The sequence below is a fragment of the Helicoverpa zea genome, chromosome 22 (assembly GCF_022581195.2).
Source record: "Helicoverpa zea isolate HzStark_Cry1AcR chromosome 22, ilHelZeax1.1, whole genome shotgun sequence".
NCBI classification, from domain to species: Eukaryota; Metazoa; Arthropoda; class Insecta; order Lepidoptera; family Noctuidae; genus Helicoverpa; species Helicoverpa zea.
In genome coordinates, this window is record NC_061473.1 from 8,782,867 (window position 1) to 8,894,335 (window position 111,469).

General features: G+C 37.9%; 6 protein-coding genes across 7 annotated transcripts; 2 read left to right on the top strand and 4 right to left on the bottom strand.

Annotated features, from left to right (window-relative positions):
* The first annotated feature begins 1,002 nt into the window (after positions 1 to 1,002).
* On the top strand, positions 1,003 to 8,893 carry LOC124641146 (myrosinase 1-like). Its single transcript, XM_047179137.1, has 11 exons — positions 1,003 to 1,146; positions 4,556 to 4,665; positions 4,937 to 5,084; positions 5,428 to 5,594; positions 5,961 to 6,221; positions 6,354 to 6,442; positions 6,727 to 6,874; positions 7,279 to 7,442; positions 7,812 to 7,961; positions 8,317 to 8,408; positions 8,695 to 8,893. The coding sequence occupies exons 1-11, from the start codon at positions 1,118 to 1,120 to the stop codon at positions 8,828 to 8,830; spliced, it is 1,494 nt and encodes a 497-aa protein (XP_047035093.1). The 5' UTR covers positions 1,003 to 1,117; the 3' UTR covers positions 8,831 to 8,893.
* A 375-nt stretch (positions 8,894 to 9,268) lies between these two features.
* On the bottom strand, positions 9,269 to 37,818 carry LOC124641142 (myrosinase 1-like). Its single transcript, XM_047179133.1, has 20 exons — positions 37,727 to 37,818; positions 36,486 to 36,633; positions 35,724 to 35,890; positions 34,278 to 34,535; positions 33,710 to 33,798; positions 32,975 to 33,122; positions 32,317 to 32,480; positions 31,209 to 31,361; positions 30,584 to 30,672; positions 30,011 to 30,115; positions 16,785 to 16,894; positions 16,242 to 16,389; positions 15,500 to 15,666; positions 14,806 to 15,066; positions 14,132 to 14,226; positions 13,637 to 13,784; positions 12,855 to 13,018; positions 12,088 to 12,237; positions 10,153 to 10,244; positions 9,269 to 9,479 (listed from the first exon to the last, which is right to left on the bottom strand). Exons 2-20 carry the CDS (start codon positions 36,515 to 36,517, stop codon positions 9,317 to 9,319), a joined length of 2,703 nt encoding a protein of 900 aa, XP_047035089.1. The 5' UTR covers positions 36,518 to 36,633; positions 37,727 to 37,818; the 3' UTR covers positions 9,269 to 9,316.
* Positions 37,819 to 45,555: 7,737 nt separating this feature from the next.
* On the bottom strand, positions 45,556 to 51,263 carry LOC124641210 (myrosinase 1-like). The gene is made up of 11 exons (XM_047179222.1): positions 51,203 to 51,263; positions 50,489 to 50,595; positions 49,907 to 50,048; positions 49,251 to 49,417; positions 48,575 to 48,832; positions 48,210 to 48,298; positions 47,842 to 47,989; positions 47,316 to 47,479; positions 46,778 to 46,930; positions 46,445 to 46,530; positions 45,556 to 46,059 (listed from the first exon to the last, which is right to left on the bottom strand). The coding sequence occupies exons 1-11, from the start codon at positions 51,229 to 51,231 to the stop codon at positions 45,930 to 45,932; spliced, it is 1,473 nt and encodes a 490-aa protein (XP_047035178.1). The 5' UTR covers positions 51,232 to 51,263; the 3' UTR covers positions 45,556 to 45,929.
* Positions 51,264 to 54,492: 3,229 nt separating this feature from the next.
* Positions 54,493 to 56,923, top strand: LOC124641211 (protein SYS1 homolog). The gene is made up of 3 exons (XM_047179223.1): positions 54,493 to 54,874; positions 55,390 to 55,511; positions 56,539 to 56,923. The coding sequence occupies exons 1-3, from the start codon at positions 54,695 to 54,697 to the stop codon at positions 56,726 to 56,728; spliced, it is 492 nt and encodes a 163-aa protein (XP_047035179.1). The 5' UTR covers positions 54,493 to 54,694; the 3' UTR covers positions 56,729 to 56,923.
* Positions 56,924 to 66,772: 9,849 nt separating this feature from the next.
* LOC124641208 (snake venom 5'-nucleotidase) lies at positions 66,773 to 98,259 on the bottom strand. Of its 2 annotated transcripts, XM_047179221.1 has the most exons (16): positions 97,657 to 97,956; positions 95,325 to 95,467; positions 85,960 to 86,080; positions 85,366 to 85,473; positions 84,646 to 84,732; positions 82,163 to 82,329; positions 81,610 to 81,708; positions 81,079 to 81,201; positions 79,712 to 79,877; positions 79,039 to 79,217; positions 77,468 to 77,623; positions 76,789 to 76,968; positions 72,803 to 72,927; positions 72,274 to 72,381; positions 69,589 to 69,685; positions 66,773 to 68,251 (listed from the first exon to the last, which is right to left on the bottom strand). In XM_047179221.1, exons 1-16 carry the CDS (start codon positions 97,709 to 97,711, stop codon positions 68,168 to 68,170), a joined length of 1,998 nt encoding a protein of 665 aa, XP_047035177.1. In that variant the 5' UTR covers positions 97,712 to 97,956; the 3' UTR covers positions 66,773 to 68,167. The 2 variants fall into 2 exon arrangements, with proteins under 2 accessions (XP_047035177.1, XP_047035176.1); XM_047179220.1 differs by lacking the exons at positions 95,325 to 95,467; positions 97,657 to 97,956 and adding an exon at positions 98,091 to 98,259.
* A 379-nt stretch (positions 98,260 to 98,638) lies between these two features.
* Positions 98,639 to 99,609, bottom strand: LOC124641344 (carbonyl reductase [NADPH] 1-like). Its single transcript, XM_047179401.1, has one exon. It carries the CDS (start codon positions 99,541 to 99,543, stop codon positions 98,686 to 98,688), a length of 858 nt encoding a protein of 285 aa, XP_047035357.1. The 5' UTR covers positions 99,544 to 99,609; the 3' UTR covers positions 98,639 to 98,685.
* Between the last annotated feature and the right edge of the window lie 11,860 nt (positions 99,610 to 111,469).

Genomic DNA, 111,469 nt, shown 5'->3' on the forward strand with positions numbered 1-111,469 from the left:
GGTACTGTAATTACTTTAAAAACCGCGCGAGATATGTTTGAAGAATGGAAAATCCGCTAGTATGATAGCACTGTGACTTCAATTAATTTCCATACCTATCTATTACCTACTTAGACCAAATATGTAATTCAGGTTTGGTTCACCTGAATTATTTGAGATGCTAAGTAATTAATAATTCATGCTCGTACCTGTTGTCAAGTGTTTTTCACTTTCTTTTTTTATCTATTTTTATGGACATTATCTAATCGATACCCACTTATACGTAATTTAGATTAGATAGTGAGAGATATTGGTAGATTTAAATGCATAGCGAGGTCAGTTGATGACCCAAAGACCGTTCCAGGGGGTTAATTGGTAATTAAAGTGGTAGATAATAATATACTTATAAACCACATTTATAATTAGCAATGGGCAGTAGCACGCACTTAGACATTAGAGAGATAATAAATTATTATAGTTTATAAATTATGATTACTAATAAATTTTATAAAGAGGAAAACTTTGTTTGTTTGTTTGTTTGTGATGGATAAACTAAAAAACTACTGAATCAATTTAAAAAATTCTTTCACCATTAGAAAGCTGCATTATCTGAGAGTAACACAGTTTATATTTTATATTTTTATCCCGGTACGGGCACGGGACGCGGGTAAACCCCCAGGAAAACGTAATAAATAATTATTAAAGGAATTCCTACCACAAAACCAGTTTATGTAATTTATTATCCTTTTCTTGTAAGTAGATTAAGGTCTCAGCTTAGTTTATATATATTGCAGTTTCAGAATGTTTCACATTCACTCTTGTATTTAAAACCAGCCTTCAGGCTTCAGTTACCACAATAAATAAACTGACATTTTGAAAAAAAAAACTTGTTTTTGGGGCCTTTCTTTGAGCGTTGGAGCTTCAGTATCACTTTCAAACAATTTTACAGCCTGTATTATCAAAATATATTTTGAAAAATATCAAGATTGTTTTAAAATACGAAAGTGTTAAGTGAGTATTCACTTACGCACTTGTGTTATCTGCATTACAAATAAATATCTTTCTAATCTAGTAATCTTTGTTTGTTTGATTGTGTATAATATAACGTGTAGATAGTGTTTTGTTCTCAAATTATATCATGGATTGGCAACGGGCAGTTGTTTTAAGGTAAGTAGATAAATTAAGTATTTTGGTTTATTGACACTCGGGAACAGTTATCCTAAGTGCACCTAACGGCCGATCATCATCCTCCGAGCCTTTTTCCCAATCATGTTGGGGTCGGCTTCCAGTCTAACCGGATTCAGCTGAGTACCAGTGCTTTACAAGAAGCGACTGCCTATCTGACCTCCTCAACCCAGTTACCCGGGCAACCCGATACCCCTTGGTTAGACTGGTGTCAGACTTACTGGCTTCTGACTACCCGTAACGACTGCCAAGGATGTTCAATGACAGCCGGGACCTACAGTTTAACGTGCCATCCGAAACACAGTCAATGATGTCTAAGATATACTTAGAAAGTACATACAAACTTAGAAAAGTTGCATTGGTACTTGCCTGACCTGGGATCGAACCCGCGCCCTCATACTTGAGAGGTTGGTCCTTTACCCACTAGGCCACCACGACTATCTAACGGCTGATCCTGATATTCAAACTGCTGTTGATTTGCCTAACAGAGATAGAAATGTTACGTTAGCCCCCCAAGCAAGATTTTTGAATTCCGATCTCTACTACTTATCTAAGCCAGGCCCCTCTTCTCCACTGGGCACTATGGGCAAGTGCCCAGGGCCCCGCGATCGAATGGGGCCCCCTAGTTCCTGCCACCCCGGTCCGCCCCGGGTGCCATATCTCGGGGGGTGCCATCTTGGTCGGCACATATCTGCACGACCAGGATGGCGCGGGCAGAAGGGACAAGTCACTAAGGGTGCCATTCTAATCTGCGAAGCCTAGGTTGACTACCAATTTAAAAAAAAAACCTACAACAGTGCATATGCGAGACATCGAGGCGGTCACCCCACTCAGTCCGACTGTCACCCTTCTCTTTGTATTTTTGCTTTTATCTGATTACTTAAATGAATTCCTCAAAGTTAGAAAAAAAATGTCTCTTCTTCATTTCTTATTTGTTCTACGCTTATTTTTTGAGTCCTCAATCTAGCAAAAAGTTAAAGCACTGAAGTAGCAAAAACAATTGACGCTCGCTTAAAATTTTCGCGGTTTCTTTTAATTTGTGCTTAATTCTGAGGTAAATTAGAGAGTCCTCAAAATAACAATAAAAAAAATTCACTTAACAGTGGATATTTCTAAGTTATTTAGGCGCTATTTGTAAGCGGAGGTGGAGGACTTTTGCGTCCCAAATGTCAAAAAATGTTGACCTCGCTACGCTCGCGCTGCTTCACTTTCTGGTCGCTTTTTTTTTAAACTTGTTTGAGTACTTTTGTGTTCCAAAACTCAACAATTTCGCGATCGCTGCGCTCGCGCCCTACACTTTACGGTGATTTTCTCTAAGAATCCTGAGCGATAGCGAGGGAATCAAAAGAGCACAAGGTGAAAAATCTTTTGCACACACGACACGTTACTTTTCATCCCACCTCATCGAGGAAATTTCTAAACTCAAAAAAAAAAATGGCACACATGGCAAATTAAATATCACCAGCATTTATTTCTATACTTTTTATTTACCTATTTAAATATTTTTTCATCCCACCATCTCGGAAAGAGTAGTTTTATCCTTTGATATCTGAGCGCAAAAGCCGTTTTTATCCTCTAGAGCGGCAAAGTGATTTGAATTTAGAACATCGTGTGCAATACTCCATTTGTGACAATCTTGATAAGACTTTTCAAACAAATACATATTAAACAAATAAAATACTGCTTAAAATAATTATTCAATTAATTAAGTAATTTTTATTATTGTTTTTACAAAGATTTTTAACGTCGTTTCATTTTTAAACTGAGTTTTCAAATAAATGAACTTTAATAGGTACTGCTTTTTAATTTGATACTCATATGTGCGCGCCATTTTGTTTTTTGCATTTAGTAATTTCCTCGATGAGGTGGGATGAAAAGTTACGTGTTGCACTCGAGTGCAAAGATTTTTCACCTTGAGCTCTTTTGATTCCCTCGCTATCGCTCAGGATTCTAATTAAAGCAACTTTGCACTCTTGTATAACAAATAACTATTTCGTCGTTTTCAGACGACGTCAAAATGAATGGTTTCATTAAATAAAAGAATTTTGATCGGTATTAACCAATGCCAACAGTTTGGAAATACTTAACTACTAGAAATATTTCAACCAATAAGGAATCGGCGAGCATAAGGTATCGATAGTCGGAAGCTAGTAGAACCGGTGGAACTTCATAAATGGTTTACTATGGCAAATGTGTAGATATGGAGTGCAGTAAAACCGCGGCCCCTAATTTTACATCCCTCAGTAGATGTAAAATTAGGGGCCGCGGGATTGTTAGAAAGTCTTACGGCATCCTTGGTATATAAAGGGCTTAAGAAGAAAGATTTTAGTCAGTAGGAGTCTGACACTCCCTCACGCTGAACCCGCAAAAAAAATAGATGTGAAATTAGTCTTAAAACAGTCCTTGCGACTACTAAGCCAAAATGCACTTAAAACTTGCACTTGAGGAAAAACAACGATTGGATTAGCACAATTAGACCTTGACTGAAACGCTAAATCATGTAGGATTTGCAGATCAATCGAAAAAAATATCATGGAACATAAGTACTCGTAGCTGGATTGGAAGTATTTGTGATAAAACTATAAAATACCTACTGAGAGATAACTAAATTGTTTGTCATAAGACTACACGCATCTTTGCCCCTCTAGCTAGTAGCAAAGAGAAAAGGTAAGGAGCCTGTGGCTAAGTAACAGCCGTACGGGTCAATCAATTTATTAAGTTTGCATCTTGTCATGACAAGACCCTCAGTGTTTCGGGAGGCACGTTTATTTAGTCCCAGTTGTCATTTGAACATCTTTGGCAGTCGTTACGAGAGTTCACAGGAGATAAGATAGCCAGAAGGACAAGATACCCCACGTTGTAATGGTCTATCTAATCCTCTTTAGTTATCAATAAAAAAATAAATTATGTAACCACTATCTCCATAATATCTTGGAAGATGATTTTGCTCTTTAAGATATCTATTTTTCAAGGCTATAAAGTTAGTGGGGGAGCAAAACAGTTGAGATGGATCTAAAAGTCATTGTTTTCTGATATGTATCGTATCCGTCGTTCATTTTCTTTGATAACATCAACAAACAGTTTTTCTTTTTCTTCTCTTTTGGGAGATATTACTAGAGCTGTTATCTCAATGAAATTGGACATGAGGCTTTCTTAATTCTTTATTTTTGTATACGATCTGGGCACTGATCACGAAAAGGTATAGCCCCAAGTTACATGCCAAACCCACAAGAAAAAAAAACGAGAGTATGAATATTAGGGGCCCTTAAATTAGTAACCAGTATTTAATTAGTAGCTCCTGAGGGAACAAAGATGGGGGTAAAACTCCCTTAAACACGTAAAGGCTAGTAGAACCCTGTTGGAAACTTTAGTGAGATTATTTGATTCACAGCACTTTGCTGGCGGTGTCATGGTGTGCTGAGGACCTGACCTTCCCACCAGGGTTCAAGTTTGGAGCTGCTACAGCCGCTTTTCAGGTCGAAGGTGCCTGGAATGTTAGTGGTAAGTTTGAAGGGAAATAAGTACTAACGGTACTTATTAGCGGTTTAAAAAGTTACTTACTTTACATATTCCCTTTTAGTAGAACTAAGAAATTCGTTTTGGCATAATACTTTTTTGGAGATTGCAGAATGATATTTCCTCTCATCATTAAATCACAAGTCTAGAAGTAGGAAAGTAGTCTTACTTAGAAAACTATAAAATGGTGCATCTTTGTCTTATAGAAACAGCTCAAGTATCCATGAGAAATATATTGGTATTCTTCTATTTACAGACAAAGGTGAGAGCAAATGGGACAGGTTTTGCCATGAGTTTCCTCATAAGATTCAGGATCGCAGCAATGGAGACGTCGCCTGCGACTCTTATCATCAGTGGAAGAGAGACATTGAAATGGCTGAGGAGTTAGGTCTGCACTTCTACAGGTAAGGAAACGCCTTAAAAAAAAATAGCTTGGACAAATAGTATTCTTGTAATTACATAGAGGTAGAGCTACATCTATAAACTAAACGATATGATCCATACTCCGACAAAATTCCGACTCTTTTGATAAGATTCAACTTTCTGCAAAACAAAACACATGTTGACCAGGGAAACAAAATAAATAGCAAGCATCTCCTTAATTTTTCTTGAACCCTTGCTTTCTAATTTTCCAGCAAAGAATTATTCAAATGTCTAAAGACCAACTTCATTTAATAGGTACAGTAAATGAGGTAACGGCTCGTCAAACAATGAATATCTATTGCTAATTTCTTTATTTCATTCAAGGTTCTCTGTATCATGGACTCGTCTGCTCCCGTCGGGTTTCGCTAACCACATCAGTGAGGATGGCACGAGGTACTACAACAACCTGATCGACGGTCTACTGGAGAAGGGCATTGAACCCTTCGTGACGTTGTACCATTGGGACTTGCCGCAAAGTCTACAGGATCTTGGTAAGTTTAAATATGTGATTAGCAGCTTGTACGGTAATAATTTAGATGTTGTCTTGAATTTGGTCACCATAGGAGATCTCTATTTTCAAAAACTTGAAATCGTCAACAATCGTCCTCAAAGAGTTCTTTGTCAAATATCATATTCAAAATCTTTATTGCGCACTAAGTAGGTATAAAAGGATTTTATAAATAGGTACGTTCTTAGAACTTAGTGGCCTAGGCCACGTTAAGCCAGTGTAATTTATCCACTAGGAACTTTAAATCTACCAGTAATGATGATACTGAATGTCCTGAACGCAAAAAGTAACCTTACAATTTTCTAGAGTAAGTCTCAAAAAACTCACTTTTCCAACTTGATTCTTGCAGGTGGCTGGACAAACCCTCTCGTAGCAGACTGGTTCGCAGACTACGCAAGAATAGTGTTCACTCTCTTCGGCGACCGAGTGAAGTGGTGGATCACCATTAACGAGCCCATCGTCATATGTGATGTGGTGTACAATTCTGGTATAATGGCGCCACCCATCATCAGCCCGGAGACTGGGGCTTACTTGTGCAATAAGAATGTTATGATGGCTCATGCTAGGGCTTATAGGATTTACGATGAAGAGTTTAGACCGAAGTATCAGGGTAAGTTGGAGTATATTGGAGCCTCACATAGAATACATTATGCGATCCATTCCTATTCTGAATGGATCAAAGAAATATACTTAATGTTCTCGGAGCGCATGAGTAAAGTTTAAATGTAAGTTTTTTTGCCAGGTAAAGTGTCAGTAGCTAACCACCACATTTGGTTCGACCCTCTAACACCAGCTGATGCAGAACTTGCAGAATTGGCTAGACAAAACGCTGTAAGTAAATTAACGACTATCGATTAATGGTATACAATATTGACGCGTTGAACTACCTTGCCTTTTTTTGGATGGTAAATTGTTTTTCCTGCTCTATATGGAGCGGAACATAGCTTTTTTTTTAACACATTCATATTCGTTCTACAGTTCTCAGTACCTACTATAAATACTACAAACTTTTCAACTAATCCCGCAGAACCGACAGGTCTTTTTTGACCTAGCATAGTTTAATTTTTTTAAGGCAAGATCCAGAAAACCTCAAATATGACGTTAAATATTTTCAGGTCGGCAGATATGCTCATCCTATCTACTCCAAGACAGGTGGCTGGCCAGTATCCATAGAGAAGGCTCTTGAAGAGGTCAGCTTAAAGAGAGGGTACTCCAAGTCTTCGCTACCAGCATTCACTCAAGAGGAGATTGAGTTTGTCAGAGGTAATTAACAAACAGATGTATGAGCTAGATGATGATGATGATGAAGTAGCAAAGTGGGATAAAATTATCTACAGATAAATTGCTATTTCACTACATAGCATAAAACAAAGTTGCCTATATTTGATGTGTTTTTTTAATAGATAGAGCAATTGAAGAGGAAGGTTTATACATATATAACAACATCCAATGAATAGCATTGCAGAAGCCGGGGCAGGTCGCTAATTTTGTATAATAAGCGAGCTTCGAGCTACGAGCTTTGGAAAAATATGTTTTTGTTTTTTTTTTTTATGTTTTTGTTGTTATTGAAAGGAGCAGTTTTATGTACATTATTTATTTTATAATGTACATTGTTATATGTACCTTATTTATTTTCCGTATAATTATGTTCTTCTAAATATTCTCAGGAACTTACGATTTCTACGCAATGAACCACTACACGAGCCGTTTGATCCGCAAGGCGAGGGAGGGCGAGACTTTCAACTTCTGGCCGTTTGCCGACTGCATAGACCTCGGTGCGAAGGTTCAGAAGCAGGAGGATTGGGATGTTACTTCTACTTTCTGGTTCTTTGTGAGTGAATTTTTGTCTATAAGATTTTTTGCAGAAAATGATGGGAATATAAAAAAGAAAATTGGAGGCATATTTCAATAATTATTTGTCGCCAAATCTTTAAGTTTTGTTGAGGACTGCTAATTCTCAGCTAGATGAGAATTTCCTGGTTCTTCCAAAAGTACCAGCCCAGAAGAGAACGTCACATCACAAGAATATTGACGTGAATTTACTTTTCCGCAATAACGTGCGTAGCATTAGCGAAACGAACAGCCTTGCTTACCCTTTCATCGATAGCACATATGACTTGATAAGACAGACTTCTTATAGTTTCAAACGTTCAAACATTGATATTCTAAAACCCGTTAAAAAGTAATCTCGTTCTTCCAGATTCACCCTGAAGGTATTCGCAGACAGCTAGCCTGGTTGAAGCAGCAGTATGGAGATGTAGAGTTCATCATCACGGAGAACGGTTTCCCAACAGACGAGGGGATCCATGACCCGATCAGGATCAAGTACTACAAGGCTTATTTGAAACAGGTAAGCATTGAGTTACTATTGATCCTACATTGGTTACATTGTGAAGTAATCTTTTGACTTTGAAAGTGATCCTTGATTTTCGGTGTTTCTTCTCAAGATAGTCAGATAGGGAATACCGACTTCATCTCGCTTTTGAAGAGTCGTCTGTCGTCTTTACTGCTAGGAACAATGAAGTGTCAGTATGACGAGTGACAGGGAAAAATGGAAGCGGAAAACTTATTGCGACGACCCCAAATAAAATTGGGAGCAGGGCAGGAGGAAGAAAAGGAACAATGAGAGAGATTTTTCAATTCTGAACGTTAATAGGATTTAGGCTGAATCTAATAAACTTTTTTTTAATTTTAAATTATTACAGGTTTTGTTGGCGATTAAAGAAGATGGCGTAAACTTGACCGGATATACGGCTTGGTCCCTGATGGATAACTTCGAATGGAGTGACGGATATGCGTAAGTATTCTTGCAACACAATAGAATAATAAGATGATCATCAAGAGTAGTTCAGAATCAGACATAATTCCTCGAATTAATGGTATTGAAATTGATCAAGTTTTTGACCACAACTAAGTATTTTCACTGTTTCGGCCGTGGGACCATCTTTAATGTTGTATCCTTTTCGATATCTCTTTACGTAGGACCCATATAATTATAAAAGCCTTCCTGTTCCTGAGTAATTTAGAGATTGAATTAGTAGTCTCCAAAGTGGTGTTTAAAATCGGCTTTCTTTAATTTTCAGCACAAAATTCGGCTTATATCAGGTAGACTACAATGACCCACATCGCACGCGCACCCCGCGCGACTCGGCGCGGTTTTATAAGAACTTGATCAAGACCTACATTTTAGATAACGGTGCTACACAGGACGAGCTTTAAGCTGTGATATTGTTAATGTTTTTGTGTTATTTATGTAAATAAACTTAAAAAGTAATGGTGTAATTTCTTTTTATATTTTTGTAACCACGAATAAAATACATTTTTCATTGCCACAAAGTCTACTGACTCATACGCATAAGCACGTATAAGTGCCTGCTTTAAAAAATCGAGTTAGTACCCTGATAGATAGAAAAAAGCTGAAAAGCGTCATATAACTGTTGAAGGGTCAGATGGTTTCATGCTGCTTTTTAGATTTCTCTCACCTGCCATGCCTTTCGAAACACGAAGAATAGCATTATGACATAGATAGTTACCCATCCACGGATCTACCGAAGCTTCACTAAGATCGATAAGCTCGTGGGGCTGTTATGTAGCCACGAGCACCTCAATTAGGTTCCAGATAGTTACCTACCTATATCGAAACAAAAAATACAAAAGTCTGATTTTAAATATTTATTAACATTAAAGCCTTTGTACAATTCTTATCTATACTACTTGTACCTTTTTTGTATCTTTGTACCCTGAAAGGTCGGTAGGTATATCAAGCGAGTGGCTACTGATAATATCACTGTAGTAACGCGCAGACGCACGAGGCGTGCGCTTACGCATAGGATCTGAGAAGTCCACTTCATATAGCCCGAATTTGACCCTGGAACAAAAAAAAGAAACAAATATGAGAGGTTACAAATTGGTGAGATTACAATCAGAAATTACATGAGACCTTAACCTCATTATCATTAGTATCACAGGCCTCCTTTCACACGTATTGAGCATTAATCACCACGCTTGCTCAAGGCAGATTTGTGAATAACTTTAGTAATAAATAAGTTGGGACCTTTTTTTTTTCCAACGACTTCAAAAATCATCAAATGACTCCTCCCGCTGTGGGTTAGCAGCGGTGAGGGAGTGTCAGACTCTTACTGACTAAAAACCGTCGTGTTCCGTCGTAGGCCTTTTATGTACCAGGGCCGCGGTAACTCTTTCGAACAATCCTGCAGCCCAAGTTGGGTCCCTGAGTCACCATTTCCGTGATAGGGCTGGACTCCCTTAGTAGAACATACGTAACTACATATTTAAATCTGTATGTACTACTTAATGTAATAAAGGGAACTCATTTTTTTGTTTGTCTCCTTGTAGGTACACTAAAGGCTCCAGCCGCTCCAAGTACATACATTACCGATTTAAAAAATTCTGTCACTTTTGTGAAGCTACCCATACTGTCCCCAAGTAACGTAGGCTATACACGTGTGAGATTGCGAGAAAAATCTAGTGAGCTATTTAATTCTTTAGCTGTTCATAAATAGAAAGGAAAGCAATCTTACGCCAATCCATCTCCCCATTCGAAGTTATCCATAAGAGTCCACGCGCAGTAGCCTGTCACATTCAGACCATCTTCTTTTACTGCCAGCAGAATCTGTAACCAGAATATTCAAGAGTTTAGAACATCATCATCATCATCATCTCAGCCATAGGACGTCCTCTGCTGAACATAGGCCTCCCCGTTAGATCTCCACAGATACCTGTTGGAGGCGACCTGCATCCAGCGTTTAGAAGAATCTCAATAGAATAGAACAGAAGAGAAGAATAGAATACTTACCTAGGTATCGTTTATTTCTAAGCACATAGTACATACCTAGAGGTTTTACTTTAGATAAATATTGTTTCACATAGGTACACTACCATTGCTATACCTACATTAAAAAGTAATTAGAATACATATTACATACCCTCAAAATACTAAACATTTACTTTAAGAGAATTTAATGGGACTAATTCAGTAATGACTTTTGAAAAAAAATGTGAGAAAGCGTCGCGGCATTTTAGAAAATTGATTAGGTACCTGTTTTCTGTTTGCGAGAGCGTGTAGAATAATTTTACTTAGACAAGTTTATTGAAAGCATATGTTTGTAACAAAATTATAGAACAACCCTTTGTAACTTTGTAACAATTTGATGTTTGTATCATTACATTTGCGAGGGCCTCGCATCGCAATGGTAATGATACTCGCAGCGAGGGAGCACAGCGCCAACTATCGGAGAATTAAGTGTACTTTGTTTTGTGTTTTTAAAACTCGGTTTATTCTGGTGATAGTTCGACTTTTCTTATTTTAATATCTGTTGAAAATTGGCACAAATCCGTGCCAATTTAAAGTTTTCCGTGCCAATATACTTAAGTGCACATACTTCTGCACTAAAAAGTTTGTTTGAATGGTTCAATATTAAGGACTAATGATATAATATGATTTGAAAAATGTCATCAGTGTTAAATAGTTAATTTACAAAGGAAAGCTGTATACTTTTTCTATCTGATTATGTCCGAAAACAAGCGTAAAACCTCCCAAATGCACGTTACCTCATTTGCTCAACAGATGGCGTTGCTCCGTGTTGTGCGAAACCTGCATCGCGGTATGGTTACGTTACAAGAGTTCAATAAGGCAAACTCGGGCTTGTTGGCTGTATACTCTATGAATGTACATATTTGCATAAATAAGCAATTGAAATAATTTTTGTAATAACCCTGTGGACGCTATGGGGTTATAATCAAACTCAAAATATTTATTTGCTTTTAAGGCTCTAATATCAGGGGCTCAATTTGTGCTCATTTAATAACGTGTCAATTTTGTATCTATCTATGTTGAGCTTGTTAACTCGAATATCAAAGTTAAAGAGATAGAGATAAAATCCGCAAATACAGTTAGAGGCTAACTAAACTAAAAAAACTTTATTTTGATAGTTAATCAAGGACTGCTCTTCCATTATGCAAAACGTTGTCAGTATTAAATAGTTAATTTACCGAGGAATTCTACGGGCTTATTTCTATCTAATTATTATTCTATTTGAAAACAAGCATAAAACCATAATTGTAAGAAAAATATAAGTATTTCAAGTGTAGCAGGCTAGCACTTCAAAGTCAAAAACGTTTCAAATGAGGGATTTTCTTTTTATTTTTTTAAGTATTTTACTAGCTGATGACTAGATGGCGCTGACCTAGGTACGTGAATGTGAGGAACGGAACGTCATATTATTATCTTATCAACGTCATATAATTTTCAGGTCGTGTAACGAAACGTTTTTGTTATCAACATTAAAAAAAAAACAGAAAATAGGGATTAAAATGGAATAAAAGGAGAAAATAAGTCAGTTAAATTATTATCCGAATGTCCTGAGAGATTTTGATACCAATTTGTCCAGGAATCAGAATTTCTTGGTTCTCAGCTCAAAGGGATCGGTGCAACGTTTTTATTTTGAGAAACTCACCTGCTCTAAATGATCCTTGTAATACTGAATCCTCTCCTGGTCATCAAGTCCTCCTGCGGTTGAGATGCCGTTCTCCGTTATAATAATCTCCAAGTCACCATATTGCTGCTTCATCCAGTTGAGCTGACGACGAAAACCTTCAGGGAATACCTGCGGATAGAATAGCAAGAAATTCGTTCTAGAATTTAGCTATTTATGTTTTAAAAATATCGGTCTACTGCCATTGTTTTTATGTTACATGGTAATCAGTATCTTTAACTCTAAAAGGTACAAAAAGAAGGGTTATACCCTTTTTTTTTAACGATGTCAAAAATCATCAAATGACCCCTCCCGCTATGGGTTAGCAGCGGCGAGGGAGTGTCAGACTCTTACTGACTAAAAACCGTCGTGTTCCGTCATAGGCCTTTTATGTACCAGGGCTGCGGTATCTCTTTCGAACAACCCGCAGCCCCGGCAGGCCTTGGCCCTACTGGGCCCCGCTGAAGAAGGGTTATACCTAAGTTTGGCTTTTATGCGTATTTGTGTGTCTGTTTGTAGCGTTGTAGCTCATAAACAGACGAACCGATTTGAATGCAGTTTCAATGGGTAAAAGCCGGTATTCCGGCCGTGGTCTCTAGATATATTACGTCGATATCAGCTCAACCGTTTTAAGATTATCAGCTATTTTGTCAATCGAACCGTGGACATTTAATATCGAAATCAGCTTAAGCCTTTTGAAGTTATTGGCTATCTTGTCAATCGCATATTCTTTCCAAAGAAAAACTTACATAAAACCAAAAAGACTCAGCAACGGGCCAATCTTCCTGCTTCTCAATGATGGCGTTGAGATCAATACAGTCTCCAAGAGGCCAGGCTGTGAACTTCTCACCTTCCCTCGCCTTACGGATTAACCTGGTCGTGTAGTAATTCATTGCGAAGTAGTCATATGTTCCTGTAAGGGAAAACTGTTGTTACCTTTGTGGAAACACAGGAAGATCGAGTTAAAGTGTCATCATTTATTTAATTTTTTGTGTTTGTGTGTACTTTCTAAGTATATCTCGGACATCAATGGCTGATAAAAAGGTGAAGGAAAAACATCTTGAGGAAACCTGGACTATTAAGTCTGAAATCACCAACCCTCATTGAGCAAGCGTGGTGATTAATGCTCAATCCTTCTTCGTGTGAGAGGAAGCCGCAGCCCAGCAGTGGGACGATAAAAAGGCTGTAACATTTTGATAAGTAACCACTATGATGCTGAGGTTCAAGATGAGCCAGCAAACTCAGCTTTCTTGGGGCCAAAGTCAGTTGCGACTGCGGGATTGTTAGAAAAAGTTACCGCTGTCCTGGTACATATGGGGCTCAAGAAGGAACTACGGTTCCATGATCAAGATTTTACACTAGAATTAAAACCTTATATCAGAACACGCTAAATACTATATGAGAAAAGCTCTAAAAGTCAAGTCTCAAGTTAAATTAAAGGACATTGTCTTTACTCGAAAATGACGTTCAGACCCCTGCACAATATTGCAAAGATTTATACATGCTTGTTAAATGTCAAGAATAAATTTACCCTTCATAAGCTCAATCTCTTCCTGTGTAAAAGCTGGTAACGAAGACTTGGAGTATCCTCTCTTTAAGCTGACCTCCTCAAGGACTTTCTCTATGGAAGGCGGCCAGCCGCCTGCTTTGGAGTAGATGGGATGGGCGTATCTGCCATTCTAGAAAACCAAATTAGATTTATGCAAACAGGTTTGTCTAATCAGATGCAGCTGAGTACCAGTGTTCTACAAGGAACGACTGCCTATCTGAGCTCCTCAACCCAGTACCCCCTGGTAAGTCTTTCTGGCTTTTGACTATGTGTAAAGACTGCCAAAGATGTCCAAATGACAGCCGGGACTTAACAGTTTATTTCGCCTTCCAAATCACGGAAGAACTTGTCACCCCTCCAGGAACTGACCGCGCGGAGCATTGCTTACCCTTATGATCGATTGGTCCGCGAGGCTTTGATTTAGATAGAGCTACGAGCTTCTTTTTACATATTTTTCAGGCAAAATATAGTACTCACACTGTTCTGTCTTGCCAACTCTGCCAATTCTATGTGCTCCTCCGTTGAGTCGTATGGTTCAAACCATACCATTTGGTTTGCTAATGATACCTTGCCTGTGGTAAAAATAAGTAATTACATATTTAAGTATATATGTACATATATGTGGCATCCATAAATAATCATAATTAAAAATAAATAAAGCTTATTTGAACGAAGTAATGAAGGCGACTACTGAAAGAATATATTTGAGTATATTTGATATAGTTATCGGCACGAATCTTGAGCTCTGACCTACATCTGCGCAGAAGTGATTTATTAGCAAAGAACCAATCCCGAGTGACGGCTATGACGCGATGCACTGCGGGCCAATCACCGCTTTAGCCCGCCCCCGCGCCTCACTTCATACTACAAAAGGGACCCAATAAATTAGTTCTGCGCAGGTGAAGGTCAGAGCTCTAGATTCGTGCCGATAACTATAGCCCATTTATTGAGAAACGCTAGAGAGTTCTCAAGTTCTCATGGGACCCGGGTAAAATCACTAATGAAAACAATCCTGACCTGTCTTTTAAACCTTACCTTTAGATTGACCATCAAAAAGGCCAATAGGTACTCAAGTATTATATTAACTCATCTTAAATGTTGGTTATTCTAGAATTGATATAAATAACACTTCCTTCCTCAACAATCCTTACCATGATATTTCGGCTTAAATTCCTGGTCATACAGTCTCCAAGCTTTTGCGTGGGCCAGCAAAGCGTATTTATTGCACAGATAAGCCCCAACTTCTGGGCTGTATATTAAGGGGGCGAACCGTCCCGAGTTGTAGACCCCGTCGCAGAAGACCAGAGGCTCGTTGATGGTGATCCAGACCTTCACCCGGTCTCCGAAAAGGGTGTAAGCGACGCGGGCGTAGTCTACGAACCAGTCCACTATGAGAGGGTTGGCCCAGCCACCTGAAAAATATGATTGTGTTATTATATAATGGAAGCTGCAGTTTTGTTGTAATTTACTTGCGATGACACATTTATTTCTTACTACCCTATGTTCATTCCTATGAATGCATTACCTTAGGGTATTCCGTTTATATGTATACTCTTTTATGAACTCCCACACAAACTCCCTTATGTACTCTCCTTTAATCTGCAACTATAACCTCCCCCTATAAACTCTCCCTGTACTCTCTTTTGGATTCCCTTATTTACTTCTTCATGTACCTCCTCCCCCCCACCTACTGCCTTATCTAGTCCTTCGTGTATCCCTTATATTCATGTACTAAATGTTGAGCGTAATGGGTATCGAACCCAACACAATCAAGTCAGCAGTACAGCATGGAGTCATCACAAAATATTATAGTACTTTAGCAAGGAGTTCTGCCTGAAATCTTACCAAGATCCTGAAGCGACTGTGGTAAGTCCCAGTGGTATATGGTCACCATGGGTTGTATGCCCTTCTCCAGAAGACCATCGATCAGGTTGTTGTAGTAGTTCTTGCCTTCCTCATTGATTATGTTCGGGAAACCAGACGGGAGGATACGGGACCAGGATAGAGAAAATCTGAAAATATAGCAAAATTTTGGATGTAGGTATTTGACTATTTGATTTGCTATGAGATGCTTTAGAAGAATCATACAATGCTTAGTTGTTCATCCTAAAAGATCCGAACTTTCGGAGGTCCTTAAGTCCTTATGGCGAGAGTCCCAGCATGTAATTGCACACACAGTTTGCAATTTCGCAGTAATTTCAGAAAAAATCGCAGTCAAATCGTTACTGTTTTGCTATATCCATTAGACCAGAAGAAATACTTGTGTCAACTTGTGTGGGTCACAGTGCCGACATCTCGCCTTTAGAAGATTTTTTGTTATCAACATTTTCATGTCTCTACATATATTATCTGGATACTAATAAGTCCAATTGATCCATATAGTGTGACACATGCTGAGCTGGACTCCCATTCGGTGCAAGCGTAAGACACTGCGCCACGCCGTTAATTTTTGTATTTTATGTTTGTCTTTCTACCCACTTCTTGTTTTGTTTTATTTCTTATTGTGTATCTTTATGGTGTCTTGTCGTTTGTCCGAATAAATGTTTTATCTATCTATCTATCTATCTATCATATATGTAAAAGTTACCTATAAAAATGTAGTCCTAACTCTTCCGCCATTTCGATATCCCTCTTCCATTGATGATAGGAGTCACAAGCGACGTCCCCATTGGTCAGATCCTTGATTCTGGTTGGATCTTCATGAACATAACGGTCCCACGTGTTTTCACTTTTACCTGGAAAATTATGACTCTTTCATCACCATCATGATCATCAGCCTTGCTGGGCAAAGGCCTAGTCTCACACAAAGAAGCGTAGAGCGTTAATCCTCCTAAGAATTTAAAGAAATAGGATGAACAATAAAAAAGTTGATAAGATCTTACGACTGCCAATGCGTCTGAAATCGTGGAAACAAAAATAGAACAGAAAAAAAATTTACTTAGTTTGACAAAATCTAAACAAAATCAAAATCATTTATTCAAATTTGGCTGCAAAACAGCATTTTTTTAAAGTCAGGAATTTTCAAAAGACAGCCCCCAAAAACGCCCATCCTTCACCACTTCCTGTGTGTTTTTGTTAAGAAGAAGTGGCGCAAGAAACTCCCCAGCACCAAATTGATGGTCAATCTCACCTCCTTCATTCCAGGCTCCCTCCACTTGATAGGAGGCTGTAGCTGCTCCAAATATGAACCCGGGTGGGAAACTCAGGTCCTGAGTACTACACGCCCCCGCTAACACAGCACTAGGGAAATACAAGTTCCATTCAATCATTATCCTTAAACTGCTGGGTATTTTTTTTGTTCCTTTATTTCAGGTAAATAGGGAACTTACAACATGCAATAGATAAATAATAAAATATACAAAAATAAATAAAAATAACCACTTATATTGTTGACATGAGTAGGCGGTCTTGTGTTGCACTGCGTGGTGTCGCGTAACCTACCACGGAAATGATGGAACAGGACTTAAAGTACCTAATGTAGGTAAAGTAAAGGCCTCTTCCCACACAAAGTCATGATTATCAACCAATTTGATCAAGCTCATAAATCCGTATCCGGGAGATAAATAGAGCACTACTATTTAGGCACATTCGTGATCTCCCTAGCCTTTTCCCAAGTATCAATATAGTTACATTCTGCATCTGGTTAGACTGGAAGCCGACCTATTGAGGTCGGCTTCTGTCGGTCGGCAGCTGAGTACCAGTATTTAACAAGAAGCGACTGCCTATCTGACCTCCTCAACCCAATTACCCGGGCAACCCGATACCCCTTTGTAAGACTGTCTGTCAGACTTACTGATTAGATGTTAAACATCATACCCATTGTTTATTGAAGCAAGAAGGTAATTTGTCTTACCGTGCACGAGTTGTTTAGACAGACACAGTCTAAAATAACATTGATAAGATTAATATGACAGTAATAAATCCTGCTAGTACTATTTGTTCTTTGTATATTAAGTATATCAAAACTAATCTTGCATTCCGGTGTGGATTATAATATGTAAATAACTGTTTCTTGCGGGTTTTACTCGCGTCTCGAGATAATACTCACCCACTCAGTATTTACTCGGACAAATTAAAGACTTTTTAAATAAATTCAATCATTCATGCGACGATGTCCTCCTAGCCGATTATCGGCTATGGCGGCTGTTCTCATGTATGAACTCTCCGATGCACGGGTGTATCAATCACCAACTTCCAGACTCGGGGGTGCATTGTGAATGTTTTCTACAACCCCCAAAGCTAAGTATTTCGGCCAGACCCGGGAATCGAACCCGAGATATCGTGCTCAGCAGTCGCGCTACCAACAGCTAGGCCAACGAGGCAGTGTCATTCATATAACGGTTGCATGATAAGCGGCTCTCGCTCGTGCTCGCAACACTGACCCAGGAGTACGAGCTTTGAGTTGTGGCGTTTCCACAGTAGTGCCGTGAAGCGCAGTAAACAGGCTTGAACATAAATGTGGATAGTTTTTACGGGGTTCACGCGCATTCACGCCTATTCCCAGATCCCAGAGAATCTCCTCTCCCATATTCCTCGATGAGTGTCTGTATTGCCATGAATTCACAGCATTAATGTGGAGCCAAAATGACGTCACAACCGCGCAGCATTTTTGCTACACGGAATGTGTCGTGCGCTCAGTCTTGATACGCGCGGAAAATCCACCAGTGTAAAAGCATTGCTGTTACGATTCGATAAAACTGAAGATAAAGAGAGAGAGTTGAGCTTATGCAACTACTCGACAGGAGATTACCAATAGGCTTGCCACGTGCTTCGTTATCAATCGACACTTCAAATCATCTAGGTATTTGTCAAAGCATTTCTGTAATCTTTATCGTATATATCTGCTTGTAAACATTTGAAAAATCCATCAACACCTATGTATTACTTATTACTTATGGATAATAATAATGGTTCCGAAAAACAAATTAATCTCCAGCGATATGTGGCCGACTATTATTCTAATTAACCAGCGTTATAATGAATTACCGACAAAATATCGAAAACATAAACGACAAAAAATATCAATTTTAACTACAAATATGAGCAGGTACAAATAACTTTTTCTCCTAAAGAAAATTCGATCTTCGAGTAATAAAACTAAAGTTCCGACTAAAATACTGAACTTCCGACAAAATTACTAAGTTACCGACAACAGAGGTTTTGACAAAATAATCATATTTTTACAACTTGCATGAACTGTTATAATTTCTATTGTTGGTTATTAAATTTATTTTTTAACTCTCAATAATAATGAAAATACGCCCCGCAGGGCATCTGAGGTGGATGACGGGGAGTAGCGACCCCGCGGGGCTATATATCCGAGTGCTCCAGCCCCGCAGGGCATCTGAGGCGGATGACGGGGAGTAGCGACCCCGCGGGGCTATATATCCGAGTGCTCCAGGGAGAGTATACTGTCCCCCATCTCCGGCCTGCCGGAGTGAAGCATGACGGGGGATAGGTCTCCCGCCTCTTGGCTTGCCTTCATCGGCCGGTCAGAGTGGAGTCGCTAGAGCAGGGTTAACAGCCCACTCGGAGGGTAGGTGCCTCGTGGTAAGTGGCGAGTGGGCCGGTGATGCTGGACCCACAGGGAGCGCGTGATCTGCGTTTAAAGTCCGCCGAGGTATCCTCACCCTTCAGCCGCTCATGTACCTGTTGCCCTCTTGTTGCGATTTAGCGACTGATTCCCGGGGGCCCAGTAAGTGAGTTGGCGAGTCTCCACCTGCCATTTTTACGTGTATTTATTACATTGTTATCGGCAGGTGCCATAGTTCCCGTAGTTTCCCCATTCCTAGTCCACTAGCATCCCATCACAATAGCCCAAGTAGTTTTATCCATAGTTAGCAATAGTTTAGCACAGAACCGGGGATTGTCCTTGGGTACATTTCTATACTGTATACAGGGATAATCGTCGGTTTTGTGTCACCATTTCATTAAAGTTGTCTCAAAAGGGCTTCAGCATGTTGGCTTCGGCCCCACGTTCGCCTCCCAAAAATCCGGGACTCTATAGTCCCGAGGTCTGGTAGAGACATACAAAATAATGAAAATACCTCAACAGTTTGGCACACGCGATCGGGTTCGGGTCGCATTCAACTGTTTTCGTGTGCAAGTTCGAAAGATCCGAGCGCAGTGCGTTTGCAACGACCGACGCTTGCATGTAACGTCTGTTTATGTTAAGAAAATAAATAGTTTTTTGTTGCTTTTGCTTTCGTATTTTCACTAATATAACTATTAAATGTACTAAGGAAACTACTAACTTACTATCTATTAAGGAAACTTAGTATTGTTACGAAATATGGATGAGGTACCCGTGTACCGTTCTGGATCGGAGGAAGAGGAGGGAGCTGGTTCATCAATACCGGTGAAGAAGAATCGTCGAAACAAAAGTTGGGTGTTGATTAAATGCCTACGACATTCGAAGGTTGCCCTTGATTTCTCAGGGTTTCCATCATTAGATCCTGACCTGATGACTATGGGACCAACTGGCAGCTATTCCACGTCGAACAAAAAAAGAATCACGTAAATCGGTTTATAAACCTCGGCGTAATCGATGTACACACATAGAAAAAAATACATTCCGGCCGAATTGAGAACTTCCTCCTTTTTGGGAAGTCGGTTAAAAAAACATACCGGCCGAATTGAGATTCTCCTCCTTTTTGGGAAATCGATTAACAATATTCTAGGAAACCAAAATCTACTTGGTTTTAGATTAAAGCGTAAATACTACTTTAATTCACAGCCGGGACCTACAGTTTAACGTGCCATCCGAAACACAGCCAATGGTGTCTAAGATATACTTAGAAAGTACATACAAACTTAGAAAAGTTGCATTGGTACTTGCCTGACCTGGGATCGAACCCGCGCCCTCGTACTTGAGGTTGGTCCTTTACCCACTAGGCAAGCATACCCATGGTAAATAAAATTCATGATAAATGAAGCAAGTATAAGTTATTATTACAAGTACATTTTTATATTTTTTAAAAGTATTGTTTAACCACTGAGAATAATATTTTCAGTATAATGTTATAGTTAAAATGGCACCAAGTCTATGAAATATGAAAGGTAATTTATGAATTAATAGTAGGCAAGTAAAGATTAAAAAATACAAAGCATAGTTTTCAGTAGAACGTAATTTATACTGGTAGAAAAGTATTATAGCAACAAACAGTGATGTTTATTTTTCGAAGACTTTAGTATCTCATTCGGTCGTTTCGTAATTTTTATTCGGAGAAAAGTAGTCGGAAAGTCAGTATTTTAGTCAGTAGCTTTAGTATTTTGAGTAAGGGCAATTCTTATTTTTTTGTCGGAGCTTTTATTACTAGCCATTACTTATTTCGCATCAAAAAATGATAGGGCTCTGAAATTACAGGGTATTTTGTTGTCATGTCAACTTACCGTCTTCAAATAGGAGGACGAAAACGAAGAGATTTAAGTAATACGTATTTTGAAAGTTTGCACACTTCAGATTAAACAGTAGGAAGACAGTTGGCCGATGGTAGGATTTTTTCTAAAGAAAATCGTGAATTCAATTCAATCAAAGATGTACCTAGTCGATCTGTTACCAGCTAAATACCTGACCATTGTTGCGTGCGTACTACCATTTATTTCCGTACTGATTTATGAGCCCGAACAAACTGTCAGATGACTAAAAGTTTGCAGTGTTCGACTTAAACGAGTTTATGCCGAATTTATTTACGTTAGAATTGACTTTCAAAAGCACTGAAAAGTAGAAGAAATTAGTTGAAATCTTTTAGTTACGAATTTAACATTGACTTTAAAATATAATAAAAAAAGAAATATCAAAAAAAAGACTGAACTGGAATCTTAATTAATTTAATTAAAAAACGCGTCTCCTATTTATTTTCTTCTTTAATTAATTTATTTTTCTTAACAAAAAAATCTTCACTCACCTAAATACAACTACTCCAAACCAATCCATGACTCAAGTACTTATATCAATTTCAAACTCTTTGCAATGTCACTATAAGTGCATCTTTTGTTATTTTCCTTAAAATTGCATACAAAGTGCTGAGAGGCGTTATGTCACCTCAGTGGCGTAGCGTGGGTACCTGCCGCCCGGGGCAGTTGTCGATTTTGCCGCCCCTTCCCGTGTATTTTTTTTAACAAGTGTTACTGGCCGTTTGTCATTTTTAACCGACTTCAAAAAAAGGGATTCTTTTTTTGTATCGACGTTAAAAATCATCAAATGGCCCTTCCCGCTTTGGGTTAGCAGCGGTGAGGAAGTGTCAGACTCTTACTGACTAAAAACCGTCGTGTTCCGTCGAAGGCCTTTTATGTTCCAGAACCGCGGTAACTCTTTCGAACAACCCGCAACTAGCCGCAGTAGACTTTTCTTTTATATCTTTGTTACTTGATTTCTTAAAGGTTTTAAAATTCTTTTAGGTACGCAGGCTAGCGAAGTAGGTACCTATAAGTATATATGAAATTGAAATAATTTAAGAAGCGGGGCTACTTTAAACTGTTTAACAAATTAATTTAATTTACGGCACTAACACTTAAACTAGTTTCCATGGAACTATACCTAAGCGTGAAATTTGGCTTGTATCTAGGTAGGTATTGCTTATAGCATTCAAGTTTATCTAAACCAGTGGTTCTTAACCTTTTAGTCATGAGGGACCACTTTAACTAAAGTTTGTCTTGCCGGGGACCACCTCATCGGTTTACCTAAATTAGCACTCTGCTAAACGCATGTCGGCAGTTGTGTAGGTAAGCAAATGCAAATAAAGAAAAATTTGCTTATGTAGTTTCCAAATGCGCGAGCGAAGCGAGCGCGAAATTTTTATCGGACTTAAAACAAAAATGACGTAAAATTAAGCCCAAAAGTACTTAACGTTTTGTTTGTTGACAAATGCAAAAATAAGGGCCATAATATAGCTTCTGAATACGCGAGCGAAGCGAGCGCGAAATTTTTATCGGACTTAAACCAAATATTACGTAAAATTTGGTCCAAACGTACTTAACTTTTTGTTTGTTGACAAATGCAAAATGAAGCGCATACAGTTTCTGAATACGCGAGCGAAGCGAGCGCGAAATTTTAATTATTTTTTATTTAAGACTCAAATCCAAAATTACGTAAAATGTAGTGTCACGTGTGTTTTAAGTACCAAATTTTAACAATAATTAATTTTATTTAAGTTTAAAAAGTTTCAACTTTCTTGTTTAATGTTTTGTTATTGTTAGACAGTTTTATGTAGCGGCGCCAGGCCCGCCGCTAGCTGTTTGTTCGCCCGCGTGCAAAACTGATTATGTCGCCCTACGACTACATATTATTAGGTACAAGAATTTATATTTGTTTACTGAAGTGTAAAACTAAGCCATATAATTGCGAATTCTTCTATCAACTTTCTTGTATCCAAGCTTTCAAAAATTTCATGTTCAATTGAAACCAACCACGGACGCATATAAGGGGGGGGGGGGGGTCCAGACCCCCATTTTATATGTATATCCATGTTTCATTCATAATATTTTAGTGCGACTGGCGCGATTTAAGAAGAGAGAAGCAATCGTTAATGAGCGCGAGCGAAGCGAGCGCGAAATTTTTATAGTTTATGGTCTGAAAAGTTAATTGGAACCAAAGCCGTCGTCTTGTGCAATCATTACCTTAGTGGCCCCTGTGTATTGAAAGATTGTGATTAATAGGTACCAACATAATGAATGTCAAAGTACTTGGAACAGTTTATTATTTAACCCAAACTAAAGAACTTAAATACCTATAACAACGTTTTCATTCAGTAAAAGATATTGATAGCGACAATTTTTTGGTGGGTTTCCCGATGACAAAAGTTACCGTATAAGAGATATGTCATATGTAAGGAAGCGCGAGCGAAGCGAGCGCGAAAATTTTTGTAGTCTAAGGACAAAAAATAAATAAAAACCTCTGTAAATTAACAAAGCAACGTCAAAAAGTAAGAAATGCACAGAAATGAAGTCCAAATATATAAGAAGCCGCGAGCGAAGCGAGCGCGATTCTTTCCTTAGTGTTTTCATGAAGTAAACATATCATAAAAAGCCATGAAAAATATTTTCTTCGGAATTGAATGCTTCAACAATTAAACAAAGATTAATTGTGATGTCTCATACATGGAGCCGCGAGCGCAGCGAGCGCGAATTTTTTTGGGGATGCAAAGGGGCTTCACCGTTAGAATTGACAGGACAGGACCAAAGCGAGGGCGGCTTTTTCTAAAATTTTATTGCTTATAGATCTACTAAATATTTTTATTTCATAATTCAGTAATCAGTAGTTATGGTTTAATTTTGCCGCCCCCTAAATCATGCCGCCCGGGTCTTTTGCCCTTGATCTTAAATAGTTTTAATTTTGAAAATGATCTTTCAACAGATGCAACTGAAACCGGCAGTGTAAGTAATATTCTTAGCGCTATTGCTGTGTTCGGTAATATTGAAATCAAATCATTGGTAAAAAGATATTGTATTTTTTAAATATAACGTGATAAGTCGCTCGATTTGCCGCCCCCTAGGACGTGCCGCCCGCGTGCGGTGCACGCCATGCACGCATTACGGCGGGCCTGAGCGGCGCAGATACTAGTTGCGAACATTTTTTTTTTTAATTGGGTAAATTTTGCCGCCCCCTAAAAGCTGCCGCCCGGGGAATTTGCCCCCCTTGCCCCCCCCACGCTACGCCACTGTGTCACCTCTACCATGTCACCACTACTCAATACTGCATAATGTATTCGTAATAATGTTCTTTACAGCTTTATCTGTACGCTTAGAGTATATGAACAACCGGATACGGTACAAGCACAAATCATGGAGAACAGTCTAGCGGAGGCTAGTAGTTCTGTTCATTATGTCATAACGTATTCGGGGGACGAGCGACGTTACTAGCTCCGCCCTTACACGCTTTCTATGGAACCCGGAAAATAAACTCACTAATCATCAATTAAGACCAATCATTGACAGGTTACTTTTGATTTGACAAGGAACCCGAATGTCTCGTTAGGACTCGTTATGAAAAGATGGTCACCCAACCATGGACAAGCAATAGATAGCTCACTGTTATAAATATTTTCGATCACATAGTTATGCAAGCAACCGAGAAAATTGAAAACATGGTACACACTGTATAAAAGTATGATTTGCGTTCTTGTTCTCTTTGGCAGAGGGAAAACCACGGCAACTACTTTTCCAGTTGATTAAGTTGTCTAAGACGATAATACATAAAAGAAGAGTTTGTTTGTACACGGTAAGTAATCTCTGACAGGCATCAAAGATTGTGTGGACATGTGAAACAAAGAAATGTTGCAGTTATTGGTAAAATTCTTGTCACACAAGTGATAGACCCATTTTTGAGGAAGGAGAAATGGGAACAGTACAACTCAGTCTTCTTCTGGAAATAGACCTGGTTCACATTATTGGAAGCAATGTAAAAAAACTGTATTTAGGTAGATAAATAACCGGTTGGACACTTCTCTTACGTACTTCCTTATGTTCTCCCTGATGTACTCACCTTATGTACACCCCTTGTGTAGCTAATCCCCTTATGTACTCCTATAATGTAATCCCTTATCTTCTCTAATCTACAAACTTCCTTATGTACTCCTGTAATTTTCGATTCAGGGTTCGATTCCCGGGGCGGCCGAAATTTGGGCTCGGGCATTGTGGGTTTTAGAAACTCACAAATTAGCCCGGAGCCTGGAAGTTGGCGGAGTTACACCCCCGTGCCTGGACGACACGTAAAGCCGGCGTCCCCGAATGCTACCCAGTAGCAGTCGTTGTTACAATGCCACGTCAGAGGCCGTCAGGCGGATTTGAGAAAACTCTGACACCAGGGCTTGCTAAGTGATTAAACTCACTCGATAAGAAGAAGAAGACCTAAATTGGATACATACTTTCTCTCTTTCCAGCTACTTATCCCATATGGTGGTGGCGTCAGCTTTCCTAACTTATCTTCTCCACTTCGCTCTATCTACGACATCGTTCATCCGAGAACGATGTCGTAGATAGCACCTGGCACTCCTTGGATATATATATACTAAAGCGAACTAAACTTAAGTCGTGGTGGCCTAGTGGGCAAAGAACCAACCTCTCGAGTATGAGGGCGCGGGTTCGATTCCAGGTCAGGCAAGTACCAATGCAACTTTTCTAAGTTTGTATGTACTTTCTAAGTATATCTTAGACACCAATGACTGTGTTTCGGATGGCACGTTAAACTGTAGGTCCCGGCTGTCATTGAACATCCTTGGCAGTCGTTACGGGTAGTCAGAAGCCAGTAAGTCTGACACCAGTCTAACCAAGGGGTATCGGGTTGCCCGGGTAACTGGGTTGAGGAGGTCAGATAGGCAGTCGCTTCTTGTAAAGCACTGGTACTCAGCTGAATCCGGTTAGACTGGAAGCCGACCCCAACAAAGTTTGGGATAGGGCATGCAATTTCGGTAAAATAAAAATTACCGGTAAAAATTCGGTAATAAAAATATTAATAACGGTAAAACGGTAATTTTTGTATTTTTTTTAATGTGATATTATAACAATAAGATTGGGTAGTTTAAAAGCAAAAAATAAATAAAAATACAAGGTATAATTATAACAATAAGATTGGGTAGTTTAAAAGCAAAAAATAAATAAAAATACAAGATATAAGGTGGTAAACATTTCGGGAGTCTTGCGGTCCATGGCCCTTTACGGGGCCCCGGTATGAACACGTTCGGTACGGAAGCGGGCCGTACACTACCTGAACGTGCCCCAAAGAGTGATAGCCATCAGGCTAATCCGGGGGTACCGCACGATCTCCCGCGAAGCAGCTGGCCTACTAGCCGGACTGCCACCGTGGGATCTGGAGGCGAGAGTCTTCTTGCGCCTGTACGACTGGCGCGAGGAGGCTCAGCGCCGGGGGGAAACCCCGTTGCCGCGGCAAGTTGTCGCGCAGCGGGCAGAGCTCCGGCGCGATCTCATGGTGGCCTGGAGGGAGCGACTGTCGCAACCCAGTGCAGGGCACGCCACCATAGTGGCGGTAAGTCCCCTCTTTGAGGAGTGGCTCGGGAGGAGTCACGACGCCCTCACGTATCGCATGACGCAGGTCCTCACCGGACACGGTTGTTTCGGGAGGTACCTGCATCGAATCGGTCGTGAGGAGGCGCCCGGGTGTCACCACTGTGCGGACAGCCCCGAGGACACGGTGGACCGCACAGTCCAGGAGTGCCCTGCGTGGGAAGGGCACCGCCGGGTCCTCGTCGAGGCTTTGGGCGGTGGCGACCTCTCGCGTCCGGCCCTGGTTCAGGCCATGGTCCGGGGCGAGAGGGAATGGGATGCCTTCGCCTCCTTCTGCGAAGCGGTCATGCTCGAGAAGGAGGAGGCGGAACGCCAGAGATTTCGCACCTCTCATCCCGGCCGCCGCGCTGGACCAGGTAGACACCATGGGCGCCGGGTGTCTCCCGGAGATGACTCCCGGCCACCGTAGGCGTGGGTCTGTGGGCGGTGAGTTCGGGTGGCTCATCGTCCCTCTGTTTGCTTAGACGACAGACCCGTGTCGACGGCGCGCATGCAACCCACAGCATGAGGGGTCATTTGATGATTTTTGACGTCGTTAAAAAAAAAAAAGGTGGTAAACATTTTTTGTGACGTGGGCCGTAAAAAGAAAACATGGCAGTACCATCCGTATGCGATGTCGCCGACAAAATGCAAGAGAAACGGCTGCGATGGTACGGACATCTGAAAAGGAGACCACCTGAATACATCGCCAATGTTATGTACTCAATCTCGATAAACCCGGTCAAAGGCGCAGAGGCAGGCCGAAACTGTGGTGGTTGAGTGTCGTAATGAATGAAATGAAAATCTACGAACTCGAAGAGGAAGATGTCCTGGATAGAGTGAAGTGGAAGAAGAAGAAGATACGGAAAGCGGACACCCCTTCACAAGAGGGGATAAATGCTAAGAATTACCGTGAAAAAAAAAATTTTTTTTCATTGAAGTGAAAGCTCTTTTTTATGGTAAATCGTAGGCATTTTATGGACTAGGGTTGCGGTAACTCTTTCGAACAATCCCGCAGCCCCGGCAGGCCTTGGCCCTACGCGTGGAACAACGCGCCGCCAACACGGGTCAGTTGTCTATGCGGACGGAGGAACGATGAGCTACCCGAACTCACCGCCAACAGAACGACGCCTACGGTGGCCGGGAGTCGTCTCTCGACACTCGGCTGGAATGAGAGGTGCGATCTCGCAGTCGCTCCGCAGGCTCCTTCTCGAGTATGACTGCTTCACAGAAGGAGGCGACGGCTTCCCATTCACTCAGGACCATGGCCTGAACCAGGACCGGACGCGAAATGTCGCCGCTGCCTATTGGCTCGACGACGACGGTACCCTTCCCAGGCAGTGTACACCAAGACTGTGTGCTCACCGTGTCCTCAGAGCTGTACGCATGGTGGTGAAGTAAAAGCCCTTGCTCAGTGAGGTCATAGAGTAGGTAAAATAAGCATAAGCTACATTTTTACCTAATATAAGCTAACAGCTATGAGGAAAATCAGAATAACCGAATGAATAAAATTTGTTTAGATATTATAAATTAAGATGAGAATGAAGATTTGTATCTAACCTAGAGATAGTTAAGGAGACACATAAGTTTACTTTCATAAAAAACAGCAACTTTAACACTCTTACAATATGTAATGTATGCAATATAACATTATGTTCAGGCTACATACTGAAAATTTGACGTTAAATGAACAATTGCTATATTTTATCACAAAAACGTAAAAACCGGTAAATTACCGGTTACATATTATTTTTACCGGTAAATAAAAAATCTCGAAAATGGGCGGTTTTACCGGTAAAACCGATACCGGTAAACCGGTATTGCATGCCCTAGTTTGGGAAAAGGCTCGGAGGATGATGAAAGCGAACTAAACTCTATTCCAACAATTTTGAACAAACAAAACAAATGTCTATTAAAACATTTCTAGATAAGATTTCAGATTTATCTCATACCTAATCCACTTTTGCATTCTTATCAGTATACCTAATGAATAATTATTACCAACGTGATTAAAATAATAATACCTGTAATTAAACCGTGCACTTAGCTTAGGTGTTCTATATAATTAGATATTACACATGTAGGTAAATTATCGCTCCATGTAAACACTGGTACTAAGCTGTATCAGGTTAGACTGGAAGCCGACCCCAATGAAGTTGGGAAAAGGCTCAGGAGATGATGATTAAGAAAGTTGATGAGACTGACTGAGATTGGTTGTCAGACATACTGGGTTCTGACTACCCGTAAAGACTACCAAAGATGTTCAATTACAGCCGGGGCCTACAGTTTAACGTGCCCTCCGAAACACAGCAGACCCTAATATTCCCTATAATGGACTATGGTGACGTGTGCTACTACAGTTGCAATGCGGACTTGCTCAACAAACGTGATCGACTTATCAACAAATGCATAAGATTTGTCTTCAACCTGCGGAAATACGAACATGTTTCTGAGTACAGGGAGCAATTGAAATTCGTGTGAGAAGAGCGCTCCGTGCTTCAACGACCCATTACTCTCTCATTATCTCCCGAGCCTTTTTCCCAACTATGTTGGGGTCGGCTATCAGTCTAACCGGATGCGGCTAAGTACCAGTGGTTAACAAGAAGTGACAGCCTATCTGACCTCCTCAATCCAGTGACCCGGGCAACCCAATACCCTGGTTAGACTGGTGTCAGACTTACGGGCTTCTGACGATTAAGGATGTTCAATGACAGCCCATGACCCTTAAAGAATGACCCAACGACCTTTTACTCACTACTCCTTAAATCTCCGAGGCACCCATCGTATCTGACTCCTCAAAACCGTTGCTCCGGTCATTCTTAAAATATCCACATAAAATATTACTAGCCGTTTTCCCGTTGTATCCTGGGCCTGTTGTTAGTATAGTTAAGTAATAGCAGTAAGCATATATAAACTTATAAAGCTATATAAAGTCTTCCAAGTGTATTAAATAAATAAGTAATGAAATATTTTAGTTATTTTACCTTTGCCCCTACCATGCGTATCTCAGCACCACCTTAAGAGCGCGCGCACACTACAAGATTTAATCGGCCGATAGTTGATTTTTGCTCATATACCAGTATGAAGATGAATGGAAGTACACACGTAACAACAATTAGGTATTTGTTCGGTATGAAACCGTCTAAAATCCTTCATTGAATTCGACTAAGGTCGACTAAATAGTTTGCAGTGTGTGCTTAGGATTAGTTTAAATAAATACATAAATAAATAAAAGCATAATACTTTCTTCGTTTTTATTTACTTGCAGGTACACATCTGTAATTATTTTTACAAAATTTACAGCATTATATACGTTATTATGTTATTGTAATCGTTTCTTACGGCAGAGGAACGTACAATGAGTGTCGTTTGATGATGTTGGCGAAATAGATCGCTGATTTGCGCGGCATGCGCTTTCTCAGATGATCAGAAAAGTCTACCTCGTATAGACCAAACTTCATCCTGAAAACATAAGTAGAATTATCATCTTTGAGGTAACGTAGACTGCACGTCAGTGGTTACTGTCACGCACCATAACTCAATAGTAATAATTACGATTTTCCTATAAAACTGTTAACACTGACCTGAAGTTGACTGTACTAAGGATTTTCACGTTTTTTTTTTTTAAATTTTAAGAATAACGGATGTTTATGCTGTCGGGGAAAATGGGCCTGAATATCAGGTAGCCTAATAACCGATTTCTGAGAAATTGTGTACAGAATTTGTCTATTCATTCCACCGATAAAGGCGCTCAGAATCCGGTCACTCCTCCGCACACCCTGATATAATATATAATATAAACACCGAAATAAAGTGTATTTTTATGTTCACTTATTCCACCTCAGAGGCCATCAGGCGGATTTGAAAAAACTCTGACACTAAGGCCTCGTTCGGGAATAAACCTGCAGCTCACTCGATAAGAAGACTTACTGATAACCGTCACTCCATTCGAAGTTATCCATGAGGGACCAGTAGGTGTATGCGCTCACGTTAATCCCATCCTGTATTGCCAGCGAGATCTAGAAGTAACGAGAAGGTTAGAATAATTTCTGAAATGCAAACCAACAATTATATCCTCCGACAACCCGGGAACTAAGGGTGTCACCACATTTATCGACGTGGAATCGGCTAACGCCGGTCAAAAAAGCCTTTGTCTACGTAATAAAGGTTTTACTATACCATTCGCATCGGCTCGGCTCGGACGATGCGTCGCTAAGAGCTCGGCTTAAGCCGATTACGCGTAGATAAATGTGGGTAGACCCTTAGAGTAAGTATCAAGCTGAAGGCTTGGGTCTTATTATTACTATTGAGGGAACCTGGATTTTAAAATTGATTATGTATACATACGAGTGTAGCTGTCCAATAGTTTTTGATAAGGTCCATTAGTTTTTGAGTTTGGATTACAAGGAAACAAAAATGCAAATTTTTCCGTTTTATAATATTGCTATAGATCGAGTCTTCTGGTTTTATACATATAAGGTGCACAATAAGAAACGCAATACTACCCTCCATTCAAGTCCTGGCAGGTAATAATAAAGCACCTTATATACATTACCTGCTCTAAATGGCGTCTGATGAATGAAACCCGTCCATTATCATTGAGATTGGACCCTCGAGAGCCGTACCCGTTCTCTGTGATGAAGAATTCCAAGTCACCATACTGTAGGCGCAGCCAGTGCAGTAGCCGTCGAAGACCTTCTGGATACACCTGAACATCCAAGTTTATGAGTGAGAAGAATTCTGGGACCTTCGGTGGTCGTAACTCGTATCATGGCCGAAATGGGAGAAAACGCCTAAGGCGCTAAGTCAAAATGTGCATGACGTATTAAATAACAAAAAAAGTAATTAATCCGACTTTTAGACGACCCTAAAATATTGGACTTGAGTTTTTTCATTTTTTTTCACAAATAAATAACAACGAAGATACTGCACGATTGAATTTTTGTTACGTACAACAAGTTCTACAAATACATAGACGTGAGGTCACGAGCCCCCACTCACAATCTTTGTTGCGTTATAATGTTTTGTTAAAATAAAAAATACGTGTCCAATATTTTTTGTCAGTCTAAAATATTGACTAATAATTAGAATCACAATCTTTTAACCCTGTCAGGATGTTTGCGTGCGTCTTTCATGAACCTTACAAAATCATGGACTGTATTTATATTAAAGTTTGAAGGCAGGATTAATGTGACGCACACAAATATTTCTTATGTCTACTCACAAAATAAAAAACATTTTTAAATGTCCTATGAAAATGGAACCTTTGTGCTCCAACACGGTGGACTCACACAAGGACACATAGTTTGCCACAAGTTTCGTATTCCCAGCTTACAAAAACCTTTATATAAATAAAAAAAAAAACCTATATTATCCCTTGTTCAGGCCATCACGCGTGTACGTCAGGTCTGAATAAGTTACCCGCCGGGGTACTGCGGGATTGTTCGAAAGAGTTACCGCGGCCCCGGTACATAAAACACAATGGATTTCTAGTCAGTAAAGTTCTGACCCTCCCTTACCGCTGCTAACCCACAGCGGAATTTATGATGATTTTTGCCATCGATAAAAAAGGTCCGAATAAGCTGAAAATTAGAGGGGATGTAGCATAAGCGAGAAAGACATTTTTTTTCCAAAATATAAACTAAAAATGTATCCAGTCTTACCGGCAAACTGGGGTTTTCACTAAATTGCCAGTGAGGATCAACGTCTAACGCGGCCTCCAGGTCAAAGACGTAATTCACGAAGGTCTTCTCTCCACTGTCCCAAGGCATGGGTGGTCTCGCTAACTTCGTCGTATAGTAGTTTAAGGCGAAGAAGTCATAAGTTCCTGGATAGATAAAAGAAAGGCATGTACTATCTGTAAAGAACTTGGTATGCAATATTTCTCGAATTGTATTTTCTGTGCTCTTTGCACTAAAATTGTTTGGTAATTGTTAGCTCCATTTGCATTATATAAGTTTCTCAGGAATAGCTTGTAAATAATTGAATAATTATTCTTTTGAAAAGAGTGTCTATGGAGTTTTTTGCCGGTTCTTCTCCATAAGAATGATTCTTTAGAACGGTGTAACTAGTTTGACGTTTCGAAAGAGCTTTCATAGGCCTATTTGAAATTAAAATAAAAAAAAGACTTTGCTTAGGAACGCACTATAATATGTCCTGCACAGTTAGCTGACCTCCTTATCTCCTTATATGAGAACAACCGCCGTAGTCGATAATCGGCTAGGACGATATTATCATCGTGAGAAGGACTGGAACTTCAAACAAAAATAAGGTATGTAGATATTTTATTGTAGTCTTAATTTGTTATTAACAAAATCTTACCTCTAATGAATTCTTTTTCATGTCTTGTGAAGGCTGGCAGCCTGGATTCATTAAAACCTAGTTCTCTGCTCCTTTCTGCTATAATCTCTTCTACGTAGGGTGGCCATCCACCTTCCTTCGAAAATATTGCGTGAGCATAACGGCCAGTCTGAAATAAACAGGCTTTCGTGAATTGCACATTCCTTCATCATCATCATCTCAGCCATAGGACGTCCACTGCTGGACATAGGCCTCCCCCTTAGATCTCCACAGATACCGGTTGGAAGCGACCTGCATCCATCGTCTTCCGGCGACCTTTATAAGGTCGTCTGTCCACCTCGTTGGTGGACGTCTTACGCTGCGCTTGCTAGTCCGTGGTCTCCACTCCAGCACATTCCTTAATTATTTAAAATCGGGCCTTATAGTTAACTTTTAAAAAGAAAGTTAGTAGTGGACTTCTTTTGCTATTTTTTTTATTATTTATTTATTTATTTAGTTATGTGTAGGGAGAAGTCCTAGCAACTTCTCACGTATGAGCATGTCGGTCCGATTCCAGGCAACTTTTCTAAATGTACTTAATAAGTATATCTTGGACACCAATTACTGTGTTTGGGAGGCCAAGTTAAACCATAGGTCCCGGCTATATTCCCAAAATACCCAAACACCAAAATATTGTAAGTTTTACTAATTCTTTCAGATTTTGGTGGGACCCTAAACTATTGTCCTATTACTAGAAATGGTTCAGTAAGCACTTACGTTAAATTGCCTAGCCATTTCTGCTAAATGCTCGTCTTTTTCAGAGTATGGCATTATCCACATTAAGTTGTTTGCGATTGATACTTTACCTGAAATTAAACAAGGATTTTTTAAAGATTACAAAAATATATCTTCAGGCAAATTACGCCGGTTTGCACACTTGTATGTTTTTTCTGATTTACTTGCTTTAGGAAATAGTAACTTTGCACACGAAAATTTCTCTGTCTCACGGTTTCACCCGCGTCCCAGGACAACTTCCCGTAACTTGATAAAATACAGCCTACATCTTCCCGCGGTTTCGCCCACATCCCATGGGAACCACGAACGGGATAAAATATAGTCTATGTTACTCAGGAACTGTGTAAGCTACACAGTGAAATATTTTTTTTAAATCGGTTCAGTATTTTTTGAGTTTATCCATTACAAACAAACACAAAAACACATATTTTTCTCTTTATAATATTAGTATCCAAGATGTCACCAGAAAATAATGTAGTTGTGCTACCAAAAGTGTCTTGTGCACAACCAAACCCAAACAAACAAAAATAAAAATTTAGAAAACACATACCATTATGCCTATACCTGAACTCCTCATCATATATTCTCCAGGCCTTAGCATGGGCGAGAAGAATATTCTTATTACACAAGTAAGGAGCAATATAGTAGTCCAACTGTGGTTCCAGGATACCCCTGCCGTAATAGAAGTCACATTCAGATACAGGCTCGTTGATTGTGATCCAGGTCTTCACACGGTCTCCGTAGAGATTGTATAAAACCCTTGCGTAGTCCGCAAACCAGTCAGGACTCTTTGGGTTGGCCCAACCCCCTGGAATTTGAGGTTTGGTGATCAGTAGCATGGTCTCTTAGAAAGATGGAAATCAGGTACTGATCTAATGAATGCTAAAAAGACTATGATAAGATAGGTACTTTCCATTTTTTTTTTCGAGAAGAACAATCAAGGATTTTTAGGCACTTTTTAGGCAACAGAGATTAGGTGAGTGAGAGTAGGTGAGTGAGAGTAGGTGAGTGAGAGTAGGCTATTTAATACTTCACTCCTGTAAATGTACTCCTGTGTGTAAAAGCAGGTTAAGTGCCTAGACTGAATTTTTGATTGGTGATTTCGTGAATAAGGGTGATCTATGCTGTGTGTGTAATTAATAATACATGTACACTATCTTTGTATGTATAGCTAGCCTATGAGACCATAAAGATAAACTAGCCTCCAGAAGTGCTTTTATCCATATCCCGTGGGAACTACTGCAGGCACGGGATAAAAGAAGCCCATAGCTTTCCTCAACACATATTGGCTATGCTATCTATCTGATACTGAAATAATTTGCCAAATTGGTCCTGTACACGGGTCCTGTAGTTACTGAGATTAGCTCGTTTAGTAAATTACTGAACTTTCCAGCTTTACAATATTAGTATATACTTATATTAAGAACAAAGTCCAAGCTCACCGACACCAAGTTTTCTTAATTTGCTAAGTAAGTCTAAAGGAACATGGATGATTTATTGACGACCTCTGTGGCGCAAAGGTCACCAAGCCGGACCGCCGAATCTGAGGTCCCGGGTTCGATTCCCGGTTCGATCGACGTTTGTGTGATGAGCATGCTTGTTGGTCGTAGTCTGGGTGTTACAATATGTATTTATAAATATGTATATATGTAGCTATATGTAGTTTATCAGTTGTGTTAGCACCCATACTGTTACTGTTACTGTTACAGCCTTTTTATCGTCCCACTGCTGGGCTGCGGCCTCCTCTCACATGGAGAAGGATTGAGCATTAATCACCACGCTTGCTCAATGCGGGTTGGTGATTTCAGACTTTATAGTCCAGGTTTCCTCAAGATGTTTTCCTTCACCTTTTTATCAGCCATTGGCACCCATAACACAAGTTAATTAATAACTTACCATGGGGCTAACCGACCGTGTGTGAAAAGGTGTCCCGACATTATTGTTTATTGTTTTGTTATTGTTATTATGTCTTTGAAACTGGGCCTCAATATCTTACCAAGATCTCGCAGCAGTTGTGGCATTTCCCAATGGTACATGCTGACAATGGGCTCAATGCCCTTCGCCAGAAGACCATTGATCATGTTATCGTAATGGTTCTTTCCATCCTCACTGATGTTGTTCGCAAAACCAGTGGGAAGAACACGGGGCCAGTTTATGGAGAATCTGAAAATATAGCATACAGGATCATTATTTAAACAGTGCCCAAAAATATGTCTGGTTCAGAATCAGTGTCAGAACATACTGGCATCATTAGTAAAAAAATACTTTTTTTATCCGACGTAAGACCATAAAATCGATTTTAACGTAAACGTATTTTGTCATAAATGAGTCTTTTTTTCTACTAAACATATATTTAAGTAAAAGTGTACGTATCTATAAAACTTATCCCTACTATTTATACTACTAATATTATAAATGCGAAAGTAGCTCTGTCTGTCTGTCTGTTACGCTTTCACGTCTAAACCACTGGACTGATTTTAATAAAATTTGGTACAGAGATAGAGTTGACCTTGAGAAAGAACATAGGATAGTTTTTATCCCGGACTTTTGATGAGTTCTCTTGGAAACGCGATATAACCGAACTCGACGCGGACGAAGTCGCGGGCGGAAGCTAGTTTAACTATAAAGCGGTTCTGCACAAATGCTTGTGCACTATAATAAAAGTCAGTTAGATCAGGTTAAAAGCAGTTTTAACTCGTTTTCAAATCTCTGGAGGAGGGTGCAGTCCATAAGATAGATTGTAATATTTTCGCCTTACCGGTAAAAATGCAAGCCCAATTCTTCCACCATTTCGATGTCCCTTTTCCATAGATAGTAGGAGTTAGTGGCATCATCTCCGTTACTGCGATCCGAAATAACTTCTGGGTATTTGTGCGTCAAGCGGTCCCATTTGCCCTCTCCTTTATCTGGGAAAATAGCGTTACAATTCGTTTAAATATGAAATTAATTCAGCTAAGAGCTCAGGGCCCCGATTCTCCTAAGTTAATAATGTCAAAATTAAATAGAAATCGAATCGCAATATGATCGCAATAGCAGTTTTTACCATATCGTGCATTCTGCTACTAATATAAGACCAATCGTATTCCAACGACATTCGATTGGTTCGCGATTGGTCTGCTATTTTGGTGATTTTTGTCTATACAGTAGTTTGCTCTACAATCATATTGCAATCGTAAATCATTTACAGACAAAATGGTTCATTATTGAATGACAGAAAAGGATAAAAACGTCAAAGAACAAATAGCGGAATGCCACATACGCTTCAATCGTAATCGAGTCGGGATTGGATCGCAGTCGAATGTGAATCGTATGTTGCTTAAGTAAAATTAGGAGAATCGGGCCCCAGGTCAAATAACTTTGCCGGTTTATGCTACAAGTTTCATCGAAACAGGCTTATAGTTAGCCGTTTATGGTTCCCTCATATGTATAAATAAATAAATAATGTCGGGACACCTTTTCACACACGGTCGGTTAGCCCGTTAAATGATTTGTCAATACCAGCTATCCTATACACATACCCTATACACAGTAAATTTGCCACGGAGGAAGGAAACATAGCGGAGATGGACTAAAGAAGATAGGTCAGGCGCCTTTACGCCAGAACTACCGAGGCTTTCGGTTCCCTTGTCAAATCAAAACCAATCTTTCGATTGGTCTTGATTGATTGGTGATTTTATTTTAGAAATAATAGTCGGGTTCCATAGAAGGCATGTAAGGATGGAGTTAGTAATGTTCCTCGTCCCCCGAACACACGCATTTTGGCGCGCTACTTTCTTAGTAGATTTTGCGTTATGACATCTTCGCTAGTGATTTGTATCCAAGATAATTGTTACAGCCTTTTTATCGTCCCACTGCTGGGCTGCGGCCTCCTCTCACACGGAGAAAGATTGAGCGTTAATCACCACGCTTGCTCAATGCGGGTTGGTGATTTCAGACTTTATAGTCCAGGTCTCCTCCAAGAGAATTACGAAGCAAAATAGCTTAGATACCACTACGTACCACTTACATTCCAGGCTCCTTCTGTCTGATAGGCTGATGTGGCTGCACCGAACTTGAACCAGGGTGGAAACTGCAGGTCATATCCACTTGACAGACTGAATGAGGACCTGTGATGATGAGGGAGAATATATGAAACATCTTCAGCCTATAACACAAGCGAACCTACATCTTGTCTATATGTCACCTCGATTTGGAAATCAATGGTTTTATGTAAGAATAAAAAGCCCAAACATGGTTTACTTTTAGTCGACCGATAGTTTGTTTGGGCCCGTGCCATAAATCAGTACCTATATGATGATTTTAATCAAGATTTTAAAAAAAAGTTTTTTTGCTAAATTCGGGGTCAACTGTCGGCCAACTGTCTAGTCTGCAGGATGCGGATTTTCAGTTTTTTTTTTTTTAATGTTTATTACGAATTTTTACATTCAATTTGCAATTTGCAATGCAAACTGAATGTAAAATTATTTTAATGTTGTCAGTGAACTTGAGCCTTAGAGTTTTAAATCTATTAGAGGTAATCTTTATCAACATAACATAAAGGAAACATTATTAATATTTTGTTTGTAAATTGTACAAACAACATAAATTATTTTTTTACCGGGAACGACGAGAGCTGAAAACAGAGTGCTGATTCCGAGTTTTGTGAGCGTTCGCAACTCGATACGTAATTATAAGTCTATTGAATTAAAGAGTCGTATGTTACATCACATGATTTAGATATGACATCTTCATTCATTTTGCCGGTTAATAATGTTTACACTCGCAAAAGTGCGCTCGAGTGTAATACGACCAAGTACCGATTCTAAGATAAGTGCTACGTGATTCAATGGTATGATAATCTTCGCATCGAAAAAGTTAACTTGAAAAACTCGCACTAGGCACTCTGCTAGCTTATGATAAATAGCGAGTAATAAAAATGAATAAATGTCTTCACAATAATAAAACATTAGGTATTGCATGCACTAGTTTATCCTTGAATTTACTTTCAATTAATTTTTTTCAGTACATTACATACGTAATTAAACGGAAATTAGAGCGAAATACCGACCGTTGTAATTTATTACCTTATTTGTTATGATTTTAATCTTGCAGTTTTTTGCTTAATTAAGAAATTAGGAGTAATAAATCAGGGTATGAGTCACGTATGTTTGGGTACACATTACGGACTATAAAAAGATATACAGATACACATATATAACGTGCCTTGAATCTATTCAATCATTTACATATATGTAATTTTTTATACTTCCCAAAAGAGTTTTTGATGGAAATCTTAGAAATCGAGGAAACTTTTGAAAGTTCTAGATACGCATAGGGTAAAACCTTAATAATTATACCTATTCCTAAAAAAAAAATAAAAAAAACTACAAAAAAAGATTTCTACAAACACTTTTTAGCTTGCACGGGAAAGGCTGAGGCAAAGTTAAAGTCAAATCATTTATTTCATTTAGGCCTTTACAAACACTTTACTTACTTTCACTTTATGTCAAAAATATGAATGAGTTTGATTTTAGTTTTGCTATAAATGTATAATATCCTGACAGACAATCAACTATCATTTTATTTCTTAATTATTCTTTTGCTTTAATTAAAATTTGGTGAAGAAACTATTAATGACACAGATTATGTAACGTTTAAAATAATAACTAGTGAAATATGTTAACCTATTTTTTTTACACGCTCAAGAATATGCATATATTTTCATTTACGCAAACTTTTCATGTAAATATACATTTATTTTATGATTGTGAAAAACTGTTAGTTTATTATATATTAAAATGTCGGTACTTACCACAGGCAAAGAAACGGTATCGACAGCATTTTTGGCGCGAATGCTACTGTAATTGATCGGGTAACTTTATATACAAGAAAAATTGCCAAGCGCGATTTGCGATAACGCAAGAGGTTCTACTTATTGCTAGAAAAATAAATCATTTAGACGCCACTTATTAATAGAAAAATAAATCACTAAGAAGCTATTTGGTCGGACTTTTCAATTTGTAACCTAAGACTCTGATTAATTAGTCGTGGTGGCCTAGTAGGCAAATAACCAACCTCTCGAGTATGAGGGCGCGGGTTCGATTCCAGGTCAGGCAAGTACCAATGCAACTTTTCTAAGTTTGTATGTACTTTCTAAGTATATCTTAGACACCAATGACTGTGTTTCGGATGGCACGTTAAACTGTAGGTCCCGGCTGCCATTGAACATCCTTAGCAGTCGTTACGGGTAGTCAGAAGCCAGTAAGTCTGACACCAGTCTAACCAAGGGGTATCGGGTTGCCCGGGTAACTGGGTTGAGGAGGTCAGATAGGCAGTCGCATCTTGTAAAGCACTGGTACTCAGCTGAATCCGGTTAGACTGGAAGCCGACCCCAACATAGTTTGGGAAAAGGCTCGGAGGAGGAGGACTCTGATTAATTAGGTACCTCATTATATATTGACTGGAAATTTTTTTTTTCTTTAAAAAATATATATTCTAATTCTTTAGTCATTGATAAAATGTTACAAAATCAGATCAGAGAATCAGATACGTGCAGACCATGTCCCACTTAATCGCATGTCCACTGTGCCCTGAAACTTGCTCGCGGCAGGACCTAATGAGCGCATCCGGCCGTGCTCTCACTGTGGCGGCGATATTGGGCTGACATAGTGTAGTCATCGACACGAAAGAAGAAGACCATGTAATTTCTGCGTATTGTGCTGCTATGTAATCAAGCGGCTGAAATACAGTGACCGTCTCGGCAAGTATATTTTCGAACCGTTTGGGGTTTAAACCCTCGGGTCATGGTCCGAATGCCTACATCCTATTTAGAGATCTGTGTAGGCGACTAGTTGACGCTTCTATCGTGACCAGAAGGCTGGCTATTACCTCGGACAAAGGATCCGCGTGGCGATTCAACGAGGTAATGCTGCCAGCCTAAATATTTATTATGCAGTTAAATGTTTTGTATCAATTTTCAAGGGAAAATAGCATTTTATTTATGTACTGAATGACGTAACATATAAATATTACAAAAATACAATAATTAAAATACAATATTTTAAATATTACAACTTATATATTGTATTAGATATAAGAACTCCTTCAACATTAGTTTTTCTTTCGATAAACAAAATGACAGACGATTTAACAATTGTTAAGGGTTTGGATTTCGCACCTGATTAGTGGAACCCTAAACAATCAATTACTTTACTATAAATTACAAAAAAACACAGAGCTGTCAGTCCCTATTTACATCATATTTTTTGGATATTTGGTAACAGATTCATAAGGCCTGCTACATATGGTGCGATTAGTCGTAAATACTTGAACTTGTAAAATAAAAAGAAAAAAAATATATAGTTAAAATTTTTATGTATCTTTCTTTCTGCGCTGTTTTTTGAAGGATCAAAATTGCTTATTATTCAAGAATAATTGATCATCATCGCTGTCACTCGGTAGTGTAAATGTATTAATTCCTGGGTCGGGCCGAAATCGCTTCGTGTGTTTTTGAAAATTTCACAAAATAGCCCGGAGCGTGGAAGTTGGTGATTGAAACACCCGTGCATCGGAGAGCACGTTAATGTCGATCCTGCGCCTGATCTATCTCCGGTGATGTCGGATTGCCGTTCCATCGGGCTATGAGAGTGAAGGAATAGTGAGTGCACCTGTGTCTGCGCAAAAGCTTGTGCACTATACTTCATCATCATCACATATTCAAACCATAGTCTCTCGACAGTCTCTCACAGTAGCAAGAAATTATTGTAGCCCAATAGAAATATAGTAGAGACTCTAGTTTATATTTGTATCTGCATGCTTATATAATAGGCATAAAAATGAGTAGTAGGTAAAAATACTGATAAATACGAAGGAAAAACAAAATAGAAGCCTCGTAACAAGGTTAATTAGGTTCTTGTGCTAACAATTTAGACATCTTTACACACTACATACAAACTTTTAGTCAGCCGATAATTTATGTAGGCTCATAAACCATTACGAAGATGAATATCAGATCGACTGAAAACTTAGAACCGATTTTGATGCGGTTTTCAATATCAAATATTGTATTATTTTTTTGTAAAATGTTTTTTATAGTTCTTATTGAGCCGTGAGTTTTAAGTCTACATATACCTACGTTTTTATTTAAACATTGACCTAAATAACCCAAAAATACTAAACATTTTGCGTTTTTTGTGCGCAGTCAACTTTATCAAAGCAAAATGGTTAGTAGAGATAAGACAGTTACTTATATGTTTTTAGGGTTCTTACATACATACCGTCAGTTGCACAAAGCTCCATTTAATTAAAGTTAAAGCTTCATTAAATCTATTGCTGTCACTTTATAAATAGTTGACAAAGAAAGTGTCATTCTTTGTCAACTAGATAAAAAGTGTCAGCAATAGATTTAATGAAGCTTTAACTTTAATGGAGCTAACTGACGGATAGATAGTTGCAAGTGAAGCTAATATAAGCTTGTTAATAAAAATAGAACACACTGATAGCAATATGTAACACACACGTCCTACAAAAATTCTAGTCTAATAATCCTAGAAAAAATAGGGCCGATTACTATCAAGTATTATTAGTAAGATTAGTATCTAGTACTACAAAAACTCTGATGTTGGCGGGCAGCCTAATGGTACGGAACACATCATGCGCGCACGCACTTGACCGATTTTTTTGTAAATTGCATTTTTGCTTCATTAGCATTTGCATTACTGAATAGCATAATAAACGAGGATCAATTAAAATTGAATAATTTTAGAAAGAGCACTTTTTTATTGTTGCAGATTTTTTTGACTGGAAGTGTAATCATCTGCCTAGCCTTTTCCCACCTATTTTGGGATCGGCGTCCAATCTAACCGGATGCAGCTGAATACCAGTATTTTACAAGGAGCGACTGCCTATCTGACCTGCTCAACCAAGTTACCCGGGCAACACAATCACCCATGGTGTAATGCAAGTATTTAAGATATCTTCACGAATTATCTATTTCTCTAGAATTTTCTATTAACACTTGATTTGATTTCTTCACAAATGTAGAATGACCCTTATAAATTTTTGAAAATAAAAATACTTTCGAATTTAAAAACAAAAGAAACTGGATTTTACTTTAGAAGGAGGTAAAAATGACATGAAATAAATATTTACTTCTTCCATATAAGGAAAAGTTATAACTATAAAATAATATATAAACATTACACTGGATGGATTCAATAACAGAACAAGAACACTTCTAATAAAACCAATAAATGAATCAATGCTGACTCATATCACGAGATATCATCTTATGCCTACACTTTTCCCAACTATGTTGGGGTCGGCTTCCAGCAGTTCCAGTCCAACCGGATGCAGCTGAGTACCAGTGTTTTATATGGAGCAACTACTTATCTTACCTCCTCCCAGTAAACCCGGGATAATACCCATTGGTAATACTGGCTGTCAGACTTCCTGGCTTCTGACTACCCGTTAACGACTGACAAAGATGTTCAAATGAATGGGCCCTTAATTGGTTTACAAATACGAAAATTCTTTATTATGGTAGTTACATAGGTAAACAGTGAGTAGTTACATGGTTTTTAAAATTGTACACAGCTATGACCCGCCATAATGGCATACAATAATTTTAAGGTAACATTTTATAACGTACGAAGAGTAACAATAAAAGATACCTAGACTATAATAAGAACAAACAATATGCATTGCTTTTAAACTAAAGATTAATTTACAAATCACGGTTTGATTACAAATAACGAACATCGTTTGATAATTACCTACACAAATAGGTTCATTAATTAAAGATAACCCGAGATAATGACTGCAATTAACACAGCTAAATGATTTAGGAGCATGCATAATAAATGCTCGTAATATGCTAATACTCACACTCTAGCAAAAAAATAAGGCACTTCAGAGAAAAAAAATGTGTACAGTTTTTTATTTCATTAATAATAAAGTCTTTTGCAAAAAAATGTGGACTAGCGTCTGGCGCTGATGATATATTCTAGTCACTAAAAACCAATTAAAACAAAAGTCTTTAAAATTAAGTTTTTTTAAGGTGCCCATTTTTTTTGCAATAGGTTATATTTTAATGGAACGAAAAACTGCACACTGATTGATAATTTTTCACTGTTGAAAGCTTCGCTCTTCCCGAGTAACATAAGCTAAATTTTATCCCGGTACGGGCAGTAGTTCCCACGGGACATGGGTGAAACCGCAGGAAATCGGCTAGTGAGTGATATAATGATGATGATGGTCCATAGATATACAATCTGCCCAAATCTTACCAAAATAAAAAAAAATATAATTATTGCCTAATTCGTCAATTAACACAATTATTAAAAAGGTTTTTAACTCGTTAGTATTCAATCAATGCTTTAAGGTAGAATTCCGTGGGTCGCGGCTGACGCAGCCGCGACAATAGTCAACTTGCCGACTAAATAAAAAACAATTCAATTCTGGTTTTACTAAAATTCTATAGATGTTATTAAGCGCTAGATCATGTTGAGATGCATACAGCCGCGCGCGGCTTACGAAATTCGTAGGCCGCGCGCGACTGTCGCGGACCTTGACAACGGCGCCATACATTTTCATAGGTTGACTATTGTCGCGCGCGCGCGGCCGACGACTGTCGTAGGCCGCGCGCGGCTGCGTCAGCCGCGACCCACGGAATTCTACCTTTAGTGATGACGGGATTGATTAGTTTAATTACTTTAGGACTTTTGAGGTTGAAATAAATCAATTAGTGTTCTATAGTAAGATGATAATGCAGTTGCGTCAATGGTATCATATTTATAGGGGTTTTCCCTGCATAAGGTAAATCTTGAAATGGTAAATAGAAATTATAGTCCATTAACCCGAGTTGGTGTTACTTAGGGTTTTCTGCTTAAGGTCGTCAGTCTACCGCGGCAAGTTGTCGCGCAGCGGGCAGAGCTCCGGCGCGATCTCATGGTGGCCTGGAGGGAGCGACTGTCGCAACCCAGTGCAGGGCACGCCACCATATGCGCGATCTCATGGCGGTAAGTCCCTCTTTGAGGAGTGGCTCGGGAGGAGTCAAGGCGCCCTCACGTATCGCATGACGCAGGTCCTCACCGGACACGGTTGTTTCGGGAGGTACCTGCATCGAATCGGTCGTGAGAAGGCGCCCGGGTGTCACCACTGTGCGGACAGCCCCGAGGACACGGTGGACCACACAGTCCAGGAGTGCCCTGCGTGGGAAGGGCACCGCCGGGTCCTCGTCGAGGCTTTGGGCGGCGGCGACCTCTCGCGTCCGGTCCTGGTTCAGGCCATGGTCCGGGGCGAGAGGGAATGGGATGCCGTCGCCTCCTTCTGCGAAGCGGTCATGCTCGAGAAGGAGGAGGCGGAACGCCAGAGAGTTCGCACCTCTCATCCCGGCCGCCGCGCTGGACCAGGTAGACACCATGGGCGCCGGGTGTCGCGGGATGACTCCCGGCCACCGTCGGCGTGGGTCTGTGGGCGGCGAGTTCGGGTGGCTCATCGTCCCTCTGTCTGCTTAGACGACAGACCCGTGTCGACGGCGCGCGTTGTTCCACGCGCTCCTCAAAGAGATGTCAGCAACCCCAGCGGGGCCCAGCAGGGCCAAGGCCTGCCGGGGCTGCGGGTTGTTCGAAAGAGATACCGCGGCCCTGGTACATAAAAAGCCTATGACGGAACACGACGGTTTTTAGTCAGTAAGAGTCTGACACTCCTTCACCGCCACAGCGTGTCCCTGAATGACCCCTTCATTTGATGATTTTTGACTTCGTTAAAAAAAAAAAAAAATGTCAGTCTAGTTATTTAGCATGTAGGATTTGTTACTACACCCATAGGGTATGAAAGAAAATAAAATGTTTGGCTTATAAAGATTTTATTAAACACATTTGTGTAAGGACACAAACTAAGAAGATTTATTAGCACTAATGGCGAGATTCCGAAATGTTTCTTCTGGTCTACTCGCTCTAGCAAACAGTAACAAATTGTGTGCGAACATTTCTATAATATCCGCAAAACTGCAACCTAGGTACTTACATTTTTGTTCGCGCAATTTTGTGCATGTATTTTAACCTCTGTGTTCTCGCTAATATTATAAAACAATAGAAAATCAATTGCGAAAATATCTCGCGTATATCTGCACTGCGATATCGCATAACTTTATCGATAACTTTGGCGGAATCACGTCATAAGAAGCTAAAGGTACTGGTTGGTTGGTATTCCCTGATCGTCATTACTCCTCTTCATCTTCAGGGTACGGACAATGAGTCCTGGTGACTTTGGAGTAGTATCGGGCGGAGGCACGCGGTGTCCGAGTCCGGTTAGGATCGTTGAAATCCACTGAGTAGAGACCGAATTTTGCACTGAAAGAATGAACAAAATATTAATAAAAAAAATGCTTGATTTAGGGCCGATTATTCAATTGCCAGATAACTTTTATGTGAAGACATATTCTTCTATTGATGTTTTGACAGCGTTTGTATAGAAAATATTTAAAGCCACTATATTTATTCCTCAGATAGAAGTTAATTGACGATTGATTGGCCATAACATAAATAAGAGATTTGTGATTAGGTTATCTTTAGCAAGCTAAATGCATGCTTTTGACTAAGTGACATGTTTTTTGCTTCATTTTGAACCAGATTAATGGTAACTGCAGATTGTTCATCGCCGCTTTGAATCTTAACTGGCGACTGAAGACTGCCTGCTTCATCCAATCCAATAAGGAAGTAAGGTTAAGCGTCTTACTTGTATCCCTTATCGAAGTTATCCATGAGAGACCAGTGTATGTAACCAGTTACATTGACGCCATCATCTTGAATTGCCAGAGCCACCTGAAAATAAGACATGATTTTGTATGCGTATAAGAAACAAACATTTTTGGTATAGCAGTGTCGCATTTTTACGATAACGATTTTTATCATTACAAGTTATCTGTTTAACCTTTTTGCAAATTAGTCTGAGTTGGTTTCCAGACAACTCAGATGCGACTGAGTACCAGTATTTCATATGCAGCAACTGCCTATCTGAACTCTTCAAACCAGTATCCAACATACCCCTTGATAATAAAATAAAACTGACCTGTTCCAAATACTTCCAGGTATAATCCACAGTCCTGGTATCGTTAAGGGATGGGTCCGTGCTGAAGAACCCGTTTTCAGTGATCAGGTACTCTAAATCGCCGTACGTTTCCTTCAAGTAGTTCAGCTGGTTGCGAAGACCTTGGGGATACACCTGGATGGAGAGCATTTCTTTGGAGTTTAGGATTCAGAGCAAAAAGTTTGATAAGTGGGTAAATGATTCAATAAGTAGTCTTGATAATAGTTGGTCCATTGCTGAACGTAGGTCTATCCTACATTGAAAGTGAGTTTTAGACGTTTTAAGTATATAAGTATTATGTATCTACATAAAAATATGTACTTCGATAGAAGCTGGTCAAAAACTAATAATACGCGAAGTTTTATGTGAGCGTTCATTCATTAATCTGAGGAGCATAAATAATATTTACGTACTTGAAAGTTAACACCACCCGAACCCGATCTTAGCGAAAAATATATTCAAATATCGTTTTCACCCTCTCTGGTACCTTACAAAACCCCATAAAATACAGTCTTCTTACCGAAAACCACACAGTATCACCAATTTCCCATGAAGGGTCTCTCTCCAAAACAATGCCTAGTTCTTGAGAACCCAATATCGGCCATGATCCAATCGCCTCGCCCGGCTTCGCTTTCCGAACCAACCTTGTTGAGTAGTGGTTAAATGCGTAGAAGTCTGCAGATCCTGGTGAAGAATGGAAAATTATGTTTAGGTCATTGAAAAAATCAGCAGATATGGGAACTGCGATTTTTTTGAAAAGCGTTTATAATAAGAGCTAATGTATCGAGTATGTGGTAATTTGAGGAATTTCATATAGCCATAAGGAGCAAACTATTTACAGTTCTCCTTAAATAAATTTTGGTTTGCCGCTTTTGTACATTTCAGTGACATTGTAGTGAAAGTGTATAAGTGACGCGTTTTGTTCAAAGAAGACTCTAAGCGTGGCCATTTATGTGCAGATAAGTGATTTCATAATGATCGATTTAGTTGCCAGCATTATATCAAGCATCCGTTTCTTTTTCAACTCTATGAGAATGATTAATTACCTTTAACTAGTGCAACTTCTTCATCAGTGAAAGGAGGCAGCCGTGGCGAGGGATAGCCTTCATTTCTACCCTTCTCCAATAAAAAGTTCTCCAGTTCCTTTGGCCATCCACCTTCCTTGGAGTAAATGGCATGACCATACCGCCCTTCCTGAGGAGAAATAAATTTTTACTGGATATTTGTGGAGCATTCAAATCCATACCTACTTATATTGAATGCGTTAATCTCAGGAACTAATGATTTGATTGAAAAATCCTTCAGTGCTAGATAGCCTATTTATCATGAAAGTCTATACCTGCTAGACCACTTCTAGGTAGTTCCCGCTTGTATTTTACATGTAAAGTTTTGTATATAGGAAATAAGGACATACCCAGTACTGTATAGTGAGGTCAGTTATATCCTTGTCATATGGAGTAGCTGGTTGTAACCAAACGAAGAGGTTTACTATTGACACTTTACCTGCAAAGGATAGTACATTAACACGTTAACTGTTCAGCTAAAATAATAAAATTTGTGATGGTGTCAAAACTTGTTCATTCCTAATTTTAGAACTTGCCTTTATACCACTTTTGGTATAAGGGACACAAATGCCATAAAAGTTAATACCCCCATTTTAATTTTTCGTATTTTTTTTAATTGGTTTAATTGCAGGAGTTGTTAAGCCTCCTAATATACCCTCAGATGTGCAACCCACAATAAAAGAGAGTTTGAAAAAATAAGAATGCATTGACTTACCATTATAAATAGGCTTATACTCCTTATCATATGTCCTATAAGCCTTCGCATGAGCAATCAGGACATTCTTATTACACAGAAACCTTCCAATATCCTTATCATCCAGGTACGGAACTGTCTGGTTGGTGTAACCAGAGTCACAGAGTATCAACGGCTCGTTGATAGTCAACCAGTACTTTACACGGTTGCCGAATAGAGAAAATACGACATTTGCGTAACTTGAAAACCAGTCAGTGATTAGAGGGTTGGCCCAGCCACCTGTAAGTAAATAATAGAAGGAGTAATTGCTAGAATAATCTACATGCATGAATGGAAAGAGGACCTCGGTAGGGCTAAGCCACAGCCATATGGGTCGATCTATCACAATTTAAGCAAAGCTCAGTGTGGTCACTTCGTGAATAGATGACATCTTTTTCAGAAGACACGTTAAATTGTTGGGTCCCAGCTTTCATTTGAACATCTTTGGCAGACGTGACGGCATTACAAGAACTTTAGTAGAAGCCAGAAAGTCCGACAACCAGTCTTACTAAGGAGCATCTGGTTGCCGAGGTAACTGGATTGAGGATGCCAGATAGACAATCGCTCCATGTAACACACTGTTACCCAACTGCATTGTTAAGACTGGAAGAGGACGCCAACATTAGTTGGGAACACTGCATGTCTCGCTTCTACTTACCTAGGTCCTGGATCCTCTGTGGTAGATCAAAATGATGTATAGTAACGACAGGTTCTATCCTTTTCTCCAGTAGACCGTCGATCAGGTCGCTGTAGTACCTCTTGCCATCCTCACTGATGTAGTTGGAGAAACCGGTCGGAAGGAGACGAGACCAGGATATTGAGAATCTAGAAAGGTTTAGTGGTTTGATGAATTGAGTAAGAACAATGTGAGCGAACGGAATTGTATTTAGTTTTACACCAGAGAAGATGCTTTAAGGTCCTCCGGTAGGTAGTTCTCTTTGGGTTGATGGTATAACAAGCTGTCTCTGCAATTTCTTCTGCAGTAGACAGAATTAGTTATCCTGTTATATTACTGAAAATTTCATCAAAATCCACTTGGTTGTTTTTGCGTGTAAGATTAATATACATACATAATATCCCTCCAAAGTATTACCATTTAGCTATAATATCAGTAGAATTAGGGAGGTTCATTGTTTTATTACTATGCAAGGAGAGGTAAGTGTAGATTCCTACACGGGGGTACATAATTGTCATCATTATCACTATCATCAGCCCTTTTTATCGTCCCACTGCTGGGCTGCAGCCTCCTCTCACACAGAGAAGGATTGAGCATTAATCACCACGCTTGCTCAATGCGGGTTGGTGATTAGATACCTGTACATATCCAGGCCTAACTGCTCAGCCATCTCGATATCCCTTCGCCAGAGGTGGTAAGAGTCACACGCTACGTCAGCATTGCCGTCCAGCGTGGCTGGGAACAGGTGTAGCTGTCTATCCCATACGCTCTCGCTTTTGTCTGTAAATAATGCCATTGATGAAAGGCGGTTAAATGGTTTCATGTAAACTGTCTAGGTATTAAGAACAGGTATTCGAAAACCTAGCAATATGTAATGATAATGGCGTCCGGGCTGCTTTTCGGCCACGGTGGCCTGCGTTGTGAGAGATCCTTAAAACCCACTAAGTAATTTCGGCTCGACGATGACCCGAGGGTTACACCCAAGCAAGACCCTGTGCACAGCCAGCGGTCGCGCTATAGAACAACTTGGCCAATAGTTACAGTCGGTAAATCTGACACTTCGTACCCCAAACACAGTGAGAAAGGACATTAGATAATTTTCTATATACCTACCTACCAAAATCCTAAGACAGGTTACCTATAACATGTACAAAACCATCTAAAGCCAACCTCTACATTATCTACGAAATATTTGACATTCAATCTGTCTAGTTTCTCACCACTAGCGTTCCATCCTCCTTCGATTTGGAACGCTGAAGTACCAGCGCCGAACTGGAACCATGATGGTAGCTTCAGATCAGCACAAGTAGACCCCACCAGAACAGCACTGTAAAAAAACAGATTGTACTGTACCTACCACACTGGCGGATTTTCTGCATCGTGTTTTTACACGCGACACATTTAGGGATAAAACATCTGCCGGCCGGTTTCACGGTAACCATCTGGTAGTTGAACTGGTAGTTGTCAATTGTTTGTTGTTGTCACATCACAGCCGCGCCTAAGCAAGAGCGAGCTACGATATACGAATAATTTTACGAGGGAAAAACGAGCGGTAAATCCGCTAGTATGATACTTATTTTCATCTTAATTTATTCAATGGCGTGAACGTGCAAAATTGTTAAGTACAAAATAATTCTAGAGTGAGTAATTATTGTTTTTGTAGTGTACATTCAATGTTTTATTTTTATTTTACACGAATTTAAACAATGGCAGTATACAATAGTTTTTGTTTTTCTTTTCAATGAGTCTTCTACATTTTCATAGAATACCTGGGTACTTATAGTAGGTATAGTCATATTTTTCAACCGATTAATGTAGTAATTATAACTGTAATCTGCAAGTTATTTTAACAACAGGTAATAAGTTAGTAGGTACCTATTTAATATTTAAATTCTGGTTAGTCTAGTTAAAAGTTGGTCTAATTATCTTCTTACCTGAATAAAACCACTCCGGAGTAAAACATGATGCCAACTGACAACTACAATTTGGTACAATGTATTTTTTGTAACATCTAAAATATATACAGGTAGACACCAAGAATTGCAATTAGTTAGAAGATCCACTATTTTCATTTATTTTTGTCAGTTTATTAGCTGTCCCCAGTGGTTTCGTCTGCGTTTAGCGGGAACTATTTCAGCGCCCCTGGATCTAAAGATGCCCATAGCCATGAAGTAGGTACCTATGTTATAATCTTTTCCTATAGTCTTCCTCGATAAAATGGGTGATCTAATGAATCGCTCTGATTTTTTTTTTAATTTGACCTTAGTAGATTGTTCTGTTCAAACTAGGTATAGATAGTTCAACTCAGATTTGCGCGCGGCCCTATGTGTGCGTCGGCTTGTAAATATACAACTTTCATTCGTGTGACAGTGACGTCGTCCGAGCATGACGTGTTCTTATCGCTTTTTGTTATGGGTACAGTCGTTTACGAAAATGTCTAGTTCTTCACGGAGAAAATGTTTAAGGAGTCAGGTAGCGTTTCAAAAAATGAAACAACATTCAAAGCTTTTTATTATTACATTTTTTTAACTGCCTCGTTGGTCTAGCTGTCGCAAGTGCGGCTGCTGAGCACGAGGTCTCGGGTTCGATTCCCGAGTCGGGCCAAAATCGCTTTGTGGGTTTTAGAAGACTTTCACAAAGCAGCCCGGAGCCTGGAAGCTGGTGATTGATACACCCGTGCATCGGAGAGCACGTAAATGTCGGTCCTGCGCCTGATCTCTCTCCGGTCGTGTCGGATTACCGTCCCATCGGGCTATGAGAGTTAAGGAATAGTGAGTGCACCTGTGTCTGCGCAAATGCTCGTGCACTATAATATGTCCTGCGTAGTTGGCTAATCTCCTTACATGAGAACAGCCGCTGTAGCCGATAATCGGCTAGGAGGACATCATCATCATCATCATTATTACATTTTACAGTTTTTCATTATTTTCTCATAAGTTTTTTCAAATTGACGTTAACAGTATCTAAGAAATAAATGAGGTGAAATATCTAAGATGAATTAAATACTCCTTACATATTTTCTAGATCTCGGGGTACGCGGACAATAAATAAAAGTGTGGACTAAGAATGTAAAAAGACGTATAATCTAGTATAATAATGTAAACAAAATGTGTGAGGAATTTTAAAAAATAATATTGCTTCGCATAATGTCGACCAAAATAAGACGGAAATAATGAAACTCATAAATGAACGTTTAAGTCATATTGATGAAGGGATGTTGGGTAATACTTGTCGACATGTACAAAAGAAAAAAGAAAAATACTATAGACATTTTGACATGGAGTCAAAATTTATAATTTACCTCGGTGAGAGTAGCGAATCCGAAAATTCATCATTTGATTTTTCAAGTAGCGATTCAGAATCATTATAAATTAATAAACATTAAATTACGTATATAATAACTGTTTTTCTTTAAACAGCCGTAACCCCTAAATAACTGTATTTGTACCCGACTGTACCTCTTGTCACGCACACAAAGTCACTGTGTATGTACAAGGGTTACCCACACATAAGGCCGCGCGCAAGACTGAGTTGAACTTACTATATTTAGGTACCTACAGATTTTGCGCATTATACATGACTGTATATAGAGATGTTTATTGTACCGTCTTGATAATTACCCTTTTAGGAAGGAGGTACCTTAGTAAAATTAATTAGGTAGATACTGAAAAAAGTTGTTAGTTGTGTGTGGAGTGGTATTTCTGAATAACTTTCTTCTTGATCAGTTTTTTTAGGATATTTTTATGTAAATGCTGCTAACTATTTAAATGATAAACCAATAGTGATATTTACCAAATGTGTTACATTACAATAGGAACTTGTACCTACGTAAGTAGTTCTTTCTTTCAATTGTTGACTGAAAATAAACGGACGTGACTGGTGGTTATAATTTTAAAGTAATATTTTTTTATTTGGCGTTTCTTTTACAAATTAAAGAAAAAGAATGTCAGGATTCCAGGCATCGTATAGTTTACATTGTTCATAATGGCAAATTCTTTAACACTAGCCAATTTCCCGCGGTTTCACTCGGGTCTTGTGGGAACTACCTGCTGCCTGTAACGGGATAACATATAAAAACATATTCGGGAAGAGAGTAGCTTTCCACCAGTGAAAGAAATTTTAAAATCGGTTCAGTAGTTTCGGAGCCTTTAGGGTACAAACAAACAAATAAACAGAATAATATTTCCTCTTTATTTCATTAGTATAGTCTAGCCATCGCTAGTGGTTTCACCCGCGTCCCGTGGGAGCAAGGCACTTTGGATATAAATTGGCCTATAGCCTTCTTCGATAAATGAGTTATTTAAAGCTGTTTTTTTTTTCATATTTATCCGTGAATTCCTTGGCGAGTTCAAGTAAATAAATAAAAGAACAAACTCTTCAGCTTTATATTGAGTTTATATTATGGAGTTTCTTGCCGGTTCTCCTCCATGAGATCCACTTTTTGGAACCACTCAACTAGCTTGACATTTTCTTAAGCACCTGTAATCTATAATATAAAAATGAATCGCAAAATGTGTTGGTAAGCGCATAACTCAACAACGCCTAGACCAATTTGGCTAATTCTTTTTTTGTTGTGTTTGTTATTGTCAGGAGAAGGTTCTTATGAAAAAAAAATAGGGTAAAGTAGAGAAGTCAGTTGATGGGAGCGAAGCCACGGGCAAAAGCTAGTAAGAAATAAAAACCTTTGACTTTGACTTTATATTATGAGTCTTGAGTTAATAAATAATCATAAATGTCTTCTTTATTCATACTCAAGTATATCAATTTCTTTAAAAGGCCCGAAAGTCTCTTTCAGAGTAAACTGCATAGTTGTAAAACATAAAAGTTGCATTGATTACCACGTTTTACTTTATCCTACTGCATGATTTGGAATTAAATAAAGCTTAATTGATAGCTATAGAATAGATATTTTTCGCGGTTCGTCCTCGTATGTACCTCGAGAACTTCGGGAGTAAATAAATGGTTAGTTTCTATTTTATTTACTTTGTTATTAAACTGTTATTCTTATTATTACTTTACTAATAAATAAGATAAATAAATGATTAGTGCAAAATTTTGTTGTGTTGTGCATGAAAAGAGAGTAACTCAGTTTGGTTCCAACACATTTTTTTTTAATGTTTTAGCAAAACACTTTAGAACAAAATAATACACTAGTAAAACGAAATACTTTTTCTAACGCATTTCTGAACGAAGTAGACACTGACAGTCAAATTGACATTCGCGTTGGAACTGTGTGAATCTGTCATTGAATATTATCAAAATATCAAATGAAATTTTAATATCACTAAAATAGGCCCCGAACAATTCCATATGTTTACAATTAAACTCCAAAACACAATAAAACAACTAAACAAATTGCTGCCTACGTAAAAATCTACAGGGAAGGGTAGGAATTACGGATTAAAGAGTGAAAAATTGTGTTAAAGATGTCAAAAATTAAGAAGCTCACAGGCTCATTTCGCTATACACAATGGGATCCTTGCTTGATTATCTCGCAAATAGTGGCTATGCAGTCTGTTTTGTACTGCTCCTTATGTCTCATCGTTGCTCTTATGCAAGATTTGACGGGATCCACAAGAACGCTTGATCATATTTTTGAATATCATGTAAGTAATAGTTTTTATGATGTAAGACAAATTTTTAATGACTTTTAGACTCAACATTGGGTTATTTAGGGTCTATAAGCTTTATATATTACTTGTAGCATTATTATTTTCGTTAATTATACTTTTGTTATGACTTAAGTAAGGCTATTGTTTGATTTTTATCTTATAAGGATAATAGGATTAACAGCTTAGAATGTCATGTCACAAATATTAAAGCTATGTGCTATGACTCATTTACATATTCTTTGAGTTTTAATTATTAGTGCTCCACCATATAATTGTTAGGAAGAGAAGTTCATGTATGTGAAACAGTAGTCATATTTACTTTATGGCGATCTCACATCTGACTCAATATCTCTCCTGCTGTACCCATTTCATACGAAATGCTATAAAAGTGAAAGTAATTCTGTCCAAATTACATGCCCAAACTTCTGATCTGATTTAAATGAAGTTGTGACAAACGGGTGTGTGATATGAATGTAACTTTAAGTATATAATTTATTTATGTGTTTCAGGAGATCCACGTAAGAGACAATGAGGGTCGCTCGGTCATATTTGCATTTGTGCTGAATGCAATTATTGGAGCCTTCGTACTGTGGATGGTTGTTGGCAGAACTAAACTGTGCTTGGACTTCAGGTGAGGAATTATTATAAGTAATCTATACTAATAACACTGGTCAACAGCATTTTTGGTGCAAAGTTGAAATATATCATTTCTTATAGATTATTTGATACGTAATCGAAGTCCAGAACATAAAGTTGCACTAGCACGTAGGGATTTAGAGATATACCCCTCTTAAAGACCAAAAACGCGTTTTTTAATGATATTTGACGATTTTTTTGAACGACAGCAAAATTTTTTTTAGTTTCTATCTATAGCATTATATAGTACTACTCTTCCCGATTGAAATTCATTTTTATTTCGAGCGCTAAGAGTTTAAATTTTCATGAAATATGTATACAGCTACGATAGTTCGATCTTCCCTATATTTTATTTGGCCTGTTAGTATGTAAAACTCCACTTTAGATATAAAATGGTATATATTGAGAAAGAAAACTTGCAAAAATATAAATTAAAATGGGGTTAATGCGGGGAAAGTAGTACTATATAATGCTTTAGTTGGAAATTACTAGAAAATTCTGCTGTCCCCAAAAAATTACATCAAATTTCATAAAAAAACGCGTTTTTGGTACTTTAGGAGGGGTATATCTCTAAATCCCGACTTGCTAGTGCAACTTTATGTTCTGGATTTCGATTACGTATCGAATATTCTACAAGAAATTGTATATTTCACCTTTGCACCAAAAAATAATAATAATTTGTTGACCAGTGTAATATTAAGTTGACAGGTTTCGTTTTTAGATTGTGCTAATCTCAGGATCTAATGGAGATGTTTGATAAATTATTTCAGTGTTAGATAGCATATCTATCTAGGAAGGTTACTTTTGTCAAGGTGTGCGTGAGAAGTTTCTGTAAAAAACATGTTCTGCTGTTATCAATTGAAGTCAGCAACTCTACACTGAACAGCTTGCTGAACTGTCTTACAAGACTGAAATGAGTTTTCAGATGTGTCTTTACGGATTGGCAAAGAATCTCTCTAATAGTTTTTTTTATACAGCTTGTTAATTTCAACAAATTCTCATTTTCTCACCTCACATTACAGTTGCACGTACCACGGGCTACACCTTATCGCTTGCTGGCTATACAACGGTTCGTTCCCAACCACCTTCTCCTGGTGGGCGCTCAGCGTAGCCTGTGCCTGCATCACCTGCGTAGCCGGAGAGTTCCTCTGCCTCCGAACAGAACTCCAGGCCATCCCGCTCAGTAATATTGGAGCTAAAGTGGATTTATGAAACTTGGGGAGTAAATTACCCTTCGATTTGCTGATCGGACACTCTATGTAATTTAAAAGTGAGAGTTTAAGATGTTGGTTACGTTTTTTTGGTGTATGGATGTAATGTTTATGTATTAGTAGAACAATTTTTTAATAACTACTGACTGATTTAATGCTGTATTTACTACTGTTTATTGCAATGGTAGAAACACAGCAAAAAACAGTGATTTACACAGTGATTAATTTAATGTGGTCTTAATGATCCGGCCGTGCTCTTGCTGTGGCATATTGGGCTAACACAGTGTAGGCTCAATATATGACATGTCCTCGACACGAAAGAAGAAGAAGAATGATATATAGACATAATTACGTCTTATTAATACATAATAAACTGCCTCGTTGGTCTAGTTGTCGCAAGTGTGGCTGCTGAGCACGAGGTCTCGGGTTCGATTCCCGAGTCGGGCCGAAATCGCTTTGTGGGTTTTAGAAGACTTTCACAAAGCAGCCCGTAGTCTGGAAGTTGGTGATTGATTCACCCGTGCATCGGAGAGCACGTAAATGTCGGTCCTGCGCCTGATCTCTTTCCGGTCGTGTCGGATTGCCGTCCCATCGGTCTATGAGAGTGAAGGAATAGGGAGTGCACCTGTGTCTGCGCAAATGCTTGTGCACTATAATATGTCCTGCGCAGTTGGCTAATCTCCTTACATGAGAACAGCCGCCGTAGCCGATAATCGGCTAGGAGGACATCATCATCATCATCATCATCATCATTAATACATAAATGTTACAAAAAGAATAATGGGTATTAAATCAGCTGCTTGGATATTCCCTGCAAATGTACGGTTTAACTAGTTGACACTTCGTTTTAGCCAATACTGTGACTTCAAGAGACTTAATGGGTGACCAAAGTCCCTTAATGCTTGTAGAAATTTTATAAATGTATGTTTTACCAACCTATCAGTAATACTCTTGCCACTTATACAGATGTTAGGTACAATAAAAAGCAGTTTTTTAAAGGTTGAAAGACTAAAGTTATTTAGTAAAGTAATTTAGTTTATTGAGTAATATTGTTGTTATAGGTTGGTAAAATAGCTCCTAGAAATGTCAGTTAAAACTGTATGTTTCGAAACGAATGACTAAATGCGACTCGAAAATGATAACTTAGTAAATATTATATGTAGGTGCTTATGTGTAAATACATGCCTATTATTAATTGTAAAATATCAAAAAAGAAGATTAATTATCATCAAAATAAATATGAATGCAATTTATTATGAATAATATTTTATACATCACTAGTAGGAATAACCGAGGCTTAAATATAGAGATACACTCACTATATTTTTTTTGAAAATACAAAATGAAAATTTGCAAACATAATGAGAAAACAATTTTTTTTTCCAGAAGTCGAGTGTATGGACATAATTCTAAAAATAATTCATTACTATAGAAAGAAAAAGATAAAAAATATAATGTATATTGTGTAATAATATTGCTTAAATAAAAGCGATTCAATGATATCGACTTAAAATTGTGAATAAATGATTGTGTAACTGTAAATAACTGGATGGTCGACTATGCGATATTTATTACTGTAATAAGTGTAAATAAATGATTTCTAATTTAATAACGCCGTATTATTTTTGACTATGATAGCATTATTTTATCCAAAGACCATATCCCACGATACGACGACCATATCCCAGCGTTCATGAACATAATCAAACACAAAATACCTGAACACTCAAATTATTGTTCAATCAGTCTTCAGATAATTACAAAAAAATATAAACAGACATACATACATATGAACCTCCGTGTTGGGAAGTCGGTAAAAAGTAGGTAAAGTCAGTTTTTGTATTGCAATTTTAATTGTACATACAAGGTGTTGATTTGTATCTGTGCCATATTTCAGGAGGAGGACATAAAATACGTAAATAATCGATTGGAATCACAGTAGACGGGAAATAGCTAATATGCACTGCTTTTTTTGTCATTGTAATGTCGTAGTATTTCAGAAGTAATCCAATTTTATGAATGAAATTTATGAATAATCGTTGCGTATGCTTTGTGTTTGCCTTTGTGTGAGGGCGCAGCACGGTTTTAAGGCCAGTAACACACGCGCCAAGTTTAAATACGGCTAGATGACTTTGACGGAATTACGAAAAAAAAAATAAAAAAAAATTACGTACTAATGTTTTTGTTGATTTGGGTCGAGAATCATTAGCATAATTACGTCCTTGACTATGGCACGGATGCAAATCAACAGCTTGTATTAATAAAATGAAGAAGTTGATGATATCCTCAACGGTCAAGGTTTTATAAAGAAAACACAAAAAATATTCACACTAACTTTAATAATAATAGACAAATCAAAAAACAATAACAATAGCAACGTAATTCATAAATATATCACAATATTCGTACGCTAGCGAAGATTCACTGAAATCACTGGCAATGGCGTGCTAATTATGCCTTAAATACGAACGTTTTGGCGGACATTATATTTTACATAGATTTGAAATGATATATAATATATTCAGTTTACCGCATTTGAAGCGTCAACTTTTTTCAATATTCTTGCTATTTATTTAAATAGTAAAATAATGACATATTTTGCCATACTTTCTTGTGACAATATTTATCGCTGTTGAAAATGGGTTTTTGTACATGTCGCGATAAGTAGGTAAAGTAATATATTTCTCAACACCTTTCATATTCGTACAAATAAATGTTTCTTATCTTCTTAAAAAATCCACAGTTGTAGATATTTCATATTGCATTTACTATTCCACAAATCGATATTACAATGATGTTTATTTATGATAGTATGTAAATTAAAAATAAAATATGATACCCGCCAAAAAGTTCGAAACTAATAGTGCTCTAGCACTAATAAAATGGAGTGCGTGTCTTTATAGCTATTGTTCGGCCATTCAGAGAATGCGTTCCTGACACGTCGCGATTGAACTGACGACGTAACTTTGCAATGGCGTTGCAGTTACGATAAAAATATTTTTGCTGGTTGTTTACCGTTTTAACAATTGAGGAGCATTAAAACAACATTATTATATCAATAATCAATGAATGTTATTACGTCGTCAGTTCAATCGCGACGTGTCAGGAACGCATTCTCTGAATGGCCGAACTATAATATTCTAGTTTTATATTCATCACAACACTTATTATTTAATAATTATTCATATGTTACCTCCTAGACGATACAATTTTAAAATATATCCATTTCTTACGATTCATAAAAATAATATCAGGTTTTTGTGTTAAATATTCAAATTAACTATAGTTTTAACATGAAAATTATGATAATGGTAGTTACAATTAAAATTAAAATCACAACGATACGAAAAATAAAAGTACAATCACGTGTAATAATATGCTATGCATACACGTCTTAGCAAAATTCATCAGCGATTTCCCCATATGTATTGATTAAAGTTCAACGTTTTCACTAGCGTAATACTCTCGAAGCCACAATATTACAAAAATGGTTCCATTTCTAAGTATAAACCGGAAGAAATCGGTTTTCAAATTACTAAGCGAATACGTATTATTGCACGCAATTGTACATGTGTGGCTTAAAAAAAAACTTAATAATATTAGAGTTATAATACGCAACAATAGGCATGATGACAGTAATCAAAAATCATTAAAATAATATATTTATTAAATTAAACTTGAAGCTTGGAATATAAAACGCGCATTGTTTTCTTTATTAATAATGTGATTAATATGTATTTTTATTAAATAAAATTACGAAATAAGGCAATCCGCCATGATATCTTGAACACCAATCAGAGCTCGTGACGTCATTTCTCAAAACAACTCGCGCGAAAGCGCGCGAATGTCACATTTCGTTATTGTGAACTTCCACTGCGATCTTTGTTTTTAATTAATTAATTGTTTATAACACGAGTTATGGAGCCCGGATTTATCAAGGCAAACAGCGCTAATTTGCCTAGAATTGATATCATAATGCTGGGAAAGTTTTTGGCATCAAATAAAGATTTTTGTTCAGCTGAATTTAGAAATGTTAAAACTTCCATGTAAGTATACTAGTTTAATTAAAAAACAATGAGAGATGAAACCTAATCTCGAAATATACTAGTCAAAACAAAATAAGGGCCACTTGATTATTTTGAAGTCTCACTCAATTTTATAATTTTAAAGCGATCCTAAGTGGCTAATTCTTTTTTGTGGTGTTCACTAAAGTGTTAACAAACACTAATGCGACAATACCACTTGCATCTTTTTTTTAAGTGGGTAGAATGTGTAAGTTTTGTTTAACCACTTGAATTTACCCTATTTTAAGACTTTATTTTTTAACTTTTGAGTCAGTTCAACTTTGGATTGCTTCGTGATTAGACAAACTTTGCTAAGTTTAAGCGTGAATTAACATTTTGAGAGAACAATGCCGAGGATTCGAAGACATATGGACCTGCAGACCACAACTAGAGCCATCACATTGATTCAGGAGGGCCATTCTCAGCGTTCTGTAGCTCTGCAGCTAGGTTTTTCACGACGTGCGATCCAGAATGCTTGGAATCAATTTCAAGAGACTGGGAGTGTCACCAGGAGACGAGGATCAGGCAGGATTCGAGCAACCACATCACAGGAAGATCGTTATATACGCCTGACTGCCCGCAGAGAGCGATTCGTTACCGCTCGCTCCTTACAAAACCGCTTGCGGCAGGCGACGGGTACCCGCGTTAGTGACCAAACGATCAGAAATCGGTTGCATGAAGATCAACAATTCTCTAGGAGGCGCGTAGTACGCATTCCATTGACAAGTGCGCATCGTGCAAACCGATTATCATTCGCAAGGCAGTACCAGCAATGGGACATGAGTGATTGGAGCACGGTATTATTCACAGACGAGTCCAAAGTGAAATTTTTCAGTGATGATCGTCGTATTAGGGTTTGGAGACGAGAAGGTGAGCGATTTTCAGATGCTTGCATCCATGAAAGTGACAGATTTGGGGGTCCTAATGTAATGGTGTGGGGGGGAATTTCACTTTCTGGTAGAACAGAGCTTGTAATTCTCAATGAAGGCACAGTAACGGCTCAGCGATACATTGAGCAGGTCATAAGACCCTATGTGGTGCCATTCGCACAAAGAATTGGTGCGGAATTCAAATTAATGCACGATAATGCCCGCGCTCATACAGCTAGAGCCACCAGGGAAGCTCTAGACGAAGCTGGTATACAGGTGTTACCGTGGCCCGCCAACAGTCCGGACCTTAACCCAATTGAGCACATGTGGGACTTGTTGAAAAGAAGCGTTCGGAACACAAATCAGCCTGTGCACAACGAAGCACAACTCATTAATGTGCTCAAAACCAGCTGGGAACAAATTCCAGAAGAAACGGTGCGACACCTGGTTGAGAGTATGCCATCCAGACTTCAAGAATGTGTTCAGAAGAGGGGAGGCCATACACGGTATTGATAAAAGTAAAAAAAAAAAAACTAAAAAAAAACTTACTTTTTTAAGAAAACCCTTTTTTGTCATGCATAATTTTAAGAAAAAATGATTATTTTATTAAAAAAATTAACATTGACGTTTGTTTTTTATTCCAAACATTAATTTTAAGTTAATTACATTAAAAATTAATCAATTAATTAAATTCAATAATTTTCCCACCCCCAAACTTAATAACTTAATAAGAATACTAAAAAAACATGGTGGCCCTTATTTTGTTTTGACTAGTATAGTTATTTACATTATAAACTATGCTAGAATCTAGAGAACTATATAATAACTTACATCAAAGTGATCTTCACAAAAATAAAGTTGTACCCTGGGCAATATTGCTTTTGAATCTCGCCTTGCAAGTTTAAGCCACTTGTTTCGTATTTTTTTATTGTGAGGAACGTACACAAATAACTTATCAGGAGTTGTTTTGGACGTGTTCTTACACTGGGGGACCCCACAACAACTATGCCCTTTCGAATTCATATTTAATAACACAAAAAACTTAATTATTGCACGAGCGTTGTTTACTTGCGTCTTGTAATTTCAGTCGTGACGTCACAAGTGACGACATGACACTGACAAGCGTTTTCGCGCCGGATTCAAAGTGGACAGAGAAAAATGCAATTATTTCATAAAAAAACTTCGCATTTTCTTAAAATTAATAATTTTTCATATAAAATAGACGTATACCTACATCATACAAAGGAATTTAAAAATTTGTCATCATGCCTATTATAATAATTTATAAAATATGAACATTATTTTTGATCAAGCATCAAAAGCAATCTTATTGCTCAATAAATAAGGCATGTTTTTATCTATAATCAGATCACTAAGCATGTCTTTTTGTAACAATATTTTTAAATTAATAAAATTGTTAAATTCAACCTATATTAACGTATGAATTAAATGAAAAACATGCGAATATACAAAAAACATAATTAGTAAACTCAAAAATCATAAAAAATAAATTGTATTAAAAAATATTAACAAAACTATGCTTTTTTGAAATCACAAAATTATTATTTTTTCACATTTTCATGGACATCAAAAGTGCCAACGTGCCACTAAATGTCACTCAGTGTTTTATCGTGCTGTCACTAAAAAGTACCAAAATGGTACTTTCGACTAATCTAATGAATTGCAGAAAAACTATACTTTGCAAAGGCACTCACATAAGTTAGTGTTCCAAATACTAGAAAATAAAATTGCTACTTATCATACGAATATTGTACTCTATATTAATACTGTATTTGTGTGTGTGTGTAAAATATGTATGTGTTTGTGTAAAGTATTTTCGAGATATCGACACAAAATGTCTGTGTTCTACCAAATCTTTTAGCTTTTATTATTATGGAAATTCAAGATTACTGAAAAATACAACATTTTTTCTTCTTCCTTTTCTCAGATAATATCTTTCGCTAAACTTTATAATGACTCGGAACGGTACTTGTGCTTTGAAGTTGATTGCGAGCCGCCATTAAGTTTGATGACAGAACTAAATGAGATTTTTGAGAAACGGGTTCTTAGACTGGAGACAGATTTTGTAGATTATGCTCTAACATAAATACTTAAGTTCCATTTTCACTTTGGTAGTTAATTTCTTGAGTATGAAATATAAATAATAAACTAAATTGCTAAATCTATTCGATCACACCACAACTATCGTTTTCTTAATGTCTATCATAATTTGTTGATTATTTCATGTGTTTACCATGTACAGAAAGTTCATTACAAAATCCCATGTTAACATACCTTTTTCCATTGGCATACTGCCAGGAACGATTGTTCTTCGAAAGCAAAATAATCACCACTTTTTATAGCCGTTGAAAATTGCTTGTTTTTTGATTTTTTATTAGGTAATAAAATTACCTGAAACATTTTAGAGTTGAACTTTCTGTACAAATAGTTTATTAGTTGGTGTCATATTATAAAATACAGTAGTTAATAAATTACCTAGCACAGCAGTAAAGGCAGTTGTAGCGGTGTTTGTTATATTTTATGTAAAGTTTTATATATTTTACATAAATGGGTACTGTGAGTATAAATACGGAAGTCATTGTACATTTACGGTATTAATTTCTTTTTACTTCATACTATGAGTTATTTCAAATGTCTCGGAATGATAATATCTCTCTCAGCTTTATGTAGCAGTTATTGTAGATTATAGAAATAGCTTTTTTAGATATATTTTTGGTATCGGTGTTAATGTTAATGCTTTGATGTAAGACTGTTCATTATTATGTATATTATTATGCTGCAGTACTAAGCTATCTAGCTGGTTATTAACGCTTACATCTAAATTACATTACTTCGCCTTAAAACTATTTAGCGCAGAGAAAAAAGTTGCGCAAACTTTGCGCAATTTTTCGTTAAAAGCGCAAAGTTTCAAAATTCGATTACTTATACCGATTAAACATAATAACTATTTTTAATTTTCCCAAAAATACTATTAACGATTTCGTAAATAATATTGTTTTTTTGTTAATAATAATAATTATTTGTGTATGGAAGTTTTGAGACAAAATACTTGTATTTTGATTTTATGATATGTGTGGTTTTGGCAAATAAGGACGATTATATCTTTTAAGATAAAAGTGACAAGATCTCGATTTTTTAATAGAGGTTTCCTTAAAGTAATGAAGAAAGAAATTAATTAAGCTAATACCCTCATTAATTTGCATATATTTGGATAATGCCACTTTTATCTTTAGTCCACTTGCAAGCTATGTAAAATTCGTATATCTACTTGCTAAAAACTCTTAAATAGCAATCGGACAGTGGGTTTACAAGCCCAGAAGACTATCCAATAATGATGAGGATGAGATATACACAACAGAGTAAACCCGGTTTCCGAAAGTTCATCAAAATATATCAAGTACTCGTTTATCTAACTTTGCATATTAGATCGTATTTGATATTTTCAACAGACTTTCAGAAAAAGGGTTTTTACATTATAGTATTTAACGGAAGACTAGGCCTATCTAGAGTGGAGACACTTTGCACAATCAAAAACTCGTATGAATTTTCTGATTAGATAATATCTGAAATAGGTGATATAATTTGTACAATTGCGAAATATTGACTGAGAGTTAAAGTTTTTAATTTAGTGAGTTTTATTGTTGTAATCTGTGAAATAGATTTTTACTTTTTGTTCGTCCCCACTCTTTATTTTATTTATTTATTTATTTATTTATTATACTTTTTGCACACATTTTACAAAAAAACAATGTACAAAGGCGGACTTAACGCCTTAGGCGTTCTCTACCAGTCAACCTTTAGGTGGTGGAGAAATTTCATGGCAGGTGCACTAAATATGTATATGAGACAAATCGAAAATATATAAACGTACATAGACTTATTATACATACACATATATATATAATATTAAATAAACTTTAATACATATATAAATAACACAAAATCAAATGCACAGTTGTGTCAATTCTGCAAACTCTGGTGAAGATACTCACGAAGCTTCAATTTGAAAGTCAATCGGCTATTAATCATCCTAATTTCCGAGGGCAACTTGTTCCATAAAAGAATAGATTGGACAAAAAAAGAGGAATGAAGGAAATCTGTGCGATGTGAGGGACATTGGAGTAGACGGTTGTTGGAGGAACGCAAATTTCTGTCATGTTGAGAACACAAAAACTGGAAGTGGCATGATAAATAAGGAGGTGAAAAAGGAGTATGAAGAATGGAAAATAGAGTAGTTAATGCTCTCATCTCACGTCTTTGCCTAATTGGCAGCCATCTAAGCTGGTCTCGATAAGCAGACACATGATCGTACTTGCGGAGATTAAAAACGAATCGAATGCAATTGTTGAGAAGCCGGTCAAGTTTATTGAGCAGATCTGCATTCAGGTCATAGAAGCAAACATCACCATAATCAATTATGGGAAAGATCAAGGTTCGCACAAGCATCGCTTTCACGTTGAACGGGAGAAGGTTTTTTAACCGATAAAAGTAGCGCAGCAAACCTGTTACCTTCTGGCTAACACTCCCAATATGAGATTGCCAGCTTAACGTAGTGTCGATATGTAAGCCCAGGTTTTTCACGCTTGAGTTATAAGGGATGTTCATACCATCAAATTGTACCGGAGGTAAGCTGCTTAAATCCACTCTTTGCATAATGCGACTACTACCAACTAAAATAGCTTGACACTTGCCAGGATTTACCGCCACTCCAAACCTATCAGCCCAGCTCTTCAACCCAGCTAGATCATTATTTAATTCCATGATTGTAGCAGATAAGTCCTCGAGGCTGGAGTGACGATATAATTGCAAGTCATCAGCATAAAGATGATACGCAGACTGAAGTTCAAGAGTAAGGAGATTTATAAAAATTGAAAATAAAAGTGGAGAAAGAATACCGCCTTGTGGCACACCAGCATCCAATTTGCACCAATTTGATGTCACTTCATCAACTCGTACTGACTGCTGGCGGTCTTGAAGATAAGACATGAACCAATCCAGCGCTTGAGAAGACACCTTGTAGAAGGATAGGATGTGCATCAGGAGATCGTGACTGACTGTATTGAACGCATTCGAGAAGTCAATTAACACCAGCACTGTGAGCTTCTTTACACTATGAAAGCCTAAAAGCGTTTAATACTAGATACTTCAAAATAAATTATAGACTACTATAGTTTTGGGAAAAGAGAGAGGGTTTCTTTATGTATGTTTTGAAATACATATTTGATAAGTAGTTAGCGAAGACTCTTATATCGCTTTTTATTCGTATAACAAAGTTTTTGGCTGATTCTGGTTTCAAAAACTATGAAATGTTTTATATTTTTGTTTGAATTGGTTTTAAGAGAGTTTTCCAACACTATAGCAGTCTATATCACATAGATTGGAATACTATGCATGAGGTAGATATCTATTCCGAGCTAACACGATATTTGAGTATAATTGAACGCAAATATAGACGGATTTACATTGTAGATGGCGCCACTGTTTGCTACGAAACTTTTAATTTCTAAGAAAATCAACATAAAACGAATAATCGAGAGATGTTCTTCGTTTTTAGAATGTCACACTTACGACAATATTTTTTGACATTCGATTCTGTCTGCAGCATTCAAAGCATTACACTTCTTTGCATTTCGCAGTCGGTTGAAAGCAACAGTAACGCCAATTTGATTTAATTACGACATGATAAATAATTAAGACTATGCGATTTAAAAATTCGTTTAGAAAACATCGATAATCTCATAAGGATTGAAGGCGACGGTTGAGTTAACATCATAAGATAATACTTTCCGTAGTTTTCTCTCAATTCAAGCTCGATTTTCTTTATCAAAGCGGTATATGACTTTTGAGGACAAAGTTCACATCACGTCCGATCTGAATTGTAAGTGATGGAGAGTTCGATTCTCACTCAATGAAATCAATTGATTCAGGCACAAATTAATCTCTTAAATGGTTATGATATTTTACTAGGTAAAGCTAGTAAGTAAACCTTTTATTTAAATAATGCTTAATTTACATTATTTTGCAATATTGGTGTTGTGACTTCCAGTTTGTACCTGCCAAATTATTTTTGTTTTATTTTACAATCCTCGTTGTTAGGTCGCCTTCGGTATCATTTAAATACCAAAAGTATTATATTTTAATTAAATCGAATGTTACATTATTAAAACATAATACTTAGAATATTTTCCATCAATTTACATAAAAAATAATAGCACATTAAATTACTAGTAAAACAGTACACCAGGTACTTGCAAACACAGTTTATCCAAGTGGTACTTTTTAATACCACAAAAAAAAAACCACTTGGTGTTAAAAAAATACACTGGTACATTTAACACGAAAGAATCACAATAAATTCCTACCTTAACGTCTTTGCGAACTGAAAATCTCCTGTTTGGTACTTTTAGCCGCGTGGTACTTTTTAGTGTCAGGTGGCTACTGGAAGTGTTTGTACCACACGAAACAGCCGTACAGGGAGGGTAGTTCTTAGGGGGAACCTTCGTCGTCCACTTCCCGAATGACGGTGTCCGACTCCCAGCGGGTACGCTCGGCTATCAATGCTTGGAGCTCCTATGGAAAAATATAGGTATTGTAAGTCATTTTTGTTTGTGTTAAATTCTTGGAAAGTTGTTAAACCACGGGATATGAATACCTTTGTATGAATGTGGAATGGACGTTTGAATGTACTGTGGTTGAAAGTTAGGAACCTTACAAAGGCCCACAAAGGTACAATGATAACATACACGTCAGATTTCTTAAAATAATTGCTTGCTATGAATTTTAATTTACAAGTAAACAATTGTTTTAAGGAAATTGACGTTCATGTTGTCAGTGAACTTGGGTATTAATAAAATAGGCGTTAAAAGTGTTCGGTATTTACAGTTGATGATTAACGGCCAGCTTCTTCATCAAAAGTAAAAGCCAGAGTAATGCCATAAAGTAAAAGTAACGGTCAAATTCGTTTTTTCAAGGCAGGTAACAGCAAAACTAATAGATAAACGGCCAGTTTCTTCATCAAACATAAAAGTCAAAGTAATGTCTAAAGTAAAAGTAAGGGTCAAATTCGTTTTTTCAAGGCTAAAGTGACAGCAAAACTAATAGAAAAACTAAATTTGACCGTTACTTTTACTTTAGACATTACTTTGATTTTTAATTTGGATTTTACTTTTGATGAAGAAATTGGCTGAAAATGGATTTGATCGTTACTTTAACTATATGACATTACTTTGGCTTTTACTTTTGATGAAGAAACTGGCTGTAAGAAACGTGAAACGATAGATGTCAGTAATAGTTTTAAGATCGCCATACCCTGCCATAATTGTTTTATATCCCACGGTATTTCATTCCATAAATTATACAGTTTAGAATAGTTTAAGTTGATGAATTTACAAATACCAATATATTCCCTCATGCTTATTTTACAATGATTTTTATAATTTAGAAGTGATGGCGAAGTAATTTTAAGTTGTGAAACATATAGATAGGTAGGTATATATAGTGATAGTTTGAACATATCCCAGCAACCATTTTTTAATGAAAATACTTACAAAACATTTTTCTAATAGTTTGTTTATCATGTAGATTCTATGTCCCAACCGAAGTTTATTTTTAATCTGTTTTTCCATTTACTATTATTCCGTCACTATCCTAAATGATAAAATAAAAAAAATGTTTTAGAAAAAAAGGAAAAAAAGAAACAATTTTGATAGTGGATATTTTTGATATTTTCGTCATAAAATAATTAAAAATTAAATTTAAAAAACCCCATGTTTTTGGTTGATTTTCAGTGGTCACAGGAAAAAAATATATATTTTAAAATTATAAAATACTGTACCACCGGCAATATTAGTATTGTCGATATTTATTTAATTTATTAACTTGAATTGATTAGGTTACTTTATATTTACCTCAGGTTTATTGAGTACAATAATTCTGTTTTCGAGTTTAGGCGCCAGTTCACACGATTGTTGTTCAAGATCATCCAGCGACGCTCGACGGGTTAACCTGGAATTTTCATAAAATATTTATATTATTAACTTCAAATTCAAATATCATTTATTACCGATAGTGTCATTATTAAATAAATACATTTAGTTTCTACACTAAAATTGATTATTAACTTAGTCTATACATATAATAAATCTGTAAAAAAACTGTGTCTGTACATTGAATATATTAAAAAAATAATAATTGGGTGGGGTTTAGAAACAGTAATGGAGCACAAATCCAAAAAAAAAATTCTGTCTGTATGTCTGTTTGTTTGTACACGCTAATCTTCCGAACTACTGAACGGATTTCAATGATTTTTTCTTTGTTGTATCAGTATTAAGCCTGGTCAACATATAGGCTATAATTTATCTTCGAAACTTGAAGACCTGATGCAGAACTCCAACAGACCAATAAAACTATAAGAGATACAAACATGGTGCCGTGGCAAAAATTGTTTCATTTGATGAGCATTTTCAGCTGAGACAATAAATTTTAAGATCTGGAACACCTGATGTGGAACCCCAAGAGCCCAGCTTCTCTGTACCATATAGAGGTATGACGTTTTAGCAAAAGTTGTTCAATCTGATAAGCACTCTCTGTTGACTTATAAAAATTGAAGATGTAAAACACCTGATGTGGAACTCCAGGAGCCCTGCTAGACTATATGAAGCATATGAAGATATGACGTTTTAGCAAAAGTGGTTCAATCTGATAAGCACTCTCTATTGACGCATTTTTCTATTCTCTCTCACACAAACAAATAATAACGAAGATACAATAACGCTTTAATTTCGTGTTAAGTCACTGCTTAGTACAAATTTTACATACCTAAACGTGGCGTCACGAGCCCCCACTCTCTAACTTTGTTGCGTTATATCTCATTATTATTTTGTATGTCTCTTCCAGACCTCGGGACTACAGAGTTCCAAATTTTTGGGAGGCAAACGTGGGGCCGAAGCCAACACGCTGAAGTCCTTTTGAGACAACTTTAATGAAATGTTGACACAAAACCGACGATTATCCCTTTATACACTATAGAAATGAATCCAAGGACAATCCCCGGTGGACGTCGTTAAAAAAAAGACAATCCCCGGTTCTGTGCTAAACTATTGCTAACTATGGAGGAAAACTACTTGGGCTATTGTGATGGGATGTTAGTGGATGACAATGTATTAGGTACATGTAAAAACGGCAGGTGGAGACTCGCCACCTCACTTACTGGGCCCCCGGGAACCAGTCACTGAATAGCAACAAGAGGGCAACAGGGACATGAGCAGCTGAAGGGTGAGGATACCTCGGCGGACTTTAAACGCAGATTACGCGCTCCCTGTGCTTACCATGAGGCACCTACCCTCAGCAGGGCTACTAATCCTGCTCTAGCGACTCCACTCTGGACGGCCAAGCCAAGCCAGAGGCGTGAGACCTATCCCCGTCATGGTTCACTCCGACCGGCCGGAGATGGGGGACAGTATACACTCCCTGGAGAACTCAGTATATATAGCCCCGTGGGGTCGCTACTCCCCGTCATCAGCCTCAGATGTCCTGCGGTACCTATATCTCATTATTATTGTCGTTATTATCTCAAAAGCCTTTGTCCCAATTATGTTAGGGTCGACTTCCAGTCACGATGCAACTGAGTACCAGAGTTTTACAAGGAGCGACTGCCTATCTGACCTCCACAACCCGGTTACCCGCTCAACCCAACACCCCTTGGTAAGACTTACTGGCTTCTGACTACCCATAACGACTGCCAAGAATGGAATGTTCAATGACAGTCGGAACCTACAGTTTAACATCCCCTCCAAATAACGGTCATTGGTATCCAAAATATACGTAGAGAGTACATACGAACTTAGAAAAGTTGCATTGGCAGGCACTTGCCAGACCTGGAATCAAAGACGCACGCTCATACTTAAGAGATTGGTTCTCTACCCACTAAACCACCACGAATTCCACTAAGTCACCACGACTTTGTCATCTATTTAATGTTTTTTACGTAATATTTTTGCCACACACAACTTAAATGCGGATGAATTAGAATCACTACTTTTATCCCTATGGTCACGTCTATTGCGACTATTCAGATCTTTGATTTTGCTGACCCCGTAGTCGCTGGCATAAGGGACAGGATCCGCGTACGAAGTCGCGGGCAGAAGCTAGTGACAAATAAAATGATAGAAAAAGGTGGCTATAGGTTCCGAAGGTATTTTTATACTCTGCCTTATTTCGTTTTCTCACTTAATGAAATTGAAAAATAGAAGAATACCAATTTGTATGTAGTATATGTATAGCCTTTGTATGTACATTCTGAATAAATCGATAACACCCATACTTAAATGCGAAGGAAAACATTTCAAAGAAACCCGGACTTTTAAGTCTGATGATGATGGTTCATTCTAAACTATAATAATTTTTGTTTATATATTTTTGTATTTCAGTTTGTAGAATTTTAAAATATAATTTTAAGTATGATATAGTGTGTATTGATAATTATTGGAATTTAAAGTACAGGAAAAATATTTGAATTATATTCTAAACTACTAAAAATATTTTAACAGCAATAAATACCAGTAAACCTATATGCATATTCTTACTTATTGTACCTGTGGTGTCCGTGTGAAGTAGGTTCGACCGCAGCAGACGAGGCGCGGCGCAGCGGCGGCGGCCCGTCCAGCTCTACACTGCCGTCTAGCATTTTAACTAGACTGTGCCTGAAATCATAAGACATTAAGTTAGAAACTTTTGTTGAAAGTAGGTGCATTAAATTAGCTTTGTTACACGTCAATTACATTGGATACCTAAGAAGAGTAGGTTCTCTAGTTGAGGATGTATTTTGTTAGCTTTACGTACGTTAACGCAGTAAACTTTAACTAGAATCGAGAAAATTCCTCAACATATGTTACAACTACCTCGTATTTGGCCTTGACCAGAACACTGAAGCGGGTTGGAATAAGACCAAATAGGTGTCTTATTTTGGCTTATGTATGTATGTTATGTATTATGTATGTTATGTATGTCTTATTTTGGTATTGATGAGAAATACGGAAAAGATACATAGAGGCCACAAGTTCAATTCCCGGCTGATCTGTTCAACAGCAGTCCTGGCCGACAATCAGCCAGAACATTACTCACCTCCTGCTAAGAGTAACGAGTGACTGTCGATGCTTGCTGGGGCGGGCGCGGCCGGTGCGGACGTTGATGGCCGCGAAGTGGTTCTGGATAGCCATGCCGATCTCCGGACACATGTCTTCTGGGATCTGGAAGGAAAAATTAAATTAATTATTAGTTCATTTTGAAGGACAAACAACAGAAGAGCTCGTGACTAAGCCAACGCCGTGCTGATCGATCGTCAAAGTCGACCTAAGCAACACTTAGCGCGATCTTGTCATAAGTCATGGTAAGCAGCCAGAAAGTCTGACATAAGTCTTATCAAGGGGTATTGGGTTTCCCAAGTAACTTAACTATAGGTTAAAAATAAAGTAAATTATATATGTCGCAGTCATCGGGTCGAGATCAGATTGACAGTCGCTCCTTATAAAACACTAGTACTAAGCTGCATCTGAAGAGCTCCGACCCCAACATCATCATCATCATCATCCTAGCGTTGTCCCGGTTGCCCTTCCGGGCCCGGGGTCCGCTTTCCTGCTTCTTCTCCTCCACTTCGCTCGGTCTTCGGCATCCCTGGTGGTTAGTCCATTGGCACGCATGTCATCCCTTACGACGTCAAGCCAGCATTTCCTGGGTCTACCCAGTCTGCCCCGGCCGGGCGGAGGCGCCATGGCTAGACATTTGTTCCCCACGTAAGTGGCCGGTTTCCGTAAAACGTGTCCGTACCAGCGTAAGCGACACTCTTGCAGTTTGTCTGCAATGTCACGGACATGAAGGCTGCCGCGGATGCGCGAGTTCCTAACGCGGTCTTTCCGCGTAACTCCACACATCCAGCGCAGCATTTTCATCTCCGTGACCCGCAGCTCCTGCTTGTGCCGCTCAAGCACAGGCCACGCTTCACTGCCATACAAAAGGACAGGCCTAATGATGGATTTATAGACCTGTCCCTTCAGCTTAACCGGCATTTTAGGGTCACAAATGACACCAGACACCTCACGCCACTTGGCCCATGCCGCCGAAATTCGTGCCCTGACGTCGCAATCGATGCCACCAGACGCGTGAAGGACAGATCCCAAGTACCTGGCCTGGTCCGTCTGCTCAACCATATTACCGTCTATGCAGACGGAGGTGGGATCTGTCGAGTTGCAGGCCACGTACTCAGTCTTCCCCACATGCAGCTGCAAACCGCCGTTCTCGAGTGACTCCTTCCACATGTTAACACGCTGCACCAACCGTCCCTTGTCCGCGTCTGCCAGCGCGATTTCGTCAGCATACATGAGCAACCACGGGGGCTGCTCATGCGCATCTCGGATGCTTTCGGACAATGAGTCCAGTATCACGCTGAACAGAAACGGGCTAAGGACGGAGCCCTGGTGTACTCCAACGGTAACAGGGAAGGGTGTAGTGTCACCAACAGCGGTCCGAACCACTGAATCGGAATCCCGGTACATGTCTCGGATAATGTCAACATAGACTTCTGGCACCCCTTTGGACCGCAGCGCCCACGGGATCATCATGCGAGGAACACAGTCGAAGGCCTTCTGCATGTCCAGAAAAAGGAAATGCAGAGGTGTGTTCTTCGCCCTGTATTTCTCCATCACAATACTTAGGGCGAAAACAGGGTCCATGGTTCCATGACCAGGGCGGAAGCCATACTGACAATCCGAAACAATGCACTCCTGCCGGAGCCGAGAGTCAACGATCCGCTCAAAGAGCTTCATGGTGTGGGACATGACCTTTATACCGCGATAGTTTCCACACTCCTGCACAGACCCCTTGCCCTTAAAGACTGGAGTGATGACACTCCGTCTCCATTGGTTCGGGATCCGGCCGGTGTCCCATACGCGGTTAAATAGGTTTTGTTAGGATGCCCACCCCACGAGGCCCCATAGCTTTCCATACTTCGATGGGGACTCCATCGGCTCCGACAGCTTTCCGATTTTTCATGCGGCGAAGAGCCAACTGGACTTCGTCAGGCGTTATCGGTGGCACCAGTCCTTGATTCGGAGGGAGGTCCGGTGGCTGCACTTCTCTGTGCTGCTTATTCAGCAGCTCGTGGAAATAAGAGCGCCATCTCTCCTTCACCGCGAGGTCCTCGCATAACAGGTTGCCGTCAGGATCTTTGACACAGCGGCACTTGGAGATGTCCTGTGCCGCTTTAATCCTGGAACGAGCCAACTTATAAATGAGCTTTTGCCCCTCAGACGTTTCCAACCTATCATATAGTGGCTGTAAGTGGTTACGTCTGGCTCTGGCTACAGCTCGTTTTGTGGCTCGTTTTGCAAGCCTGTAAGCGTCGCGATCTTCGGGAGAGTTGGACGCTTGCCACTTCAGAAAAAGTGCTTTCTTCACCCTAGTCTGCCTCTGGACTGTGTCGTCCCACCACCAAGTTTCCTTGTCACACTTGCGTCCACCCTAAGACATTCCCAGCACAGCCTTCGCCGCCTCCGTGACAGATGCCTGAATCCTGTCCCAGTGTTTTTGGACAAGTTCGCCTTCGGCTCCGTCGCACTTGTCGCCGATAGCCGAGGCGAGCATGTGGGACTTGTTTTCATCAAGCATCCACCACCTGATTTGGCGTTGGAAGTGCTCCGGACGTTTGTCTTTGGGCTTCACACAGAGATCCATGACAAGGAGACGGTGTTGCGCAGTGAGACTCTCGCCGGGTATGACCTTGCAGTTGGCTACTTTGCTGATGTGATGCCTTCTAGTGAGTAGGAAGTCGATTTGGGTCGCGTTTCTCCCGCTCCTGTAGGTGATCAAATGGTCAGGTTTCTTTTTGAAAAACGTGTTCACAACGGCCAGGTCGGCTGCGGCACACGTCCGGAGAATCTCTTCCCCTTCCGTGTTCCAGTTACCGTATCCAAAGCCTCCGTGAACCCGTTCAAAATCCACCCCCAACTCACCCACATGACCGTTCAAATCGCCCCCCAAAACGATGTCCTGCGACAACGGGATGCCACTAAGCACATCACCGAGTTTATTCCAGAACGAAATCTTGTCAGCATCGCTACAACCGGCCTGTGGTGCGTATGCACTTATCAAGTGGGTTTGAACCCCCTCGATAAGCACCTTGACTACCATAAGTCGGTCGCTAAGGCGTTTCACCTCCAAGATATCGTCGTGCAATCCCTCGGCTAGCACTATAGCTACCCCGTTCTCCCCACCAGGTGCACCCGTATAGATCAGCTTGTAGCCGTTCCCAATGTACCGGGATCTGCTGCCTTTCCACCGAGTCTCCTGCAGGAACGCCACGGCCACCCTCCGCCTGATGAGTACGTCGGCCAGCTCCCTCGCGCGTCCAGTCAACGTGCCAATGTTCCACGTTGCGAAGCGGATCTTCTTTTTGGTAGGGGCTCGCTTCTTTGACCGTGCCCGCCCGTGGCACGGTAGCCCTTGCCCACTTGCCACAGGAGTCGGGCGAAGCTCCTGCGCGCCGTTATGCGGCGGCGCCCTATCCGTGACCCTTTTCCTATTTTTGCTTCCCATTGATGTGGCTATAATGTGGCCTTTACGGAAGCGACTGCCGTCTGACCTCCCAACCCCGAAGGGAAAGCCTGCGCCAGAGCCTCGTTCGTTTTCCAGCAGGTGTACCGACTAGCAGGTGAGGTTGGCTTGGGCCCGATGATCTTGGTGGGCCCCATACACCCCAAGCTCCAAGAGCTCCGACCCCAACGTTATTGGGAAAAGGCTAGGTAGACTTTAATGGAAAGACAGACGGACAACAAAGACTTAATAACAGGGCCCTGGATTTTTAATTTTTTGTCGTTTAATATTTCTGGGTACGGTACCCTACAACTTGACAAAAAGACGTTCAGTCAATACGTTAAACGTTACATTCAACGACTTGACGAGTTATCCTTCGAGTGATTCAATTCAATGTAGTCCTTCAATGAAGGTACAAGCTGTTCAATCAAATAACATCTTAGGTACATAATTGTGACATAACCTATAGTTTAATTATTTTTTTCACTTATTTCTTTTTAATTTAACTAAACATTAAAACTCACCAATATCTTACACTTAGGTAGCATAGTAAACCCGTCGTTCCCACTATAGAGGTACTGCTTGATAGCGAGGCGGTACACCTGCTGCCGCTGCAGGTACTCGTCTCCTATCTTCACGACCTGTTCCGCTACTCTCTGTCCTGCAGGCTTTGAGGGGTCGAAGGCGAAGGAGACGCCGGCTACCTGGAAGGGTAAGAGAAAATGATTTAGTGTGATGTGTAAGTGTGAAGGTTGGTAGAGGATAGGCGTTTTAGAGTCCGTTACAGACTTTACTACGGAATGTCAAAGTTCATAATGCCGATGTACTGTATCCATAAAGTACACAAGATATATATACGTAATTTATGTAAGCTATAATGATGTATTGAGAATTTTTAGTTATGGCGAAGTACTTGATTGAGTTTGTTCTGAATCACGATATACAGTCAAGGTTTCACCTACTTCCCGGAAGAACCACTTCTCACTTCTTCGCCCGAAATGAAATTTGAAACTGTTAGTCAACAGACAAGACCTCATATGTCATGTCCTGTCTCAGACTACCAGTGTTTCAAATTCGCTTCAAATCAGTTCAGTAGTTTTGACGTGAAACAGACATCCGACAGATAGACACAGTTACTTTACTTTCACTTCTGATAATAGTTAGGTCAGTTCTCGAATAGTCTCCTATCTACTACTAACATACCTGAGGAAACCTCCCTTCAAGACTGGGGTACTTGCTGACAGCGTTCTCCAACACTTGTAATATCACTTCGCCTGTCGCTTCTACCACCACTAGTGGGTCCCGCATCGGTATGATGGTGGATAGATCTCGGAGAGTGAAATCTCCGGCAGCATGGACCTGAAAATAATATGGAATTATTAATATTTTATCATAATCATCAGCCTCTTTCATCATATACTACTGGACACAGGTCTCCTCTAAGGGTGTTATTCGACACATCAATCAATCGTCGATCGACGGCATCGATCGATGGCAGAATGGATTAGTAGACGCCGCCGTCACGTCACCCGCTGCCCGCACGCTATTAGACCAGGGGCCCGATTCTCCTAAGTTAATAATGTGAAAATCGAATAGAAATCGAATCGCAATATGATCGCGATAGCAGTTTTAACCATATCAGGCATTCTGCTACTAATAAAAGACCAATCGTATTCGATTGACATTTGATTGGTGTGCGATTGGTCTGCTATTTTGGTAATTTTGGTCTATACGGTAGTTTGCTGTACAATCATTTTGCAATCCTCAATCATTTGCAGACAAAATGATTCATTATTGAATAACAGAAAAGGATAAAAACGTTTATTTCAAAGAAAAAATAGCGGAATGCCACATACGCTTCAATCGTAATCGAGTCGGGATCGGATCTCAGTCGAATCGAGTCGAACGTGAATCGTATGTTGCTTAAGTAAAATTAGGAGAATCGGGCCCCAGTAAAGTAAAGCTATTAGACCAGTCGGTCGACATCGATCGATGCCGTCGATCGATGATTGATCGATTGGTCTAATAACACCCTAAAATAGAGCGGATTTCAGACATTAAATTCCAGTGTGCGAGAGGTCTGTGCCCAGCAATGGGACAATAAAAATGGATGGAGGAAGAATGATACTTTGTAGTGCAATATGTAATGTAAGTATGTCACGGTAATTGATAAATGTAATTAAAATATTTTTCTTGGTTGGTATTTTTCCTGTTCTAGATGTAATTGTAAATATTTCTTATTTTACGTAGTACGTAGTCCAAACTATATTTGTACGTCTCACCATAGACAGAACATAGCGCACTATTTTATTTAATTTTAAGATCTACATTTTATGTTTACCTATGTTTTACAAATAATAAATACTTTGACTTTGACTTTGACTTTGAAGATAATATATGAAGTAGTAACTGACCCCATCTGACAATCTATTTTTTTTAGATTTTAGATAAACTGTAAATAGCATCAGTTCATTGACCAGACTGACGTTTGTTGTGCCGCTTTTGCTTTCTAGACACATTTTTGATGGCTGTCTCATGTACGAGTGACTTTGGCGTTTGAAAAATGCTGTTTCTTAGACTTTCATCCCACACCCCCCTCACCTGATCAGATCGGAAGGTCCCAGAGTTGAGAACCACGAGGTCTGCGCCGGTAGCAGCCAGGAGTACATCACACACCCAGTTCCCAAGGTTGCACTCCTGTCTTCCGATGCAGGAGAACCGACCTTCTAGAGGAACACATAGATTTGAAGCCGGGTATCACACACCCACCTCACCTGATCAGATCTAAAAGTGCCAGAGTTGAGTACCACGAGGTCTGCGCCGGTAGCAGCCAGGAGTACATCACACACCCAGTTGCCGAGGTTGCACTCCTGTCTTCTGATGCAGGAGAACCGACCTTCTAGAGGAACACAGATCTTGCCTAACACTTCGTCCATTTTGCCTTCGATCATTGCTGGAAGAAAGTGAATGGAATTGCATTGTAATTGTATTGAAATCCGAAGGTTAAAGTAATAAAAAAATATGTACGATGAATCTCATTAACTTCAAATCCGATGGTTTATTTGCTAGAAATGCCGACCCCAACATAGTTTGGGAAAAAGGCTCGGAGGATGATGATTTGCTAGAAATATGTAAGTACATATTTATATTGTTTTTATCAAGGTAAGAAGTTGACCAAGTTCTGTTAGGTATTTTACCTACCCTTTTTAACCGACTTCACAAAAAGTAGGTCCGCAGTTTGACCTATATGTATGTATGGTATGTAAGTTTCTGCACGATTATCGCACATTTGGCTGAACCGATTTTGATATTATTCAACATAGTATTTGTCAGACTTAGGAGAAGGTTTCAGGTAGGTATTGAAGTCTGCACCGGTCATACCACAAATTATAAATTTGAATTACGGCAGGATAATGTGATGATGATAAAATAAACAGCTACACTTACAAGAATACTTATCAGTCTTCTCCTTAAGCACCAGATCTTCAGCATAGGAGCTGTTGACCCCGACTTCTGTGATGTCGACTTGTACCCCCTCGTCGCCGAAGTTAATGCTGATCTTACTGAACTGACGGAAGTCCGTGCCGCTTTTTACTACGTATTTGTTGTTTATCTGAAATAAAAACAAATAAGTAAAAATTATAAGTTATAAGTTTGATTCTAGTTGCCCATTTAAACATAGCTTCTTTTGGAGAAGAACGATGATGATGATTATTGGTGTGATTACTGTTTTAATGCTCTTTTTGCAATTCTGAAGTTGACTGCCTGACTCCGTTTGTACCTAGTGTTGAGAACGTTTGATTCTCTTACTTCGGACGGAAGTTGGCTACTATTGACTTCACAATAGCTAAATAATACTATATATTAACAAAACCTTGCTGCGAATGCGGCGCTGAATGGTTTATTCAGAATTGCAAAGCTATGTGGAGACTACTCTAGAGCCTGAGAAAGGACATACAAGACATTTTTTACCCGATAGTGGGAAGTAATAATGGCGTCCACGGCCGATTCGGCCACGGCGGCTGTTCTCATGTAAGGAGATCAGCCAGCTGCGCAGGACATATTATAGTGCACGAGCATTTGCGCAGACACAGGTGCACTCACTATTCCTTCACTCTCATAGCCCGATGTGACGGCAATCCGACATGACCGGAAAGAGATCAGGCGCAGGACCGACATGTACGTGCTCTCCGATGCACAGGTGAATCAATCACCAACTTCCAGACTACGGGCAGCTTTGTGAAAGTTTAAGAAAACCCACAAAGCGATTTCGGCCCGACCCGGGAATCGAACCCGAGACCCCGAGCACAGCAGCCGCGCTTGCGACCACTAGACCAACGAGGTAGTGGGAAGTAGTTCCCTCAAGAATACGGACGTAACATATTTGTTTGTTACGTCCTTCCAAGTTTGTGCTCAATAGCATACATTATTAATTACACACCAATGTGTATAATAAATAATCTAGCCTAATAAGTTGCCGCCTGAGGTGAGGAGCTGCCAGACTGTTGCTGTGTTTAAACGCAAGTTGAAAGAACACTATCTTTCCTCTCTGTCATAGATGCATATAGTATTTATTGTATGTATATTTATATATGTATATGTATTTAAGTAGTTTATGTTAGTGATTTCTTTTTACGCTGTCTATCTGTACCTATCTCTTTTATTCTAACTCTCCCATAACGGGCCTGCTGGAAGAAATTTCTTTAGAGATAAGCTGTGCCCTTGTACAATTGTTTCTATTATTTATTCTTCTTTGTGTTTTTATGTGTTCAAACTATTAAATAAATAAATAATCTATCTATCTATCTACTTACATGTAAAACCTCATAGACATGATCGTGTCCTCCCAGTATGAGGTCGATATCGTTGCAACCTTCAGCTAACTTTATGTCGTTCGGTGTCCGCATGTGCGTTAAAGCTATTACGTATTCACAACCCTGGAAGAAATTTACAAAATATTAATATTATGTATTGAGTTTGAGAACATTTTAGGGATATAGGTATGTATAATATTGAGAATTTTCGGACATTACTTTATTTAAAAAAAATGATTTTGATTATTGAGACGAAGTGAAAAAATAAGTTTTGGATCTACTTGCTACGCATTCAGAATACTGTACCTACAAGGGTCCTTTGATGGTACGGCATTTCAAGGTGATAAGTAAAAAGAGAATTTAATAGAATGAGAATAAAGTTGAAATTTAAATGATGACAAGTGTCGGAAAAAAAAACTGCTACCGTTCAATTTTCGTCGGTTTATAATTATTTAAACTCGAATCTCCTAATGTAAAGTTATAAATAACATGGATAGAATTTAAACTTATTTAAAAACAAAATATACTCACTTCTTGTTTCAATTGCGAGGCTAGCTTGGTGCCAGCTTGCACAAAGTCTATGAACGTAACCTCCTCAGGGTTTATCGTTGCTAAAGTCTCCAGCCATTCCTGATAACAACACAAGAATTTAAGAGCTTTTTTAATTTCTCTTGTTTGTTGTTGTTTTCACAATGAATACCGAGCGGTATGGTAAACGTAGTGGGAGCGCTCGGAGTTTAGGAGGTTCATGCTCCGTGCCCAGTGCCCAGCAATGTTCTTAATCACGTCACGGCGTGAGATAAATGATAAAAAACCGGCCAAGTGCGAGTCAGACTCGCACAAAAAATCAAACGGATAAAAAAATCACGTTTGATGTATGGGAGCCCCCCAAAATATTTATTTAATTCTAGTTTTCAGTAAAAAGTAGGGTGATTGAAAAAATGGTTAGGTAGATAAATGTGGGTGACAACAAAATGCTTAGGTAGAAAAAAGTGGGTGACACTGAATAAAATACATGCAGCAGCTTTATTACCGAGTGATGGTTGACTATCTATCAAGGAAATGGCTAGTCACTTCATCTCACCTGTTCAACAAGTCCAATAAAGCCGATCTTATGTCCGTTACACATGAGCGCGTGGGTGATCTTGCCGTCACCCAGCGGCCGCCCGGTCTCGTTGTCTATCACGTTAGACATTAGCCACGGGAAGTTGCATTGGGCTACAAGTCCTGATAGCACTTCTAGGCCGAAATCTGAAAAAAATATTTTTTTTGGTTATATAGGGCCATTCTGATGTCAATGTCAATTTTTGTTATATGTATAACGACCTCCCAAAGAGCTGGATCGATTATTATAACGTAATGTAGTACAGTGAGATAAAAAAATGAGGAAAAATTAATAACTGATTACCATTCTGTGGATGTACATAATTTAATGCACATCACATATGTGTTAAACCCTGTCAGTTATGCCGACAGTTTCCACCGAGACCGCATTCTGGATTGGTAGTAAGGATACCAATTACAATGTTTATTAATCTTTGGCTAGTAATAAAAGCTCCGACAAAAAAATAAGAATTGCCCTTACTCAAAATACTAAAGCTACTGACTAAAATACTGACTTTCCGACTACTTTTCTCCGAATAAAAATTACGAAACGACCGAATGAGATACTAAAGTCTTCGAAAAATAAACATCACTGTTTGTTGCTATAATACTTTTCTACCAGTATAAATTACGTTCTACTGAAAACTATGCTTTGTATTTTTTAATCTTTACTTGCCTACTATTAATTCATAAATTACCTTTCATATTTCATAGACTTGGTGCCATTTTAACTATAACATTATACTGAAAATATTATTCTCAGTGGTTAAACAATACTTTTAAAAAATATAAAAATGTACTTGTAATAATAACTTATACTTGCTTCATTTATCATGAATTTTATTTACCATGGGTATGCTTGCCTAGTGGGTAAAGGACCAACCTCAAGTACGAGGGCGCGGGTTCGATCCCAGGTCAGGCAAGTACCAATGCAACTTTTCTAAGTTTGTATGTACTTTCTAAGTATATCTTAGACACCATTGGCTGTGTTTCGGATGGCACGTTAAACTGTAGGTCCCGGCTGTCATTGAACATCCTTGGCAGTCGTTACGGGTAGTCAGAAACCAGTAAGTCTGACACCAGTCTAACCAAGGGGTATCGGGTTGCCCGGGTTACTGGGTTGAGGAGGTCAGATAGGCAGTCGCTTCTTGTAAAGCACTGGTACTCAGCTGAATCCGGTTAGACTGGAAGCCGACCCCAACATGATTGGGAAAAGGCTCGGAGGATGATGGGTATGCTTCGATATCGGTACTTATTTCAGGTTCAGGAAAAGTTAGAATTAAAGTAGTATTTACGCTTTAATCTAAAACCAAGTAGATTTTGGTTTCCTAGAATATTGTTAATCGATTTCCCAAAAAGGAGGAGAATCTCAATTCGGCCGGTATGTTTTTTTAACCGACTTCCCAAAAAGGAGGAAGTTCTCAATTCGGCCGGAATGTATTTTTTTCTATGTGTGTACATCGATTACGCCGAGGTTTATAAACCGATTTACGTGATTCTTTTTTTGTTCGACGTGGAATAGCTGCCAGTTGGTCCCATAGTCATCAGGTCAGGATCTGATGATGGAAACCCTGAGAAATCAAGGGCAACCTTCGAATGTCGTAGGCATTTAATCAACACCCAACTTTTGTTTCGACGATTCTTCTTCACCGGTATTGATGAACCAGCTCCCTCCTCTTCCTCCGATCCAGAACGATACACGGGTACCTCATCCATATTTCGTAACAATACTAAGTTTCCTTAATAGATAGTAAGTTAGTAGTTTCCTTAGTACATTTAATAGTTATACTAGTGAAAATACGAAAGCAAAAGCAACAAAAAACTATTTATTTTCTTAACATAAACAGACGTTACATGCAAGCGTCGGTCGTTGCAAACGCACTGCGCTCGGATCTTTCGAACTTGCACACGAAAACAGTTGAATGCGACCCGAACCCGATCGCGTGTGCCAAACTGTTGAGGTATTTTCATTATTATTGAGAGTTAAAAAATAAATTTAATAACCAACAATAGAAATTATAACAGTTCATGCAAGTTGTAAAAATATGATTATTTTGTCAAAACCTCTGTTGTCGGTAACTTAGTAATTTTGTCGGAAGTTTAGTATTTTAGTCGGAACTTTAGTTTTATTACTCGAAGATCGAATTTTCTTTAGGAGAAAAAGTTATTTGTACCTGCTCATATTTGTAGTTAAAATTGATATTTTTTGTCGTTTATGTTTTCGATATTTTGTCGGTAATTCATTATAACGCTGGTTAATTAGAATAATAGTCGGCCACATATCGCTGGAGATTAATTTGTTTTTCGGAACCATTATTATTATCCTTAATCTTTTACGCAAAAACCAGCGAATGTATTTTGATGAAAGTAGGCCATAAGACAGTTAATACAATTTAAATAACGTAACCTAATATTAATATGTAAAAAAAAAACGATACAGTTACAATAAGGACTTTCACTCACCAAAGTCGTGGTTTCCAAACACGGCACAATGCGTTCCGATTTCGTTGAGCACCGGCACCATTTGTTCGCCTTTTGTGAACGTGCTCACTGGAACAACGTAGAGTACATTAGTAAAGAGGCACAGGTATTTTTTATGTAGTGTTAATAGTAATGGATGTTGCTATTTCTATATCAGTTAATTATCACATCATTTTACTTTGAAAAAGTTGCACAAGGTGACAACTTCTGTATTCGGGGTTACATTTTCTAAACACGATGATATTTTTATTGGAATATTTTTTCACCAAAGTTTAGTTAAAATTCAGAAAACTGTCAAGTCCAGAAGTACTGTTAGCGATTCCCTTGTGTGTCTGTAGTTTTGCATTTAATCACAAGAAACTCAATACCTTCGACCTTGAGTACATAAGTGTTATTGGTATTTGTTAATATTCCGGAACAGAGCGTGACTTTCCGTCCTTTTTGCTTGCGAGAAAAGTCATAAGGTAATTTCATCCTCCGAGCCTTTTCCCAATAATGTTGGGGTCGGCTTCCAGTCTAACCGGATTCAGCTGAGTACCAGTGCTTTACAAGAAGCGACTGCCTATCTGACCTCCTCAACCCATTTTCCCGGGCAACCCGATAGCCTTTGGTTAGACTGGTGTCAGACTTACTGGCTTCTGACTACCCGTAAGGTAATTTCTTACACCTAAAACAAGAGTAACTATTAAATTAATAACTTACGCATGCTAGGCGAGAACACATCTCCACTGAACAGTACTAAAGGGTTCAGATGCTGCAGCGCCTTCACAGCTGTGCTGAACCTTAGTGCTCCTCCCACTGGTTCTGTGGCTGTAAACATTACACAAATAACATATAATATAAAAATATATTATATAATATAATAATATATAATATAATAATATATATTTTGAATAGGGCAAAAGTTTGAAAAGAAGGGCAGGGGTTAAAGTTTTGGCACATAATAGCATTTGTGGTTTGTTTTTTTTTTTTAATTCTTACTTTCTTATATATATTATGAATTATTACTGATATTATAAATGCGAAAGTAACTCTGACTGTTTGTTGCAATTTCACGACAAAATTATTGAACAGATTAAAATAGGTGCCCAGATAGCTTAGAGCCTGATAAAGGACATTCTGCTGGTAGAGTGATAAGAAGGGGAAACCGCTGGCGGAAGCTAATAGTTGTTTAATATTAGAGGTTTTCTCACAAGAAAGTTACTTGTTGAAGCGTAAGAAAACCCATTTTGACGAATCTCGACTTTGACGATCCCATAAAGTTAAATCTAATACCACAAATAAAAAATCACTTACTAGTAGTAGGTTCGATGTTATAAACATCATTAAAGTGTATAATGACCACTTCGTCCCCCATTCCTCTACCGGCCAACTGACTGACGGCGCGTCGGCCCACTTGACGTACCTCGAGAGAAGCCTGGAAGCAGACATTGTATTTCAGACAGTTATAGCACATTTAGATATATTCTCTTGTAAACCGTTGCTAAGCTACGTATTACCGTTCGTAAGGGTGTATGTACACGGTGCAAGTAGCTTGTGTATGTTGAGGCACAAGCGCAGGTTACATGCATTTTAAACGAGCGGGTCCAGTGGCTCGCGCATGTACCAAAGCAAAATACCCACCGACGTGCTCTTGTCACGTGCGCATTAACTTGCTCCAGCTACTTGCACCGTGTAGATGTACCCTTATACACAGTTGTGAAGCTACCTACTAATGTTGGAAAAAATGTCACTTACTTTTACAAGAGAATACTAAATTGTAGTTATGGGCTATATTTTATGTAAAGCAGTGTAGAATGTAAGAAATGTTTCAAGTGGATAGGTGTGTCTAAACTTAGCATGCAATCTACATTTTGCCATTCATAATATTCTAATGATGTAGGTAAAACATGTAAGTATGTACAGGTCACGTAGGTACATAGTATATATAGGGCTGCCATCCGTCCGGGTTTCCCCGGATTTGTCCTCGTTTGGAGGCCGTCCGGGGGCCGTCCGGGCGGGTTTTCAAGAAGTGTCCGGGGAAAACCCGGACACTTTTCATGTAAGGAAGCACCTCATTGAATATAAGTATATGTTAATAGTAAATGGATTACAAATTAGGTATTATTTTGTTTAAAAAAAATCGTACTCGTTCGGGGGAAAAATGCGATTTACGCGAAATGTCCGGGTTTTTTTAATGTTTGTCCGGGTTTTGCGAAATTCAAGATGGCAGCCCTAATAGTATAAAACAAAGTCGCTTCTCTGTTTATGTGTCCCTACGTCTGCTTACATCTTCAAAATTACGATACGAATTTTCATGCGGTTCATCAGGATCCAGGAAGGTTTTAGTAGTTATTATAAGTTATATATACCAGTACGTGTGGTTCTCCTCAATAAACAGACAGGAGTCAGGACGTTAATGGTTTTAGAATATAATTTTTCTAACTGTACAAAGGCAGACAAGAACCTATGTAGCGTAAATTACCAAGTCAATTACATACTTAAATAAATAAATATGTGCACAAAACGATCAAACTTAAAAAACTCGTTACAGTGTCATCGACTTTCCTGCCTACTTTTCGCACCCAGAAAGAAAGTGGATTGTGTGGGTGTCAGCTTAATTAAATATTAGTCCAGCGGTTAAAAAGTGCAGAAGCACCAAATGAACTCACTCTCATTTAAAGGAGGTACTTAATTCTTACTATAAGTTTGGTTTAAATATAAAATCTTCCAAAGAGTCCGTCGCAAACCAGTACATCCTGCTACCAGTTCCCACAGCAGTTGGCTTCGGGAAGTATCATAATAGCTAGGGTAGAAGGTTGAGGTCAAATCAATATGGTGTCGCCGGGATCTGATTTATATGCGATGCAGAACTGCGATGTAAACTGGGGTTAAATTTAGATTTGCACGCGAGTCAAGGCCTATTTTAAATGAATTCCCAAAAAGGAGGAGGTTCTGAATGTCGGGATGTTTTTTTTATGTATGTTCACCGATTACTTAAAGCCATGTTTGCCAATTTGCAAAATCATTTTTTGTAGAGGTACTTACTATATCTTTTTGAAATGGCTTTAATATAACTTCTTGAATTTTTTTGGGGTACAGACAACGTCATATGACTAAGCCGAATTTAGCTACTATTTAGAGATTATTAAAAAGTCAAAATCATCAAAATGTATGCAAAATACTCTAGTCTACCGGAAGGCGAGTGTAACCACGGGGGGAAGCTAGGAACTCAGAATTAAAAAAAACCTGCAATAGCTAGGGTTAAAAGGTTTTAGCTGATACAATATCTGCAATATTGCATTAACACAATACCGTGCAATACAGGGCAAAGTCCTCGTACAACATAGAATGAGTACTAAGCACGAGACACTAGGCTATTTTCTGCAATTAAGTACCTTTCTTCAATCAATTTGGTTTTGTTGCAAATTAACTCTAATATTATTACGTCAAGTAGTAATAGTTTTGTTTTAGCGATTATCTCAGGACTACCTAAGTACTGGCAGAATTACTGGACCGATTTGGAAAATTCAATGAGCCAATTCGATAATTCCAATTTCTAACATTATAAATGAAAGCGATTGTGAGTATATTTCTTAGGCTTGAACGGCAGAACTGCTGCCCCCATTGTTCCACTAATTTCTTGACGACATTGAAAGATAGACATAGACATTGATAGAAATTGGTTTAACACTTTCTGTAAATTATAAAATTGACACCTCCATATAAGTAGCCTACTTATTACATGTTTTACGATTATTCGCAAAAAAACTTGTAGGACCGCACGTCGATGTTACTAGTCCTTTTACATCAACGATTTGTACAGTCAGCATGACAAATAGCTGGATAGATTAATTGATTGTACCATTATGTAGGACTACCTGACAAATTAACGATTAAATTAAGTATTTTATACGATTTTTCATGCTGACCGAATTATTTTTGCATTGTTTGGTGTACTATAATTATGCAGGTAAAATGATTTTAGAAATTATTTCATGCAACAAATGTGTAAAAAAATATTAAAATATAGATAGGCGAAATTCGTTTGATGCATCTACTTAAATATGGTGAACTTCCTCATGCAATGTAATCTTGATACATTCATGTCGATCTTAGAGCATTTTACTATCTGGATAACACTGCGATCAAATAGGCATTATACAAGCTGTTGATTTGCATGCGTGCCATAGTCAAGGACGTAATTATACTAATGATTCTCAACCCAAATCAACAAAAAAATTGGTACGAAAATTTTTGATTTTAATTTTTTTTCGGAAATTCGTCAATGTCACCTACCCGTTTTCAAACTCGGCACGTATGTTACTGGCCTCAAAACCGTACTGCTCCCTCACACAAACGCAAACACCAAGCATACGCAACGATTATTCATTAATTTCATTCATAAAATTGGATTACTTCTGAAATACTACGACATTACAATGACAAAAAAGCAGTGCATATTAGCTATTTCTCGTCCACTGTAATTCCAATCGATTATTTACGTATTTTATGTCCTCCTCCTGAAGTATGGCACAAATGCAAATCAACACCTTGTATAGTGAGCTATCACTATTTTTGTGCTCACAGCGGCTCCGGTGGGTAAAATACTCTAAGTTGTCGATAGCAATACACTGAATTATCATGCCTTACAATAATGACCCAATCAATTTTAATGGCATCTGTGTCTACAGAACACGTTTATACAATACTTAGCCTACCCGAACAAAACAGTCGGCCGACTGTTGGTCCAATGGTCAGTTTTTTTTAAGAAAATCGTGGATTTATTATAGTTTCTAGTCGGTCTGATACTGGGTAAATACCTGATCTTTGTAATGTGCGTACTATACTTCGGCCGTTCAGAGAATGCGTTCCTGACACCTATCAGTTAGTCACGACTAGTGATGGGCACAACATAACACTGAGTTCGTTACCGTTCCTTCAAAATGAACCGCCGCATTATTTTAAGATTATTTTCGTTTTAAATTGGCGGAATCATTTGTTTTATATTTTAGTTATTTAAGTGGAAACCAAAAAAAGGTAATATTCATATAATAAAATTGTTTTATTTATTCTTTGTTACAAGTACATTGAATTGAATGTGCGAACAGAATATTAATCAGACTCCGATTTGCTTGAGGAGGTGGTGTCTTCATCATCATCTTCGCCTACATGTATAATTATATTATTATCAATAACAGAATCAATCCTGATATCTCGGTCTAACAAAAGCCGGGTAATCAAATAAAAACAGATCGAAAACACTTGAAAAACGTGGTCTATGCGCACGAAACGACAACGGACGACTGTTTTAGCGTCACAAAATGGCGGCCCATAACGCCATTTGGGGTTACCATTTTTAATCTAAGTATAAAAATGCGGTTTGGTCATAGTTTTATTTTTATATTTCATAAACGTTATAATTAAGTCTTATAGTCCATTATTTTCCAATTCTTAAAAAGAAAATCAAAACGTATTATTTTATATTATAACTGTATAAGAACAGATTACGATACTTGCCTGTTATTTTTAGCACAGCACTACAAAATATAAACCGCTGACATAACCTTGTAATAGCGCAGTATAGATTTAGAAAAATATTGTTTACCAAGTTATTTGACACTCAGTTTGGCACAAAATTATAACATTCATTGATTATTGATATAATAATGTTGTTTTAATGCTCCTCAATTGTTAAAACGGTAAACAACCAGCAAAAATATTTTTATCGTAACTGCAACGCCATTGCAAAGTTACGTCGTCAGTTCAATCGCGACGTGTCAGGAACGCATTCTCTGAATGGCCGAACTATACCAGTCAACTTCATACTTATTTATGAGCCCAAACAAACTATCGGCCGACTAAAAGTTTTGCGGATACTCTTAATAAAGAAGAAATTGCGCTTCCATGCTAGCTTACTGAGATCTTACCATGACGCTTTCTATACAAATAGCATTACAAGAGAAAATAAACATTTTATCATAATGTACATCGATAGTTACTTCCAGAGCAGTGACTGATAATAATACACTAGAATACCATATTTTTACTCGTAAAAAATATAATCTAATAGTTTGCTGCATAACTTTACATAATAACAGGGTACTCTTATAAGTGTATAAACATCAAATTGGATCATTGGACAGCTGCTATAGACAAAAAGCCGAAAATTGCCATGCTGCAAAAACTACTAAATTAAATTAGCGTGACTATCGGGCCTTGGGAGTATTCTTGACGCTATATCGTACGTGATTTCATTATGATTATGTGATACTACACAGTTTAGTGTACAATGTATGTAGAATCATCGGCACGAATCTTAAGCGCTGACTTTCACCGGCGCAGAAGTGATTTATTAGCAAACAACCAATCCCGAGTGACGGCTATGACGCGATGCGCTGCGGGCCAATCACCGCTTTAGCCCGCCCCCGCGCCTCACTTCATACCACAAAAGGGACCCAATAAATTACTTCTGCGCAGGTGAAGGTCAGCGCTCAAGATTCGTGCCGATGATTATATCTGAATGATATTTGGGATGCCAATCAGTAGTGTGTGTAAATGTACATGCACTTGGCTTTTCTATGTATAAGCATAGGTGCGCTTTGTATTGGTGGAGTCATTTACTATTTACCCCTTTCTTAGGTGTCAAATTCTCAATTCAACCTAAAGATAGGTTATAGAAATCCACTGCTACACAAGGAAGTATAGCTCATCCGTTTTCGTGAGACGAAACATCTAGGTATACCCCTTATTAAGTCCCTGTTACGAGTTGTCGAAGTCCAGATCTCAGGCCACAATAAGTAATACAAGTTCAGTCAAACAAACAACTTTTTTTAAAGGTAAGTACTGAAATCTGGACTATGTTACAAGAGTCCAAAACACGTCTCTACTGTAGAGAACATCATATCTAGTTCTTGAAAAAACCTTGAATGGAATAAAGAGAATACTGAACAAAGCCGAAACATAAAAATACCATGACAACATCAATGGGTATGCAAATAAAACGCAGGAAATACGAAATTATGATCTAAACGACAGCTACGTGTGAACGACTATATTAAAAGCATGTGGTAGGTACAATTCTAGCTGATTTAGGCTAAAACGTTGGCGTGGTTGTTTGTCTGTCTCTTTGCTTAATCTATAAAAACCGGCATAGTGCGAGTCGGAATCGCGCACGAAGGGTTTCGTACCATTCATGTATTCATAAAACGGACAAAAAATCACGTTTGTTGTATGGGAGCCCCCTATAATATTAATTTAAGTACTAGTTTTTAGTATTTCTTGTTATAGCGGCAACAGAAATGCATCATCTGTGAAAATTTCAACTCCCTAACTATCACGGTTTATGAGATACAGCCTGGTGACTGACGGACGGACAGAGGAGCGAAAACAATAGGGTCCCGTTTTACCCCTTGGGTACGAAACCCTAAAAAGGTACGTTTTGAATGCTGGTTGCCGACTGCACATGCCGCGACTGCATGAAGTCGGCGGCAGCTGCACTACTGGTTTGTATGTATTTACATAAAACCGTTTTGGAACTAAGCGGCAGCAGCACGTGCAGTCAGTCGCCCTCAGATATCGACCGATTTCGTGCATCAATGCAAGTGCATAACGCACCTTTATTTGTAGTTTTATCATAATTAAGCTGTGATGACAGAAATTAATCCATTTATCAATGCAGTGGGTATTTTTCGAAAAAAAATCCTAAAAAATATTTTTTTTGCAGATTTTACGTACGTACGAGCAAGTCTTGATATTTTTAAGTGGTCTATGTATTTTATTTTCGTGTATAACACGTTGTTGCTAAAATAAGTATCCCACACAATCCTAAGATTTTTTCTCTAAATTTTTTTATTTTTGGTAACGATGGCGTGGGTGTTAGTCACATCGACTGATCTTGTTCGCTCACTGGGCAATGTCTCTTTAGATTGGCCGACTCTTATTATTGACGTTACCAATATTTGATCGGTCTAACTTTTGTTTTGCTTACTAAAGATAGCACTTTGACACTACTGTTTGGGGCTTATGTCAAAATTCTAAGCAAATCGATAGATAGATAGGTAGAGGTTATTCCCAACTTCGTCCACAAATTATTCTCAAAACGATTCCCGACAAAAATTTGGTAAAAATAAGTACATACGAGTGCCTAGTCAAGAGTTTCCCAATCTGCCACACAAGAAAAGAATATTGGGAACGGCCTTAAGGAATTTCTTTCTAGATTGCTATCTTCTTAGCAAATATACATGATAATTTACTGCAGAAAAGTATGCAATGATTATTACCTAAAACTAACCCGGTTATTAGAATGGTCTAAAAAATATGGTTCTGCAAAAATCTGCAATTTTAACACAGGAGCTACTAATAGAACTTTTTTCTGTAATTGGCTTTTTTTAAAAAAATATTTTAATCTCAAAAATCAATTTTTTTAGACATATATTTTACCTTAATGAGGGTAAATGAGGTGAAGAATGATTGCGTAAGGGTAATGACATCGTATGTCTTGACTTTATTAAAAGGCTAAGGGTCGTTTTCATTTGGAGCAGGTAATAAGATGTAACTCGCCTTTATTATGTTGAATGGAAGCTTAAAGTTACAAATGATAGTGGGGTATATTATTTTTTTCACTGTCTTTTGAGATTGTTCTTCTAACGGCCAGTAGAAGCAGATAGGTCGCAATTTACAACTACGTTAATACGATTCTTTTTCCTCGTCGTTTGTAAAAACTGACAAAAAATTATAGGTATGAACCATCCACCTGGCTCGTTGGTTTTGGTTGCTGATTTGCACACGAAAATGAAATATAAAATTGAAATGTTGTTTTAATTTTGTCAGATAATATAATAACCTCCTCCTTTTTGGAAAGTCGGTCGAAAATCTATCATCAATACTTTAAGAAATAAAACGTCAAAAGCCCTGGAGCATTTCTTCACTAAGATTATATTATAGGAAGAAATGTGAATGGTAGGAACGTAGGCGTAGAGTGAATATTTTCCGTGTCGTGAATTTCTGATGTCAAATCAATCATGTAATTTGACATATCATAAAAAATAGTATGACGGACAAGTACATGTTTATTAAGTAGCAACAACGTAATTAATTCGTATGATACCATTTTTTTATGTGGACAAAAACTACTATGGAATGAGTCAATTAAGTCTGTTTCTTTTGCAGTTTTAGACATGATTCATTAAACAACGATACGCGTGGGCGGTGTTTGATAAAAGTACAAATCTGGACTAAGCGTAAATAATTCTTCTGAATGAAATATACCTACTTAAAGCCAATCTTTACGGCGGTTCGGAACTTCGCTGCGCAGAAGCCATTTTTACGTATTAGTGGGCGACTGATATGCATCTATATGCTGTAGGTATAACATTCGCGTTCCTGAGGTCGATTGTGAAGTTAGTAGCGAGCCAACAATAAGTTTGATGAGGACTATACGAGCACTTAAACTATAGCTTCTATCCTTATTAAAAAAAAAACAAGACGACTACTGATCTACATTACACTTTTATAAAATTCATTTCTACTCGAAAAATGGTAGCATCTACGAAATGGCATAACAGAAAAAGTTTGATATATAAGAGCTCAGATAAACTGTAACCACGCCAACGTAATTAATCGAGTACGATGTAGAACAACTTTACCGCTCTGAACTTAGGCATATGCCAGGCACGAAACTTCATAGTACCTCCTAGTGCTGTGAGACACCAAAACTCCTCACAGCATTAGAATTATGTACAGACGCCAGCAGGTCCACCTAATCTGTCAAATTTCACCAATAGAACATTATACTACTACTATTTTCAACCTTCCACTATTGTGATAAGGTTGAAAATCTATTGGAGAAATTTGGCATATTGAGGCAGGTTAAAGTATATTCTGTAGTCTGTACATGTTCTTTCTAGAAAGAAATGGTAGACTGTTGTAAGTGAAAACCGAGAATATTCAGATGATACAACTTGTACATAGGTATTTACGCAAGTTGTCTGTAAGAGATCGTTTTAGCGAAAAGACCGCCAATTCTGTCACCGACTTTTAAATATTTAGTTTTATTTTCATTGGTGTATAAGAGTATATCTGTCTATCTAGTATTAAAAACATGTATGTATGCACAACGATATGTAGTTAGTTGACAGTGAGCCATTTTTATTGCCAGCCAGTTTTTTATTGCTTTTGTTAAATGGTGTGTCGTCAATTTACTGCTTCCAAACATGGTATGTGGTATTAACACTATTGTAGTTCGCCTTTAGACCGTGTTATATAACTCCTGGGTAATGATATGGTTTGGTGTACCCTTTTTGTGGCCTTATAAAGATCATCTGCCATCATTTGCTTAGCCTTTTCCCAAATATATTGGGGTAGACTTCCAGTCTTACTGGATTCAGCTGAGAACCAGAGTTCTACAAGGAGCGACTGCCTATCTGACCTCTTCAACCCAGTTACTCAGGCACCAGACCCAATACCCCTAGATTAAGATTATCAGACTTACTGGCTCCTGACTACCCGTAACGACTACCAAAGATGTTCAAATGACAGCTGAGACCTACAGTTCATCGTGATTTCCGTAACACGAAACCACTCGATTATCCAGGCTTTCAACTTAATACAGTCAACCAAAAACCACCTCTACAGTAAAGACATAGAACCCAAATTCAGAGCGGCAAAGTCCAAAACCGTGCCTGTTTCAGCCATCCGACGACAGAACGGACGCCGTCCGTCACTTCTCCTGGCACATCCACACTCGTAGACTCTATGAGAGAACTCCAGCGAGACCGCAGAGCCGCTTGCGCCGCGAACGACGCCATACCGCGCACTGAACGCACTAGTACAATCATTTTTGGGGTTAAAACTAGTAGATTGGGGATTTTAACACATTATTTACAATTGGTTCTTTGGTTGCACTTAAGTCATGGTGAACTCATTGTAGGGTTAGAACGCACTAGTACAATTATTTTGGGGTTAAAACTAATAGATTCAGGGTATACACTGTATTTTACATTGTGTAGAACTGTTTCTTTGGTTGCACTAAAGTCATGGTGTTTTTGTACCCTATGCTGTAGTGGAGGGTTGTGTCACTGTTACACTAAATTGTTCACTTTTCAGTGTTTGTAGGAATAGAGTATGAATAGAGTATGAATAGTTTGCTTTGGTCTTTGGTGTACTTTGATCACTGTGTAATGTTTGTCAATCTGTTTTACTTGCATGTATGTATGTACATATACACAGAAATACAATATAAATACGCAAGTTATACATAGATATAAGGATTTATTTTAGTTTAGTGACCAAAACTAAAAACTTTTTTTAATTCTACTTGTTGTAAACTTTTTTAATCCTAATGTTAATCCAATAACTTGAATTTATATATATTTTTTAAATTGTTACTTCCTTAGCAACATCAACAAAAAAAATTAACACAAGAGAGATAAGATAAAAAATGACACTTAATTATACCAAGAACTGTAATAAAAAACTAACAGATATATTTAATTGGTATATGAGTCATTTCCTAGTGGGATAAAAAATAAAAACTATTTTACTACAGTGATAAGAACTGGACTTAAGATAATGTTGAGACAAAGAGTATTAAAATCAGGTATAGTTAGACTAAACATTCATTAATTTAAACTTTCATTAATGATAAGAGTTGTGTTATATTGTTATTGTTGCTGACTTTACTCATAATGGCAAAAAAATTACTAGTAGGCATTGCAGAGACAAAAATATTGCTTACATCCTTAATGTAATAAATACCCAATCTGAGTAAATAGTTTTGGAAATGTTTAAAATAAATAAATTATAACAAAGTATTTTTGCCAATTTTTTTTATGACTTAAACTGGTCTAAAGATACTAAAAATTGGGGAATAAAAATATAAATGATACTAATGATAAAAGAAAGAGAGAAATTATTATAACAAATTCAAAACAAAGATATGAATCTTTTGGCATCACTTACCAATAGGCAGCCATTTTCAAAATGCTCAACTTTCTCTAATGGCAAAAGCAATTTAGGTCATACAGCCTAATATTGGGACTTCTTGGAGAAAATATTTATTTTATTATAACAAGAATTTATTTTATTACTTGTGGTGGCCTGTTAGGTAAAGAACCAACCTCTCAAGTATGACTGTGTCAATTTCAGGTTGGGCAAGTACCAATGCAACTTTTCTAACTTATCTGTACTTTCTGTAGTATCTTGGCCACTATCGACTAATTAAGGTGAAGGAAAACCTCTCTAGGAAACCTGGATTACTAAGTCTGAAATCACCAACCCACATTGAGCAAGCGTGGGACCACAAAAAGGCATGACAGTGAACAATTTATTATTCAGTTATTACAACAATTACTGTATCTTCCAGTATTTTAGACTGTAATTATTTCTAATGAGCTAACAACAGTAATAAAATTCTGAGTCTTAAATCTTTACAGATAAAGTTTAATTTAACTTTAGGCAAATTGCAAAAGAAACTGAGTTACAGTTTGGATATTTCTTTGGCTAGTTACCGTGACCCAGTTTTGAAACGAAGAGTATATTGCACCTATCCGTTAGACAGAAAATTCTTGAGAAGTCTAGACTTTAGGAACTCTGCAAATGTTATGTAATTTCTATTGTTTTTTTTTTCGTTGTGTTGTCAAAAAAATATTAAAAAAAAAAAAGATTGATTTGTGACAATAAGAGAACAGCCAGTCACTTTCTCCATTAAAGGTGGCTGATAGACAAATGAATTAGTCTATTTTTTCCTTATTTGTTTTATAGCTTTTCATAGTATCATTTAAAGGTAAATGATTTTTTTATGCAATAATTTTGAGGTAAAATAAACATAGAGTGACTGGCAGATTATTGTGTACATGTAAACATCTGCCTAGCTATCAAGTTTACCTTGTATCCCTAAATTAGAATACATTATCATAAGCCCAAGGTTACACTGTAATAAAATTATTTAATATTTCAAACAGATTAGATTGCCATACATTACAATGTTTTTGGTTTAAAAAAACCATATTCAACCTTCATAGTACACTAAAAACACCACAACACTAGTATCCAAGGTCCTATTCCGCATTCCATATTCGAATTTAAATATTAGAATTCCACATCACAAAAAAAAATTGCACATTACATAAAAACTATTTTCACATATTTTTTTAACACTTTCTAAGGTCCGTTTGCTTTATTGTGAACTGGTTTACTTGTCCAATACTGCATTAGGAATAGTAATGGCACTAGCTAGGTCAAGGCGTCAAAAATATCTATTTTAGTGCCTTAACGTCGGCCTTTTTTGTACTGTCACATAATAAAAAACATTAACGCTAAAATTGTACAGTTGCACCAAGTTTATTTTTGATTTGACATAAATTATGTCACAGTGTATTCCATTCCTCTTTTGCATATTGCATGTGAAAATAATATTTCTAATTGAAAATGCTGTAATAAATACTTACCCAACAGAATGAGCTATCCGTAAATGGGAATCACCGTCTTTTGTGACAACGAATATTATTTAATTCACAAAGTTGTAAAATTACTGCTACTTCGATATTATTTTTCGATTTAATTAAAGCGAATATTCAATAATCACACCCACAAACGGAATTCCGCGGTCGAATTGCGAGTTGTCAAGTTGATTTGACAGCTGTCAAATTCGATCGGCTCCGCTCTCAGCTGTCTTGTCATTAACATTCTGTTTAACGCATTAATATAAAGATTGTGAGCTCAATAATGTATTTTTATTATTACAACAATTAAACATTTTTGGCTTTAAACGATCGTGAATTTTGTTAATTACTAATTTGAGTGTTTTAGTAAAATCAAACTAGGTAACATAAATACTGTGATGCACCCTAGAGTGCCATCTAGTAGCATCAATGAAAACAGTACAAATTACCTTCAATCTTTTATAATCTCTGTGGATAAGCACACGTCATATATAGTTATTTAATAAGTTTACTCACAAAAATCTTATGTTAAGATGATTTAATAAAACAAGAAATCGAAGAAATTATTGTATTTATTGAACGTATAGTAAAATACTATATTTTACCAAAGACCCTTGCAAGCAAAGTCTGCTTCAGCATCGCACCAATCGATCAAAGTTTTGTCATTCCACATGAAAGTACCTTTCAACTTTGGAGAAGCGTCCAGAATAAGATACAGAACTAAATCTGCCGATTGCTCAGGTTCCACCTCACCACCTCCTTGAGCCATGTCAGTCTTCATATGCCCTGGATGAACAGCATTTATAGAAATATTCCTGTCAGCATACTTATTTTGCAGTACTCTCGTCAAAGCAGTCAGCGCAATTTTCGAAACTCTATGCTCAGCATGTTTCCCATCATCAGCAAAATCATTCTTATTAAAAGTCCCGTTCTTAACACTCTCTAAGTATTCATTCACAAATGAGTTTATTTGTTCCGTAGTTAGATCCGGGTCTTGTAACATACGAATCCATTTTTGTTTCTTCAAATTCGATAGATGACCACACGCACTCGAAATGTTGACAACCCTAGCGCCATCTCTTAGCAGCGGAAACAAGTACTCTTCAATAGTAAGTAAACTTTTGTAATTTATGTCTATGTTCCTTTTAGCGGCTTCATAAGTTGGATAAACTTGATCCCATTCTAAAATAGCAGCATTATTTACCAATACATCGAAGCCTCCGTGTTTTGTTTTGATGTAATCTGCGAATTTCTGAACGCTGCTTCTGTCACTGACATCCAATTGATGGAAAAGAGGTTTTAATCCGAGCTCGTTCATCTTTTTCACGGCCGCTTGTCCACTTTTTTCGTCTCTCGCAGTTAAATAAACGATTCCATCGAATCTTTTACATAATCCTTTGACAATAGCGAAGCCAAAACCCCTGCTTGCTCCTGTGACTACCGCAACTTTTTCCGCCATATTTAAATTGACATGTGTGATGCGCACTGTTTGAATTAAGAATGCAAAATAAAAGGAAAAGTTGTCACTCGGTTATTGTTTACACGAATCTATTATCTTACGTTTAGTTAAAAATGATCTCTATTTTACATTGACCTTGAGTTCATTTTTCTTTGAATGATAAATTTAAATTAACGCCAATAGAAATTAAAGCTTATTCTTAAAAGCTAAGGTCGATATTTAGCTGCGTTGGAATAAATGTTTCGGTTCTAAGCGATTGCTAGTATCGAGACGTTCTGTCATACACGATAAGATACTCTTGAAGTCAAAATAAATATCTTCTCAATTAGATAACTATTACATTAACACCATTGAAATCTACTTTTAAACATTGTACGTGGCAACAGTTGAATTACCGATAAGATTGGTGATCGAACGCAACTAAAAGCGAATTTGTTAGGTAGGTAGGTACTTAGGTTTTTTTTTATTACCTACTTTTACGGACTTTGACTTTCTACAAGAACCTACCTGTACCTATAGATAGATGATATAAGTATGAATTTTAGTGTGAATATAATAACGTAGATACTCCTTGAGGGAAAAAGTTAAAATGGAAATTCAAAGCTATCAACATTCCAGATAAAAAGATCGAAAAACACAGGTGAAACAGAACTTAGGCAAAGTGCTAGTAAAATAAAGCGAAAACCATTTTTTGTTTGCTTTTTTGTACTCTTAAGGCTAAAGCTACTGAGCTCACATTAAAAAAAATATTTCCCTGTTGCAAGGCTAGACTTTTCTCCAGTAAGTTGAGCAGATACTTTACCTGTATGGGCAACAGTTCCCACGTGACTCGGGTGAAACCGCGGGAAAACGGCTAGTGTAAACCAGTGGTAAATAAATAAGTACATCGTTAATATCTAAAAATGCAATTTATTCAATAAAACAAAGAATAACAATAAGATTAAGGTCTTTTATCGTTTTATTGACCTCGGGTTAACGTTCAATCGCAGGTGCTTTGTCGGTCGTTTATATTCTGCACTGAATCAAAATAAAGAACTAGGTACTTGAAAAAATAGATCGTGGTTTGATTTTGTAGTTGGGTTTTTACGTTGATTTGGTAACCATGGTGACGGAGTTTTGTTATGAATTTGCAACTACTTATATCGGAAGTCTAATTTTGGATTTTCCAAAGCCTTATTTAAATAAAAATACCCAACTTAATGAGCTGATTTAAGCTTCTAGGAATGGTTCAAAATTCAGTCCCAAAAATACTCAGAAGTCTAAAAAATGCTAAAAAAGAAACAGAAGTACCTACTTAGGTAAGTAATAGTTAGGTATAGTAAATATGAGTAATAGTAAAAATTACCATATCTTGTTTTTATTTAGACAATCTCGGATTTTAAGAAACTTTTTATATATATGTCGAGCAATCAGCAATAGATGCCTATTCATTTTTATACAAAAACATAAGAAACTACAAAACTAGTAGGTAAGTGTAGCTTAACCACAAGCTTAATCTGGCTTACCGAACTAAAACAAAACTACAGAGGTATAAAAGAAACATTACCTTACCCCATTAAAACTAAATACCGAACTACGTAAACTAACAACAAAATTATACAATCAAGTCACGTGACTGTCAAATCCCTTAACCGTACAAGAAAAACTACTTAGGGAGAAAAATTAACCACGAACGAATCCCATACCTATAAGGAAGTGTTTAATTCGGTTCTTAAAGGTCGTATTACACTTGGTATTATATCATCTGCCTAGCCTTTTTTCAGTTTTGTTGGGGTCAGAGGCTGCGGGATTGTTCGAAAGAGTTACCGCGGCTCTGGTACATAAAAGGCCTACGACGGAACACGACGGTTTTTAGTCGGTAGGTAAGAGTCTGACACTCCCTCACCGCTGCTAACCCACAGCGGGAGGGGTAATTTCATGATTTTTGAAGTCGTTAAAAAAAGTTATGTTGGGGTCGGCTTCCAGTCTTACCCGGGTGCAGCTGAGTACACCAGCACAACCTCTCAGTTTCCCGGGCAATCCGATACATCTTGGTTAGGCTGGTTGTCAGACTTTCTGGCTTCTGACTGCCCGTAACGACTGCCAAAGATGTTCAAATGACAGCATTCCGAAACACGCAAGGACTTTTCCGTCATGATAAGATTTTTATTACGCGTAGGTATACAAAATTTTGTAAATAATGTAAAAGAAATAAATAGACGGTCACCAGTCTACGGGCCAACTGTGCCAAGCGTTGCTTAACCCTACGATCAATCAATCCTCTTGTCGTTGACTTAGCCACGAGATCTTCAAAAGATATGATTCTGACCTACTTTATTTACTGACCTACTTATACATAGAAGTGTAATACCACCTTAACGAAGAAGTTAATGTGAAACGTGAGAAGGAATTAGGGCACTAGTGACCACGTTTTATTGAATCTTAGTGTAATTATGTTAGAACGGCCCATGGGTTCGTGAATACGGAATTATTCGTTGGTCAAGGGAAAAACTGTGGTAAATTGTAACGATTTTCCATGGTTTGGTCGTGTAACCTTTGGTTAATAAGTTGCTTAATGTCTTGGCTGTGTACATGGTATTATGTAGTGGCAATTTAATAAACATGGTTAGAAGCAAATCATACAGAATTCGTGGGTTATCATAATAAGTGTTATTACTGCCCCACTCCTGTGGCTTCTTCTCATATAGAGAAGGATTGAGCGTTGATGCCCATGCCACTAAATTATTCGTTAAAAGGTGCTGTACATTTTTCTAGTAGGTAACGTAGTGCCTGATAAAAAACACATAGCACTCACTAGTAAACATAGGTCCTAAATAATATAGGTGTTTTGCTTGTCCTAAAATTGCTGGCACTTAATAAGACTAGATCCCGTGTCCACACTTCTCTATCCATCAAGTTTTCAGACCTATCACGTTTGTAGGTGTCCAGGTCAGCCCTCCTCCTGGCGGGGCTACGGGATTCTTCGAAAGAGTTGCCACGGCCCTGGTACATAAAGAGCTTAAGAAGGAACATGGTGAGTTTTAGTCAGTAAGAGTCTGACAATCTCTCACGTTGCTTACCCATGGCGGGAGGGGGTCACTTGCCTGCCATCTCGTCTTGGAGCATCCACTGGGTAGGTTGAGATTAGCAGAACAATATAAAGCATGTGATTTATATTCTTATTGTGTATTTATTTGCTCATATCCACTTAGTGGTGAAGCATTAAAATTGATTCATAGTGTGCACCTGTTGGAATTACTTACCTAGACGCATTATAACCTATGTATTTACATTTTATTTACATATGTGTATTCATGTCACGATAATCTTAAAATGTTATAGATAGAACGATAGAAATAGAACCCACCAGTTAAGAGATTAAAACAGCTCGACACTCATTTAACACTCATTATTTACCCTAACAAGTCGATACCTCTTGGTAAGACTGTTTCTCAGACTTTCTGACTTATGACTGCTTGTAACCACTGTCAAAGATGTTCAAATGACAGCCTGTTCCTGCACATTTTCATCAAAATTAACATTATCGTTATGTATAAGTCTTAAATCTAGAATCAAGCTATTGAATTGTAACCACGTTGACATAGCCCCATCTATAGTTTACCTAAGCTTCCTACCTTACTAATGAAACAATAATAATTCTAGCCACGAGCCATATTATAAGTGTATTCAGTAATTTGTGTATTTAGGTAATAAAGGACTTATACATATGTAAATGAAACGGGCAGTTTCCGTGGCTTCGGACAGATCATGGAAAATAAAATGTCTAGCGGAGATGTCATAATGTAAAATCTCCTAAGAAGGTAGCGCGCCAAAATGTTCAGGAGACGACGTTACTAGCTCCGCTTACACGCCTTCTGTGGAACCCCTCCCCCCCCATTATTTTCTAAATAAAATCACCAGTCAATCAAGAACAATCTTTGACACATTGGTTTAGATTTGACAAGGTACCCGTAGGTCTCGTTAGTTCTAGTAACTGATCCCGCCTACTATACGTTGCTTGACCTACAAGAGGGCGCCTGACCTACCTTCCTTATGGCATCTCCGCTATCTTTCCTTCCTCCGTGAGACAGATGCATGCATATTTGTTTGTTAAGGAATTAATAGGCAAACATAATGGACATATGAGGATGGAAACACGTAAGAGACACACATGTAAGTAGATATTTATTAATATGTATTTTATTTTAGACTTGTATTTATATAAATAATGCTTTGTTGGTTTAGTCCAGAGGAAACTACTTCCCGCTCCCGGATAAAAAATTTGCCTTTTCTCATGTTCTAGATTAATTATCTGTGTGTACAATAACTAACTTATATTAGCTTCCGTTTTATACTTAGCTTCCGTTTTTGCGTGAAAGAATAACAAATATTATACATCCATACATTGTATGTATACCTACTGGAAAAATAAAAATTACAACAATACAGTATTTGACGTCCCTGTCTAATCTCATAAAAAAGATATTTCTTTAGCAAATAAAGTAATGTAAAGCTAACTTATTCAAGAAAAAGCGAGTGATTCGACTGAAACGTTCCCAAAAGAGGTTCTCCCGTCACATCACCAACGTAATGTAATCTGTATAAATAAAACATGACAGCTCAGGCTGTATGTGAGCAAATGCCTTTGCCTGACATTGTCCTGAAAAAATAGATGTGTAGGTTTATGGTATTAGGGTCATTGTAACATGTATTTTTCCGTTTTTATTTGTATCTAAAACGCTGACTTGATTTTATTTAGTTGTTTTCTACACACTTAAAGACTGTTAAATTATTATTTTTGTTGAACTTTGACTTGGGAGAGAAGATAACTCGGTTTAGGACAGTTAAAAAATAACAAAAAGAGTTTATTCACAGTAGCCTGAAAATTTGTACTTTAATTCTGACCAGGAAATTGGTCCAACTTGAGTAAAATAAGTTTTTGACTCAAGCATAGGCACTGCGGTAAATAAGGGACCAAGCACAGGAGTCCATAAAAAATGTGTGAAAATAAGGCAATATACAATTTGCGATGTTTTCTGGTTGTGGCCGGTGGCTCGCGTGCGGCGACCCTTAGATTCCCGCCATATTATAATCAAGGAAACAAATTCTTTTCTGCAGCTGACATGTTTAATAATTACTTCGAATCGAGTTTGAAAAACTTGAATGACAGTTTATTCCAAAATAATTCTGAAATTAAAAAAAAAATACACCAATCTATAGTCAATGGTTTTTCAATTTACAAAGAAATGTTTTTTCCGCGAAAAATTACAAACAAATGGATTGTTTTTATTTTAGCTTTTTAAATAAAATGTTGGAGTAAAATTGCGTTTCGTTTTTTTTTTGCCGCCCGGTCTGTATTTTTTTTTTAAAACGAAATAAGAAAAGTTATGGCTGGTTAGTAATCCTATAAAGCCGAAAAGTTTGTTTCTCTGAATACGCTAATCTCAGGAACTAAGTAAGTATTGGTCTAATCGGAAAATTTTAATTTCAGTATTTAGTAGCTAGGTAGTCCATTTACAGAGAAAAACAGGCTACTATTTATCTGGGTGCGTGAAACAATAAAAATATTAACAATTATCTCTCGTTTTCTGATGAAGCTAAAAGCAAATTATAAAAACACTACATTATTCGTATTTTTTTACCAAGGGGTATCGGGTTGCCCGGGTAACTGGGTTGAGGAGGTCAGATAGGCAGTCGCTTCTTGTAAAGCACTGGTACTCAGCTGAATCCGGTTAGACTGGAAGCCGACCCCAACATGATTGGGAAAAAGGCTCGGAGGATGATGATGATTCGTATTTTCATTTTATCTGAAAGCTAGGAGAAAATATTTAATTCCACTAACGTTCAAATTTGCTCAGTTATGTTTTTAAAATTTTAACGGGTCTGTCATAACGCACTGTTGGTTTCAAAGATATAAGTTTTCTAATGAAATAAATAGTTTAATAAGTACTTCTTCTCTTTAGTAGCTCGGGCTATTTTTTATAAGCACAATTTACCTATCTGTATCTGTGAAAAGTTCTCAGGAAATACAAGTCCAATTAGATTTTCAGTGTTGATAGTCCATATATCGAGGAAGCTTGGTTATTTATCTAAGTGCGTGTGTTCCCACGGGAGGCGGGTGAAACCATAGGCGCAAGCTAGTCTATAGTCTATAGTAATATATGAAGAGGAAAAAGAACAATGTCAGGTTTCGGCCCACCCAATCAACTTTTAAAACTGAATTCTCACGGACACAAAGTTCTTTACTACAACAATTTACATATAAAATACTAACTTCTTATAAAATAGTTAATTGTTATCTAGAACTTTTCCAATTAAACCGGCCAAGTGCGAGTCGGACTCGCGCACCGAGGGTTCCGTACAAATGCTGTATAGATAAAAAGTGAGTTTCGCGCCAACCGTTCAGTTTAGAACAATCATAGTTATGGTAATTTCGTGAGAGTCAAAATAGTTAATATTTTTTATTTTATAATATAACTAAAATAGTAGGCCAGTACCTTGTAAAAGTTATTTTATTGAAGTTATTTATATACAACATTTTATAGTCATCATTCAGAAATCTGATTGAAAATAACTAATTATGTCTTAAAGGTCATGGGGCATATCTGACCCGCTTTGTAAAAAGTGGCGGACATGAATCAAAGTAGTTTTAAATCGTGGAGAATGGTATGACGTTTCTTTGAATATAAATATTTTATTAAAATTCCATGAAGACGAATGTCCAGGATCGTTTGAAAAATATAAAAGACAAGCAGTTTCAGAGGATTGTACAGGTTGCAATGCTAGTTTTTATTGTTAAAGACATTTTATAAAGAAGGAAGGTGCCAATCCGGATGACCAGGATCTGATGAGGATCTGGAAACCCTGAGAAATCGAGGGCAACTCTTGAATATTTTAGAGAGTGAGTGTATTTTTGAGGGTACTGGTAAACAGTGAAGGTTTGGAGCTGATTTGATTATGGAGACTACAGAGAGTCAAGGGAACTCCTGAACGGTATGTTGCAACTACCACGTGTTTGGGCTTATTTTATTCGTATTGGCGAAGACTTTCCACAAAGATAGGTTTGACTGCCATTGTGGGATCGACAGCTAAGATCAGATATAGTTATGGGAACTCCTTTACAATTTATAACGTAACCTTGTGTTGGAGCTTATTTTATTTTAGGTGATGAGAATTATCACTACTAACTTGGGTTAAAGCAGCCATTGCAGGAATGGGATCTTTTATTTTTGAGGGATTAATCACCTAAAGAGCCCCAGTTTCAGGTTTTTTTCGAAACCGCCTGACGACTTGTAGCTGTCGAATTGTAACAACGACTTGTAGAGAGTAGGATTCGGGGCTGCTGGCTTTACGTTTCTAGAGCCTTGACAAAAGTGTAATTCTGTCCCTTTCTTTGTTTTATAAAGTCGGCATTATTTTATTTTGTAGCATTTTACAAACAAATCCAACTTCAAACATATAAAAAAGCAACAGGAAAACAAAAGCAAGAAAGAAATTAAAAAGATGTTAGGTGCATCGGTCTAGAAGTCGGTGTCTAGAGGATGCATCATCAGTTTTCTTGTTGTTTTAGAAGTTGTTTTTTTTTTTTGTAAATAGTTTTTATTTTTAACTTTTGTGAAAAGTTCTCGTCAATACGAATAATATAAGCCCAAACACGACGTGACTAAAACATACCGAGTTCTCTCGACTTTCTCACGTCTCCATCATCAGATAAGCTCTAAACCTTCACTGTTTGATAGTATCACCAGACATACATCTGAGAATCAAGTTTTAATCCTATGCATGCCTACAATTTCTGATAGTTGCCCTCGATTTCTCAGGATTTCCATCATCAGATCCTGACCTGATGACAATGGAAATAAACGGCGAGTATACTCTTTCACTACAAAGAAATGATTTCTCAAATCCGTCAAACTTGGTCGTTTAAATTCCCCATTGAAATAAGGAAAATATTTGATGTTTACACCTGATTTTCTCTAGATTCCCATGGTTCACATTGATGCGACTAATGCCATAGTAAATCAGAGCCTTTATCATTGTACTGTGCTATATTTCGTTCGTATCCACCGTGGGTATGGTTTTCATACTAAGGTGCCCAATGACCTTTGAATGATTTAAAATTTTTCACAGTTTAGAGGCCATTATATTTAAGAAGTGTTTGATATGAATTTCACTTTTTATTCAAAACTTTAATATCTCTACGCGTTCATGTGAAAAAGGGTAGGTAGTAAGTTTATAATTATTAAAAAAATATTTTATACAAGGTGTTGATTTGCATTCGTGCCATAGTTCAGGAGGAGGACATACAATACGTAAATAATCGATTGGAATTACAGTAGATGGGAAATAACTAATATGCACTGCTTTTTTTGTCATTGTAATGTCATGGTATTTCCGAAGTAATCCAATTTTATGAATGAAATTTATGAGTGATCGTTGCGTATGCTTTGTGTTTGCGTTTGTGTGAGGGTGCAGCACGGTTTTAACGCCAGTAACATACGCGCCAAGTTTAAATAAGGCTAGATGACATTTACGGAATTCCGAAAAAAAATTAAAGAAAAAAAATTACGTACCAATTTTTTTATTGATTTGGGTCGAGAATCATTAGCATAATTACCTCCTTGAATATGGCACGGATGCAAATCAACAGCTTGTATAATGTAAGCAAAAATAATATTTTAATATTTTATGTAACCTCAAATTTATCATTTTCGCAATTTTTCCTTTATCTGTACTATATAACATTGCTTCGTGCCGAATTTTAAGATTCTGAGTTCACGGGAAGTACCTTGTAGGTTTTGATTCCCTAGCGTGTGACGGAAATTCGTCTAAGGTGTCGGTAAAACTGCTGTATCTTTTGATCGCGTTAACTTAGAAGTTTGATTTTTTCATTGCTTAAAGGGACAATAGACCTAGGTATTTGGTATAAATTTCAATTTGGTACCTTTATTCGTTCGTGAGAAATAAGGTAGTAAGTTTCATTTTATTAAAATATTTTTATTAAATTATATAACAAAAAAATGAGATTTTCGCAATTTTTCCTATATTTGCATTATATAACAATGCTTCATGCCAAATTTCAAGATTCTGAGTTTACGGGAAGTACCCTTTAGGTTTTGATTCCTTTGCGAGTGTCGAGAATTTGTTGAAAATATCGACATAATCGGTTGTATCTTTTGATTGGCTTGGCTTAGAAGCTTGATATTTTCACAACCTAAAGGGACAATAGACCCGAGTATTTCATGTGAATTTCAGCTTGATACGTCCACGCGTTCTTAAGATAAAGGGTCTTGACAGACAGACAGACAGACAGACAGACAGACAGACAGACAGACAGACGGACAACAAAGTGATCCTATAAGGGTTCCGTTTTTTCCTTTCGAGGTCCGGAACCCTAAAAAAAATATTATGTTAATAAGTAATTATTTTGTTTATCGAGTTCAGGTTTTTCGTTTGAATAATTTTGTTTTGAGAAGTTCAATGCAAAAGTGGAAAACATAGAAAAGCTTCTGACATTAAACTACACAAAAAACTGTAAGAATTTTCACTGTACATGAAATATTTTTATTGAGCCTAAGTTACTATGGACGTCTGACATTGTTCTTTGTTTTGTTTTTTTACCTGAAACTACTGAACCGCTTTGAAAAAGTCTTTCACTCTTAGAAAGCTGCACTCTTCCCGAGTAACTTAGGCTATATTTTATCCCGGTACCGGCAGTAGCTCTTACGATACACGGGTGTAACCACAGGCGGAAGCTAGTGAAATATAAATTGAAAAGGTCACTAGCACAAAGAACGCTTAACAAGTTGCAGAGATCATTGAACTCACTTGCAACTTGAAGTGCAAGGCCGTACGCATGACCTTTTGAGAATCTTAGCGTGGTTGGTCCGTGGCTAAATCAAAACCGCGCGGATCGCTCTATCATAAAGTTAAGCAACGCTTGGCGCGGTCGGCCCGTGGATGGGTGACCATCTTGCCGTAACGAGTTCTTCCGTGTTTTAGAATGCACGACAAACTGTAGGCTGTCATTTGAACATCTTTGGCAGTCGTTACGGGTAGTCAGAAGCCGGAAAGTCTGATAGGGAGTCATTAGGAGTCGGGTTGCCCAGGTAACCAGGGTTGAGAAGGTCAGTTAGGCAGTCATGCAAAACACTGGTACTCAGCTGCGCACGGTTAGACTAGAAGCCAACCCCAACATAGTTGACACGTTTCTTCTGGTCTACTCTCTCTAGCTAACAGTAACGTGCGTATTGCGTACGAAGATTTCTCGTAGGCACCTACATAGTTTTTGTTCGCGAAAAAATGTTTGCGAACAATTTTGCCTGTATCTCACCATTACAGTAAGACAGTAGAGTTTAAACATTTCCTTCGTCTGTTCCGTGTATTCTTAATTCAACCCATACCAACAAATTCCAGTTCAACAATAAGAAACAGATAACAAAGCACTCTTACCTTTTACACCGTTATTTAAGACAATCCTTTGTTATACAAGTTCAGCTTCAACAATGAATATCGTGTTACCGAGAAAGGTAACTCAATTAATGTTCAACAAATAAATAAATACTTAGTTCTTTCTTTCTTTTGAAGAAGAGTTATGGGCTTTATCCTTGGTAGCGCGTCTTTCCTGGTTGATTGTTTCTTATAAAGAATCTGTTTTTCGAGAGGTTTTGTCTTCATTGCTTTGCCAGCGTTTTACCGGCGTCCCGTGAATAGCACATTTCCTGGATGATGATGGGCTATCTGAAATAATTCAAATCGAACCAGTTCAAGAGATAAACATTTTCAAACCAACAACTCATCAGCTTAGCATTATACGGACATAAGATGACTTTGACCATAATGAAGAAGATTTTGTTTTTGGTTTTTACCCTCAACACCACGAAACCGAAACTACCGAACCGAAAACTACAGAACCGATTCGAAAAATTATTTCACTTTAGGAAAGCTACACTGTTCCCGAGATAAAAATAACTATAAACTATATATTGTAAACTATATATTGTCCTGTTACGGGCAGTAGTTTCCCCGGGACACGACTGAAACCGCGGGAAAACGGCTAGTTAAATTATACGAGAAAAAACAAGTGAAACAGCTTGTCCAAAATTCCAGCTTCATGAAGTAGTTTTGACACCTTTCCACTTTCATGGATTTAAAGATTCAAATGAATAATGTATGTGCGCTTTAGTGGTACCTTACTTTAGCCTAGAACAATATGGAGCCCGCGGGTAATTCCGGAAAATAAGTCCGAGGAGCGAAGCCACGGGCAAAACTTGTATCTGGGTTTTATGTATGGGTATGTCAGCCGCTAGGATGAAACATGTTAGTAATAAATACCTAAGTAAATAAATAAATTATAGAGTATTTTGATAATAATATTTTTTTACATGCTTAACACACCTTTAATTGCATTTCAATAACTGAAATATTAACATAAGGAAAGTAGGTAGGAGAAGAATTTCAGCAAGATAATATCTACTAAATGTAATATTATCCTTTTCATAATATACATAGATTTACTTATAATTTACTATTAGAACTAGGAAAACGAATTTGTTTGTGTGTACCTTAAAGGCTCCGAAGTTACTAAGTAACTCGATTTTGATTTTTCATTGTTGGGAAGCAATACTTACATGGCTATATTAAATCCAGGTACGGGAAGAAGTTTCCACGGGAAGGAGGCGAAATAGTTAGAAACAGCTATACGATAACTTACCCGTAGAAAACAAATTATACTATTCTCTACGTACAAAATAATCGCAGTACTTATTCCATGTATCTGATATTAATAACAAACAGGGCCTGTTATGAAATGCATCATCTCGTCTGTTTATCATGGCTGCGTCTTAAACTTGTGTATTATTAATTTTTTCATTAAATTCCTGCAACAGCACGGTGTAAGTAATATTTGGGTGATTTTCGGAATTTTCGTTGGGGTATCCACTAAATT

Excerpts from the sequence above, each read along its gene's own strand:
- LOC124641146 (XM_047179137.1), top strand. The coding sequence starts at position 1,118 with ATGGATTGGCAACGGGCAGTTGTTTTAAG. Across the intron at positions 1,147-4,555 it reads CAACGGGCAGTTGTTTTAAG|CACTTTGCTGGCGGTGTCAT; the intron begins GTAAGTAGATAA and ends TTTGATTCACAG. Across the intron at positions 6,443-6,726 it reads AATTGGCTAGACAAAACGCT|GTCGGCAGATATGCTCATCC; the intron begins GTAAGTAAATTA and ends AAATATTTTCAG.
- LOC124641142 (XM_047179133.1), bottom strand. The coding sequence starts at position 36,517 with ATGGTGGAAGAATTGGGCTTGCATTTTTACCG. Across the intron at positions 31,362-32,316 it reads GTGAAAACCCCAGTTTGCCG|GTGTATCCAGAAGGTCTTCG; the intron begins GTAAGACTGGAT and ends TTGGATGTTCAG. Across the intron at positions 15,667-16,241 it reads TTAGGACTACATTTTTATAG|ATTTTCTCTATCCTGGTCCC; the intron begins GTAACTTTTACA and ends CTATATTTTCAG.
- LOC124641210 (XM_047179222.1), bottom strand. The coding sequence starts at position 51,231 with ATGTTTTACTCCGGAGTGGTTTTATTCAG. Across the intron at positions 48,833-49,250 it reads ACAGAGGATCCAGGACCTAG|GTGGCTGGGCCAACCCTCTA; the intron begins GTAAGTAGAAGC and ends ATTTACTTACAG. Across the intron at positions 46,931-47,315 it reads GTGATACTGTGTGGTTTTCG|GTGTATCCCCAAGGTCTTCG; the intron begins GTAAGAAGACTG and ends CTCTCCATCCAG.
- LOC124641211 (XM_047179223.1), top strand. The coding sequence starts at position 54,695 with ATGTCAAAAATTAAGAAGCTCACAGGCTCATTTCGCTATACACAATGG. Across the intron at positions 54,875-55,389 it reads ATCATATTTTTGAATATCAT|GAGATCCACGTAAGAGACAA; the intron begins GTAAGTAATAGT and ends TATGTGTTTCAG. Across the intron at positions 55,512-56,538 it reads AAACTGTGCTTGGACTTCAG|TTGCACGTACCACGGGCTAC; the intron begins GTGAGGAATTAT and ends CTCACATTACAG.
- LOC124641208 (XM_047179221.1), bottom strand. The coding sequence starts at position 97,711 with ATGCGGAATAGGACCTTGGATACTAGTGTTGTGGTGTTTTTAGTGTAC. Across the intron at positions 84,733-85,365 it reads TGTGTTCTCGCCTAGCATGC|TGAGCACGTTCACAAAAGGC; the intron begins GTAAGTTATTAA and ends ACGTTGTTCCAG. Across the intron at positions 68,252-69,588 it reads TTGTACTCAATAAACCTGAG|GAGCTCCAAGCATTGATAGC; the intron begins GTAAATATAAAG and ends ATTTTTCCATAG.
- LOC124641344 (XM_047179401.1), bottom strand. The coding sequence starts at position 99,543 with ATGGCGGAAAAAGTTGCGGTAGTCACAGGAGCAAGCAGGGGTTTTGGC.